Source organism: Perissodus microlepis, chromosome 19, assembly GCF_051167445.1.
Source record: "Perissodus microlepis isolate ML-2025 ecotype Zambia chromosome 19, ASM5116744v1, whole genome shotgun sequence".
In the NCBI taxonomy this organism is placed as follows: Eukaryota; Metazoa; Chordata; class Actinopteri; order Cichliformes; family Cichlidae; genus Perissodus; species Perissodus microlepis.
The window spans coordinates 253,207-397,385 of record NC_140479.1 but is presented as its reverse complement, the minus strand read 5'-3'; the positions used below and the strand labels follow the sequence as shown (position 1 = coordinate 397,385).

At 38.7% G+C, this 144,179-nt stretch overlaps 2 protein-coding genes and 4 long non-coding RNA genes across 10 annotated transcripts in view; 3 read left to right on the top strand and 3 right to left on the bottom strand.

The window, feature by feature from the left end:
- Window positions 1-34,114: 34,114 nt before the first annotated feature.
- Window positions 34,115-37,039, bottom strand: LOC146365125 (uncharacterized). Its single transcript, XR_014798673.1, has 3 exons — window positions 37,012-37,039; window positions 35,812-35,837; window positions 34,115-34,558 (listed from the first exon to the last, which is right to left on the bottom strand). It is a non-coding gene; the product is annotated as an uncharacterized LOC146365125 (long non-coding RNA).
- Window positions 37,040-64,953: 27,914 nt separating this feature from the next.
- LOC146365124 (uncharacterized) lies at window positions 64,954-72,138 on the bottom strand. The gene is made up of 4 exons (XR_014798682.1): window positions 71,933-72,138; window positions 69,658-69,739; window positions 66,231-66,295; window positions 64,954-66,115 (listed from the first exon to the last, which is right to left on the bottom strand). It is a non-coding gene; the product is annotated as an uncharacterized LOC146365124 (long non-coding RNA).
- An 8,856-nt stretch (window positions 72,139-80,994) lies between these two features.
- Window positions 80,995-84,772, top strand: LOC146365123 (uncharacterized). Its single transcript, XR_014798690.1, has 3 exons — window positions 80,995-81,027; window positions 81,883-81,908; window positions 83,478-84,772. It is a non-coding gene; the product is annotated as an uncharacterized LOC146365123 (long non-coding RNA).
- Window positions 84,773-103,402: 18,630 nt separating this feature from the next.
- LOC146365122 (uncharacterized) lies at window positions 103,403-110,125 on the bottom strand. Of its 5 annotated transcripts, none has more exons than XR_014798697.1 (8): window positions 110,030-110,125; window positions 108,782-109,876; window positions 108,483-108,582; window positions 107,056-107,287; window positions 106,829-106,988; window positions 106,558-106,624; window positions 104,171-104,279; window positions 103,403-103,971 (listed from the first exon to the last, which is right to left on the bottom strand). It is a non-coding gene; the product is annotated as an uncharacterized LOC146365122 (long non-coding RNA). The 5 variants fall into 5 exon arrangements; XR_014798698.1 differs by having other exon boundaries at window positions 103,403-103,967; XR_014798700.1 differs by having other exon boundaries at window positions 107,056-107,275.
- Window positions 110,126-111,816: 1,691 nt separating this feature from the next.
- On the top strand, window positions 111,817-112,878 carry LOC146365121 (zinc finger BED domain-containing protein 4-like). The gene has a single exon (XM_084915489.1). It carries the CDS (start codon window positions 111,817-111,819, stop codon window positions 112,876-112,878), a length of 1,062 nt encoding a protein of 353 aa, XP_084771615.1.
- Window positions 112,879-143,247: 30,369 nt separating this feature from the next.
- Window positions 143,248-144,179, top strand: part of LOC146365120 (uncharacterized) — a 4,577-nt gene continuing 3,645 nt past the window's right edge. The window contains exon 1 of the mRNA XM_084915187.1: window positions 143,248-144,062. Within this exon, the coding sequence (XP_084771313.1) occupies window positions 144,021-144,062 (42 nt within the window). The 5' untranslated portion in view covers window positions 143,248-144,020. The remainder of the gene's footprint in view (window positions 144,063-144,179) is intronic.

Here is a 144,179-nt window from a genome sequence, read left to right as displayed (position 1 = left end):
TCTGCGCGGTTACAGAGGTTGTGACTGACATGAAAGCGTGCTAGATTACTGTCATTCTATTGGCTCAAATGATTAACAAGGGGGACCAATAGAAAGAGCCACAGCCACAGGAACTATGCAAGTGCATTACGTTCGTGTGTGTGGAGGGGGGGATCTCCAACAAACAACAAATATTTTAGGCATTTAAATAAAGTTAAATCATTTCTTGTTCACAAATTTAGAGCCAAAGAAGCTATTCACAAATTATGAATACCCAGCTTTGTCTTAACTAAAACTGTTCTTTCACTGTGTTTCACTTCAGCAGCATCAATCTTTGCACAGATAATATTCATGTGATGATTCCTTATTTTCTGGAGTGTATTGCCAGCATATTTTCAAAGGACATTATATGCTAGAAAATACAAAAAATAAATGAATAAAAATTTGGTAAGAAAAAACATCTCATTGGTTCTATGAGTATGAGTTCAGTCTTCAGTTACTTTGACCAACTCTCTTTGCTGTAATATTTGCATTAATTCAATGAAATCTTAGAACTGTTAGCTTTATTTTAAAACCAACATTGTATTTAATATCAGAAAAATACTTTTAGACAGGCCTGGGTTTTTTGGCCTGTCATTTTTAAGCGGGAACCTCAGAAAGGTATTTTTGACTTTTGTTTGACAAAGAGACTGCACAAAATCTACAGGTGTTACCATATTATATGACCCTTGGTTGTAACAGAAATGTATTAACTTTTTAATATTTTTTGTGTTGCCTTTTTTTCAGAATGGCTTTGATGAAGCTTCTAAATACTCGCCCTGACACGCCGTATTTCCGGCCACCCCCGCTGCACTTCAAAGTGTTAAGATCATGCGACCAGCTGAGGGTCATTAGCTGGGACTTCCAAGATGGGACAGCTAAACCCCTGATTACCAAAAAGAACACTGTGGCAGCCATCACAGATACCCAGACTGTGACCAAGGTCACAATATTTGAGGAGTTTTCCTCTAAAATCCAGCAGGGGGGGTGCTACATAATGAGGGGGTACGAACTCAGGGGCACGGCCCCACCATACAATATAAATATAACTGCACGAACCCAATTTTTTAGGGCTCCCACCCTAACTGTTAGTGAGGATCGCTTCACCGAAGCAGAGCATCTTCTACATCCTCCTGCTCCACTGACACCTCTGAAGATGAGCTCCACAAATGGCGGGCTCATCACAGTCCAAGGGGAGGTGGTGGAGGTAAGTATTTGTGGTTCCATCAGAATTTACATGGCTTTAGGTTTCCAAATAACCCATTATTGCGTGTATTTTTTTACAGTTAAAAATAATTTTTGCTGTCAAGCAGAGACTAAATTCTGTTAAGATTGTTAAGCACAATTTTTTTAAAATATTTTCCTAAGACCGTTTCTGGTATTTATGCAGCCAATTTGCATTGTGTCTACATACATTTGTATTGTAAGGGCTAGATTCTAATGAACAGTCTCTACTTGATAATAAAAAACAAACAGAATAATTATTTTATATACCTGTGTATATAAATTTATACAAAGGTCTTCATCTTAATATATACTTTATAATAAAAATGAAAAAAGATACAATGGAAACTGGCAAAATTACCCTGAATTGGGCATAATGGACACCAACTAGAATTTGTAAACTGGCAAACTTTTCATTTATGTTGCTGTCACTTAAGAATCCAACTAAGTTACAAATGTATTGTTTGTAGAAAGATTTCCTTCAAGCTGTTTCATAATCATGAAAAACATCCTAATAAACTGCTTCTGATAAGCTCAATGAAGAATACTTAATAACAGCAATAATATAATCTAAAAATCTTACTGAAGAAATAAAAACCTACCACATATCAATACACTAACTATTACTGATATTTTATTTCAATTTACTTTTCAGTTTTCTGCAGTAAAGGACGTAGTGTCAGGAAAACAGCACGTTCCCTTGCGAAAACTCCAGCTAAAGGAGGTAATGATGCAATTTTAGTTTTATATTGAAATTGGTTAAACTAATGTGACAAATTTGACATTGCTGGTACATGAGCAGAGTGTATGAGGCTGTGGGCTTTCTTTTTCTAGTTACTGGATTTTGGATTATTTAATTAATAAATCTATAATTCTGTCATATTTGTGATTTCAGGATGGTTATACCATGTCAGTCTGCCTCTGGAGGGAGGCAGGAATTCACACCTTTAATGTGGGAGACCAGATTAACCTCTCCCACATGAAGCTGAACCACACCGCATATGGGCCACAGCTGCACAGCACTGCTTATACAAAGATTGAGGTATGAAGAAGCTAAACCTTTGTACCAATATTTCACAGCATTGTCTTATCAAAAAATGTTTAGAACTAGGTTTTGAAATGTAACTACATATTCTTTCAGTCTGGGTCAAAATATGAAATAATATTATATATATATATATCATATTATCTTATATACACACACACACACACACACACACACACATATACAGGGAGTGCAGAATTATTAGGCAAATGAGTATTTTGTCCACTTCATCCTCTTCATGCATGTTGTCTTACTCCAAGCTGTATAGGCTCAAAAGCCTACTACCAATTAAGCATATTAGGTGATGTGCATCTCTGTAATGAGAAGGGGTGTGGTCTAATGACATCAACACCCTATATCAGGTGTGCATAATTATTAGGCAACTTCCTTTTCTTTGGCAAAATGGGTCAAAAGAAGGACTTGACAGGCTCAGAAAAGTCAAAAATAGTGAGATATCTTGCAGAGGGATGCAGCAGTCTCAAAATTGCAAAGCTTCTGAAGCGTGATCATCGAACAATCAAGCGTTTCATTCAAAATAGTCAACAGGGTCGCAAGAAGCGTGTGGAAAAACCAAGGCGCAAAATAACTGCCCATGAACTGAGAAAAGTCAAGCGTGCAGCTGCCAAGATGCCACTTGCCACCAGTTTGGCCATATTTCAGAGCTGCAACATCACTGGAGTGCCCAAAAGCACAAGGTGTGCAATACTCAGAGACATGGCCAAGGTAAGAAAGGCTGAAAGACGACCACCACTGAACAAGACACACAAGCTGAAACGTCAAGACTGGGCCAAGAAATATCTCAAGACTGATTTTTCTAAGGTTTTATGGACTGATGAAATGAGAGTGAGTCTTGATGGGCCAGATGGATGGGCCCGTGGCTGGATTGGTAAAGGGCAGAGAGCTCCAGTCCGACTCAGACGCCAGCAAGGTGGAGGTGGAGTACTGGTTTGGGCTGGTATCATCAAAGATGAGCTTGTGGGGCCTTTTCGGGTTGAGGATGGAGTCAAGCTCAACTCCCAGTCCTACTGCCAGTTTCTGGAAGACACCTTCTTCAAGCAGTGGTACAGGAAGAAGTCTGCATCCTTCAAGAAAAACATGATTTTCATGCAGGACAATGCTCCATCACACGCGTCCAAGTACTCCACAGCGTGGCTGGCAAGAAAGGGTATAAAAGAAGAAAAACTAATGACATGGCCTCCTTGTTCACCTGATCTGAACCCTATTGAGAACCTGTGGTCCATCATCAAATGTGAGATTTACAAGGAGGGAAAACAGTACACCTCTCTGAACAGTGTCTGGGAGGCTGTGGTTGCTGCTGCACGCAATGTTGATGGTGAACAGATCAATACACTGACAGAATCCATGGATGGCAGGCTTTTGAGTGTCCTTGCAAAGAAAGGTGGCTATATTGGTCGCTGATTTGTTTTTGTTTTGTTTTTGAATGTCAGAAATGTATATTTGTGAATGTGGAGATGTTATATTGGTTTCACTGGTAAAAATAAATAATTGAAATGGGTATATATTTGTTTTTTGTTAAGTTGCCTAATAATTATGCACAGTAATAGTCACCTGCACACACAGATATCCCCCTAAAATAGCTAAAACTAAAAACAAACTAAAAACTACTTCCACAAACATTCAGCTTTGATATTAATGAGTTTTTTGGGTTCATTGAGAACATGGTTGTTGTTCAATAATAAAATTATTCCTCAAAAATACAACTTGCCTAATAATTCTGCACTCCCTGTATTTCTCATAGTGAAGACTCCCCTCAAACAAATGACCATAATTTCCTAACCGTAGGGGCTAGAACGGTCATTCTTACACTGTTTTGTTCAGAAGAGATGGGGGAATCTTCAAGTGTTGACAATTTATCATTAAAATATGAATTTTTAGAGATATATGACATGGATGACTTGTTGACTTAGAAGCCACGAATTCCCCAATATGCAAATTTGAATGCCTCAGCCCACATATATGATTGGCTGGCTGGGAAGCCGTGCAGGCCCTGATTTGTGGATTTGAATTCCTCAGCCCTCAGATATGATTGGCTGGCTTAGAAGCCATGAAGGCCCCAATATGCAAATTTGAATGCCTCAGCCCACATATATGATTGGCTGGGAAGCCGTGCAGGCCCTGATTTGAAAATTTGAATGTCTCAGTCCTCACAGAGGATTGGCTGCCTGGGGACCTGGCAGAAATATATACAAATAGTATGATTAAGCATAAATACTACATTTAGTAGAAATACTATGTTTTAGCACAAATACTATAAAAAGCAGAAATACTATAATTTAGCAGAAATACTATATTAAGCACAAATCCTATAAAAAGCAGAAATACTATATTAAGCAATATAAATATCCTATAAAAATCCTATAAAAAGCAAAAATACTGTACTATGATTTGGTAGAAAAATTATAATTAATCAAAAATACTATATTTGGCACAAATCTTATAAAATAGCAGAAATAGTATGATTTAGCACAATAGTAATAACTTAAACAGAAAAATTGGAAAAGCAAAGTGGACAGCTGAAAAAAGGGTGAGAGAAGTAAGTTTCTAGCTCAGTCAAGCTGCCTGGGAGCTGCTGAATTTGAATCCACCAATCAGAGAGCCTGTGCACTTTTTCCCGCCAAAACAGGTGCACGCAGCACAGAGAGACACGGGATTTTTGCAGTCTATTTCTCATAGTGACGACTCCCCTCAAACAAATGACCATAATTTCCTAACCGTAGGGGCTAGAACTGTCATTCTTACACCGTTTTGTTCAGAAGAGATGGGGGAATCTTCCAGTGTTGACAATTTATCATTAAAATATGAATTATTAAAGATATTTGACTTGTAATGCACCATAACTGAGTAGAGCAAAGCAAAAACTGCCTCGACTTGCCCTCAAACAACGCTTTCTAACTCTAAATCTATTTGGAGTATCGATATCATTCTTTCACCGTAAGAGACAGCAGCCTTTGGTGAACAGTCATGGAAATTTTCAGGTCTCTGTGGAAATCCATCAAAAAGATATGACGAGAGAAAAAAGTGGTTCATTTCCAGAGTTTGAAAGCTGAAGAAATCCCAGCGAGGGACGAATTTCCTACCCTCAAACAAACGTAATTCATGGCCAAATGGTAATAGGTGAGAAAACAATTCTTGAATTGTGAGCGTCAGGAGTGTCTGAAGATATACCGGGACAAGCCTTATGTCTTAACTTCGCTTCGTTAAGGAGATATGACGATTCGAATATGCCTCTCATTACAGAAATCCAGCGGTGATTTTGAACAAACTCTCCATTGATTTTCTATGGAGAGTTTTGAGACTTTGTGTTGGTCTGAAGAGATTTGCCAAAATTCTATAAATCCCACAACAATGATAGTGACATTTTCTGAAAGGCAGCAAAAATACCTACGTTTTGATGTATAATTTGTGGAAGTTGAGTGAAAATTGAGCAAGTAGCAAGAAGTTGTTTGGACATGAAGAGAAGACTGCGAAACCTAGAGTGGCACACTGGAAGCCAAGTGCATAGCAACCATAACAACGCATGTATTTTGTGAAAAATCTAAATTTTGCAACTCAAAACTTAAAGAGGGATAAGATGAAAACCGTAACAGATATGAAAAAGCTGAATCATACATGAATAGCCCAATGATTTGTGAACATTTTAAAGTTTGAATGGTTGTTCTAGGCGAAAGTATGAGGAAGTAGTTAAGTTTCAAAAAAGAGCAAGTTTTAGCAGAATTTTGGAAGTTTTCCATTCATTTCAATGGGACAAATTAAAGGAAAAAATCTTAATATTTTAAAAACTATAATAGCAAAAAATAGCAAAAATCATAGCGATCATTAGCAGAAATAGCAGAATAGTATAAAATTTGAACGGTGAAAATAGCATAAAAATTGTGGAAGTAGTTAAGTGCCAAAAAAAGCAAAAAAAAGTGGCAACTAGAACTAGAAAAATTTGCATTTCCTGCGAAAATGCAGTGTGGATGCTTTAAAGCTGAAGCTGTCTGCAAAAACTAGCTGAAAAAGCTGAAAAGTTGCAGAAATTGTAAAAACTTTGCAGAAGCAAAGGAACTTTGCGAAAATGGAATAACTTAGCAGAACTGCAATATCTTAGAGGAAACATAATACTTGGCAGAAATACAATAGCATAGCAGAACTTAGCAGAAATATTGTAACTTACCAGAAACTTGATAACTTCTCAAAAATACAAGAATTTAGGAGAAATAGTATAAGATAACAGAAAGAATATATTTAGCCAAAAATACTTAAGCATTACAGAAACACTATGATTTAGAAAAATAGTACAACAGAGCAGAAATACTGTGATTTACCAGAGACACTGTGATGAACTATGAATATTGTCATTTTAAATTAATACTATGTTTTAGCACAAATACTATAATTTGAATGAAATACTATCATTTGGCAGAAATACTATGTTTCAGCACAAATACTCTGTTTTAGCACAAATATTATAACATAGCACAAATATAATTATATAGCAGAAATGCTATATTTAGAAAGAAAAATATAATATAGTAGAAATACTATGATTTAGCAGAAATACTGTAATCAGCACATATACTGTAACATGACAGAAATTCCTCCACTTAGTAGTAATACTATAATATAACACAAATGTTATGATTTGGCACAAAAACCATGATTTGGCAAAAATACTATGATTTAGCAGAAATACTATGATTGAGCAGAAGTACTAAGATGTAGTAAAAGTACTTTGATTTAACAGAAATACAATTATGGAGGAGTAATACTTTAAAATGGGAGAAATATTGATACACAGACACACACACATACAGAGCCTAAAGGGAAGAGTATTTGTGCCATGGAGTGTTAACAAGAATGTGAGGTCCATATTAGAAAAGCTGGTAAAATGCTAAAAGTTTGCAGAATTGTAATAAATGATGAATATGAATTACTGGTCTGTGATAGTGTATTAATTTGTATGGAAAAAAACCTGTTGACTAAGGTGGAATCGAACCCACGACGTCTGGGTTGCAGACCCGTGTCATTACCAACTGCGCCACTGGGAAAGAGAGCGAGCACCTTGAAAAACAGGGTGATGAGCAGTCAGAATTAGATCGCGGTGAGAGGCAAAAAGCGCCGTTTTTTGGAGTTACAACACGTTGTGTAACTCAAAAACTAGGTGGACTAGAAGCATGATTCTTGTACTGGGTGAATCAGCGGACTTTGGTGTACTTTGACCGCGATTTTCATTACTCTCTGTACATCCGTCGCTGAGATATGACGAGAGAAGAAACGGCAGACCTCAGATATGATTGGCTGGCTGGGAAGCCGTGCAGGATTTTTGCAGTCTATTTCTCATAGTGACGACTCCCCTCAAACAAATGACCATAATTTCCTAACCGTAGGGGCTAGAACGGTCATTCTTACACCGTTTTGTTCAGAAGAGATTGGGGAATCTTCAAGTGTTGACAATTTATCATTAAAATATGAATTTTTAGAGATATATGACATGGATGACTTGTTGACTTAGAAGCCACGAATTCCCCAATATGCAAATTTGAATGCCGCAGCCCACATATATGATTGGCTGGCTGGCAAGCCGTGCAGGCCCTGATTTGTGGATTTGAATTCCTCAGCCCTCAGATATGATTGGCTGGCTTAGAAGCCATGAAGGCCCCAATATGCAAATTTGAATGCCTCAGCCCACATATATGATTGGCTGGGAAGCCATGCAGGCCCTGATTTGAAAATTTGAATGTCTCAGTCCTCACAGAGGATTGGCTGCCTGGGGACCTGGCAGAAATATATAGAAATAGTATGATTAAGCATAAATACTACATTTAGTAGAAATACTATGTTTTAGCACAAATACTATAAAAAGCAGAAATACTATATTAGGCACAAATCCTATAAAAAGCAGAAATAGTATGATTAAGCATAAATACTACATTTAGTAGAAATACTATGTTTTAGCAGAAATACTATATTAAGCACAAATCCTATAAAAAGCAGAAATACTATATTAGGCACAAATCATATAAAAAGCAGAAATGGTATGATTAAGCATAAATACTACATTTAGTAGAAATACTATGTTTTAGCACAAATACTATAAAAAGCAGAAATACTATAATTTAGCAGAAATAGTATATTAAGCACAAATCCTATAAAAAGCAGAAATACTATATTAAGCAATATAAATATCCTATAAAAATCCTATAAAAAGCAAAAATACTGTACTATGATTTGGTAGAAAAATTATAATTAATCAGAAATACCATATTTGGCACAAATCTTATAAAATAGCAGAAATAGTATGATTTAGCACAATAGTAATAACTTAAACAGAAAAATTGGAAAAGCAAAATGGACAGCTGAAAAAAGGGTGAGAGAAGTACGTTTGTAGCTCAGTCAAGCAGGCTGGGAGCTGCTGAATTTGAATCCACCAATCAGAGAGCCTGTGCACTTTTTCCCGCCAAAACAGGTGCAGGCAGCACAGAGAGACACAGGATTTTTGCAGTCTATTTCTCATAATGATGACTCCCCTCAAACAAATGACCATAATTTCCTAACCGTAGGGGCTAGAACGGTCATTCTTACACTGTTTTGTTCAGAAGAGATGGGGGAATCTTCCAGTGTTGACAATTTATCATTAAAATATGAATTATTAAAGATATTTGACTTGTAATGCACCATAACTGAGTAGAGCAAAGCAAAAACTGCCTTGACCTGCCCTCAAACAACGCTTTGTAACTCTAAATCTATTTGGAATATCGATATCATTCTTTCACCGTAAGAGACAGCAGGCTTTGGTGAACAGTCATGGAGATTTTCAGGTCTCTGTGGAAAACCATCAAAAAGATATGACGAGAGAAAAAAGTGCTTCATTTCCAGAGTTTGAAAGCTGAAGAAATCTGAGCGAGGGACAAATTTCCTACCCTCAAACAAACGTAATTCATGGCCAAATGGTAATAGGTGAGAAAACAATTCTTGAATTGTGAGCGTCAGGAGTGTCTGAAGATATACCGGGACAAGCCTTATGTCTTAACTTCGCTTCGTTAAGGAGATATGACGATTCGAATATGCCTCTCATTACAGAAATCCAGCGGTGATTTTGAACAAACTCTCCATTGACTTTCTATGGAGAGTTTTGCGACTTTGTGTTGGTCTGAGGAGATTTGCCAAAATTCTATAAACCCCACAACAATGATAGTGACATTTCCTGAAAGCCAGCAAAAATACCTACGTTTTGATGTATAATTTGTGGAAGTTGAGTGAAAATTGAGCAAGTAGTAAACAGTTGTTCGGACATGAAGAGAAGACTGCGAAACCTAGAGTGGCACACTGGAAGCCAAGTGCATAGCAACCATAACAACGCATGTATTTTGTGAAAAATCAAAATTTTGCAACTGAAAACTTAAAGAGGGATAAGATGAAAACCGTAACAGATATGAAAAAGCTGAATCATACATGAATAGCCCAATAATTTGTGAACATTTTAAAGTTTGAATGGTTGTTCTAGGCGAAAGTATGAGGAAGTAGTTAAGTTTCAAAAAAGAGCAAGTTTTAGCAGAATTTTGGAAGTTTTCCATTCATTTCAATGGGACAAATTAAAGGAAAAAAGCTTAATATTTTAAAAAGTATAATAGCAAAAAATAGCAAAAATCATAGCGATAATTAGCAGAAATAGCAGAATAGTTTAAAATTTGAACGGTGAAAATAGCATAAAAATTGTGGAAGTAGTAAAGTGCCAAAAAGTGTACGGAAGCAACTTGAAGAATAATAATAATAACTAGAAAAATTTGCATTTCCTGCGAAAATGCAGTGTGGATGCTTTAAAGCTGAAGCTGTATGCAAAACTAGCTGAAAAAGCTGAAAAGTTGCAGAAATTGTAAAAACTTTGCAGAAGCAAAGGAACTTTGCGAAAATGGAATAACTTAGCAGAACTGCAATATCTTAGAGGAAACATAATACTTGGCAGAAATGCAATAGCATAGCAGAACTTAGCAGAAATATTGTAACTTACCAGAAACATGATAACTTCTCAAAAATACATGAATTTAGGAGAAATAGTATAAGATAACAGAAAGAATATATTTAGCCAAAAATACTTAAGCATTACAGAAACACTATGATTTAGAAAAATAGTACAACAGAGCAGAAATACTGTGATTTACCAGAGACACTGTGATGAACTATGAATATTGTCATTTTAAATTAATACTATGTTTTAGCACAAATACTATAATTTGACAGAAATACTATCATTTGGCAGAAATACTATGTTTCAGCACAAATACTCTGTTTTAGCACAAATATTATAACATAGCAGAAATACAATTATATAGCAGAAATGCTATATTTAGAAAGAAAAATATAATATAGTAGAAATAGTATGATTTAGCAGAAATACTACAATATAGCATAATAACAATGATTTAGAACAAATACTATGATTGAGCAGAATAGTAATAACTTAAGTGAAAATACTGGAAAAGTAAGATGACAAGCTGAAAAAAAAACGGAACATGGTTAAGTTCCCTCAAAACTAATTGTTGTTTACCTGTGAAAAAAAAATAAAGAAATAAAAATAAATTTAAAAAACAAGAAGGAGCAGCCAACAGATACACACAAAATCAAATATGTATACACAAATGCACAGAGAGAGAGACACACGGAGGGTCTATGCCAGTCAACCAGGCTGAATATATTATATTTTTTTCCAACAATGAGATGCTGCCCTAAAGTGGGTCTCTCTCTCTCTCTCTCTCTGTCACACAAACACAGACACACACACAAGATCCAATTCAGTCAACCAGTCTTAATATATTGAATTTGAATCTTACAATGAGATCATCCCATAAAAAGGCTCTCTCTCTCTCGCTCTCTCTCTCTGTCACACAAACACAGACACACACAAAAGATCCAATTCAGTCAACCAGTCAAAATATATTGAATTTAAATCTTACAATGAGATCATCCCATAAAAAGGCTTTCTCTCTCTCTCTCTCTCTCTCTGTCTCACACACACACACACACACACAAGATCCAATTCAGTCAACCAGTCTAAATATATTGAATTTGAATCTTACAATGAGATCATCCCATAAAAAGGCTTTCTCTCTCTCTCTCTCTCTCTCTGTCACACAAACACAGAAACACACACACAAGATCCAATTCAGTCAACCAGTCTAAATATATTGAATTTAAATCTTACAATGAGATCATCCCATAAAAAGGCTCTCTCTCTCTCTCTCTCTCTCTCTCTCTCTGTCACACACACACACACACACACACACACACACACACAAGATCCAATTCAGTCAACCAGTCTAAATATATTGAATTTGAATCTTACAATGAGATCATCCCATAAAAAGGCTCTCTCTCTCTCTCTCTCTGTCACACACACACACAAACACACACACACACACACAAGATCCAATTCTGTCAACCAGTCTAAATATATTGAATTTAAATCTTACAATGAGATCATCCCATAAAAAGGCTCTCTCTCTCTCTCTCTCTCTCTCTCTCTCTCTCTGTCACACACACACACACACACACACACACACACACACACACACACACAAGATCCAATTCAGTCAACCAGTCTAAATATATTGAATTTGAATCTTACAATGAGATCATCCCATAAAAAGGCTCTCTCTCTCTCTCTCTCTCTCTGTCACACACACACACACACACACACACACACACACACACACACACACACAGGGAGAGAGAAGCAAGTTTTCAGTCAAGGAGGCTGGGAGCTGCTGAATTTGAATCCACCAATCAGAGAGCCTGTGCACTTTTTCCCGCCAAAACAGGTGCACGCAGCACAGAGAGAGAGACAGGATTTTTGCAGTCTATTTCTCATAATGACGACTCCCCTCAAACAAATGACCATAATTTCCTAACCGTAGGGGCTAGAACGGTCATTCTTACACCGTTTTGTTCAGAAGAGATGGGGGAATCTTCCAGTGTTGACAATTTATCATTAAAATATGAATTTTTAGAGATATATGACATGGATGACTTGTTGACTTAGAAGCCACGAATTCCCCAATATGCAAATTTGAATGCCTCAGCCCACATATATGATTGGCTGGCTGGGAAGCCGTGCAGGCCCTGATTTGTGGATTTGAATTCCTCAGCCCTCAGATATGATTGGCTGGCTTAGAAGCCATGAAGGCCCCAATATGCAAATTTGAATGCCTCAGCCCACATATATGATTGGCTGGGAAGCCGTGCAGGCCCTGATTTGAAAATTTGAATGTCTCAGTCCTCACAGAGGATTGGCTGCCTGGGGACCTGGCAGAAATATATAGAAATAGTATGATTAAGCATAAATACTACATTTAGTAGAAATACTATGTTTTAGCACAAATCCTATAAAAAGCAGAAATACTATAATTTAGCAGAAATACTATATTAAGCACAAATCCTATAAAAGCAGAAATAGTATGATTAAGCATAAATACTACATTAAGTAGAAATACTATGTTTTAGCACAAATACTATAAAAAGCAGAAATACTGTAATTTAGCAGAAATACTATATAAAGCACAAATCCTATAAAAAGCAGAAATAATATATTAAGCACAAATCCTATAAAAAGCAGAAATACTATATTAAGCAATAGAAATATCCTATAAAAATCCTATAAAAAGCAAAAATACTGTACTATGATTTGGTAGAAAAACTATAATTAATCAAAAATACTATATTTGGCACAAATCTTATAAAATAGCAGAAATAGTATGATTTAGCACAATAGTAATAACTTAAACAGAAAAATTGGAAAAGCAAAATGGACAGCTGAAAAAAGGGTGAGAGAAGTAAGTTTCTAGCTCAGTCAAGGAGGCTGGGAGCTGCTGAATTTGAATCCACCAATCAGAGAGCCTGTGCACTTTTTCCCGCCAAAACAGGTGCAGGCAGCACAGAGAGAGACACAGGATTTTCGCAGTCTATTTCTCATAGTGACGACTCCCCTCAAACAAATGACCATAATTTCCTAACCGTAGGGGCTAGAACGGTCATTCTTACACCGTTTTGTTCAGAAGAGATGGGGGAATCTTCAAGTGTTGACAATCTATCATTAAAATATGAATTATTAAAGATATTTGACTTCTAATGCACCATAACTGAGTAGAGGCGAAGCAAAAACTGCCTTGACCTGCCCTCAAACAATGCCTTCTAACTCTAAATCTATTTGGAGTATCGATATCATTCTTTCACCGTAAGAGACAGCAGGCTTTGGTGAACAGTCATGGAAATTTTCAGATCTCTGTGGAAATCTATCAAAAAGATATGACAAGAGAAAAAAGTGGTTCATTTCCAGAGTTTGAAAGCTGAAGAAATCTGAGCGAGGGACAAATTTCCTACCCTCAAACAAACGTAATTCATGGCCAAATGGTAATAGGTGAGAAAACCATTCTTGAATTGTGAGCGTCAGGAGTGTCTGAAGATATACCGGGACAAGCCTTATGTCTTAACTTCGCTTCGTTAAGGAGATATGACGATTCGAAAATGCCTCTCATTACAGAAATCAAGCGGTGATTTTGAACAAACTCTCCATTGACTTTCTATGGAGAGTTTTGAGACTTTGTGTTGGTCTGAGGAGATTTGCCAAAATTCTATAAATCCCACAACAATGATAGTGACATTTTCTGAAAGCCAGCAAAAATACCTACGTTTTGATGTATAATTTGTGGAAGTTGAGTGAAAATTGAGCAAGTAGCAAGAAGTTGTTCGGACATGAAGAGAAGACTGCGAAACCTAGAGTGGCACACTGGAAGCCAAGTGCATAGCAACCATAACAACGCATGTATTTTGTGAAAAATCACAATTTTGCAACTGAAAACTTTAAGAGGGATAAGATGAAAACCGTAACAGATATGAAAAAGCTGAATCATACATGAATAGCCCAATAATTTGTGAACATTTTAAAGTTTGAATGGTTGTTCTAGGCAAAAGTATGAGGAAGTAGTTAAGTTTCAAAAAAGAGGAAGTTTCAGCAGAATTTTGGAAGTTTTCCATTCATTTCAATGGGACAAATTAAAGGAAAAAAGCTTAATATTTTAAAAAGTATAATAGCAAAAAATAGCAAAAATCATAGCGATAATTAGCAGAAATAGCAGAATAGTATAAAATTTGAACGGTGAAAATAGCATAAAAATTGTGGAAGTAGTTAAGTGCCAAAAAGTGTACGGAAGCAACTTGAAGAATAACTAGAAAAATTTGCATTTCCTGCGAAAATGCAGTGTGGATGCTTTAAAGCTGAAGCTGTCTGCAAAAACTAGCTGAAAAAGCTGAAAAGTTGCAGAAATTGTAAAAACTTTGCAGAAGCAAAGGAACTTTGCGAAAATGTAATAACTTAGCAGAACTGCAATATCTTAGAGGAAACATAATACTTGGCAGAAATACAATAGCATAGCAGAACTTAGCAGAAATATTGTAACTTACCAGAAACTTGATAACTTCTCAAAAATACAAGAATTTAGGAGAAATAGTATAAGATAACAGAAAGAATATATTTAGCCAAAAATACTTAAGCATTACAGAAACACTATGATTTAGAAAAATAGTACAACAGAGCAGAAATACTGTGATTTACCAGAGACAACTATGAATATTGTCATTTTAAATTAATACTATGTTTTAGCACAAATAGTATAATTTGACAGAAATACTATCATTTGGCAGAAATACTATGTTTCAGCACAAATACTCTGGTTTAGCACAAATATTATAACATAGCAGAAATACAATTATATAGCAGAAATGCTATATTTAGAAAGAAAAATATAATATAGTAGAAATACTATGATTTAGCAGAAATACTGTAATCCGCACATATACTGTAACATGACAGAAATTCCTCCACTAAGTAGTAATACTATAACATAACACAAATGTTATGATTTGGCACAAAAACCATGATTTGGCAAAAATACTATGATTTAGCAGAAATACTATGATTGAGCAGAAGTACTAAGATGTAGTAAAAGTACTTTGATTTAACAGAAGTACAATTATGGAGGAGTAATACTTTAAAATGGGAGAAATATTGATACACACACACACACATACAGAGCCTAAAGGGAAGAGTATTTGTGCCATGGAGTGTTAACAAGAATGTGAGGTCCATATTAGAAAAGCTGGTAAAATGCTAAAAGTTTTCAGAATTGTAATAAATGATGAATATGAATTACTGGTCTGTGATAGTGTATTAATTTGTAGGGAAAAAAACCTGTTGACTAAGGTGGAATCGAACCCATGACGTCTGGGTTGCAGACCCGTGTCATTACCAACTGCGCCACTGGGAAAGAGAGCGGGCACCTTGAAAAACAGGGTGATGAGCAGTCAGAATTAGATCGCGGTGAGAGGCAAAAAGCGCCGTTTTTTGGAGTTACAAAACGTTGTGTAACTCAAAAACTAGGTGGACTAGAAGCATGATTCTTGTACTGGCTGAATCAGCGGACTTTGGTGTACTTTGACCGCGATTTTCATTGCTCTCTGTACATCCGTCGCTGAGATATGACGAGAGAAAAAACGGCAGACCTCAGATATGATTGGCTGGCTGGGAAGCCGTGCAGGCCCTGATATGTGCATTTGAATGTCTCAGTCCTCACAGAGGATTGGCTGCCTGGCAGAAATATATAGAAATAGTATGATTAAGCATAAATACTACATTTAGCAGAAATACTATATTAAGCACAAATCCTATAAAAAGAAGAAATACTATATTAAGCACAAATCCTATAAAAAGCAGAAATACTATATTAAGCACAAATACTATAAAAAGCAGAAATACTGTACTATGATTTGGGAGAAAAACTATAATTATTAGAAATACTATATTTGGTAGAAATACTATGTTTTGGCAGAAATACTATATTTACCTCAAATCGTATAAAATAGCAGAAATAGTATGATTTAGCAGAAATAGTGTATTTAGCACAAGTACCAAAAAGTAGCAGAAATACTATGATTGAGCAGAAGTACCAAGATGTAGTAAAAGTACTTTGATTTAACAGAAATACAATTATGGAGGAGTAATACTTTAAAATGGGAGAAATATTGATACACACACACATACACAGAGCCTAAAGGGAAGAGTATTTGTGCCATGGAGTGTTAACAAGAATGTGAGGTCCATATTAGAAAAGCTGGTAAAATGCTAAAAGTTTGCAGAATTGTAATAAATGATGAATATGAATTACTGGTCTGTGATAGTGTATTAATTTGTAGGGAAAAAAACCTGTTGCCTAAGGTGGAATCGAACCCAAAAAGTCTGGGTTGCAGACCCGTGTCATTACCAACTACGCCACTGGGAAAGAGAGCGGGCGCCTTGAAAAACAGGGTGATGAGCAGTCAGAATTAGATCGCGGTGAGAGGCAAAAAGCGCCGTTTTCTGGAGTTGCAAAACGTTGTGTAACTCAAAAACTAGGTGGACTAGAAGCATAATTCTTGTACTGGGTGAATCAGCGGACTTTGGTGTACTTTGACCGCGATTTTCATTGCTCTCTGTACATCTGTCGCTGAGATATGACGAGAAGAAAAAACGGCAGACCTCAGATATGATTGGCTGGCTGGGAAGCCGTGCAGGATTTTTGCAGTCTATTTCTCATAGTGACGACTCCCCTCAAACAAATGACCATAATTTCCTAACCGTAGGGGCTAGAACGGTCATTCTTACACCGTTTTGTTCAGAAGAGATTGTGGAATCTTCAAGTGTTGACAATTTATCATTAAAATATGAATTTTTAGAGATATATGACATGGATGACTTGTTGACTTAGAAGCCACGAATTCCCCAATATGCAAATTTGAATGCCTCAGCCCACATATATGATTGGCTGGCTGGGAAGCCGTGCAGGCCCTGATTTGTGGATTTGAATTCCTCAGCCCTCAGATATGATTGGCTGGCTTAGAAGCCATGAAGGCCCCAATATGCAAATTTGAATGCCTCAGCCCACATATATGATTGGCTGGGAAGCCGTGCAGGCCCTGATTTGAAAATTTGAATGTCTCAGTCCTCACAGAGGATTGGCTGCCTTGGGACCTGGCAGAAATATATAGAAATAGTATCATTAAGCATAAATACTACATTTAGTAGAAATACTATGTTTTAGCACAAATACTATAAAAAGCAGAAATACTATAATTTAGCAGAAATACTATACTAAGCACAAATCCTATAAAAAGCAGAAATACTATATTAGGCACAAATCCTATAAAAAGCAGAAATAGTATGATTAAGCATAAATACTACATTTAGTAAAAATACTATGTTTTAGCACAAATAGTATAACATAGCAGAAATACAATTATATAGCAGAAATGCAATATTTAGAAAGAAAAATATAATATAGTAGAAATACTTCGATTTAGCTTAAATACTACAATATAGCATAATAACAATGATTTATAACAAATACTATGATTGAGCAGAATAGCAATAACTGAAGTTAGAAATATTGGAAAAGGAAAACGGCAAGATGAAAAAAAAACAGAACATGGTTAAGTTCCCTCAAAATCTAATTGTTGTTCACCTGTGAAAAAAAAATAAAGAAATAAAAATAAATTAAAAAACAAGAAGGAACAGCCAACAGATACACATAAAATCAAATATGTATACACAAATGCACACACAGAGGGTCTATGCCAGTCAACCAGTCTGAATATATTATATGTTTTTCCAACAATGAGATGCTGCCCTAAAGTGGGTCTCTCTCTCTCTCTCTCTCTCTCTCTCTCTCTCTCTGTTACACACACACACACACACACACACACACACACACACACACACACACACACACACAGGGAGAGAGAAGCAAGTTTTCAGTCAAGCAACCTGGGAGCTGCTGAATTTGAATCCACCAATCAGAGAGCCTGTGCACTTTTTCCCGCCAAAACAGGTGCACGCAGCACAGAGAGACACAGGATTTTTGCAGTCTATTTCTCATAATGATGACTCCCCTCAAACAAATGACCATAATTTCCTAACCATAGGGGCTAGAACGGTCATTCTTACACCGTTTTGTTCAGAAGAGATGGGGGAATCTTCCAGTGTTGACAATTTATCATTAAAATATGAATTATTAAAGATATTTGACTTGTAATGCACCATAACTGAGTAGAGCAAAGCAAAAACTGCCTTGACTTCCCCTCAAACAATGCTTTGTAACTCTAAATCTATTTGGAGTATCGATATCATTCTTTCACCGTAAGAGACAGCAGGCGTTGGTGAACAGTCATGGAAATTTTCAGGTCTCTCTGGAAAACCATCAAAAAGATATGACGAGAGAAAAAAGTGGTTCATTTCCAGAGTTTGAAAGCTGAAGAAATCTGAGCGAGGGACAAATTTCCTACCCTCAAACAAACGTAATTCATGGCCAAATGGTAATAGGTGAGGAAACAATTCTTGAATTGTGAGCGTCAGGAGTGTCTGAAGATATACCGGGACAAGCCTTATGTCTTAACTTCGCTTCGTTAAGGAGATATGACGATTCGAAAATGCCTCTCATTACAGAAATCCAGCGGTGATTTTGAACAAACTCTCCATTGACTTTCTATGGAGAGTTTTGCGACTTTGTGTTGGTCTGAGGAGATTTGCCAAAATTCTATAAACCCCACAACAATGATAGTGACATTTCCTGAAAGCCAGCAAAAATACCTACGTTTTGATGTATAATTTGTGGAAGTTGAGTGAAAATTGAGCAAGTAGCAAACAGTTGTTCGGACATGAAGAGAAGACTGCAAAACCTAGAGTGGCACACTGGAAGCCAAGTGCATAGCAACCATAACAACGCATGTATTTTGTGAAAAATCACAATTTTGCAACTCAAAACTTAAAGAGGGATAAGATGAAAACCGTAACAGATATGAAAAAGCTGAATCATACATGAATAGCCCAATAATTTGTGAACATTTTAAAGTTTGAATGGTTGTTCTAGGCGAAAGTATGAGGAAGTAGTTAAGTTTCAAAAAAGAGCAAGTTTTAGCAGAATTGCGGAAGTTTTCCATTCATTTCAATGGGACAAATTAAAGGAAAAAAGCTTAATATTTTAAAAAGTATAATAGCAAAAAATAGCAAAAATCATAGCGATAATTAGCAGAAATAGCAGAATAGTATAAAATTTGAACGGTGAAAATAGCATAAAAATTGTGGAAGTAGTTAAATGCCAAAAAGTGTACGGAAGCAACTTGAAGAATAATAATAAAGAATAAAGAGAAACAGGAACTCAATAGTGTGGATGCTTAAAGCATCCACACAATAATAAAGAACTAGAAAAATTTGCATTTCCTGCGAAAATGCAGTGTGGATGCTTTAAAGCTGAAGCTGTATGCAAAAACTAGCTGAAAAAGCTGAAAAGTTGCAGAAATTGTAAAAACTTTGCAGAAGCAAAGGAACTTTGCTAAAATGGAATAACTTAGCAGAACTGCAATATCTTAGAGGAAACATAATACTTGGCAGAAATACAATAGCATAGCAGAACTTTGCAGAAATATTGTAACTTACCAGAAACATGATAACTTCTCAAAAATACAAGAATTTAGGAGAAATAGTATAAGATAACAGAAAGAATATATTTAGCCAAAACTACTTAAACATTACGGAAACACTATGATTTAGAAAAATAGTACAACATAGCAGAAATACTGTGTTTTACCAGAGACACTGTGATGAACTATGAATATTGTCATTTTAAATTAATACTATGTTTTAGCACAAATACTATAATTTGACAGAAATACTATCATTTGGCAGAAATACTATGTTTCAGCACAAATACTCTGGTTTAGCACAAATATTATAACATAGCAGAAATACAATTATATAGCAGAAATGCTATATTTAGAAAGAAAAATATAATATAGTAGAAATAGTATGATTTAGCAGAAATACTACAATATAGCATAATAACAATGATTTAGAACAAATACTATGATTAAGCAGAATAGTAATAACTTAAGTGAAAATACTGGAAAAGTAAGATGACAAGCTGAAAAAAAAACAGAACATGGTTAAGTTCCCTCAAAACTAATTGTTGTTCACCTGTGAAAAAAACATAAAGAAATAAAAATAAATTTAAAAAACAAGAAGGAACAGCCAACAGATACACACAAAATCAAATATGTATACACAAATGCACAGAGAGAGAGACACACGGCGGGTCTATGCCAGTCAACCAGTCTGAATATATTATATTTTTTTCCAACAATGAGATGCTGCCCTAGAGAGGGTCTCTCTCTCTCTCTCTCTCTCTCTCTCTGTCACACAAACACACACACACACACACACACACAAGATCCAATTCAGTCAACCAGTCTTAATATATTGAATTTGAATCTTACAATGAGATCATCCCATAAAAAGGCTCTCTCTCTCTCTCTCTCTCTGTCACACACACACACACACACACACACACAAGATCCAATTCAGTCAACCAGTCTAAATATATTGAATTTGAATCTTACAATGAGATCATCCCATAAAAAGGCTTTCTCTCTGTCTCTCTCTCTCTCTCTCTCTCGCTGTCACACAAACACACACAAACACACACACACACACACACACACACAAGATCCAATTCAGTCAACCAGTCTTAATATATTGAATTTGAATCTTACAATGAGATCATCCCATAAAAAGGCTTTCTCTCTGTCTCTCTCTCTCTCTCTCTCTCTCGCTGTCACACAAACACACACAAACACACACACACACACACACACACACAAGATCCAATTCAGTCAACCAGTCTAAATATATTGAATTTGACTCTTACAATGAGATCATCCCATAAAAAGGCTCTCTCTCTCTCTCTGTCACACACACACACACACAAACACACACACACACACACACACACACACACACACACACACACACACACACAGGGAGAGAGAAGCAAGTTTTCAGTCAGGCAGCCTGGGAGCTGCTGAATTTGAATCCACCAATCAGAGAGCCTGTGCACTTTTTCCCGCCAAAACAGGTGCACGCAGCACAGAGAGACACAGGATTTTTGCAGTCTATTTCTCATAGTGACGACTCCCCTCAAACAAATGACCATAATTTCCTAACCGTAGGGGCTAGAACGGTCATTCTTACACCGTTTTGTTCAGAAGAGATGGGGGAATCTTCCAGTGTTGACAATTTATCATTAAAATATGAATTATTAAAGATATTTGACTTGTAATGCACCCTAACTGAGTAGAGCGAAGCAAAAACTGCCTGGGAGCTGCTAAATTTGTCTGCTGAAGATAGTTGAAAATAGCTGAAGAAGCTGAAGAAATCAAAGTCAGTTTTTAAAAAGTTGTTGAAATTTTAATAACTTTGCAGAACAACATCAAGTTAACAAAAATGCAATAACTTAGCAGAAATGCAATAACTTAGAAGAAACATAACAATTCAGCAGAAATGTAATAATTTAGAATAACATAACTTAGCAGAAATGATATAATTTAGTAGAAAATTAATAACTTGGCAGAAATATTACAACTTATCAGAACTGCTATAATTTTGCAGAAATGTAATTATTAGGAAAAAACTGTAAACAGATAACAGCTGAAAATGATGAAGTAACCTCAAAGTTACTTGTTTAACTGTGAAAAATGACCAGAAACATTAGAAAAGGAAGAAAACCAATTCAATTCAATTTATATAGCGCCAAATCACAACAAAAGTCGCCTTAAGGCGCTTCATAGATACAGAGAAAAACCCAACAATCATATGACCCCCTATGAGCAAGCACTTTGGCGACAGTGGGAAGGAAAAACTCCCTTTTAACAGGAAGAAACCTCCAGCAGAACCAGGCTCAGGGAGGGGCGGCCATCTGCTGCGACCGGTTGGGGTGAGAGAAGGAAGACAGGAATACCAGCCAGCAGATAAACTGATGTGAAACAAAACCAAGGTAAAATTGCAGAATTTACACAGTTGGTGAAATGTAAAAATGGCAACAAAAAACCCCCAAACAAACAAACAAACAAAAAAACACACAAACAACATTTAGGTAATAAATGCACAAGATGATTTGATGATAAATATGGTACCAATCTACAAAATACTGTCGAAATGAAGTCCACATTGTGATATATTTCAGGTGTGGAGAGTCACACAGCTAAACAATTGATGTGCATATTTAAAGAATCAAATAAAGAACATTGTTGTGTAATAAATTACAGTGAAAAATAATCACTGCCCTGCGTTAGAGAGTGACTTATGATGAGGTATTAATTGGCTTAACTTTACCTCTAACAGCTTTTCACATAGTGCTGTGACCAGGGTGAAATCCATCATAAAGTAACTGTAAACAGTAGAACCATTAGCATGAATGTTATGGTTCTACTCTGATCAAAACTGAAGTCAGCTGTGTGACCTGATATAAAATGATAAAGAGGAACACATATAAATGGATGTGACCTTTATGAACTTTTCAAAATGACTTTATATGTCTGACCCATTATCTATATATATTAGAGCAGCGGTCCCCAACCCCCGGGCCTCGGACCGGTACCGGTCCGTGAGTCGTTTGGTACCGGGCCGCGAGAGTTGAGGCTCAGGTGTGAAATGTATAGTTTTCAGGGTTTTTGTCGGTTTTCAGCGTTATTTTGTTATCGTTTTTATCGTTTACTCGGTTTTCCTTGGTCTTTTCACGTGTGTTATGAATAAATTTTCTTTTTTTCGGTACCAGTACTAGTTTTATTTTGTTGTATTTATCCGCGACACCTTAAAGGCCGGTCCATGAAAATATTGTCGGGCATAAACCGGTCCGTGGCGCAAAAAAGGTTGGGGACCGCTGTATTAGAGCAGATGTGGAAAAACACTGTTAGACCTACTCTATACTAATGTAGTTACTGACACCCCATACTAAGGCAGGATTCATACAAACACACATTATTTATTCTCTTAAACACTTCTTTTTTCACAATTTGAGATTGTGTAATTTCTATAAATAATACGTGTAATGGTTCAATAGATATAGTTATTTAAATGTCCATAATAATCACACGATCATTTTTGTACATCCTACAATTCAAGATTTAGAGCTGTGTGTCTGTATGAATTCAGCTTGCTATACTTATAGACTTAGATATATTAATCCACTATTTACCCAAACAAGTTAAATTGTTTGGGTAAATAGATTGGGTTTGTCCTACAAAATAATTATTCAACAATAAAAAAAAAAAAAAACACAAAAAACATCTGCACATTAATCCAGAGTTCAGTTTCATATGTCTGATATTGTTTGTTAAATCTGGTGACACAAACACAGTCAAAAATTCATTGCTAGCGTGACATGTGGTCCTTTTTGCCTTTGACCAATGATATGCTGGTTACTTGGAGCGGTTTAGTATTTGCTGTCACAAAGGAATGTTAACCATAAATCCAAAAGACAAAACTGAAAAAAATATGTTAATTGCAAACATGTTTTTGCTTAGTAAAAGGATTGAAATTACATGGAAACTGTCACCTTAAAGCCTCATTGTAAATATCATCACAAACAGATGTTTTCCACACAGTTAACAAAGCTCCACCACATCCGATCACTGCATATAAATCTAAAAGAAAACAAAAAAAGAATAAAAAATAAATAAAATTAACACAAGGGAAGACTTTTGACTTAATAACTAAGCTTAAAATAAGTGTTACCTTTGAATATTTGTGGGAAAAATCTGATGCTACCCCAAGAATACAAAGCCACACTGGAAACGATGACAGGCTTGCAGCCCTCTGTCTTCCTGGAGTGAGGTGCCTGATCAGTAGCAGTGAGTTGACAGAAGTCGGTGTCTGTAAGAGTGGCCAAACACTGATACTCTGTCCACTTGTGTAGAGTCTAAGAAGCTGGAATGCAGGCACACTGTACGAGCTCGTTCTAAAAAATACAGAAAAAGGAACATTTTATTTGTGTTAAGGCCTAAAAACTACATATAAGTTATACAATGAACAATGTTGAAATACCTTATAGGTGCTGCAGGCCACATAACCAGAATCCAGAGCAATCTCACACTCACATGATGGTGAGGAAAGACATGAGCTCTGCAGTGAGGTTTGAATGTCTCAGTCGGGACACTGAAGAACTCAGAAGACAGCAGTACCTGCACAGAGAGACAGAGTAGAAAAAGCATAGATTTGTAATCCATAATGTGAATTAAAACTCAAAAAGTGTCAACAAGTATAATCATTTGAGTGTGAAATTATTTGTGCAATAAACAGGATTTAAATTAATTAATTGGATTAAAAACACTGACATTTTTGATCAAAGATAATGAATCATATCTCTCTCTGCTCTGAGGATCACTGAGGATCTCTGACAGGAAATACAGTTTCCTCAGTATCAGTCATCATTGATGGTCTCAGAGGTGTGCAGTGTGGCAGCATGATGATGGTCTCCAGATCAGGCAGGAGGTCAGGTGATGGGTGTGTCATCTTCTCCATTGAAGACACACTGGTATGGCAGTTCATAAAACAGCAGTCTCTGTGTGGCATGTAGTTATCTGTGCAGTCCAGCACTGATGGATCAGGTTTGGCTCAGCAGTTCATGAAGATGGTGTTAAGATGTTGTTGTTTCAGCTGAGGATGGTGAAGTTTGAAGGTTTTCCCACAAAGGAAACAGGACTGTGTGTGCCCTGTCTGAAAAAAATACATCTACAAAACATAAAGTGCTTTTAACACCACCCACCCTCCCCACCCACCCATCTCAGCCCCCAAGTGTCTATGTAATGCTGGTATGGGGTGTCAGTTACTAAATCTAATTAGTGCGTCAGAAAGCGTGGGCTACACCTAAAGCACCCGCTTTCTGATGTCTTTGTTTATTAGCAGCTTTTTCCAGCTGCTCAGAGAATTCTGACTTGGCCTTTATCCACCCAAACCCAAACCCACCCGGATAAAGGCCAAGTCAGAAAATGGATGCAGAAACTTTCCATGTACTTCTAAATCAGTTTTTATACATATTCTGTAAGCTGTAAAAATGTTTTTCTCTACATAATGTATAATTATAGACATCTCTGGTAGCCTAAAGATAGTTAAAAACTTTTAAAAAATTTTACCTGTAAAACATGATAAGCAAAAACTCATTCATCCCAAAAACATTTGATTCTACAAAATTTACTATAATCAAGAAAACATTATTGTCTGTATTTATTCATGTGACCCATAATAAATACCTGCATTTATCTGGAATTTATTTATTTACTATTTCATATTTGAAAGCCCTTGGAGGGGAAGATCTTGTTTGTTAAGATACATACGTCACAGTAAAAAAAGTATCAAAAAAGGAGATGACAATTAACATCCATGAAAAAAGGCCTTAGTAGATTTAGTTATTTAAAACATGGGAATAAAAAATAAATTATATCCGTTTAATACTTTTTGCAGCACATTTCAGATCTGAGGTGCATGATAACAGAAAGCAGATCTCCCGGCTCTGCATGAAGTACAGCCATGATTTGGTGAAATGATTAATGACATTGCAATAAGAAAGGGTCTTCTTACAGACAGAGTAGGGAAGACAATTTTTTCAATGAAAAATATTTTTCATACTCTACAATCAGTAAACTGTGTAACAAACATGATCTGTAATTGTTTCAAAACTCACCAGATGACTTCATGATTGGCTCGAGGACAGGACACAAAACACAGGGTTGTGGTAACTGTAATATGTCCTCAGGACACCTGAATGGAGACATTTCTGTGGCTGAGAAATAAAAATGAGGTCAAGCAGGGTGTTCTTGTCTGTAGTGGCAGAAGTGATCAGCTGTGAATACCCTCTAGACTGAAACTGCTCCAGAATCTGTTTTCTTCCACTCTGCAACTGGTTTTCATTAAAATCTCCACACACAATTATTGGGTGACAGTCCATTATTTCAAGTGAATCTAAAAGACTTACCAGGTTTTGCATGAACGGTGTCAAACTGTAGTCAGGGGGTCTGTACACAACCGCAATGAGCGCAGGGAATGGAGCCTGAACCTTCAACACTAAAAACTCAAGATCAGTGACATTATGCAGATACTGTTTTACCTGAACCTGAAAATGATTCCTCAAATATACAACAACTCCACCACCACTTCTGCTGGCCATGTGAGGAAAGTTTGTGTAGGACACATGTCTGTTGCGTTTGAACATGGTGTAGCCGTCCAAATGAAGACTGTCTGCAACAAAGGAGCCTTGGAGGTGAGACTCAGTGAGACACAAAACATCTGCTAAACACATTTCATGATGACTCTTGATGTCACTGATGTGAGACGGCAAACCCTCCGTATTGTGATGGATCAGTGTAAGAGTGTCAAGTCTGCTGGCTGTTTCTCTGACCTGAAGAAGAGGCATCATTTCCTCAACGCTGGCTTGTCTCATGGTTTGGAGCGCTGCAGTTACCTCGGGATTGGCGTAAATCTTTTTCTCATCCAAGTCCTGCAAATAGAGTCCACTGAGAGACGTCACCCTGCTGAGAGCAACATAAGCCATACCTGGTTCAAAAATGTTCTTCATTGAAACTACAGCTGTCTGTGTTGTAAGACCCTGAGTTTTGTGAATTGTGCAGGCGAATGCTAGCTTTACAGGAAACTGTCTGCGTACCGCTCCTTTAAACTTCAGACTCTCCTCTGCTCTCTCAATGTAAACCAGATCATCAGATGCTGCATTAGCACTGCGGGTGTTTCTTACAGACTGCCGGTTGTCCATTCTGAGCCCCAGTTTGATTATGTGTCCATCATTTTCAGATCTCACCACCTTTACCAGTATACCAAAAGCACCGTTGACCAAACCGTTTAGTGTGTCCAAGTTTCTGGTCAGCATGACTCGAGCTCCTTCAGCGACGTTCAGGGTGTCGGGTAAATCATTTCGCCCACCTGTAAATGGTTTGTCTCTTCGTGCCATTCTGCCTGTACCTTTATCCTTCTGGAAATCGTCTGCATTGATGATTATAATGTTTGAATGAAGCTTCTTCAGGGTATCTGTGTTGTGGGATTCCACATTCTTGTTGGTGGCATAGATGTGTAAGACCTCAGTTGGACATTCTTCTGGTGCAGTCACAGCCTGTGACAACAAATCTCTGTCGCACTGAGAAAGCTCATCTGTCTTTTCTTTGACTCTAATCCTGTTCAGCATCTCTGCAAAGGCCACATCATCTTTCTGACGCATGATCTCGGTTAGAGTGATCATCTGAAAATGTTCCTGCCATAGGTCAATCTGTTCTGGATCGTAAACACAGAGAGGTTTAGACTGTCGCACTGGTGGCAGCTGGTAAAAATCTCCAACAACTAAAACTGACATTCCACCAAAAGGTCTCTGAGTGCCTTTGATTTGTTTCAGTCTTGCATCCACATAGGCAAAAAGGGGTTTTGAAACCATTGAAATCTCATCAATAACAATAATTTCAGCATTCATCAGCTCAGATCTGACTTCATCCAGTTGGTTACCAAGTCCTTGAATGGGTGGTTTCAGACTCCTGGGTAGTTTCAGTAGAGAATGTAATGTAGAGCCACTGATAGAAAAAGCTGCTGTACCGGTAAATGAAGTCAGTAAAACAGTTGGATTTGATATGTCAGCTTCTTCTGCATTAGCAGGCAGTCTGCTCAGGATCTTTGATGCTTCAGAGTGAATACACTTAATCAGATGTGACTTTCCAGTTCCTGCACCACCGTTGATATAGAAGAAAAATGGATCTGGGTTCAAACCACAAACTCGCTGAATACACCAGTCTCTTATAGCATAGAACACGCAGGCCTGCTTCTGGTTCAGATTCTGATACATTACACGTACCACGGCTGGATCGACTGCAGGTTGTTCTCTGATGGCTCTGATCTCTGTTACAGCATCAGACTGACGACTGTAGTCGGGGACATTCTCCTGTTCATTCTCATCATCAGAATGTCTGTCAGGAAGATTCTCATCACATTGCAGCCTCACAACTTCAGATTCAGGAGCCAGATTACACCATTCATCGATCACAACATCCCTATTTTGTTCAAACTCTTCCAGTGCACTCTCAATATCCTCAGAGTTCTTCTCATACTTGTCTTTATTTCTTTTCACAATCCGTTTCACAGACTCACTGTGGTCTGAACATGGAAGTCGCACAAAACCCGAGTTGTAGAAGGACTGATAGGTTTGGAAACATTGTGGTTTCAGTTCCTGCTCTGATCTGTGTGGAAGGTAAAGTCTCAACAGTCGACCATAATATTGCTCAGGATCTTTTTCCTGTGAACAGTGGTAATACCTGATTATAGCTGGTTTATCATTCTTTCGCCTTTGTACAAATCCAAGCTGGTTTAGAAGAGGAAGCACATCTTTTCCTTCATTTGGACCACTCACCAACCTGCACAAGGCAGCAAAATCAGCCAGTGACATTTCCTCATATTCTGGTGTCTCAGGTCTGCATTTGTATTTATCACTCAAACTTGTCATCCAAATATTACAACTGTCATGTGTTGTGCTTTCCAGGTAGCTCATGGGCCGACTCATTTTTACCGGGTTATCATCGGTTGGTACAAATACAACACTGCGGGAACATTTTTTCATTTTTAGGCCACAGACTCGAGTCACACACTCCTGTGCGCTGATCTCTCTCTTTTTTGAGTAAGCCTGCATCACAGCTCTCATTTCATCACATTCATTGACCGTGTTCTTTGCAGAGTTATCAATAACTGTCTTCAGGTATTCAGAGAGGCCAGATTCTTTCTTCGTTATATATTTACAGAGGTATTCTACACATGAATAGGCATTCAAAATGAATGAGACATCTAAATTAGAGTTCCAGGCTTCAAGCAGGTGTGGGTTGTAATTGTTGATCCAACAGTCCTTTGGGTCACGTTTCAGAATGAGACCTGTTTTCTTGTTTATGTCTTGGAGGCATTGTTCATACTCATTCATTGTCAAGTTGCATCGTGACAGAATCTGCTCTATGGTGAGGGAAGCAGCTTCAGGTTCCTTCAGCAGGTTCAACAAAGGTCTGAGTTTGGCTTTTGCAGCTTCAGTGTCTGAATCCTCATCCTGTCTCACAATCATTGTTCTTGTGGCTGGTGGTTTGGGAAACCCAAATCTACAACCAGAGTTCACACTCTTAAAGCATGTTTTTGTGTGGTTTTTGCTGTGCTTTTGTAGTTCAGTGACTTTTTTGTGCAGTTCAGGTTGTTTTTCTGGATCAGGGAGTTGAGCTGAGATGTATCTGTCCACAAAGTCACAGACAGTTTGGTCGTCATCCACATCTACTTCTACCTTTTCTTGAATCCACAGCAACATGTGTATATGCGGACTACCTCTGTGCTGGAACTCAACTCTGTAAAAGTAATCAATGATTTCACCAAGGGGCTGTGCAGGAGAAAAAAGCAAATCTCTGAACAAAGCCTCAACACGCTTATCAAACATTCGCATGGTGGTTACTGGATTTGATCTTAGAATTTCACACTTTTCTGACCAGTCCAGGGCTTCAAAATCAACCTCTTCACCTTGCTGTCTCTTTATTGCTTGAATCACTTCAGGCCATCTCATCTCAGCAGCAGAGAAAGTGACAAAGAACTGAGGTGTTCCTATTTGACGAAGCATACTGAATAAATCTTTGGTAGTTTTCTGCCAGTAAGCTGGAGTTCCTCTGAGTGGCTGCATAAATCTGATTGCATCTTTATTTCTTACCAGCTTCTCTACTTCTGTCTTACTTTGTAACATTCCTGATGTGATTTTGCGTCCATCTTTGGTCATAGTTTTACCTTTCCTTAGCTGTATTGTCATGCTGGAATTAGCCAAGTGTATTTCAGTGACAAACTGTGAGAAAAACAGGTAATTTGTGTCTTTAGCAAATCTTGCATCAATGTTGAAAAGCCTTGACTTGAAGTAAGCACTTGGTGTGAGTTTAAGAAGTCTCTTTTCATCCAGTGTGTTCTGACCAGTAGGAAACTGCACAGGAAATGCCATGGCTTCCAAATGAGGAGTTCTGAAGAAGCTAACAGGATTGTTTCTTTCTGCAGGAGCCACACAATATGTGTTATCAGTGAAACAGAGAATCTCTTCTGAAATGTCAACAGGCTGCAGACAACTTTCTAGAGCAAAACCTCCATTGTTCAAATCACTTTCTGGTTCATCTGGATTTTGTTCCTCGGGTTGTTCATCACAGGATTGCATATTAATAGCTTGTTCACTTTCAGACTCACTTTCGCACAAAAGGGCATCTTTTTCATAGTTGTCAATTTCCATTAAATCTGCTTCATCATAATCATCGCTTCCCATGCTGGCTTCATCACTGCTGTCATCATCAGGTAACGTTGGATCACAAAGCAATGCATCATCTCTGATAACAACATCTGTGTACTGTGGGTGAATCTGTTTGAGTTTACACAGGGCTTGAATGAGTTTAGACCAGGTGACAGTCTGGAACAGCTGATGGCCTTTGTAGCACAGTCGTCTTTTCAGCTTGATCCTCATTACCTGTGATTGGCTTCTGAGCCTCGGTAAACAGTCAACTGTTTGTTGGACTTCAGATGGTACACACACCACATTACCACGTATGAGTCTTTGTCTGCCCTTTGGAAGTGGAATAATCTTAGCAAAAGGTATGCATTTGGCAATCAGATGTCTCTCCAGAATGTTGAGATCACACAGTTCAGCTGGAATATCCTGCAGTTCTAAACCATTGACAGCGGCAAGTCTTGGCATGCGTCCACTTTTGAGGGAACTGTGACACGTGTGACAGATATACTCCTTTTTTCTCTCAACAGGAAAGCTGCAGTGATCATTACATGCTTCATCACACACATGAACAAATTTACCAGTTAGACACTGATGAGCTACAGTTTGGTGTTTTGAGTAATTGTTTCTTTTGCAAATTTTCACCTGATTAGGAAAAGAAGCTTTTAGACAAACAGTACAAACATAAGATGGTGCTGACTTAATGTTTGATCTGAAACGAGATATGGCCTCATTCATTAAAGTGTTATCTGGATGACACTGTAAACTTTCAGCTAGTCGATGCATCTGACGATATTTTCTTTTTATTTTCATTGCACATCTGATATTATGCATCTGTCTAAAAGAAAAACTGTTCCAATATTTTACTCTCATTCGTTCTCTCATATTGTCCTTGTGTTGCTGCTGAAATTGTCTCTCTTCTCCATAACGTTTAGTAATGTAACATTTTTTTTTCTGTCTAAATTCTACACTTTCTTTATATAGGTTAGAAACATATGACCTCATGTAAGCTTTATGTTTCTCTCTGAATTCAGCACAAGTTCTGTAATTTCTTCTTATACGTTCCTTCTGCTGTTCTCGGAACACGGGAGATTCTCTGTATGTTCTTGTTATTCGTTCCTTCTGCTGTTCTCGGAACACGGGAGATTCTCTGTATGTTCTTGTTATTCGTTCCTTCTGCTGTTCTCGGAACACGGGAGATTCTCTGTACGTTCTTGTCATTCGTTCCTTCTGCTTTTCTCTGAATGAAGAATCTTCTTTATACATCCTTATGACACGTTCTCTTTTTCTCTCTCTAATTTTAGCACTATCTCTATAGATTTTTCTAAAATGTTCTCTCTGTTTCTCTCTGTATGTAGCATTGAGTTTATACAGATTCTTTTTGTACACACTCTTTTTCTTACTGTGATCAGATTCATGAGACTTTCTACTAGAATCTTTTTTCTTTGCCTTAAAGCTTTCATCAAAAGTGTACATCTGTCTTTCTTTCTTTTTCTCACTTTCCTTTCTCTGTGGTAGTTTTTCTTGGACCAATAGTTGTCTCCTAATCTTTCTCCTTTGCTGTTTATTATGCTTCAACAGTTTATGTGAGAGTTCCTCTGTTGTCATAGTTAAACAGGAGGCAGTGTTTAAATCATTCTGAGGAACAGAATCTTTTGTTACCTGAGTGTCTCTTACAGAAGATGCAGAGGTTTCTATTTCTAAATAATCAGAAGGACGATTGTTCAGCTCAGCAGCTGGCTCATTTGAATAATCCACTCTGTTTGACATCACTTCAGTAGCTAAAGTGTCGGCCACAGTTTTCTGTGTCTGTTCAGTGGATTTTGGGGTTTCAAATTCAGGTTCATTTAAAGCTGGTGCTGGAACAGTTGTAGCCGTTTGTCTGTTTTCATCAGCATTTCTTTGGTCAGCAACGTTTTCACTGTGAAACTCGACGGGCTGTAGCTCATAAGTGCAGGTTGGTGCGATGCTAAACATTCGGTACAAACGTTTGATCCTGTCAATCATGTCGTTAAGACGTGTGAATTTCAACATAACTGCAGTTCCACCACTTACAGCTAGCGACAATGGCATTCCTGTAGACTTACGTGGGTGAGGGTCAAAGTATGCGTATTCACCTGAAGTCAGCCTGCAAACTGCAATGACTGTTCCTCCCATGACTAGCAAAGCGTAGCGAAACTCTGAAGCCAAACGCTGTAGTCCCTGTTCAAGGCTCGGAAGATGATCTGTACCGTCAAATGTGCCGTAACGAGCAAACTGAGACATATCCACTTGATACTCATGTCTGCGGCTGATGATCACAGTGGGAAGCTCATCGCAGGCTAGAAACACGCTGTTCACAAACCTCTTTCTGGCATCTGAATACACGGCATGGCCTTTGTCCAACACACGGTTAAGATCTGCTCTGGTAATGAATTCATCCTCGTGTAAGAATGACAGGAAAATCAAACTGTTAGCCATGCATTGCTGATTCCGGTACTTTCCATACCGAGGAGAAGCCTGACTTCGGGATGCACAGATGCTACTCACTCGTGGACGACTTTCACTGTTTGTAACCTGTACATGAGATGGTCCTGGAGCTTCTTCATCATGCTGCGTTTGCACAGTTTCCTGGGGTTCAGTCTGGATTACCTGCTGTACTTTAGTATTTGGCACAGATGATGAGCAAACACCTCTCTTTACCACATCTGCATAAGACACTGCGGCTGTCTGAACGCTGAGCTGCACTTCTGGACTGGGAATACTTGTAACAGACACCTTTACCTGCTCACCGGTCTGAGAAACATTTACCTGTTCCTTCTGCTTTTGCCATCTAAGCTTCTGGGACTGTGACCTTTGACCTTTCCTTGGCATTTTGTGCAAGTACAAACTGGACCTTATATGTATTTATACACAAATGTATACAAAAATCAACCTGTAAACACTGAAAAACTCCTCAAGTTTCTATTAAATGGATAAATGTAAAACTATACAAATGGTAAAGTGTTCTTATAACTGTTTAATTGATGTAAAAGGCTGACTTAAATACAAACTCAATATAAAAGTTACTGAAAGATCTTTAAAAAGTTTTATTGTAGCTTTTTCAAAAACTGTATATTATTCTTTTTTTTTAACCAGACTGGTTAATGAATAGGTCTACACTTCTGTGAAGTAATATGCACAATAAATCTCAACAATCAATCCACAGGCTATAATAAAACTCTTAGCTTTGAAGTAGACTTTGTGTAAATCTTTAAGATATCTAAACTTTAAAGCAAATATAAGGAGCTGTGGTGGTGTGGTGATCAGATGACAGGCGATGAGGATTCTTCAGCTGGATGTTCTGCAGCAGTCAGGAAACAGGAATTCTGGGTCCTCAGGGCAGCCTCTCAATGACAATTGTAACTCAATACTTACACTGAGTAACAGAAATGGGTTTGTCCTTAAATAATATTAGTATAAACTTACTGTAGTCAAATGTTATAGTCAATGAAACAGACTTGAAAAATGTATTTGAATCTAATTTAATATTTATGTAAATACAGCAGTCTGAATGTATATATTACAAAATAACCAGATTGTCTTATTACAAATAAACCTTTAAGAGGTGTATATTTTATATAATTTATCAAAGCAATTGCACCTGTAAGCCAATCAGCCAATCAATGTTTATTCCAAAGTGTAATGCAAAATTAAAATGACAAATGTAGGGCTGTGTAAGTAGTTTCTACTGTGAGTTCTACTGTACTGAAATTCTACTACTGTAATTTTAACTTTCTACTTGTGATTTCCAGCAAAATGACTGGATGTGAGAGAGTTTAACGACAGGAAAGATGGAGCAGTGAGAGCGGAGATCTCTCAGAATTCTGAATACAGATTGACGAAGTTGTGGTAACTTCAATTCAAAAACTTAGATTCTGGTAAAACTGGATTTCAAGTCACAGGATTGCGTTTCAACTCAGGTTCAAGTTTGTCAAATTAGATAGAGCACATGGCGGAGAATGGATAGAAGATAGAATGGCTTGTCAAAAAAGATGGAGCAGGGAGAGGGAGAGTGATAGGACAGACTGAATTGCTTGTTAATGATAGAGGGAGAGGGTTTTCTGCAGCAGGTCACCTGTAAGACAGAAAGAAAGTGGAATTAGACACACTTCCAATAAACCTGCCTTTACCGTATTTTTCAGACTATAAGGCACATTTAAAAGCCTTTAATTTTCTCAAAAATAGACAGTGCACCTTATGTATGGTTGTGCTTACTGATTTCAAACCAATTCTATGTGGTACACGGCATTCAAAAATCTGTCAAATGTTTTAGTATGACTTTGGTAAGCTACAAAGCAGCACCACTTGATGTATTGTCGGAGCATGGCTACCATAGTCAGCACCCTCGTAGAGTAATTCGTACTGTGCTTCAACATAATATGGTGTGTGTGTATAAGGGCCTGGCACCTGTTGAGAGCCATGCTTATGAAGCAGATTTCAAACTGATCAATCCACATTCATCAATCCACAAATCCTGAAAAGTGAGTGTATTGTTCTGTATTTTATGTCTTACAACTGAACAATTTTGAGAGTTATTGTAAATGAGTTGAATCAAGTTTGACTTATCTGTTTTGTTTGGCTTAATGTGCCTTAGAATTTAGTGCGCCTTACAGTCCGAAAAATACAGAACATATATATCATTACACACTGAAGAGTTGTACAGTACATTATTAGATTCAACTGAATGAAAATGTTTAACATATGGTGGTGGAACATTTCTAAGGACATTTTTGCATTCTATTAACACAATAAAAACAAACAGAGTCTGTAAACCAAGATGTGGTGCTACAGTAACTTACTATAAACATTATATGGTCAAGCTAAACCCACACAATGAAGTCAGAGCAGAGAGTTTCAGACCACCTGCTTTAAACACTTCACATGCACTCAACTCACATGATCCTAAATGCCCAAAGGTCTCAAATTCCTGTTTCTGTGTGTACTTACCTGGTACAACAGTATATCATAATGTCTGGGGAGCCGTTAACATAAAAGTAAAAAATAATTTACTCAGTATGACTTTTGGCAAAATGAAAAATTTGGAGACAGATGACTCCTATACAGCAGTTTCTACATTTTTCAGTCAAATATGGGGCATGTTTAATACACACCCCGCTAAATCTACAATAAACTTAGCATGGCCGATATTAGGGCCTAATTAAAAATGTAGTATGATGATAAGAGAGATCTGTAAGTCTGGAAATGTTTACATAGACTTTTCTAGGATCTGATGATTGCCAAGAGCTGTGCTGACTCACTGCACTAAACTGAATCTCCTATAATGAGAAACATTTCCCAGCACTGCACCTCAGACAAACCTTTACTTACCAGACTGAGACGATCAGATCAGCAGTCTAGAGAAAGGAAACAATTCATCAGATCACTGTTTGATGATTCAGACTGTTGAGCCTCTTCACACACAATCCAACTTACTGTGACATAAATTAACTAGTAAAATTCTCAATTTATTTAAGGCTTTATGAGCTTACTGTAGTCTAAAGAGGAGATAAATGAACTGCAGCGTCTCACATGGCTATAGCAAGTGTAATAAAAGCATTCATTACTACAGAAATGCAAAGAATAGCCACCAATATTTGTTGGCACAAGTGCAGGATATACCAAATATTTCCTACACAGAAGCTTTGTGGCTCCAACATTTTCTACAACAGGTCAGAACTAGTAAAGTGTGAAAACCAAAACTTTTAAAAATGTTAGATACAAAGTAATTATATAAATCAGAAGCAACAGAAAACCTCATCATGTCTGATATGAATATGTAAATCTGAAAATACCTTTAAATATTGACATGTTACAATAGCAGAGGTGCACCATGTTTTGTAATTAAAATTAAATGTCTTAAATTTTTACACTAAAAAGTCCTCTCATTGTACCCGTTGCTAGGAATATTTATGTATTTTGCAGTGTACCTTTTTGGCAACTTTTCTATTTAATTTTAAAACACATTATAGTCACCAAATAAGTGATAAACTAATTAGACACACAATTAGGCTGTAATGTACCTAACAATGTCCACTCACACCTCTGGTTCTCTTAGTTTTTCATTATTGCTTAACTGTACAAAATACTTCTACAGTGTTCTGACTTTAATGTAATACATCAGCAGAATTTGAGAGACAATATGAATCAATCACTGTGCAGCTCTTAAGTGTTTGAGCAACCACTTATACTGACACCCCTAAAACACTTTCATTGTTTTGTCTGCTACTTAAATCCACAAACATAAGGAGAAAATGAACAACTGACATTTAGCTATGTTTGGATTTGATAAGCCATAAGAAATTTAAATCATACATAAATGGGCTATTAAACTTCAGGGACATTTTCAGGGACAGTCAGAGGTCCTGTGTGGGGGCTTTGCTGCTACACGTAATAAATCCTGACTTTGTGTTTTTGCCCATCAGTAAATGGAAACATATCACAAAAAGTCAAACTACTGCATGTAAGTTGCCAAATGTGCTACGCAATGCCAGGTTCATACTGCTTCAGTTACAATCACTGTTTACTTACCAGCAAAGGCAAAACCAAAGATCTCTTTCACTCTGTGTAACAAAAGACAAAGCACAAAAATACAGAATGAGACAACTCAAATCAGCATCAGAGTCAATACTGCATCACTCTGTGTAGTCCAAAAGATTCAGTACACTTCTTTGTTTACCACAGCTGGAATACAAACAACTCACCTCTTTTTTCTACACCTTATTAAAGATTACTGTCTTCATTAAGGTAATATGTGGTTTCATCCATTTGTAATAAGCCACACACGTTTCTCAGTTATGTGATAGCTCTATTAGTTTGGTGCCATTAGATAACACAGTAGATTTAATAAGCAATGATTTGCTACACCTAGCTCTGCACACTTTATCAAATTCTGACATCACAATTTCAAAGCATGAACAATCATAAATGAAAGCTTGGATGATATATTTGTAGGCTTCAATATTTGAGTTGGTCTGCATTCAAATTCTGCTTCCTAAAAATATTATCACCTGCACACAGTATCATTTAATATGCTGTTGTTTTAAATATCTACATATCATATTTATAATATTAATGGTGCACTGCTGCATTTTATTTATTTGAAGGTGGACTTTTTTATATTTCGTTAATTTTTCACAAAGTGAGAAGCTAAACAGAGCTGCAGGTGTAGGTTTTATTTAAAAAAAAAAACAACCTGCACAAACAAGTGCTTGTTAAACAGTTCTTAAAATTTAACTAAAAAACTAAAATTAACTAATTAAAAAAAACTTCTTGTTAAGAGATGTTATTATTCTTATATTATGTGTTTTATCCTCATCTCTCTCTCCCTTCTGTTAATTAACCCACAGCACAAAAACACAGGGGTACAGGCACGTGACTCTTTCTCCCGGCTTTCAGTCAGAAGCTGTGTCCCAAAATGTTGGCTGCATCCTCCGGAGGCCGCATTTGAAGGCCGATTACGTCACAGCCAGTCGACGAAGGCTGTCCCAAATGCGGCCGACAAATGCGTCCTTCATTTCCCCGAATAAACTTTTAACATATTTTTAGGCCAGAAAGTAGCGGTGTAAATTACAAATATCTGCTTGGTTTATCAAGACATCGCATATTTGCAAAAGTGTGCCGACGTTTTCAGAGACGTCTGTCACCCACCGGCTCGATAGCAAGCGGGGAGGGGGGTTCAGACCCCCGCTCTTTCGCTACTCAGGTTAAACATGATATACAAGTCAGTCGGATAACTTAAAAATGTAATTGTTTGCCTTTTTCTGTGTTTTATTTGTTCTGGAGTAAATTGGTTTGGCTGAGATCAAAGTTATTAGATTATTAGATTAAATAAAGCTTTATTAATCCATCCGGTGGGTTCCTCCGGGATTTTCACACAGCTCAAGAAACGTTAAACGGTCGAGAATTTACGCCAGTGTCCTGTTATATTTTAAATAGCAAGGAGCAGACGGCCGACTTTATTAAACTCCAGCGAGACAGCGGTGATGCAAATCTTAAGGCTAGACCGTCCAATTTCACAGCCTCGCGCTTCCAGCCTTCTCGGTCTTTGAAGGACCCGGCCCACGTAGACCGCGAAGGCCGGGTCCTCCGAAGGATGCAGCCGACGTTTTGGGACACAGCTAATGGCGGTAAAATAGCTCCTTTGAAGTTGCGGACCCTGCTGCTTCAGCAGCTAATCAGTGGTTCTAAAATGACGGCTCATTACCTCACAACCGAAGGAATGAGGCCGTTTTAACTGACTGATTTGTGAAGAGAACTAACTTCAGCTTCCCTAACAGACTCAGAAACACTAACACACCGAATGAACCAAATACAACACAATAACTGTAATAAACAATAAAATGAACCATATTAATTTCACACTGGGCCTATAGCAGCTAGGCTAGGCGTTAGCGCTTAAGGTTGTTAGGGCTAGCATACCAAACACTCCTTTTAAATAGTAAAATTACAACGTTTCACTAAAAAAGCAGTCATTGTGTTACTTTAACATGACTTATACTTCGACTGGCTTCATAAGTCACTAACAACAACTGGGTAAATCCCTCATACAGCTTATAGACATTTCATTTAGGAGAAGAGAGACAGAGAAGCAGCGCTTACCGGCAGGGATCGAGCTGAGAGTGGGCGGAGATTCAGGAGTCAGGCGGAGACGTAAAAAAAGAGGCATTCACGAGTAGTGGGAAACTCCGCAATTACACAAAATTGGCATGGAAAACATGAAAAATATATGTAAATTTAAATATTATTATACTAGATTTTTTTGCAACAAAAAGCAACTAGCAGAAATTTAATTCTATAAGTTTAATAAATGTTTCAAACAGGATTCTTTGAATTTGAAATAATGGTTAAAAGACATAAATAAACACAAGGTCATTATGTTAAAATGTACTTTATTATGATAGATTTATTTAACTGACTGCAGTAATAAGAACAGTCTTCTTCTGAACACCAACACCAAGGACCTGGTGTTGGTGATCGCCTAAGCATCCTCACAGTAGGAGCTGCAGAGGCTCATCTCAATCCACTGCAGGACACAAGAGGTTCAGGAGGTCCCTTAACCCCACTGCCATAAGACTTTTTAACAGCGACTCCTGACATGTTCATTGCACATTTGTTTCTTTTATTCTAATACATATTGGTTGTAATCATGAATTCTGAATTGCTTTAAAGCTGAAGCTGTCTGCAAAAACTAGCTGAAAAAGCTGAAAAGTTGCAGAAATTGTAAAAACTTTGCAGAAGCAAAAGAAGTTTGCTAAAATGTAATAACTTAGCAGAACTGCAATATCTTAGAGGAAACATAATACTTGGCAGAAATACAATAGCATAGCAGAACTTAGCAGAAATATTGTAACTTACCAGAAACATGATAACTTCTCAAAAATACAAGAATTTAGGAGAAATAGTATAAGATAACAGAAAGAATATATTTAGCCAAAAATACTTGAACATTACAGAAACACTATGATTTAGAAAAATAGTACAACATAGCAGAAATACTGTGTTTTACCAAAGACACTGTGATGAATTATGAATATTGTAATTTTAAATTAAGACTATGTTTTAGCACAAATACTATAATTTGACAGAAATACTATAATTTAGCAGAAATACTATATTAGGCACAAATCCTATAAAAAGCAGAAATGGTATGATTAAGCATAAATACTACATTTAGTAGAAATACTATGTTTTAGCACAAATGCTACAAAATGGCAGAAATACTATAATTTAGCAGAAATACTATATTAGGCACAAATCCTATGAAAAGCAGAAATAGCATGATTTAGCAGAAATACTGGATTTAGCACAAGTACTGAAAAGTAGCAGAAATAGTATGATTTAGCAGAATAGTAATAACTTACAAAATTACAAATATGGACACATATTGAAACACAAATGCACAGAGGGACACACAAACACAGGCTCTACTCCAGTCAAGCAGTCTAACTATATTCAATTTAAATCCTACAATGACATGCTGCCAAATAAGGGTAGGGTTCTCCCTCTCTCACTAAACACACACACACACACACACACACACACACACACACACACACACACACACAAGATCCAATTCAGTCAACCAGTCTAAATATATTGAATTTAAATCTTACAATGAGATCATCCCATAAAAAGTCTCTCTCTCTCTCTCTCTCTCTCTCTCTCTCTCTGTCACACACACACACACACACACACACACACACACACAAGATCCAATTCAGTCAACCAGTCTAAATATATTAAATTTGAATCTTACAATGAGATCATCCCATAAAAAGGCTCTCTCTCTCTCTCTCTCTCTCTCTCTCTCTCTCTCTCTGTCACACACACACACACACACACACACACACACACACACACACACACACACACACAGGGTGAGAGAAGTAAGTTTCTAGCTCAGTCAAGCAGCCTGGGAGCTGCTGAATTTGAATCCACCAATCAGAGAGCCTGTGCACCTTTTCCCGCCAAAACAGGTGCACGCAGCACAGAGAGACACAGGATTTTTGCAGTCTATTTCTCATAATGACGACTCCCCTCAAACAAATGGCCATAATTTCCTAACCGTAGGGGCTAAAATGGTCATTCTTACACCGTTTTGTTCAGAAGAGATGGGGGAATCTTCAAGTGTTGACAATTTATCATTAAAATATGAATTTTTAGAGATATATGACATGGATGACTTGTTGACTTAGAAGCCACGAATTCCCCAATATGCAAATTTGAATGCCTCAGCCCACATATATGATTGGCTGGCTGGGAAGCCGTGCAGGCCCTGATTTGTGGATTTGAATTCCTCAGCCCTCAGATATGATTGGCTGGCTTAGAAGCCATGAAGGCCCCAATATGCAAATTTGAAAGCTTCAGCCCACATATATGATTGGCAGGCCCTGATTTGAAAATTTGAATGTCTCAGTCCTCACAGAGGATTGGCTGCCTTGGGAACTGGCAGAAATATATAGAAATAGTATGATTAAGCATAAATACTACATTTAGTAGAAATACTATGTTTTAGCACAAATAATATAAAAAGAAGAAATACTATAATTTAGCAGAAATACTATATTAAGCACAAATCCTATAAAAAGCAGAAATACTATATTAAGCAATATAAATATCCTATAAAAATCTTATAAAAAGCAAAAATACTGTACTATGATTTGGTAGAAAAATTATAATTAATCAGAAATACTATATTTGGCACAAATCTTATAAAATAGCAGAAATAGTATGATTTAGCACAATAGTAATAACTTAAACAGAAAAATTGGAAAAGCAAAATGGACAGCTGAAAAAAGGGTGAGAGAAGTAAGTTTCTAGCTCAGTCAAGCAGGCTGGGAGCTGCTGAATTTGAATCCACCAATCAGAGAGCCTGTGCACTTTTTCCCGCCAAAACAGGTGCACGCAGCACAGAGAGACACAGGATTTTTGCAGTCTATTTCTCATAATGACGACTCCCCTCAAACAAATGACCATAATTTCCTAACCGTAGGGGCTAGAACGGTCATTCTTACACCGTTTTGTTCAGAAGAGATGGGGGAATCTTCAAGTGTTGACAATTTATCATTAAAATATGAATTTTTAGAGATACATGACATGGATGACTTGTTGACTTAGAAGCCACGAATTCCCCAATATGCAAATTTGAATGCCTCAGCCCACATATATGATTGGCTGGCTGGGAAGCCGTGTAGGCCCTGATTTGTGGATTTGAATTCCTCAGCCCTCAGATATGATTGGCTGGCTTAGAAGCCATGAAGGCCCCAATATGCAAATTTGAATGCCTCAGCCCACATATATGATTGGCTGGGAAGCCGTGCAGGCCCTGATTTGAAAATTTGAATGTCTCAGTCCTCACAGAGGATTGGCTGCCTGGGGACCTGGCAGAAATATATAGAAATAGTATGATTAAGCATAAATACTACATTTAGTAGAAATACTATGTTTTAGCACAAATACTATAAAAAGCAGAAATACTATAATTTAGCAGAAATACTATATTAAGCACAAATCTTATAAAAAGCAGAAATACTATATTAGGCACAAATCCTATAAAAAGCAGAAATAGTATGATTAAGCATAAATACTACATTTAGTAGAAATACTATGTTTTAGCACAAATACTGTAAAAAGCAGAAATACTATAATTTAGCAGAAATACTATGTTAAGCACAAATCCTATAAAAAGCAGAAATACTATATTAGGCACAAATCATATAAAAAGCGGAAATAGCATGATTAAGCATAAATACTACATTTAGTAGAAATACTATGTTTTAGCAGAAATACTATAAAAAGCAGAAATACTATAATTTAGCAGAAATACTATATTAAGCACAAATCGTATAAAAAGCAGAAATACTATATTAAGCAATATAAATATCCTATAAAAAATCTTATAAAAAGCAAAAATACTGTACTATGATTTGGTAGAAAAATTATAATTAATCAGAAATACTATATTTGGCACAAATCTTATAAAATAGCAGAAATAGTATGATTTAGCACAATAGTAATAACTTAAACAGAAAAATTGTGAAAGCAAAATGGACAGCTGAAAAAAGGGTGAGAGAAGTAAGTTTCTAGCCCAGTAAAGCAGCCTGGGAGCTGCTGAATTTGAATCCACCAATCAGAGAGCCTGTGCACTTTTTCCCGCCAAAACAGGTGCAGGCAGCACAGAGAGACACAGGATTTTTGCAGTCTATTTCTCATAATGACGACTCCCCTCAAACAAATGACCATAATTTCCTAACCGTAGGGGCTAGAACGGTCATTCTTACACCGTTTTGTTCAGAAGAGATGGGGGAATCTTAAAGTGTTGACAATCTATCATTAAAATATGAATTATTAAAGATATTTGACTTGTAATGCACCATAACTGAGTAGAGGCGAAGCAAAAACTGCCTTGACTTCCCCTCAAACAATGCTTTCTAACTCTAAATCTATTTGGAGTATCAATATCATTCTTTCACCGTAAGAGACAGCAGGCTTTGGTGAACAGTCATGGAAATTTTCAGGTCTCTGTGGAAATCCATTAAAAAGATATGACGAGAGAAAAAAGTGGTTCATTTCCAGAGTTTGAAATCTGAAGAAATCTGAGCGAAGGACGAATTTCCTACCCTCAAACAAGTCCAACTCATTTCAGAACGGTAATAGGTGAGAAAGAAATTCTTGAATTGTGAGCGTCAGGAGTGTCTGAAGATATACGGGGACAAGCCTCATGTTTTAACTTCGCTTCGTTAAGGAGATATGACGATTCGAATATGCCTCTCATTACAGAAATCAAGCGGTGATTTTGAACAAGCTCTCCATTGACTTTCTATGGAGAGTTTTCCGACTTTGTGTTGGTCTGAGGAGATTTGCCAAAATTCTATGAATCTCACAACAATGATGGTGACATTTTCTGAAAGCCAGCAAAAATACCTGCGTTTTGATGTATAATTTGTGGAAGTTGAGTGAAAATTGAGCAAGTAGCAAACAGTTGTTCGGACATGAAGAGAAGACTGCGAAACCTAGAGTGGCACACTGGAAGCCAAGTGCATAGCAACTATAACAACGCATGTATTTTGTGAAAAATCACAATTTTGAAACTGAAAACTTAAAGAGGGATAAGATGAAAACTGTAACAGATATGAAAAAGCTGAATCATACATGAATAGCCCAATAATTTGTGAACATTTTAAAGTTTGAATGGTTGTTCTAGGCGACAGTATGAGGAAGTAGTTAAGTTTCAAAAAAGAGCAAGTTTTAGCAGAATTTTGGAAGTTTTCCATTCATTTCAATGGGACAAATTAAAGGAAAAAAGCTTAATATTTTAAAAAGTATAATAGCAAAAAATAGCAAAAATCATAGCGATCATTAGCAGAAATAGCAGAATAGTATAAAATTTGAACGGTGAAAATAGCATAAAAATTGTGGAAGTAGTTAAGTGCCAAAAAAAGCAAAAAAAAGTGGCAACTAGAATAATAATAATAATAAAGAATAAAGAGAAACAGGAACTCAATAGTGTGGATGCTTAAAGCATCCACACAATAAAGAGAAACAGGAACTCAATAGTGTGGATGCTTAAAGCATCCACACAATAAAGAGAAACAGGAACTCAATAGTGTGGATGCTTAAAGCATCCACACAACTAGAAAAATTTGCATTTCCTGCGAAAATGCAGTGTGGATGCTTTAAAGCTGAAGCTGTCTGCAAAAACTAGCTGAAAAAGCTGAAAAGTTGCAGAAATTGTAAAAACTTTGCAGAAGCAAAGGAACTTTGCTAAAATGGAATAACTTAGCAGAACTGCAATATCTTAGAGGAAACATAATACTTGGCAGAAATACAATAGCATAGCAGAACTTAGCAGAAATATTGTAACTTACCAGAAACATGATAACTTCTCAAAAATACAAGAATTTAGGAGAAATAGTATAAGATAACAGAAAGAATATATTTAGCCAAAAATACTTAAGCATTACAGAAACACTATGATTTAGAAAAATAGTACAACAGAGCAGAAATACTGTGATTTACCAGAGACACTGTGATGAACTATGAATATTGTAATTTTAAATCAATACTATGTTTCAGCACAAATACTCTGGTTTAGCACAAATATTATAAGATAGCAGAAATACAATTATATAGCAGAAATGCTATATTTAGAAAGAAAAATATAATATAGTAGAAATAGTATGATTTAGCAGAAATACTACAATATAGCATAATAACAATGATTTAGAACAAATACTATGATTGAGCAGAATAGTAATAACTTAAGTGAAAATACTGGAAAAGTAAGATGACAAGCTGAAAAAAAAACGGAACATGGTTAAGTTCCCTCAAAACTAATTGTTGTTCTTCTGTGAAAAAAAAATAAAGAAATAAAAATTAATTTAAAAAACAAGAAGGAACAGCCAACAGATACACACAAAATCAAATATGAATACACAAATGCACAGAGAGAGAGACACACGGAGGGTCTATGCCAGTCAACCAGTCTGAATATATGATATTTTTTTCCAACAATGAGATGCTGCCCTAAAGAGGGTCTCTCTCTCTCTCTCTCTCTCTCTCTCGCTCTCATGCACACACACACACACACACACACACACACAGGGAGAGAGAAGCATGTTTTCAGTCAAGCAGCCTGGGAGCTGCTAAATTTGAATCCACAGAGGCTGTGTACTTTTTCCCGCCAAAACAGGTGCACACACGCAGCACAGAGACAGGATTTTTGCAGTCTATTTCTCATAGTGAGGATTCCCCTCAAACAAATGACCATAATTTCCTAACTGTATTGGCCAGAACGGTCATTCTTACACCGTTTTGTTCAGAAGAGATGGGGGAATCGTCAAGTGTTGACAATTTATCATTAAAATATGAATTTTTAGAGATATATGACATCGATGACTTGTTGGCTTAGAAGCCACGAAGGCCCCAATATGCAAATTTGAATGCCTCAGCCCACATATATGATTGGCTGGCTGGGAAGCCGTCCAGGCCCTGATTTGTAAATTTGAATGTCTCATCCCTAAGATATGATTGGCTGGCTGGGAAGCCGTGCAGGCCCTGATATGTAAATTTGAATGCCTCAGTCCTCACAGAGGATTGGCTGCCTGGGGACCTGGCAGAAATATATAGAAATACTATGATTAAGCATAAATACTACATTTAGCAGAAATACTATATTAAGCACAAATCCTATAAAAAGCAGAAATACTATATTAAGCAATATAAATATCCTATAAAAATCCTATAAAAAGCAAAAATACTGTACTATGATTTGGTAGAAAAACTATAATTAATCAGAAATACTATATTTAGCACAAATCTTATAAAACAGCAGAAATGCTATGATTTAGCACAATAGTAATAACTTAAACAGAAAAATTGGAAAAGCAAAATGGACAGCTGAAAAAATGCTGAACATGCTAAGGGTCCCTCAAATATACTTGTTAAATGAAAAAAATCGGCAAAAAAAAAATATAACAGCCACACAATCACAAATATGGACACATATGGAAACACACATGCACAGAGAGAGACTCACACAAGATCCAATTCAGTCAACCAGTCTAAATATATTGAATTTGAATCTTACAATGAGATCATCCCATAAAAAGGCTTTCTCTCTCTCTCTCTCTCTCTCTCTCTCTGTCACACACACACACACACACACACACACACACACACACATACACACACACACACACACACACACACACAAGATCCAATTCAGTCAACCAGTCTAAATATATTGAATTTAAATCTTACAATGAGATCATCCCATAAAAAGGCTCTCTCTCTCTCTCTCTCTCTCTCTCTCTGTCACACACACACACACACACACACACAGGGTGAGAGAAGTAAGTTTCTAGCTCAGTCAAGCAGCCTGGGAGCTGCTGAATTTGAATCCACCAATCAGAGAGCCTGTGCACTTTTTCCCACCAAAACAGGTGCACGCAGCACAGAGAGACACAGGATTTTTGCAGTCTATTTCTCACCGTTTTGTTCAGAAGAGATGGGGGAATCTTAAGGTGTTGACAATTTATCATTAAAATATGAATTATTAAAGATATTTGACTTCTAATGCACCATAACTGAGTAGAGCAAAGCAAAAACTGCCTTGACTTGCCCTCAAACAACGCTTTCTAACTCTAAATCTATTTGGAGTATCAATATCATTCTTTCACCGTAAGAGACAGCAGGCTTTGGTGAACAATCATGGAAATTTGCAGGTCTCTGTGGAAATCCATTAAAAAGATATGACGAGAGAAAAAAGTGGTTCATTTCCAGAGTTTGAAATCTGAAGAAATCTGAGCGAAGGACGAATTTCCTACCCTCAAACAAGTCTAACTCATTTCAGAACGGTAATAGGTGAGAAAATAATTCTTGAATTGTGAGCGTCAAGAGTGTCTGAAGATATACTGGGACAAGCCTCATGTCTTAACTTTGCTTCGTTAAGGAGATATGACGATTCGAATATGCCTCTCATTACAGAAATCAAGCGGTGATTTTGAACAAGCTCTCCATTGACTTTCTATGGAGAGTTTTGCGACTTTGTGTTGGTCTGAGGAGATTTGCCAAAATTCTATAAATCCCACAACAATGATAGTGACATTTTCGGAAAGCCAGCAAAAATACCTACGTTTTGATGTATAATTTGTGGAAGTTGAGTGAAAATTGAGCAAGTAGCAAGAAGTTGTTCGGACATGAAGAGAAGACTGCAAAACCTTCAGTGGCACACTTGAAGCCAAGTGCATAGCAACCATACCAACGCATGTATTTTGTGAAAAATCACAATTTTGCAACTGAAAACTTTAAGAGGCATAAAAGTAAAACGGTAAAAGATTTGAAAAAGCTGATTTATACCTGAATAGCCCAATAATTTGAGAACATTTTAAAGTTTGAATGGTTGTTCTACGTGAAAATATGAGGAAGTAGTTAAGTTTCAAAAACAAGCAAATTTTAGCAGAATTGCAGAAGTTTCCCATTCATTTCAATGGGACAAATTAAGCTTAATATTTTAAAAAGTATAGTAGTGAAAAATACCAAAAGACATAGCACACATTAGCAGAAATAGCAGAATAGTTTAAAATTTGAACGGTGAAAATCGGCTGAAAATTGTGGAAGTAGTTAAGTGCCAAAAAGTGTACGGAAGTCCCAAGAGGAACTCAATAGTGTGGATGCTTAAAGCATCCACACAATAATAAAGAATAAAGAGAAACAGGAACTCAATAGTGTGGATGCTTAAAGCATCCACACAACTAGAAAAATTTGCATTTCCTGCGAAAATGCAGTGTGGATGCTTTAAAGCTGAAGCTGTATGCAAAAACTAGCTGAAAAAGCTGAAAAGTTGCAGAAATTGTAAAAACTTTGCAGAAGCAAAGGAACTTTGCTAAAATGGAATAACTTAGCAGAACTGCAATATCTTAGAGGAAACATAATACTTGGCAGAAATGCAATAGCATAGCAGAACTTTGCAGAAATATTGTAACTTACCAGAAACATGATAACTTCTCAAAAATACAAGAATTTAGGAGAAATAATATAAGATAACAGAAAGAATATATTTAGCCAAAAATACTTAAACATTACGGAAACACTATGATTTAGAAAAATAGTACAACATAGCAGAAATACTGTGTTTTACCAGAGACACTGTGATGAACTATGAATATTGTCATTTTAAATTAATACTATGTTTTAGCACAAATACTATAATTTGACAGAAATACTATCATTTGGCAGAAATACTATGTTTCAGCACAAATACTCTGTTTTAGCACAAATATTATAACATAGCAGAAATACAATTATATAGCAGAAATGCTATATTTAGAAAGAAAAATATAATATAGTAGAAATAGTATGATTTAGCAGAAATACTACAATATAGCATAATAACAATGATTTAGAACAAATACTATGATTGAGCAGAATAGTAATAACTTAAGTGAAAATACTGGAAAAGTAAGATGACAAGCTGAAAAAAAGAACGGAACATGGTTAAGTTCCCTCAAAACTAATTGTTGTTCACCTGTGAAAAAAAAATAAAGAAATAAAAATAAATTTAAAAAACAAGAAGGAACAGCCAACAGATACACATAAAATCAAATATGTATACACAAATGCACAGAGAGAGAGACACACGGAGGGTCTATGCCAGTCAACCAGTCTGAATATATTATATTCTTTTCCAACAATGACATGCTGCCCTAGAGAGGGTCTCTCTCTCTCTCTCTCTCTCTCTCTCTGTCACACAAACACACACACACACACACACACACACACACACACACACACAAGATCCAATTCAGTCAACCAGTCTAAATATATTGAATTTAAATCTTACAATGAGATCATCCCATAAAAAGGCTTTCTCTCTCTCTCTCTCTCTCTCTCTGTCACACACACACACACACACACACACACACACACACACACACACACACACAGAGGGAGAGAGAAGCAAGTTTCAAGCTCAGTCAGGCAGCCTGGGAGCTGCTAAATTTGAATCCACCAATCAGAGAGGCTGTGTACTTTGGTGCACGCAGCACAGAGAGAGACACAGGATTTTTGCAGTCTATTTCTCATAGTGACGACTCCCCTCAAACAAATGACCATAATTTCCTAACCGTAGGGGCTAGAACGGTCATTCTTACACCGTTTTGTTCAGAAGAGATTGGGGAATCTTCAAGTGTTGACAATTTATCATTAAAATATGAATTTTTAGAGATATATGACATGGATGACTTGTTGACTTAGAAGCCACGAATTCCCAATATGCAAATTTGAATGCCCCAGCCCACATATATGATTGGCTGGCTGGGAAGCCGTGCAGGCCCTGATTTGTGGATTTGAATTCCTCAGCCCTCAGATATGATTGGCTGGCTTAGAAGCCATGAAGGCCCCAATATGCAAATTTGAATGCCTCAGCCCACATATATGATTGGCTGGGAAGCCGTGCAGGCCCTGATTTGAAAATTTGAATGTCTCAGTCCTCACAGAGGATTGGCTGCCTGGGGACCTGGCAGAAATATATAGAAATAGTATGATTAAGCATAAATACTACATTTAGTAGAAATACTATGTTTTAGCACAAATACTATAAAAAGAAGAAATACTATAATTTAGCAGAAATACTATATTAGGCACAAATCCTATAAAAAGCAGAAATAGTATGATTAAGCATAAATACTACATTTAGTAAAAATACTATGTTTTAGCACAAATAGTATAAAAAGCAGAAATACTATAATTGAGCAGGAATACTATATTAGGCACAAATCCTATAAAAAGCAGAAATACTATGATTAAGCATAAATACTACATTTAGTAGAAATACTATGTTTTAGCACAAATACTATAAAAAGAAGAAATACTATAATTTAGCAGAAATACTATATTAAGCACAAATCCTATAAAAAGCAGAAATACTGTACTATGATTTGGTAGAAAAATTATAATTGATCAGAAATACTATATTTGGCACAAATCTTATAAAATAGCAGAAATAGTATGATTTAGCACAATAGTAATAACTTAAACAGAAAAATTGGAAAAGCAAAATGGACAGCTGAAAAAATGCTGAACATGCTGAGGGTCCCTCAAATATACTTGTTAAATGAAAAAAATCGGCAAAAAAAAAATATAACAGCCACACAATCACAAATATGGAAACACACATGCACATAGAGACACACACACAAGATCCAATTCAGTCAACCAGTCTAAATATATTGAATTTGAATCTTACAATGAGATCATCCCATAAAAAGGCTCTCTCTCTCTCTCTCTCTCTCTCTGTCACACATACACACACACACACACACACACACAGAAAAGATCCAATTCAGTCAACCAGTCTAAATATATTGAATTTGAATCTTACAATGAGATCATCCCATAAAAAGACTTTCTCTCTCTCTTCTCTCTCTCTCTCTCTCTCTCTGTAGCACACACACACACACACACAAACACAAACACACACACACACAGGGAGAGAGAAACAAGTTTTCAGTCAAGCAGCCTGGGAGCTGCTGAATTTGAATCCACCAATCAGAGAGCCTGTGTACTTTTTCCCGCCAAAACAGGTGCACGCAGCACAGAGAGACACAGGATTTTTGCAGTCTATTTCTCATAGTGAGGACTCCCCTCAAACAAATGACCATAATTTCCTAACCGTAGGGGCTAGAACGGTCATTCTTACACCGTTTTGTTCAGAAGAGATGGGGGAATCTTCCAGTGTTGACAATTTATCATTAAAATATGAATTATTAAAGATATTTGACTTCTAATGCACCATAACTGAGTAGAGCGAAGCAAAAACTGCCTTGACTTGCCCTCAAACAACGCTTTGTAACTCGAAATCTATTTGAAGCATCGATATCATTCTTTCACCGTAAGAGACAGCAGCCTTTGGTGAACAGTCATGGAAATTTTCAGGTCTTTGTGGAAATCTATCAAAAAGATATGACGAGAGAAAAAAGTGGTTCATTTCCAGAGTTTGAAATCTGAAGAAATCCGAGCGAAGGACGAATTTCCTACCCTCAAACAAACGTAATTCATGGCCAAATGGTAATAGGTGAGAAAACAATTCTTGAATTGTGAGCGTCAGGAGTGTCTGAAGATATACCGGGACAAGCCTTATGTCTTAACTTCGCTTCGTTAAGGAGATATGACGATTCGAATATGCCTCTCATTACAGAAATCCAGCGGTGATTTTGAACAAACTCTCCATTGACTTTCTATGGAGAGTTTTCCGACTTTGTGTTGGTCTGAGGAGATTTGCGAAAATTCTATGAATCCCACAACAATGATAGTGACATTTTCTGAAAGGCAGCAAAAGTACCTACGTTTTGATGTATAATTTGTGGAAGTTGAGTGAAAATTGAGCAAGTAGCAAGAAGTTGTTCGGACATGAAGAGAAGAATGCAAAACCTTCAGTGGCACACTGGAAGCCAAGTGCATAGCAACCATAACAACGCATGTATTTTGTGAAAAATCACAATTGTGCAACTCAAAACTTTGAGAGGCATAAAAGTAAAACGGTAAAAGATTTGAAAAAGCCGAATAATACATGAATAGCCCAATAATTTGTGAACATTTTAAAGTTTGAATGGTTGTTCTAGGCGAAAGTATGAGGAAGTAGTTAAGTTTCAAAAACAAGCAAATTTTAGCAGAATTGCAGAAGTTTCCCATTCATTTCAATGGGACAAATTAAAGGAAAAAAGCTTAATATTTTAAAAAGTATAATAGTTATAAATACCAAAAGTCATACCAGTCTTAGGCAGAAAAAGCTGAATCGTTTAAAATTTGAACGGTGAAAATAGCACAAAAATTGTGGAAGTAGTTAAAGTCCAAAAAACGTACGGAAGCAACTAGAACTAGAAAAAAAATTTGCATTTCCTGCGAAAATGCAGTGTGGATGCTTTAAAGCTGAAGCTGTCTGCAAAAACTAGCTGAAAAAGCTGAAAAGTTACAGAAATTGTAAAAACTTTGCAGAAGCAAAGGAACTTTGCTAAAATGGAATAACTTAGTAGAACTGCAATATCTTAGAGGAAATATAATACTTGGCAGAAATACAATAGCATAGCAGAACTTTGCAGAAATATTGTAACTTACCAGAAACATGATAACTTCTTAAAAATACAAGAATTTAGGAGAAATAGTATAAGATAACAGAAAGAATATATTTAGCCAAAAATACTTAAACATTACGGAAACACTATGATTTAGAAAAATAGTACAACATAGCAGAAATACTGTGTTTTACCAGAGACACTGTGATGAACTATGAATATTGTCATTTTAAATTAATACTATGTTTTAGCACAAATACTATAATTTGACAGAAATACTATCATTTGGCAGAAATACTATGTCTCAGCACAAATACTCTGTTTTAGCACAAATATTATAACATAGCAGAAATACAATTATATAGCAGAAATGCTTTATTTAGAAAGAAAAATATAATATAGTAGAAATACTATGATTTAGCAGAAATACTACAATATAGCATAATAACAATGATTTAGAACAAATACTATGATTGAGCAGAATAGTAATAACTTAAGTGAAAATACTGGAAAAGTAAGATGACAAGCTGAAAAAAAAACGGAACATGGTTAAATTCCCTCAAAATTAATTGTTGTTCACCTGTGAAAAAAAAATAAAGAAATAAAAATAAATTTAAAAAACAAGAAGGAACAGCCAACAGATACACACAAAATCAAATATGTATACACAAATGCACAGAGAGAGAGACACACGGAGGGTCTATGCCAGTCAATCAGTCTGAATATATTATATTTTTTTCCAACAATGAGATGCTGCCCTAAAGAGGGTCTCTCTCTCTCTCTCACACACACACACACACACACACACACACACAGGGAGAGAGCTGCTGAATTTGAATCCACCAATCAGAGAGGCTGTGTACTTTTTCCCGCCAAAACAGGTGCACGCAGCACAGAGAGACACAGGATTTTTGCAGTCTATTTCTCATAGTGACGACTCCCCTCAAACAAATGGCCATAATTTCCTAACCGTAGGGGCTAGAACAGTCATTCTTACACCGTTTTGTTCAGAAGAGATGGGAGAATCTTCAAGTGTTGACAATTTATCATTAAAATATGAATTATTGAAGATATTTGACTTGTAATGCACCATAACGGAGTAGAGCGAAGCGAAAACTGCCTTGACTTGCCCTCAAACAACGCTTTGTAACTCTAAATCTATTTGGAGTATCGATATCATTCTTTCACCGTAAGAGACAGCAGGCTTTGGTGAACAGTCATGGAAATTTTCAGGTCTCTGTGGAAAACCATCAAAAAGATATGACGAGAGAAAAAAGTGGTTCATTTCCAGAGTTTGAAATCTGAAGAAATCTGAGCGAAGGACGAATTTCCTACCCTCAAACAAGTCCAACTCATCTCAGAACGGTAATAGGTGAGAAAAAAATTCTTGAATTGTGAGCATCAGGAGTGTCTGAAGATATACCGGGACAAGCCTCATGTCTTAACTTCGCTTCGTTAAGGAGATATGACGATTCGAATATGCCTCTCATTACAGAAATCCAGCGGTGATTTTGAACAAACCCTCCATTGACTTTATATGGAGAGTTTTGAGACTTTGTGTTGGTCTGAGGAGATTTGCCAAAATTCTATAAATCCCACAACAATGATAGTGACATTTTCTGAAAGGCAGCAAAAATACCTACGTTTTCATGTATAATTTGTGGAAGTTGAGTGAAAATTGAGCAAGTAGCAAGAAGTTGTTCGGACATGAAGAGAAGAATGCAAAACCTTCAGTGGCACACTGGAAGCCAAGTGCATAGCAACCATAACAACGCATGTATTTTGTGAAAAATCACAATTTTGCAACTGAAAACTTTAAGAGGCATAAAAGCAAAACGGTAAAAGATTTGAAAAAGCTGATTTATACCTGAATAGCCCAATAATTTGAGAACATTTTAAAGTTTGAATGGTTGTTCAACGTGAAAATATGAGGAAGTAGTTAAGTTTCAAAAACAAGCAAATTTTAGCAGAATTGCAGAAGTTTCCCATTCATTTCAATGGGACAAATTAAGCTTAATATTTTAAAAAGTATAATAGTGAAAAATACCAAAAGACATAGCACACATTAGCAGAAATAGCAGAATAGTTTAAAATTTGAACGGTGAAAATCGGCTGAAAATTGTGGAAGTAGTTAAGTGCCAAAAGTGTACGGAAGTCCCAAGAGGAACTCAATAGTGTGGATGCATAAAGCATCCACACAATAATAATAAAGAACTAGAAAAATTTGCATTTCCTGCGAAAATGCAGTGTGGATGCTTAAAGCTGAAGCTGTATGCAAAAACTAGCTGAAAAAGCTGAAAAGTTGCAGAAATTGTAAAAACTTTGCAGAAGCAAAGGAACTTTGCGAAAATGGAATAACTTAGCAGAACTGCAATATCTTAGAGGAAACATAATACTTGGCAGAAATACAATAGCATAGCAGAACTTAGCAGAAATATTGTAACTTACCAGAAACTTGATAACTTCTCAAAAATACAAGAATTTAGGAGAAATAGTATAAGATAACAGAAAGAATATATTTAGCCAAAAATACTTAAGCATTACAGAAACACTATGATTTAGAAAAATAGTACAGCAGAGCAGAAATACTGTGATTTACCAGAGACACTGTGATGAACTATGAATATTGTCATTTTAAATTAATACTATGTTTTAGCACAAATACTATAATTTGACAGAAATACTATCATTTGGCAGAAATACTATGTTTCAGCACAAATACTCTGGTTGAGCACAAATATTATAACATAGGAGAAATACAATTATATAGCAGAAATGCTATATTTAGAAAGAAAAATATAATATAGTAGAAATACTATGATTTAGCAGAAATACTGTAATCAGCACATATACTGTAACATGACAGAAATTCCTCCACTTAGTAGTAATACTATAACATAACACAAATGTTATGATTTGGCACAAAAACCATGATTTGGCAAAAATACTATGATTTAGCAGAAATACTACATTTAGCAGAAATACTATATTAAGCACAAATCCTATAAAAAGCAGAAATACTATATTAAGCACAAATCCTATAAAAAGCAGAAATACTATATTAAGCACAAATCCTATAAAAAGCAGAAATACTGTACTATGATTTGGGAGAAAAACTATAATTATTAGAAATACTATATTTGGTAGAAATACTATGTTTTGGCAGAAATACTATATTTACCTCAAATCCTATAAAATAGCAGAAATAGTATGATTTAGCAGAAATACTGTATTTAGCACAAGTACCAAAAAGTAGCAGAAATACTATGATTGAGGAGAAGTACCAAGATGTAGTAAAAGTACTTTGATTTAACAGAAATACAATTATGGAGGAGTAATACTTTAAAATGGGAGAAATATTGATACACACACACATACACAGAGCCTAAAGGGAAGAGTACTTGTGCCATGGAGTGTTAACAAGAATGTGAGGTCCATATTAGAAAAGCTGGTAAAATCCTAAAAGTTTGCAGAATTGTAATAAATGATGAATATGAATTACTGGTCTGTGATAGTGTATTAATTTGTATGGAAAAAAAAACCTGTTGACTAAGGTGGAATCGAACCCACGACGTCTGGGTTGCAGACCCGTGTCATTACCAACTGCGCCACTGGGAAAGAGAGCGGGCGCCTTGAAAAACAGGGTGATGAGCAGTCAGAATTAGATCGCGGTGAGAGGCAAAAAGCGCCGTTTTTTGGAGTTACAAAACGTTGTGTAACTCAAAAACTAGGTGGACTAGAAGCATGATTCTTGTACTGGCTGAATCAGCGGACTTTGGTGTACTTTGACCGCGATTTTCATTGCTCTCTGTACATCTGTCGCTGAGATATGACGAGAGAAAAAACGGCAGACCTCAGATATGATTGGCTGGCTGGGAAGCCGTGCAGGATTTTTGCAGTCTATTTCTCATAGTGACGACTCCCCTCAAACAAATGACCATAATTTCCTAACCGTAGGGGCTAGAACGGTCATTCTTACACCGTTTTGTTCAGAAGAGATGGGGGAATCTTCAAGTGTTGACAATTTATCATTAAAATATGAATTTTTTGAGATATATGACATGGATGACTTGTTGACTTAGAAGCCACGAATTCCCCAATATGCAAATTTGAATGCCTCAGCCCACATATATGATTGGCTGGCTGGGAAGCCGTGCAGGCCCTGATTTGTGGATTTGAATTCCTCAGCCCTCAGATATGATTGGCTGGCTTAGAAGCCATGAAGGCCCCAATATGCAAATTTGAATGCCTCAGCCCACATATATGATTGGCTGGGAAGCCGTGCAGGCCCTGATTTGAAAATTTGAATGTCTCAGTCCTCACAGAGGATTGGCTGCCTGGGGACCTGGCAGAAATATATAGAAATAGTATGATTAAGCATAAATACTACATTTAGTAGAAATACTATGTTTTAGCACAAATACTATAAAAAGCAGAAATACTATAATTTAGCAGAAATACTATATTAAGCACAAATCCTATAAAAAGCAGAAATACTATATTAGGCACAAATCCTATAAAAAGCAGAAATAGTATGATTAAGCATAAATACTACATTTAGTAGAAATACTATGTTTTAGCACAAATACTATAAAAAGAAGAAATACTATAATTTAGCGGAAATACTATATTAAGCACAAATCCTATAAAAAGCAGAAATACTATATTAAGCAATATAAATATCCTATAAAAATCGTATAAAAAGTTGAAATACTATATTAAGCAAAATAAAAATCCTATAAATATCCTTTAAAAAGCAAAAATACTGTATTATGATTTGGTAGAAAAACTATAATTAATCTGAAATACTATATTTGGGAGAAATACTATATTGAGCACAAATCTTATAAAATAGCAGAAATAGTATGATTTAGCACAATAGTAATAACTTAAACAGAAAAATTGGAAAAGCAAAATGGACAGCTGAAAAAATGCTGAACATGCTAAGGGTCCCTCAAATATACTTGTTAAATGAAAAAAAATGGCAAAAAAAATATAACAGCCACACAATCACAAATATGGAAACACACATGCACAGAGAGACACACACACAAGATCCAATTCAGTCAACCAGTCTAAATATATTGAATTTGAATCTTACAATGAGATCATCCCATAAAAAGGCTTTCTCTCTCTCTCTCTCTCTCTCTCTCTGTAGCGCACACACACACACACACACACACACACACACAGACACAGGGAGAGAGAAGCAAGTTTTCAGTCAAGCAGCCTGGGAGCTGCTGAATTTGAATCCACCAATCAGAGAGGCTGTGCACTTTTTCCCGCCAAAACAGGTGCACGCAGCACAGAGAGACACAGGATTTTTGCAGTCTATTTCTCATAGTGACGACTCCCCTCAAACAAATGACCATAATTTCCTAACCGTAGGGGCTAGAACGGTCATTCTTACACCGTTTTGTTCAGAAGAGATGGGGGAATCTTCAAGTGTTGACAATTTATCATTAAAATATGAATTTTTAGAGATATATGACATGGATGACTTGTTGACTTAGAAGCCACGAATTCCCCAATATGCAAATTTGAATGCCTCAGCCCACATATATGATTGGCTGGGAAGCCGTGCAGGCCCTGATTTGAAAATTTGAATGTCTCAGTCCTCACAGAGGATTGGCTGCCTGGGGACCTGGCAGAAATATATAGAAATAGTATGATTAAGCATAAATACTACATTTAGTAGAAATACTATGTTTTAGCACAAATACTATAAAAAGCAGAAATACTATAATTTAGCAGAAATACTATATTAAGCACAAATCCTATAAAAAGCAGAAATACTATATTAGGCACAAATCCTATAAAAAGCAGAAATAGTATGATTAAGCATAAATACTACATTTAGTAGAAATACTATGTTTTAGCACAAATACTATAAAAAGAAGAAATACTATAATTTAGCGGAAATACTATATTAAGCACAAATCCTATAAAAAGCAGAAATACTATATTAAGCAATATAAATATCCTATAAAAATCGTATAAAAAGTTGAAATACTATATTAAGCAAAATAAAAATCCTATAAATATCCTTTAAAAAGCAAAAATACTGTATTATGATTTGGTAGAAAAACTATAATTAATCTGAAATACTATATTTGGGAGAAATACTATATTGAGCACAAATCTTATAAAATAGCAGAAATAGTATGATTTAGCACAATAGTAATAACTTAAACAGAAAAATTGGAAAAGCAAAATGGACAGCTGAAAAAATGCTGAACATGCTAAGGGTCCCTCAAATATACTTGTTAAATGAAAAAAAATGGCAAAAAAAATATAACAGCCACACAATCACAAATATGGAAACACACATGCACAGAGAGACACACACACAAGATCCAATTCAGTCAACCAGTCTAAATATATTGAATTTGAATCTTACAATGAGATCATCCCATAAAAAGGCTTTCTCTCTCTCTCTCTCTCTCTCTCTCTGTAGCGCACACACACACACACACACACACACACACAGACACAGGGAGAGAGAAGCAAGTTTTCAGTCAAGCAGCCTGGGAGCTGCTGAATTTGAATCCACCAATCAGAGAGGCTGTGCACTTTTTCCCGCCAAAACAGGTGCACGCAGCACAGAGAGACACAGGATTTTTGCAGTCTATTTCTCATAGTGACGACTCCCCTCAAACAAATGACCATAATTTCCTAACCGTAGGGGCTAGAACGGTCATTCTTACACCGTTTTGTTCAGAAGAGATGGGGGAATCTTCAAGTGTTGACAATTTATCATTAAAATATGAATTTTTAGAGATATATGACATGGATGACTTGTTGACTTAGAAGCCACGAATTCCCCAATATGCAAATTTGAATGCCTCAGCCCACATATATGATTGGCTGGCTGGGAAGCCGTGCAGGCCCTGATTTGTGGATTTGAATTCCTCAGCCCTCAGATATGATTGGCTGGCTTAGAAGCCATGAAGGCCCCAATATGCAAATTTGAATGCCTCAGCCCACATATATGATTGGCTGGGAAGCCCTGCAGGCCCTGATTTGAAAATTTGAATGTCTCAGTCCTCACAGAAGATTGGCTGCCTGGGGACCTGGCAGAAATATATAGAAATAGTATGATTAAGCATAAATACTACATTTAGTAGAAATACTATGTTTTAGCACAAATACTATAAAAAGCAGAAATACTATAATTTAGCAGAAATACTATATTAAGCACAAATCCTATAAAAAGCAGAAATACTATATTAGGCACAAATCCTATAAAAAGCATAAATAGTATGATTAAGCATAAATACTACATTTAGTAGAAATACTATATTTTAGCACAAATACTATAAAAAGCAGAAATACTATATTAAGCAATATAAAGATCCTATAAAAATCTTATAAAAAGCAAAAATACTGTACTATGATTTGGTAGAAAAATTATAATTAATCAGAAATACTATATTTGGCACAAATCTTATAAAATAGCAGAAATAGTATGATTTAGCACAATAGTAATAACTTAAACAGAAAAATTGGAAAAGCAAAATGGACAGCTGAAAAAAGGGTGAGAGAAGTAAGTTTCTAGCTCAGTCAAGCTGCCTGGGAGCTGCTGAATTTGAATCCACCAATCAGAGAGCCTGTGCACTTTTTCCCGCCAAAACAGGTGCACGCAGCACAGAGAGAGACACAGGATTTTTGCAGTCTATTTCTCATAGTGAAGACTCCCCTCAAACAAATGACCATAATTTCCTAACCGTAGGGGCTAGAACGGTCATTCTTACACCGTTTTGTTCAGAAGAGATGGGGGAATCTTCAAGTGTTGACAATTTATCATTAAAATATGAATTATTAAAGATATTTGACTTGTAATGCACCATAACTGAGTAGAGCCGAAGCAAAAACTGCCTTGACTTCCCCTCAAACAATGCTTTCTAACTCTAAATCTATTTGGAGTATTGATATCATTCTTTCACCGTAAGAGACAGCAGGCTTTGGTGAACAGTCATGGAAATTTTCAGGTCTCTGTGGAAATCCATTAAAAAGATATGACGAGAGAAAAAAGTGGTTCATTTCCAGAGTTTGAAATCTGAAGAAATCTGAGCGAAGGACGAATTTCCTACCCTCAAACAAGTCCAACTCATTTCAGAATGGTAATAGGTGAGAAAGAAATTCTTGAATTGTGAGCGTCAGGAGTGTCTGAAGATATACGGGGACAAGCCTCATGTTTTAACTTCGCTTCGTTAAGGAGATATGACGATTCGAATATGCCTCTCATTACAGAAATCAAGCGGTGATTTTGAACAAGCTCTCCATTGACTTTCTATGGAGAGTTTTGCGACTTTGTGTTGGTCTGAGGAGATTTGCCAAAATTCTATAAATCTCACAACAATGATGGTGACATTTTCTGAAAGCCAGCAAAAATATCTACGTTTTGATGTATAATTTGTGGAAGTTGAGTGAAAATTGAGCAAGTAGCAAACAGTTGTTCGGACATGAAGAGAAGACTGCGAAACCTAGAGTGGCACACTGGAAGCCAAGTGCATAGCAACCATAACAACGCATGTATTTTGTGAAAAATCACAATTTTGCAACTGAAAACTTAAAGAGGGATAAGATGAAAACTGTAACAGATATGAAAAAGCTGAATCATACATGAATAGCCCAATAATTTGTGAACATTTTAAAGTTTGAATGGTTGTTCTAGGCGAAAGTATGAGGAAGTAGTTAAGTTTCAAAAAAGAGCAAGTTTTAGCAGAATTTTGGAAGTTTTCCATTCATTTCAATGGGACAAATTAAAGGAAAAAAGCTTAATATTTTAAAAAGTATAATAGCAAAAAATAGCAAAAATCATAGCGATCATTAGCAGAAATAGCAGAATAGTATAAAATTTGAACGGTGAAAATAGCATAAAAATTGTGGAAGTAGTTAAGTGCCAAAAAAAAGCACAAAAAGTGGCAACTAGAATAATAATAATAATAATAATAATAACTAGAAAAATTTGCATTTCCTGCGAAAATGCAGTGTGGATGCTTTAAAGCTGAAGCTGTCTGCAAAAACTAGCTGAAAAAGCTGAAAAGTTGCAGAAATTGTAAAAACTTTGCAGAAGCAAAGGAACTTTGCGAAAATGTAATAACTTAGCAGAACTGCAATATCTTAGAGGAAACATAATACTTGGCAGAAATACAATAGCATAGCAGAACTTAGCAGAAATATTGTAACTTACCAGAAACTTGATAACTTCTCAAAAATACAAGAATTTAGGAGAAATAGTATAAGATAACAGAAAGAATATATTTAGCCAAAAATACTTAAGCATTACAGAAACACTATGATTTAGAAAAATAGTACAACAGAGCAGAAATACTGTGATTTACCAGAGACAACTATGAATATTGTCATTTTAAATTAATACTATGTTTTAGCACAAATAGTATAATTTGACAGAAATACTATCATTTGGCAGAAATACTATGTTTCAGCACAAATACTCTGGTTTAGCACAAATATTATAACATAGCAGAAATACAATTATATAGCAGAAATGCTATATTTAGAAAGAAAAATATAATATAGTAGAAATACTATGATTTAGCAGAAATACTGTAATCAGCACATATACTGTAACATGACAGAAATTCCTCCACTAAGTAGTAATACTATAACATAACACAAATGTTATGATTTGGCACAAAAACCATGATTTGGCAAAAATACTATGATTTAGCAGAAATACTACATTTAGCAGAAATACTATATTAAGCACAAATCCTATAAAAAGCAGAAATACTATATTAAGCACAAATCCTATAAAAAGCAGAAATACTATATTAAGCACAAATCCTATAAAAAGCAGAAATACTGTACTATGATTTGGGAGAAAAACTATAATTATTAGAAATACTATATTTGGTAGAAATACTATGTTTTGGCAGAAATACTATATTTACCTCAAATCCTATAAAATAGCAGAAATAGTATGATTTAGCAGAAATACTGTATTTAGCACAAGTACCAAAAAGTAGCAGAAATACTATGATTGAGCAGAAGTACCAAGATGTAGTAAAAGTACTTTGATTTAACAGAAATACAATTATGGAGGAGTAATACTTTAAAATGGGAGAAATATTGATACACACACACATACACAGAGCCTAAAGGGAAGAGTACTTGTGCCATGGAGTGTTAACAAGAATGTGAGGTCCATATTAGAAAAGCTGGTAAAATCCTAAAAGTTTGCAGAATTGTAATAAATGATGAATATGAATTACTGGTCTGTGATAGTGTATTAATTTGTATGGAAAAAAAAACCTGTTGACTAAGGTGGAATCGAACCCACGACGTCTGGGTTGCAGACCCGTGTCATTACCAACTGCGCCACTGGGAAAGAGAGCGGGCGCCTTGAAAAACAGGGTGATGAGCAGTCAGAATTAGATCGCGGTGAGAGGCAAAAAGCGCCGTTTTTTGGAGTTACAAAACGTTGTGTAACTCAAAAACTAGGTGGACTAGAAGCATGATTCTTGTACTGGCTGAATCAGCGGTCTTTGGTGTACTTTGACCGCGATTTTCATTGCTCTCTGTACATCTGTCGCTGAGATATGACGAGAGAAAAAACGGCAGACCTCAGATATGATTGGCTGGCTGGGAAGCCGTGCAGGATTTTTGCAGTCTATTTCTCATAGTGACGACTCCCCTCAAACAAATGACCATAATTTCCTAACCGTAGGGGCTAGAACGGTCATTCTTACACCGTTTTGTTCAGAAGAGATGGGGGAATCTTCAAGTGTTGACAATCTATCATTAAAATATGAATTATTAAAGATATTTGACTTGTAATGCACCATAACTGAGTAGAGGCGAAGCAAAAACTGCCTTGACTTCCCCTCAAACAATGCTTTCTAACTCTAAATCTATTTAGAGTATCAATATCATTCTTTCACCGTAAGAGACAGCAGGCTTTGGTGAACAATCATGGAAATTTTCAGGTCTCTGTGGAAATCCATTAAAAAGATATGACGAGAGAAAAAAGTGGTTCATTTCCAGAGTTTGAAATCTGAAGAAATCTGAGCGAAGGACGAATTTCCTACCCTCAAACAAGTCCAACTCATTTCAGAACGGTAATAGGTGAGAAAGAAATTCTTGAATTGTGAGCGTCAGGAGTGTCTGAAGATATACGGGGACAAGCCTCATGTTTTAACTTCGCTTCGTTAAGGAGATATGACGATTCGAATATGCCTCTCATTACAGAAATCAAGCGGTGATTTTGAACAAGCTCTCCATTGACTTTCTATGGAGAGTTTTCCGACTTTGTGTTGGTCTGAGGAGATTTGCCAAAATTCTATAAATCTCACAACAATGATGGTGACATTTTCTGAAAGCCAGCAAAAATACCTACGTTTTGATGTATAATTTGTGGAAGTTGAGTGAAAATTGAGCAAGTAGCAAACAGTTGTTCGGACATGAAGAGAAGACTGCGAAACCTAGAGTGGCACACTGGAAGCCAAGTGCATAGCAACCATAACAACGCATGTATTTTGTGAAAAATCACAAAGATGAAACTCAAAACTTAAAGAGGGATAAGATGAAAACGGTAACAGATATGAAAAAGCTGAATCATATATGAATAGCCCAATAATTTGTGAACATTTTAAAGTTTAAATGGAGTTTCTAGGTGAAAGTATGAGGAAGTAGTTAAGTTTCAAAAACAAGCAAAATTTAGCAGAATTTTGGAAGTTTTCCATTCATTTCAATGGGACAAATTAAAGGAAAAAAGCTTAATATTTTAAAAAGTATAATAGTAATAAATAGCAAAAATAATAGCAGAAATTAGCAGAAATAGCAGAATAGTTTAAAATTTGAACGGTGAAAATAGCACAAAAATTGTGGAAGTAGTTAAAGGACGAAAAACGGAGCAACTTGAAGAATAATAATAATAATAATAATAATAAAGAATAAAGAGAAACAGGAACTCAATAGTGTGGATGCTTAAAGCATCCACACAATAATAATAATAATAATAATAAAGAATAAAGAGAAACAGGAACTCAATAGTGTGGATGCTTAAAGCATCCACACAATAATAATAATAATAAAGAATAAAGAGAAACAGGAACTCAATAGTGTGGATGCTTAAAGCATCCACACAACTAGAAAAATTTGCATTTCCTGCGAAAATGCAGTGTGGATGCTTTAAAGCTGAAGCTTTCTGCCGAAAACAACTGAAAATATCTGACAAAGCTAAAGTCAGTATTTGAAAAGTAGTTGAACTTTTAATAATTTTGCAGAAGCATAACCACTAAACAGAAATGCAATAACTTAGCAGAAATAGTACAACATATCAGAATTATTTTAATTCAGTAGAAATGTTAATATTTAGCACAAACAAAACAACTTGGAATAAATGGTACAACAGTATAACTTAATAGACAGTAGTATAATAGTATAATTTATTAGAAATGTAACATAGTAGCAGAAATACTATAATTTAGCAGAAAATTCACAATAAAAAAAATATTGTAGCTTAGCAGATAAATAACAGTACAAATAGCAAAAATATTATAATTTAGTTAAAAATGTGATTACTTATAAGAGTTATGACATTTATAACACAAACACTGAATAAAAGCTAAACAAGCTGAAGTTACCTCAACTACCTGTTGCTGAACTGTGAAAAATTGGCAGAACATCATGAAATTGATCCACCTTATTCAATGCAATTGGGATATGGCTCTCTCATGAGATGACTGGAACCATAATGCCAATGTGTTTTGAAAGTATTCTGACGCCCACGTCAGAATACTAGCATAAAATGTTTTCACAGTACAAATACCACCGCACACACTATTCATGTAGAACATTTCACGTCTAATGATATCTGTGGAGAGAGCAATTAGAAGCATCAAGGAGAACAAAATATTTGACACCATTATCCCTCTGACAACTGCTGGCAGTGCACATGTCAGCTTCCTAAGTATTATCAAAACAAACCCCTGGTTAAAGCTTGGGCTAAGGATCTCACTGAGTTAAGTTACACAGTTCACTTGGAGATCAGATAGCTCATCTGATAGAGTGGGCACAATAATGGTGTCAAATATTTTGTTCTCCTTGTTCTCCAGTATTCTGACATATGTCTCAAAATAGAGCATTCTCTGTACAATTTCACCCCTCACATAACAAGATGAAGATGTGATCCTTGCGTTGTTGAGCTGATGCCATTCCTGGTCAGCTGTCTGTTCTCCTTTTGCTGTCTCAATCTTATGTACCATGTCCTCTGTGACCAGTAAGCTTTCAAGGTTGAAGAGTTCCTCCTCACTGTAGACATGCACACTCTGTGTGGGATCCAGCCTGTACTGAGTGGCAGTGGCAGGTAAAGAGGAGGATCTTGGTAAATGTTTACAGATTTTGTGGGTAATCTGGGCTCCTGGTTAGAGAACACGCTCACCAATGCTGTCTTAAGACTGGTCTTCTTGTCACTGAAGGCCATGGTTGCGGTAAGAGGTCAATTTGTTACATCAATGTCTTTGCATGATTCTCCAGTGTTTAGCAAGGAGATGTAAAGTGGGTCACCAGCCAAGTTCTTGTACAGCGTACTCCTTTAAAGGACCATAATAATGTGAGGATAAAACAAGGCACTGTGAAAGTCATCTGTGCAATAACAATAACAATAACAATAATAATAATAATAATAATAATAACTTGACATTGTACCTGCATCATTATTCAAAAATGTCTTTGAGTTCATTGATCCATGGAACTGGCCCTGGTTGCAAACCCTGAAAAAAAAAAATAGCAATAACAAATATAAAAGGAAAAAAAAATACTTATACATATTACTTATAAAAAGGTTATAAAAGAACATTAAAGGGTCAGTCCTGAATATGAATCTCAGCACTTACTGCTGTTTGGATTTGTCCCACTGTTGGTCTGTCTCGGTGCTGGTGTGAAGATACAACCTGCAGCTTCAGTTCTGAAAAATGTACTGTTTGAAAGGGCAAAACAACTGTGTGCTTACACACTGCATTGCCAGCTACACACCAGCACCGATCAGAAAAAAGGACAACAGGGTCCCGAAGCTCTGTCTGCACTAAACCATATAGAAAGCCAGTCTTACACATACTGACAAAGGCTAGAGACTTTTTCAGGGGCAGAGCCACCCACCAGGTAGCAACAGGGTTAGATGATGGCGCTCAAGATGGAGCAGGAGTTACAGTCAAAGTCATTTATAATTCTGTGAACAAGCATTATTTACCAGGGCTCACAGAATATGATCACTCTCCTTTCTTAGTGTCCTACAGAGTACAGTACCTAAAAGGATACCTTTATCACAGTAACATTCTAATATAAGTATAAATAATTTTAATAAATAGCATTTGAGTACAAATCACTGATATTAAATTTACCTGAGTATTAAAAGTTATTTCTGGGAATAAATTTAAGTGTCAAAATTAAACCTTTTTCTTATGTGCCATTTTGTTAAGAAAAAAAGCACATTGCTGCAGGTTTAATTAAAACAATATGGTAAGCTTTAGGCTTCAGGAAAAAAATGGTATTGGTTGTGAGACAAACAGTGATAATAAGGGGACTTGTCATAATCGCTGAGTGCTCTACTGTTCTTTCTTACCCTAAGAGGCTTGATGTCTCTCCCTAAACAGGAACAGGTGAGAACTGAACACCCAGCCCATGCCTAACTTACAGTGTGATGCAAAAGTTTGGGCAACATTGTTAATAGTCATTATTTTCCTGTATAAATGATTGATTGTTACGATAAAAAATGTCAGTTAAATATATCATATAGGAGACACACAGTGATATTTGAGAAGTGAAATGAACAGAAAGTGTGCAATAATTGTTTAAACAAAATCAGGCAGGTGCATAAATTTGGGCACTGCTGTCATTTTATTGATTCCAAAACCTTTAGAACTAATTGTTGGAACTCAAATTGGCTTGGTAAGCTCAGTGACCCCTGACCTACATACACAGGTGAATCCAATAATGAGAAAGAGTATTTAAGGGGGTCAACTGTAAGTTTCCCTCCTCTTTTCATTTTCTTTGGAGAGTAGCAACATAGCGGCTCAAAACAACTCTCAAATGACCTGAAGACAAAGATTGTTCACCATCATGAATTAGGGGAAGGACACAGAAAGCTGTCTCAGAGATTTAAGCTGTCGGTTTCCACAGTTAGGAACATACTGAGAAAATGGAAGACCACAGGCTCAGTTCAAATTTAAGGCTGGAAGTGGCAGACCAAGAAAAATCTCGGATACACAGAAGCGACGAATGGTCAGAACATTCAGAGTCGATCCACAGACCAGCACCAAAGACCTACAACATCATCTTGCAGCAGATGGAGTCGCTGTGCATCGTTCAACCATTCGGCGCACTTTACACGAGGAGATGCTGTATGTGAGAGTGATGCAGAGGAAGCCTTTTCTCCACCCACAGCACAAACAGAGCTGCTTGAGGTAAGCTAAAGCACATTTGGACAAACCAGCTTCATTCTGGAATAAGCTGCTGTGGACTGATGAAACTAAAACTGAGTTATTTAGGCATAACAAGGGGCGTAATGCATCGAGGAAAAAGAACACGGCATTCCAAGAAAAACACTTGCTGCCTGCAGTAAAATATGGTGGTGGCTCCATCATGCTGTGGGGCTGTGTGGCCAGCGCAGGGACACATGGATTCCACTCAGTATCAGCAGATTCTGGAGACCAATGTCCAGGAATCAGTGACAAAGCTGAAGCTGCGCTGAGGCTGGATCTTTCAACAAGACAACGACCCGAAACACTGCTCAAAATCCACTAAAGCATTCATGCAGAGGAACAAGTACAACGTTCTCAAATGGCCATCTCAGTCACCAGACCTGAATATTATTGAAAATCTGTGGTGTGAGTTAAAGAGAGCTGTCCATGCTTGGAAGCCATCAAACCCGAATGAACTAGAGATGTTTTGTAAAGAGGAATGGTCCAAAATACCTTCAACCACAATCCAGACTCTCATTGGAACCTACAGGAAGTGTTTAGAGGCTGTAATTTCTGCAAAAGGCGAATCTACTAAATATTGATTTCATGTCTTTTTTTGTGGTGCCCAAATTTATGCACCGGCCTGATTTTGTCTAAAAAATATTGCACACTTTCTGTAAATCCAATAAACTTCATTTCACTTCTCAAATATCACTGTGTGTGTCAGTTAAATATGATATATTTAACTGACATTTTTCATTGTAACAACCAACAATTTATACAGCAAAATAATGACTATTAACAAGGTGCCCAAACTTTTGCATCCCACTGTAACTCTCAGCCTGGCCATTTCACTTTTCCTGCTGTGCTGGCCTGCCCTGATGATGACAACACTGGTCACCCAGTCATTGTTTGACACTGGTTAAAAAGGGAAGTTATCAATGCACAACTTACAAACATTCCAAAAAGCAAAGCAAAAAACCTTTAGTATTTTGTCAAATGCCATACTTATTTTTATCGTTTTTAACCAAATCTAGCTCTACTCAGAGTAGAGGAGAAATTCTCCATGTTTCACCATTGGATTCAGCAAAGATGACTCTACTAAGCATTACTTACGGTATTAATATAGATAAATGAAACATTTGCTTCATTTATGAAAGCTGATTCATCAGTGTTAAAACTACAATAAAAGGTGTTACAATCAAGAATTGCTGACATTTCAAATACTCATCAGTCTAAGCTAAGAAACCCTGTGTGACTTGGCCTCAAAAGCACACAGTCCAGTACTTAACCACATAATAATGATTAAAAGTAAGTAATAGTTTTTGTCCTCTAAATATGAAAGCTTGCCTGTTTAATATGCATCTTTGAAACTATTTTTCCCCAAATGTTGGATACTTGTCACAAATATTCCTCTCTGTAGCTCTGACATATCACAGGTCACCTAACGCCTTCGGTTTCTCTCTTGGCTTTCAGTAATCATCTACTTAGAATTCACAAAGGACCAACAATTACACCATTGACAGAAATGTCACAAAACTCACAAAAAGGATCTGGTGCAGAGTTCTACTTCTACTTCAGCTTCTTGGAGGCAGGAAGTGCGACAAAAGTGAAGCTTTACAGACAGAGTAGGGCAAAGTAACTGGGACAAATTTAATCTCTAAATGACTATTTACCTGTTCTTGAGAGGGCTCGAACATCATAGTTACTCGATGTTTACACTCTTACAGTCAGTCTTGATCAATTCAGCAAAAACATCTGAAAAACAAAATGTTGCACAATTTTTAAAAATAAACCAAGTAGAATTTTAAGCAAATTCTAACATGTCTGATTCTATACTGTTCAATATTATTTCATTTTCATTGTGACATCACTAGTTACATCTGATATTTCCGAGAAAACACTAAAACAATCAGCTGTTTGTGAGCTGGACACTATGATTGTGATAAAACATTTAAACTTTGTAGCTCATACAGTTATACCTCTGCTTTACGGTCTTGTGGCTTTAAGTTTATTAGGCTCTTCTTGCATAAGCATCAGAGAAATAATTGGATAGTAGTCATCTGAATGTTACAGTTACTGAGGCAAAGTGTGTGGAATTAGGAGAAAGAGACAAAAAAGAAAAAACAAAACCTAAGCTGGGAAAGCTATACCTGAAACATCATTAGAAAACCTGAGACGTGGAAACTCAGAGGGGATGTCCAGCAGAGAAAACACAGGGGAAGTAACGCAGACAATCTAACGAGAAACAGAGGTGAACACACACTATGGCTGTGTCCCAATTAAGAGACCGCACACTTTGAGTGTGATTACGTCACCGCCACGGGACAACGGCTGTCCCAATTCGAAGTGTACTTCAAATGCATACTCCAAATGCGCCGTCGATTTACCCAAATATCAAGCGTGGTCCGGTGCACGCTTTGTGGTCCCATATATCCCACAATTCATAGCGCGGCAGTGGGTGTGGATAATTTTGCCGCAAAATATGGCAGAAGGGAGCGGCCGAAGAGTGAACTGTCAATGAATATAACGTCACTTATTTATGTGCGAATGTTTAACGAAGAACATTAAAACATTACTGTTGGCCACATGTCGGCAAAGTTATGTGACATTAGTGATGTTTGTACTTTCAGCATTTACTTGGTTTTAAAGCCTTTACTTCTAAATTATATATATACACACACATACATACATACATACACATATATATGTATATATACATGTATGTGTATATATGTGTGTGTGTATACACATGTATATACGCCTGTCCCCACACCTCGCGTGGGAGCCGCTGGGGCTCGGCAGGGACCGGTGCCCGTTCCTGCGCCCCGGAAGAAGGCGGCGGAGCCGGCAGCGGTGGAGGCGGCGCCCGAGGAGCCGCTCCAGCCGGGAGAGACAGCGGCGGAGGCGGCGCCCGAGGAGCCGCTCCAGCCGGGAGAGACAGCGGCGGAAGCGGCGCCCGAGGAGCCGCTCCAGCCGGGAGAGGCAGCGGCGGAGGCGGCGCCCGAGGAGCCGCTCCAGCCGGTAGAGCCAGCGGCGGAGGTGCAGCGTGGGGAGCTGCTCCCACCGGGAGGGGCGGAGACGCCGCGGGATAAGTCGGTGGTGCCCGTGCTAGGGGAGTCCGCGCCACCGAAGCCCGAGGTTGGCGGGGTGAGCAGAGCGGCCTCACTTCCACCAGAGGCCGGTGCCTGCCGGACATCTGCCCAGCCGCCTGCGAGCCGGGGCGCACGACCGTGCCGACCGCGCCGCGTCCACCTGCCACGCGGCCGACCTCCCGCTCGCGGTGGGGGGAGTACGTTCGGCCGGATGGTTCCCCGGCCTCAGTCGGGCGATGGGGGTATGTGGCGGGGCATAGCCTGCGGTGCCGTGCAGAGGAGGCGGACGCACCTGTACGGCATCCGCAATCACGCCCCGCCGAATTAAATATTGTACTGGGTCCTGTGGTTGGGTTGTTGGTGTTATGTTGAGCTGGCAGCGGGAGAGCTGCAGCTCTGAGTGCGAATGTACAGCAACCGTGTAGGGATTAATAAAAAAAATATCAAAATGCCACTGGGTCTGCCGTGGTCGTTTACAATGATACATTTAAAGTCATACTAACTTTGACATATTTCTTCATATATTTGTTGAATTAAATGGTTATATGAATTAAACAGTCTGTCTGTACATAATTCTGACAGATTTTAAGGAGGCTGTAAGCTCACCAAGCCAAAACCCCACCATGCTATAGCTTTTACATCATTACATTTCTCAGTTTCATAAGTGTGGTGGTGCAACTACATAATACATTATTTTAAACATACCCTAAACAACAGCTTTACAATGAACACAACTGTAAAGATTTCTGACCTTAAGTGTTTTACCCTACAGCAAGCTATCATGATTAGGCACTTATATTTAGCATAGCTAATACATTTACCTTTTCCTGTCATGTGTTGAGCAAGTTTGGCTTACCTTTTTGAAGTAAAACCTTGAAGCTTGACCCTTTGAATTTTGAAATGTTAGGATGCTCAGTCACCGTGTGCAGCCTTGAAACCTGCGCCTTCGGGCGAAATCTGGAGGGAATTAGCACGCCTGCGTCCATGAAAGTATTCGAACCGCATTGATTTCCCGCACTCTGTCCCGGGGACTAGCAGTAACGTGGATCTGTCGGGCGTGCTTCCCCATGACACCAGGAAAAGAGATCGCCACTTTCAAAATAAAAGCTCATCTAAAAAATACATGCAGGGCTTTAGCAGTCGAACTTTAAAAAAACTACATAACTACATTAACTACATAAAAATAAAAAAGACCAGTAATTTTATACGTTTTAAATTGTAAGTTTGAGACTTATAAAATGGTACTGATAATTTCATAATTCAAATTAGACAAGAATCGGGTCTGATCACCAACAAAAACCGCCCTAAAGTAAAGGGACAAAATCAACACAAGGCAGTACAATTGGGAAAAACAACAATCATAGTTAGCCGGTGGCAACAGATTGCATCACAATTTGTAACATAAAAGACCAGCGGTCCCTTTCCCGGTCTTTTTGAAGAAACTTTCAGACACAGTCACAGCTCTTCTACTTTGTGCTCTTGTGATTTTAAGAACTTCATAAAACGTAAGTATTGATATTGGAGCCGTTTTTTAGTGCCTTTATACTATGTACAACACATTATAATGTAGTGAAAGATAAAAGATCTAGCCATTTAAGTTCCTGTGAATATAAAGACTGTCAAAGTACCCCTAAAATTTGGTCTGACTTTTCTATCGGCCTACGAATGTTTTATATATGTGTATCTCCATTTTTCTCTCGAAGAAAAAAAATCACTTTTGATAAATTCACATTTAGTATTGATAGCAATGTATTTGTAGGTGTCATAGTTTGATGAACTTATTGTTTCAGGGATATTTAATTGAAAAAACTATCTGAATGTATTCATGAAAATGGCATCTATTTTGTTTATGAAATATTAAGATCTTACAGAATCAGACAAATCTTCCAGATCTATAACAGTTTTATAAACTTTAAGACGTTACGTTTGGGCTGTTAGTAGGAAAAAATTGCTTAAGGCTGGCACTCTGCCCTGGCAACCGTCTCCCAACTTTGCTGTTTCTGGTCATAAAATTGCCATTTTCTGCCCAGTTAAGGAGGGCGGGACTGACCAAAAAGCAGGGACAGTAATTCTATAATTTTATCGGCTCAAATGATTAAAAAGGGGAGCCAATATGAACTAAAGCCACAGAGACCAAGCAGGTGCACTATGTTTTTGTTTGTGTGTGTGCACCTGGCCTGTGTGTGTTGGGGGAGGGGGAAGGGCAGGCAGGCAATCTTTAAGATGTCTGTAATGTTGCTGTTTTTCACTTCAGGAGCATGAATCCTTTTTCAGATAATCTTCCTATGATGATTCATTGTTTTCTATTGTCCACTGTAACCTATTTTCAAGTATTATTTTAATTAATAATTATTTTAATTATTATCTGAAAACAATTAAGTGGGGAAAAGAAAATTGTGATTTTTTTTCTGCGTTCCATCCAGAGTGAATTGGATAGACTTACATGTGCTGTAATATTTGTATGTATTTTATGAAGGCTCATAAGCATTAAATTAATTTTCAGACCAACATTTTGTAAAGATAATTTGTGTTTTTACAAAAATATTGAAATGTTTTCAGGTATGTAAATATCAAGCAGGAACCTCAGAAACACACTTAGGGTTGAGGAAGTTCATGATGTGTTTGTTTTATATCAAAATGTGAAGAGACGACATGAAAGCAACAGGTGTTACTGTATTCTATCAGAACTGGATCCAGCAGAAATGTATGAACCTGTTTTGCTTTTTTTTTTTTCAGAATGGCGTTAAGGAAGCTTACTAACAACCGGCCTGAGACGCCGTACTTCCGGCCCCCACCCATTCACATCCGGGTGTTGAAATGTTGTGACCAGCTAAAGGTGATTCAATTCAATTTTATTTATATAGCATCAAATCACAACAACAGTCGCTTTAAGGCGCTTTATATTGTACAGTAGATCGTACAATAATAAATACAGAGAAAAACCCAACAATCATATGATGTAGACTTTCACATGTATGAACGTGGCTATGGAGTAAGATCATAGAAATACATTTCTTTATTTATGTATTTATCAGGTGATCAGCTGGGTTATCGAGGATGGAGAGGTCAAAGCACTGTCAACAAAAAAAAATAAAGTGGCAGCAATCACAGACGGTGAAACAGTGCTAAAGATCACCTTGTTTGAAGAATTCTCCTCCAAACTAAAACAGGACATGTCCTACATGATGAGGGGACATGAGCTGAGGGGCCAAGCTCCCCCTTATCTCATCAATATCACAGCGAGGACACAGTTCTTTAAAGCTCCTGCCCTGGCAGTCTCGGAGGCCCTCATCATTAAGGCGGAGGAGATTCTTAATCCACCTTCCCCAGCAACACCACTAAAGATGAGCCCAACATCTGGAGGGCTCATGACAGTGGAAGGGGAGGTTGTGGAGGTAAATATTTGTGGTTCCATCAGAATTGATATTGCTTTAGGTTTTCAAAGAAACCATTACTTTTTTGTCTTTAAAAGTAAAAATAATAATTTTATTGTTCTTGTCAAACAAACACAAAATTGTGAGAACAAGATCAACCACTATTATTTTGTAAATGGTTGTAGATTTATCATTAACAACAATAATAAAATAATAGATGTAGTAAGTCAAGAAAGAAGCACCTAGATGTACACACACAGATTTATGCAATCACTATAACTGACATTATATTTTAATTGAATTTTCAGTGTTCGGCAGTGAGGACAGTTTGCTCAGGCAAACAACTGGTGCCAATACGCACTCTCCAGCTAAAGCAGGTAATGGTGCAACTAAAGTGTAATATTGAAAATGGTGAAAATAGGCATATTTGAGATTTCTATTAGTTAATGAATAAATGTTTCATTCTGTCATTTTTGTGATTTCAGGATGGGCATACCATGACTGTCTCCTTGTGGAGGGAGGCGTCAATTGTCGACGTTCATGTGGGAGATCAGCTAAAGATCTCCCATGTCAAAGTGCACCGCTCTGCCTATGGAGTACAGCTCCAGTCAACTTCCCATACAAAGACTGAGGTATGAAGAAGCCATATGTTTGTACCAACATGTAATAGCAATGTCATTTGCCAAAATGTTTAGAATTATAGGTGGTCCAAAAGATTGACTCTGTTCATCTGGACGTAGCATTTTCAAGTGGGAGAAATGTTTCATCACTCATCCAAGTGACTTCTTCAGTCTCAGCGGACTGCAGGTTTCTGTGGTCTTTGATCAGTGCCCATGACAATTTGTATATTACTGACCAATGAACTGACCTCCCAGCCTATTGTTTCTTCAGTGGGCTAGTTTCAGTCATTATGCAATGTACTGTTTAAAAGATTGGGTAAAAGAGACTGAAGAAGTCACCTGGATGAGTGACGAAACATTTCTCCCACTTGAAAATGCTACGTCCAGATGAACAGAATCATCCTTTTGGGATTTACTTACATGGATCATTGAGCATGCATCAAGACGTGATTACCATATTAAATATATGCTTTTTGTGTATCAACAGACAAAGGAAGATGAAAGGACTGAAGTAACTATAGTTGGTGTGGACACTGCAGAGCAGTGCAGTGCACTGCAGTCCACCCAGCTGCAGGTTCTCCTTCAAACTGGAGAAACCCTCTTCATTGAAGAGGAAATGTGGAAGCCCTACGAGGAGGAGTTTGAGAAGGACACGATCACCTTTACTGTAAAAATCAAAGGAAAACAAATAGTAGACATAAAAAAACCAGAATAAATATATATATATATATATATAGATATAGATATAGATATGTATATATATAGATCTATATATATAAATATAGTTCATTTGTTTTGTTTGTATTTTTTAAAATGTTCAAGTTGCTATGTTCATTCATTTAAACAATATTTAAAAGTTATAGTTTCAATTGCATTCTTATGCTAAGTGTTTTGTAATCTGATAAAATCTAATAAATAGCTGAAAATGCGTAAAGCAGTCTCATGTTTATTAAATGAAACAGAAGAGATGGTTTATAAAACACTCTCTAATGTACAATTACATTGCATGCTCTGTACAGAGCTTAACAGACTTTTTAAGCACTTAAAACCTTCGATAAAGAACACTCCTGTAGGCCAACAACTGCCTATCTGTATGTTCAACATCATATAATACTGTTTTTATGTGTGTGTTTTTTAGAAGGCTGAAAGATTATATATGTTTTTCTTAAACAGTTTGAAAACATTAATAACAGTCATTTTCAGTTTCCCTAAGTGTTGTGGTGTATTAGCTTCTGTGCTGGCTGAAGCCTATCAGGGCAAGTCCATTTAGCTCAGAATTCATATGATTACTACCAATGTTTATTAGAGTAAAAGAACTAAATGTGAGAAGAACATGTGAGTAGTTGCTTTTAAAAAGCCTCATGGCAATGGGGATAAAGACCCTCCTGAACCTCTGAGTCCTGCAGTGCAGTAAGATGACCCTCTCACTGCAGTTCATCTTGTCCTGTGAGGATGCTTAGGTGGCTGTATTTATTGTTCTCCATTTTAGATTACAACTTCTTCCTCATCTGCTCTGCACAATGTCTGACTGACTCGACATCTTTGCAGACTGTCCTGCATTGTTTTGTTTTGTTTTGTTTTTAGGTCTGGTGAACTCTTTACCACCTCCTTGGTGTTGGTGTTCAGGAGAAGACTGTTGTCATTGCTTCAGTCAGTTAACCCTTGGAGAGTCCTAGAAAAAGACCCCCCATAAAAAGTGCTATAAAAATATTATATATTAATATTTTTTTCCACTTTAAATTAGCCAATCTTTTAGACCTACTTCTCCTTGAAATATTCATATAAAGTTTTAATTATAGTTCGCGGATTTTAACCCTTTGTATCCCGGTTTCGTCACATGAGCGCACGGCTTTTTTAGGCGAAAAAAACGAAAAAATTAAATATTTTCCATAAAATACATTTGAAGTTATATTTTATTGTAATTATAATTAGGCCTTTGGATGGTCCAAAGATTACCACTGACATTCATTTTGATCGGCCGTTAGTTTTTCTGCAGGAGCTCATGTAAAAAAAGACCCCCTTATGAGGTCCTAGAGCCAAAAATCGACCACGCCATAAAAAGTGCTATAAAAAGATTATATATTAATATTTTTTTCCACTTTAAATTATCCAATCTTTTAAAACTACTTCTCCTTGAAATATTCATATAAAGTTTTAATTATATTTCGGGGATTTTAACCCTTTAAATCCTAGTTTTGTCACATGAGCGCACTCCTTTTTTAGCGGAAAAAAACAAAAAACTTAAATGTTTTCCATAAAATACATTTGAAGTTATATTTTATTGTTATTATAATTAGGCCTTTGGATGGTCCAAAGATTACCACCGACATTCATTTTGATACATTACTATTTTTTGGCAGAAGCGCACTAAATGTCATATAGTGCCATATCAGGTTTATCATGTTTTCCTTACACTAAACGCTTATTACCTCGTTTTGTTATAAAATAAAATAAAAAAGATGTCTAAATAACAATACAAGATCACTTTGAACCAGAAAAACATTTATTTTACAAGGATGAACATAAACATTTGTTGCTGGGAATCGGGAAAGTTGTGCGTCCGGCGGCGGCTCTCCGTGGCTCCAGCTGCCCCAGGCAGTGACTCCAGCAGCCGCATGCAGCCTTCCGGTGTGTCTCCCAGCAGCCGCATGCAGCCTTCCGGTGTGTCTCCCAGCAGCCGCATGCAGCCTTCCGGTGTGTCTCCCACGTGATCTGCTGTCGTTAGCAGCAGATCACGTGGGAGACACACCGGAAGGAAGGAAGTCGTGACGTCAACGTCCCGTCTTAAGATTAAAAAATATTCATTTTTCTTGTAACACTTTAAATTCAATAGCGATACTTATTTTTCACCTTTTCAAACGAAAACATCAGCGCTTCTCGCAGCCCCGACAGCGGAGGCTGTGCGCAAATGTGCGCACAACGACAGACGGGTGCCCCGCTATCATCCGTCCGTCCAGTGGCTGTTTCCATCGGTCTCCTCTTCGCTCACAATTTGCAGATATATGGTGTCGCTACATGAGCCATTACATAACCCTTCTCTCATTGAGATGAGAGAAGCTACATTTTGTGCTCAATGTGCGTCTTTTCAAATGCGCGTACTAGCCTTACATGAAGGACTACTTCCGGGGGCAGGGGTAAATCAACCGTGGCTGTGTTTAAAATATGAGTTTGAAGGGGGAAATTAAAATGAAATTTGGTTTTGGTCCTTGCTTTTATATTTCATTCGTTTGTATTGGAGTGTGGCCGTCTCAGTGGCCGTCTCCTTTATATTTTAAAAAAATATAAAGGTCATTGATCGCGACACACAACACCACTCATTTTTCCACTTTTTAAAGCAGAAAGAGGAGCTCCAAACCGGAATTTTTGGCCTTATTTTGTTCAATGCTCAAAAATGTAATGTAAATTTACATTTACATTACATTTTTTTACGTTCTCAAGGTCCATTTTGTGTAATTTCCCACTACCAGTGAACGCCTCTTTTTTCTTACGTCTCTGGCTCACTTCTGAACCTCCGCCCACTTTCCCCCGGATTGCTGCCGGTAAGCTGCTACTCTTCTCTTCTCTGAAATGTTTATTATCTGTTTGAGTGATTCACCGAGTTGTTAGTGACTTATAAAGCCAGTCAAAGTATAAGTCATATTAAAGCAATACAATGTCTGCTTTTTTTGTGAGAAGTTGTAAATTTTCTATTTTAAAGGAGTTTTCGAGAAGCTAGCCCTGACATCCCAATGCTAACGCCTAGCGCTTTTATAGACCCAGTTTGAAATGACAATGGTTCATTTGACTGTATGCTACACTTTATTGTGTTGTTTCATTAGCTTCATTCGGCGTGTTAGTATTTCTGAGTCTGTTACGGAAGGTGCAGTTAGTTCTAACAAATCAGTCGGTTAAAAGCGCCTCATTATTTAGGCTGTAAGGGTATGTAATGTGCCGCCATTTTAGAATCATGGCGGTACATTACATAATTGAAGCGGCAGGTTCTGCAACTTTGAAGGAGCCATTTTACCGCCTCTGACCCAACAGCGGGAGAAAAATCCAAATTCATGGGCTGCATCATCCTGAGGACCCGGCCTTCGCGGTCTACGTGGGCCGGGTAGGCCGGAATGTAAACGGCTGGGGAAATTGGACGGTCTAGCCTTCTGATTAGCGTCACCGCTGTCTCGGTGGAGTTTAATAAACTCGGCGTCTGCTCCTTGCTATCTAGGCGTAAATTCTCAACCATCTCATACTTATTTTTAATCAGTTTTCTGTTTGACGTTTAGTCAGCTGTGTGAAAACCAAGGAGGAACCCACCCGGGGGATTAATACAGTTTTATTTTATCTAATATGCAATATATTGATAAACCGAGCAGATATTTGATGTTTACACAGCTACTTTCCCGCCTGAAAATATGTTAAAAGTTTATTTTGTGACTCAGAAAGATTAGTGAGAGTAACTTTAAAACTTAGTAGCGGCCGCCATTGTTGGAAACTGAAGTTTGGCTGGGCCGCATAGTCGTGTCCTAATTCATGGGCTGCATCCTCCTGAGGCCGCATTTGTAGACCGATTACGTCACAGCGACGCGCCGAAGGCTGTCCAAATTCGTAGACTCCTCCAACTGCAGCCGACAAATGCATCCTCCTTTTCCCCGAATTTGAAGGATGGGTCGAGTGTCCTTCCTGGCCCACCATATCCCAGAATTCATACCGCGGCTCAGCCAAACTCCAGTTTCCAATAATAGCGGCCGCTACTAAATTTTAAAATTACTCTTACTAATCATTCTGGGTCACAAAATAAACTTTTAACATATTTTCAGGCGAGAAAGTAGCTGTGTAAACATCATCAAATATCTGCTCGGTTTATCAAGATATCGCATATTTGCAAAAGTGCTTCGACGTTTTCGGAACATCTGCTACCCACCAGCTCGATAGCAAGCCGGGAGCTCGAGGGTCACTGAAGCCGCCGAGAACGGCACAACTCCCGGCACATCATTTTGAGATCACCGCGGAGTTTCGCTACTCAGGTTAAACGTAATATACAAGTCATTTTTTTCAGACAACCTAAAAATGTTATTGTTGGGCTTTTTTTCAGTGTTTTATTTGTTCGCGAGTAAATCGGTTTGGCTGAGATTAAAGTTATTAGATTAGATAAAATAAAATTTTATTAATCCCCCGGGTGGGTTCCTCCGGGATTTTCACACACACAGAAAACTGATTAAACAGAAGTGTGAGACGGTCGAGAGTTTACGCTAGTGTCCTGTTATATTTTAGTTAGCAAGGAGCAGACGGCCGAGTTTATTAAACTCCACCGAGACAGCGGTGACGCTAATCAGAAGGCTAGACCGTCCAATTTCCCCAGCCGTTTACTTCCGGCCTACCCGACCTTCTGAGGACCCGGACCACGTAGACCGCGAAGGCCGGGTCCTCAGGAGGATGCAGCCCATGAATTTGGACACGACCATGTGCACGCCTGTGTCTGTGTTGGGGGTTAATTAATGGAAGGGAGAGAGAGAGGATAAAATACATATTAAATACAAGAATAATAACATCTCTTAATGAGAAGGAGACTTTTCAAATTTTTAAAAACTGTTTAACAAAAGCTTGTTTGTTCAGGCCCGCATTTAAATACAACCTAAATCTACAGCTCTGTTTAACTTTTCACTTTATGAACAATAATGAAATAAAGAAGGCCACCTTCAAATAAATAAAATTCAGCAGTGGGCCATTAATATTACTAATAAGGTGTATAGATATTTATTTTAAAACATCAGCATATTAAATGATACTGTGTGCACTTGATAATATTTTCAGGAAGTAGAATTTGAATGCAGGCCACCTCAAATGTTAAAGCCTACAAATATATCATACAAGTTAACTGAATCTTAACTGATGCTGATTTTAGTTGTCTGATTCTGTATTTTTTTTCCTTTGTCTTTCTTTACACAGAGTGAAATACATCGTTGGTTTTGCCATTGCTGGTAAGTAAACAGTCATTGTAACTGAAGCAATATAAACCTGGCATTGTGTAACATGTTTAGCAATTAGCATACAATAGTTTGGCTTTTTGTGACATCCATTGACTGACAGGCAAAAACACATAGTCAGGATTTATAATCTGTAGCAGCAAAGCCCCCACACAGGACCTATGTCTCTCCCTGAAAATGTCCCTGAAGTTTAATAGACCATTTATGTCTGATTTTAATTTTGATGGCTTCTGAAATCATACATGTTTTAGCTGAGTCAGTATAAGTGGTAACTTAAACACCACAGCTATTGATTTATATTGTCTCATATTCTGCTCATGTATTACATTAAAGTCAGAACATGAGTGAATGGAAGTGGTAGCTTAAACACTTGAGCAATAATAAAAAAAAAAACAAGTTAACCAAAGTTCTGAGTCGATAATCTTTGCTATATTAAAGCCAGTGTGTAATTTATGTAGACTATCATTTTTTGTATCCAATATTTTTAATATGAAATGAAATTTAAAGTTATGGTTTTTCAAATTTTATTAAAACTGACGTGTGATAGAAAATGTTGGAGCCACAAAGCTTCTTTGTAGGAAATATTTGGTATATCCTGCATTGTGCCAATAAATATTGGTGCCTATTCTTTGCACTTCTGTAGTAGTGAATGCTTTTATTACACATGTTATAGCCATGTGAGACCCTGCAACTAATGTTTTTCATGTTTAGAGTGCAGTAAGTTAAAGGCTTTAAGAAATCAAGGATCTTAATGGTTAATTTTTGTCACAGTAAGCTGGATTGAGTGTAAAGAGGGTCAAAAGTCTGAATCATTACACAGTGATCTGATGTATTGTTTCGTTTCTCTAGACTGCTGATCTGATCGTCTTAGTCTGGTAAGTAAAGGTTGTGTTTGAAATACAGTGCTGGGAAAAGTCTTTCTTCCTTGCGGGTTTATTTTGTTTATGCTTTTGTCACATGTTTCATATCATCTAACAGGGAGAACCTGGATGAATACCAAAAAGCATTTTTAAAGTCATGATTTTATGTATGAAGCAGAGAAAAACAAACCAGAACAACCTAAGATAATCTAATGAGCAACAAGTACCATCATGCATTTACAGTAATTAGTAATGACTGGTTTACATCACTGAGGGGATTTTGGTCCACTCTACTTTCAGAATTGTCTTAATTAAGGTCCAATATAGGGTTTTCAAGTCATACCAAGTATCTCAATTTCATTAAAGTCCAGACTCTGATTAGTCTACACCAAGACTTTTGTTTCAGTCACAGTTTGACTTCTTTGTGTGCTTTAGATCAATTTCCTGCTGCAAATCCCAAGTGTGATTAAACTTAAGCTCAGGAGCTGATGAGTTGATGTAGGTCCTGAAGTAGTAAAAGACCATCCCACTAACAGCACCATGTCTGACTTTATTGCTGGTGGGGTTGTTTTTTTTTTTTTTGGTAATGTTTCTCTCACTATAGAAGATTCAGTTTACTGCACTGAGTCAGCACAGCTCTTGGTGATCATCAAGATGTTTTTGGCAAATGTGAGAAAGGATTTGTGTTGTTTTTGCTAGTCAATCAATACATTTGAGTTGAGTGGATGTAAAGTGTTTAAAGCAGGAAGCCTGAAACTGTCTGATCTAACCTCAGCGTGCAGATATATTTGGACCATATAATATTTACAGTAAGTTGCTGTAGCAGCACATCTTGGTTTGAGTTTATAGACTGTGTTTTTATTGTTTTAATAGAAAGCAAGTGTCCTTATAACAGCTCCACCACCATTTGTTAAACATTGTTATTCAGTTCAGTCCAATAATTTACTGTAGAAATCTTAATTGTGTAAAGCTCTATATACTGTATTTTTCAGATTACAAGGCATGTAAATAAATTAGTCTGTTTTTAAACACAAGGTACATTAAGGTAAACAAAAGTCAGATAATTCGATCTTCATTTAACTCATAGTAACTCTCAACATTGTTAATTTGTAGCACAGAAAATACAGAACAATACACTCACTTAATCAGTTAATTCCTCTTCCACAAATCCATCAAATTCTTGATGGGCTGATCAGTTTGAAATCTGCTTCGTAAGCATGTCTCTTAACAGTTGCCACGTCCTTGTACACACACCATACTATTATGTTAAAGCACTGTACGAATTACTCCAAGAGGCTCCTGGCTATGGTAGCCATAATGCTCCAACAGTACATCAAGCGGTGCAGCTTTGTAGCTTACCAAACTCGTACTAAATATTTGACAGAATTTTGAGCACCATGTACCACATAAATCCAGTTCGAGGTCAGTAAGCACAACCAGAATCAATACATAATGCACACTGTTTATTTTATTTACTTATTTTAGAAAATGACAGGATTTTAAGTGCGCCTTATAGTCTGAAGAATATGGTAAAGCCAAGCATATTGGAAATACGACTAATTCCAGGCCTTTTGTGTCTTACAGGTGACCTGCTGCAGAAGATCCTCTCTCTCTCTATCATTATAAGCAATTCTGTCTATCCTATCACTCTCCCGACTCTATCTAATTTGACAGTCATTCTATCTTGTATCCCTCTATCTCTACTGCTCTATCTAATTTGAGAATCCAAGTTTTCAGAAATCCAAGTTTTCAGAAATTGTTATCAGAACTTTGTCGATCTGTATTCAGAATTCTGAGAGATCTCCACTCTCACTGCTCCTTCTTTCCTGTCCTCTCACATCCAGTCATTTTGTTAGAAATTACAAGTAGGAGGTTGAACTTCTACTTACACAGCCCTACATTTGCAGTTTTAGTCTCAGCATTACACTTTGGAATAAACACTGATAGTTTGGCTTACAGGTGAAATTACTTTGATAAATCATATAACATATATACCTTTTTAAAGGTTTATTTGTAATAAGATAATCTTGTTATTCTGTAATATATCCAAAGTGCTATATTCACATAAATATTAGATTATTTCAAATGCATTTGGCTAGTCTGTTTCATTGACTATAACATTTGACTGCAGTAAGTGTGTACTATTATTATTTAAAGACAAAGCCATTTCTGTTACTGAGTGTAAGTGTTCAGCTGCAATTATCATCGAGAAGCTGCCCTGAGGACCCAGACTTCCTGTTTCCTGACTGCTGCAGGACATTCAGCTGAAGAATCCTCATTGCCTCTCATTTGATCGCCACACCACCACAGCTGTTTATATTTGCTTTAAAATTTAGATATCTGAAAGATTTGCAGTAACTCTACTTAAAAGCTAAGAGTTTTATTATAGTATTTTGATTGTTGCTATTTATTCTGCATATCCCTTTACAGATTAACCAGTCTGGTTAAAAGAAATATATGTAAGATTATAAAGATTTTGAAAAAGCTAAAATAAAACTGAGCCAAGTGTTTTAAGAGACCTTTGAATATCTTTCATATTGAGTTTAGATTAAAGTCAGCCTTGTACATCTATTACAGATTCACAAGAACATTTGAGTAATTGTACATTTATCAGATTCAATAGAAGAGCTACAAGTTTTTCAGTGTTTCCAGGTTGAGTCTTTTTATTTGTGTATAAATACATATCAGCTCCAGTTTGTACTTAAGCAAAATGCCAAGGAAAGGTCACAGTCCCAGAAGCTTAGATGGCAAAAGCAGAAAGAACAGGTAAATGTTTCTCAGAGTGGTGACCAGGTAAAGGTGTCTGTTACAAGTATTCCCAGTCCAGAAGTGCAGCGCAGTGTTCAGACATCCGCAGTGTCCTATGCAGACGTGGTAAAGAGAGGTGCTCAGTCAGTGTCTGTACCAAAGGCTAAAGTACAACAGGTAATCCAGACAGAACCCCAGGACAGTCTCATGTACAGCTTACAAACAGTGAAACTCGTTCACGAGTGAGTAGCATCTGTGCGTCCCGAAGCCAGGCTTCTCCTAGGTATGGAAAGTACCGGAATCAGCAATGCATGGCTAACAGTTTGGTTTTCCTGTCATTCTTACACGAGGATGAATTCATTACCAGAGCAGATCTAAACCGTGTGTTGGACAAAGGCCATGCCGTGTATTCAGATGCCAGAAAGAGGTTTGTGAACAGTGTGTTTCTAGCCTGCGATGAGCTTCCCACAGTGGTCGCCAGCCGCAGACACGTGTATCAAGTTGATATGTCTCAGTTTGCTCGTTACGGCACATTTGATGGTAAAGATCACCTTCTGAGCCTTGAACAGGGACTACAGTGTTTAGTTTCAGACATTCGCTATGCTTTGCTAGTCATGGGAGGAACAGCCATTGCAGTCTGCAGGCTGACTTCAGGTGAATACGCATATTTTGACCCTCACCCACGTAAGTCTACAGGAATGCCATTGTCGCTAAGTCTAAGTGGTGGAACTGCAGTTCTGTTAAAGTTCACACGTCTAAACGACATGATTGACAGGCTCAAATGCTTATACTGAATGTTTAGCATCGCTCCAACCTGCACTTATGAGCTACAGCCTGTTGAGTTTCACAGTGAAAACGCCGTTGACCAAAGAGATGCTAATCAAACCACCGAATACAGACAACCAGCTACAAGTGTTCCAGTACCAACTTTAGATCAACCTGTTTTTGAGGTAAACTCCCAAACATCTCCTGAGCAGACACGTAAAACTGTGAGTTTAACCACTGAAGTGACGTCATCCAGAGTGGATCATTCGAATGAGACAGCTGCTCCCGAAAAAAGCCATTGTCCTTCTGATTATTCACATAAAGAAACCTCTGCATCTTCTGTGACAGAAACTCAGGTAGCATCAGATTCTGTTCCTCAGAATGATTCAAACACTGCCTCCTGTTCAACTAAGACAGCAGAGGAACTCTCAGATAAGCTGCTGAAATGTAATAAACACCAAAGGAAAAAAATGAGGAGAAGATTATTGTCCCAACAAAAACTACCACAAAGGAACGAAAATCAGAAAAAGAAAGAAAGGCAAATGTACACTTTTGATGAAAGCTTTAAAGCAAAGAAAAAAAATTCCAGTATAAAGTCTAATGATCCTGATCACAGACAGAAGAAAAGAGTATACAAAAATGACCTGTATAAACTAAATGCTACATATAGAGAGAAACAGACAGAATATTTCAGACCTCTCTATAGACAAAAGAGATAAAATTAGAGAGAGAAAAAGAGAACGTGTCATAAGGACGTATAAAGACAACCCTATATTCAGAGAAAAACAGAAGGAACGTATAAGAACAACCTACAGAACTTGTGCAGAATTCAGAAAGAAACATAAAGCTTACATGAAGTCATATGTATATAATCTTTATAAAGAAAGTGAAGAATTTAGACAGAAAAAAAAATGTTACATCACTAAACGTTATGGAGAAGAGAGACGATTTCAGCAACAACACAAGGACAATATGAGAGAACGAATGAGAGTAAAATATTTGAACAGTTTTTCTTTTAGACAGATGCATAATATCAGATGTGCAATGAACATAAAAAGAAAATATCGCCAGATGCATCGACCAGCTGAGAGTTTACAGTGTCATCCAGATAACAGTTTAATGAATGAGGCCATATCTCGTTTCAGATCAAACATTAAGTCAGCACCATCTTATGTTTGTACTGTTTGTCTAAAAGCTTCTTTTCCTAATCAGGTGAAAATCTGCAAAAGAGAAAATTACTCAAAACACCAAACTGTAGCTCAGCAGTGTCTAACTGGTAAATTTGTTCGTGTGTGATGAAGCATGTCATGATCAATGCAGCTTTCCTGTTGAGAGAAAAAAGGAGTATATCTGTCACACGTGTCACAGTTCCCTCAAAAGTGGATGCATGCCCAGGCTTGCTGCTGTCAATGGTTTAGAACTGCAGGATATTCCAGCTGAACTGTGCAATGTCAACATTCTGGAGAGACATCTGATTGCCAAATGCATCCCATTTGCTAAGATTATTCCTCTTCCAAAGGGCAGACAGAGACTCATACGTGGTAATGTGGTGTGTGTACCATCTGAAGTCCAACAAACAGTTGACTGTTTACCCAGACTCAGAAGCCATTCACAGATAATGAGGGTGAAATTGAAAAGACGACTGTGCTACAAAGGCCATCAGCTGTTCCAGACTGTCACCTGGTCTAAACTCATTCAAGCTCTGCGTAAACTCAAACAGATTCATCCACAGTACACAGATGTTGTTATCAGAGATGATGCATTGCTTTGTGATCCAACGTTACCTGATGATGACAGCAGTGATGAAGCCAGCATGGCAAGTGATGATTATGATGAAGCAGATTTAATGGAAATTGACAACTATGAAAAAGATGCCCTTTTGTGCGAAAGTGAGTCTGAAAGTGAACAAGCTATTAATATGCAATCCTGTGATGAACAACCAGAGGAACAAAATCCAGATGAACCAGAAAGTGATTTGAACAATGGAGGTTTTGCTCTAGAAAGTTGTCTGCAGCCTGTTGACATTTCAGAAGAGATTCTCTGTTTCACTGATAACACATATTGTGTGGCTCCTGCAGAAAGAAACAATCCTGTTAGCTTCTTCAGAACTCCTCATTTGGAAGCCATGGCATTTCCTGTGCAGTTTCCTACTGGTCAGAACACACTGGATGAAAAGAGACGTCTCAAGCTCACACCGAGTGCTTACTTCAAGTCAAGGCTTTTCAACATTGATGCAAGATTTGCTAAAGATACAAATTACCTGTTTTTCTCACAGTTTGTCACTGAAATACATTTGGCTAATTCCAGCATGACAATACAGCTAAGGAAAGGTAAAACTATGACCAAAGATGGACGCAAAATCACATCAGGAATGTTACAAAGTAAGACAGAAGTAGAGAAGCTGGTAAGAAATAAAGATGCAATCAGATTTATGCAGCCACTCAGAGGAACTCCAGCTTACTGGCAGAAAACTACCAAAGATCTATTCAGTATGGTTCGTCAAATAGGAACACCTCAGTTCTTTGTCACTTTCTCTGCTGCTGAGATGAGATGGCCTGAAGTGATTCAAGCAATAAAGAGACAGCAAGGTGAAGAGGTTGATTTTGAAGCCCTGGACTGGTCAGAAAAGTGTGAAATTCTAAGATCAAATCCAGTTACCACCATGCGAATGTTTGATAAACGTGTTGAGGCTTTGTTCAGAGATTTGCTGTTTTCTCCTGCACAGCCCCTTGGTGAGATCATTGATTACTTTTACAGAGTTGAGTTCCAGCACAGAGGTAGTCCGCATATACACATGTTGCTGTGGATTCAAGAAAAGGTAGAAGTAGATGTGGATGACGACCAAACGGTCTGTGACTTTGTGGACAGATACATCTCAGCTCAACTCCCTGACCCAGAAAAACAACCTGAACTGCACAAAAAAGTCACTGAACTACAAAAGCACAGCAAAAACCACACAAAGACATGCTTTAAGAGTGTGAACTCTGGTTGTAGATTTGGGTTTCCCAAACCACCAGCCACAAGAACAATGATTGTGAGACAGGATGAGGATTCAGACACTGAAGCTGCAAAAGCCAAACTCAGACCTTTGTTGAACCTCCTGAAGGAACCTGAAGCTGCTTCCCTCACCATAGAGCAGATTCTGTCACGATGCAACTTGACAATGAATGAGTATGAACAATGCCTCCAGGACATAAACAAGAAAACAGCTCTGATTCTGAAACGTGACCCAAATGAGTGTTGGATCAACAATTACAACCCACACCTGCTTGAAGCCTGGAACTCTAATTTAGATGTCTCATTAATTTTGAATGCCTATTCATGTATAGAATACCTCTGTAAATATATAACGAAGAAAGAATCTGGCCTCTCTGAATACCTGAAGACAGTTATTGATAACTCTGCAAAGAACACGGTCAATGAATGTGATGAAATGAGAGCTGTGATGCAGGCTTACTCAAAAAAGAGAGAAATCAGCGCACAGGAGTGTGTGACTCGAGTCTGTGGCCTAAAAATGAAAAAATGTTCCCGCAGTGTTGTATTTGTACCAACAGATGATAACCCAGTAAAAATGAGTCGCCCGATGAGCTACCTGGAAAGCACAACACACGACAGCTGTAATATTTGGATGACAAGTTTGAGTGATAAATACAAATGCAGACCTGAGACCCCAGAATATGAGGAAATGTCACTGGCTGATTTTGCTGCCTTGTGCAGGTTGGTGAGTGGTCCAAATGAAGGAAAAGATGTGCTTCCTCTTCTAAACCAGCTTGGATTTGTACAAAGGCGAAAGAATGATAAACCAGCTATAATCAGGTATTACCACAGCTCACAAGAAAAAGATCCTGAGCAATATTACTGTTGAGACTTTACCTTCCACACAGATCAGAGCAGGATCTGAAACCACAATGTTTCCAAACCTATCAGTCCTTCTACAACTCAGGTTTTGTGCGACTTCCATGTTCAGACCACAGTGAGTCTGTGAAACGGATTGTGAAAAGAAATAAAGACAAGTATGAGAAGAACTCTGAGGATATTGAGAGTGCACTGGAAGAGTTTGAACAAAATAGGGATGTTGTGATCGATGAATGGTGTAATCTGGCTCCTGAATCTGAAGTTGTGAGGCTGCAATGTGATGAGAATCTTCCTGAGAGACATTCTGATGATGAGAACGAACAGGAAAATGTCCCCGACTACAGTCGTCAGTCTGATGCTGTAACAGAGATCAGAGCCATCAGAGAACAACCTGCAGTAGATCCAGCTGTGGTACGTGTAATGTATCAGAATCTGAACCAGAAGCAGGCCTGCGTGTTCTATGCTATAAGAGACTGGTGTATTCAGCGCGTTTGTGGTTTGAACCCAGATCCATTTTTCTTCTATATCAACGGTGGTGCAGGAACTGGAAAGTCACATCTGATTAAGTGTATTCACTCTGAAGCATCAAAGATCCTGAGCAGACTGCCTGCTAATGCAGAAGAAGCTGACATATCAAATCCAACTGTTTTACTGACTTCATTTACTGGAACAGCAGCTTTTTCTATCAATGGCTCTACATTACATTCTCTACTGAAACTACCCAGGAGTCTGAAACCACCCATTCAAGGACTTGGTAACCAACTGGATGAAGTCAGATCTGAGCTGATGAATGCTGAAATTATTGTTATTGATGAGATTTCAATGGTTACAAAACCCCTTTTTGCTTATGTGGATGCAAGACTGAAACAAATCAAAGGCACTCAGAGACCTTTTGGTGGAATGTCAGTTTTAGCTGTTGGAGATTTTTACCAGCTGCCACCAGTGCGACAGTCTAAACCTCTCTGCGTTTACGATCCAGAACAGATTGACCTATGGCGGGAACATTTTCAGATGATCACTCTAACCGAGATCATGCGTCAGAAAGATGATGTGGCCTTTGCAGAGATGTTGAACAGGATTAGAGTCAAAGAAAAGACAGATGAGCTTTCTCAGTGCGACAGAGATTTGTTGTCACAGGCTGTGACTGCACCAGAAGAATGTCCAACTGAGGTCTTACACATCTATGCCACCAACAAGAATGTGGAATCCCACAACACAGATACCCTGAAGAAGCTTCATTCAAACATTATAATCATCAATGCAGACGATTTCCAGAAGGATAAAGGTACAGGCAGAATGGCACGAAGAGACAAACCATTTACAGGTGGGAGAAATGATTTACCTGACACTCTGAATGTTGCTGAAGGAGCTCGAGTCATGCTGACCAGAAACTTGGACACACTAAACGGTTTAGTCAACGGTGCTTTTGGTATACTGATAAAGGTGGTGAGATCTGAAAATGATGGACACATAATCAAACTGGGGCTCAGAATGGACAACCGGCAGCCTATGAGACACAACCGCAGTTCTAATGCAGCATCTGATGATCTGGTTTACATTGAGAGAGCAGAGGAGAGTCTGAAGTTTAAAGGAGCGGTACGCAGACAGTTTCCTGTAAAGCTGGCATTCGCCTGCACAATTCACAAAACTCAGGGTCTTACGACACAGACAGCTGTAGTTTCAATGAAGAACATTTTTGAACCAGGTATGGCTTATGTTGCTCTCAGCAGGGTGACGTCTCTCAGTGGACTCTATTTACAGGACTTGGATGAGAAAAAGATTTACGCCAATCCCGAGGTAACTGCAGCGCTCCAAACCATGAGACAAGCCAGCGTTGAGGAAATGATGCCTCTTCTTCAGGTCAGAGAAACAGCCAACAGACTTGACACTCTTACACTGATCCATCACAATACGGAGGGTTTGCCATCTCACATCAGTGACATCAAGAGTCATCATGAAATGTGTTTAGCAGATGTTTTGTGTCTCACAGAGTCTCACCTCCAAGGCTCCTTTGTTGCAGACAGTCTTCATTTGGACGGCTACACCATGTTCAAACGCAACAGACATGTGTCCTACACAAACTTTCCTCACATGGCCAGCAGAAGTGGTGGTGGAGTTGTTGTGTATTTGAGGAATCATTTTCAGGTTCAGGTAAAACAGTATCTGCATAATGTCACTGATCTTGAGTTTTTAGTGTTGAAGGTTCAGGCTCCATTCCCTGTGCTCATTGCTGTTGTGTACAGACCCCCTGACTACAGTTTGACACCATTCATGCAAAACCTGGTAAGTCTTTTAGATTCACTTGAAATAATGGACTGTCACCCAATAATTGTGTGTGGAGATTTTAATGAGAACCAGTTACAGAGTGGAAGAAAACAGATTCTGGAGCAGTTTCAGTCGAGAGGGTATTCACAGCTGATCACTTCTGCCACTACAGACAAGAACACCCTGCTTGACCTCATTTTTATTTCTCAGCCACAGAAAAGTCTTCATTCAGGTGTCCTGAGGACATATTACAGTTACCACAACCCTGTCTTTTGTGTCCTGTCCTTGAGCCAATCATGAAGTCGTCTGGTGAGTTTTGAAACAATTACAGATCATGTTTGTTACACAGTTTACTGATTGTAGAGCATGAAAAAGATTTTTCATTGAAAAAAGGGTCTTCCCTACTCTGTCTGTCAGAAGACCCTTTCTTATTGCAATGTTATTAATCATTTCACCAAATCATTGCTGAACTTCATGCAGAGCAGGGAGATCTGCTTTCTGCTATCATGCACCTCAGATCTGAAATGTGCTGCAACATTTGATAAACCAACATCATTTTTTTTTATTCTCATGTTTTAAATGACTAAATCTTTTTACTGTGACGTATGTAGCTCAACAAACGAGATCTTCCCCTCCAAGAGCTTTAAAATATGAAATAGTAAATACATAAATCCCAGATAAATGCAGGTATTTATTATGGGTCACATAAATAAATACAGACAATTATATTTTCTTGATTATAGTAGATTTTGTAGAATCAAAAGTTTTTGTGATGAATGAGTTTTTCCTCATGTTTTACAGGTAAAAAATGTCAAAAGTTTTAAACTATCTTTAGGCTACCAGAGATGTCTATAATGATACATTATGTAGAGAAAAACATTAGTACAGCTTACAGAATATGTATAAAAACTGATTTAGAAGTAAATGGATAGTTTTCTGAAAGTTCCCGACTACAGTTTAACACCACCCACCCAGCTCAGCCCCCAAGTGTCTATGTAATGCTGGTATGGTGTGTGAGTTTGACTTGGCCTTTATCCGGGTGGGTTTGGGTTCGGGTGGATAAAGGCCAAGTCAGAATTCTCTGAGCAGCTGGAAAAAGCTGCTAATAAACAAAGGCATCAGAAAGTGTGGGCTTTAGGTGTAGCCCACGCTTTCTGATGCACTAATTAGACTTAGTAACCGACACCCCATACCAGCATTACATAGACACTTGGGGGCTGAGCTGGGTGGGTGGTGTTATAAGCACTTGTTTTGTAGATGTATTTTTTCAGACAGGGCACAGTCTCCTTTGTGGCAAAACCTTCAAACTTCACCATCCTCAGCTGAAACAACAACATCTTAACACCATCTTCATGAACTGCTGAGCCAAACCTGATCCATCAGTGCTGGACTGCACAGATAACTACATGCCACACAGAGACTGCTGTGTTATGAATTGCCATACCAGTGTGTCTTCAAAGGAGAAGATGACACACCCACCACCTGACCTCCTGCCTGATCTGGAGACCATCATCATGCTGCCACACTACACACCTCTGAGACCATCAATGATGACTGATACTGAGGAAACTGTATTTCCTGTCAGAGATGCTCGGTGATCCTCAGAGCAGAGAGAGGTATGATTCTTTATCTTTGATAAAAAATGTCAGTGTTTTTAATTCAATTAATTAATTTAAATCCTGTTTATTGCATAAATAATTCCACACTCAAATGATTATACCTGTTGACACTTTTTGAGTTTTAATTCACATTATGGATTACAAATCTATGCTTTTTCTACTCTGTCTCTCTGTGCAGGTATTGCTGTCTTCTGAGTTCTTCAGTGTCCCAACTGAGACATTCAAACCTCATTGCAGAGCTCATGTCTTTCCTCACCATCATGTGAGTGTGAGATTGCTCTGGAGTCTGGTTATGTGGCCTGCAGCACCTATAAGGTATTTCAATATTGTTCATTGTATAACTTATTTGTAGTTTTTAGGGTTTCTACAGACAAAAAAAATGTTCCTTTTTCTGTATTTTTTTAGAACAAGCTCGTCCAGTGTGCCTGCATTCCAGCTTCTTAGACTCTACGCAAGTGGAAAGAGTATCAGTGTTTGACCACTCTTACAGACACCGACTTCTGTCAACTCACTGCTACTGATCAGGCACCTCACTCCAGGAAGACAGAGGGCTGCAAGCCTGTCATCATTTCCAGTGTGGCTTTGTATTCTTGGGGTAGCATCAGATTTTTCCCACAAATATTCAAAGGTAACACTTGTTTTAAGCTTAGTTATTAAATCAAAAGTCTTCCCTTGTGTTATGTCTGTGAAGGTTCTCATGGTGTCCTTTGATGTAGTCTCTCTCTTCACTTGCATACCCACTACAGAGGCAGTGGAGACTGTCAGAAAACGACTACAAGAAGACAACTCCTTAGAAGACAGGACCAACTTCACACCCGATCAGATTTGCACACTGTTAGACCTCTGCCTCACCACTACATATTTCAAATACAACGAGGGTCTCTACAGACAAAAACATGGCTGCGCCATGGGCTCCCCCGTGTCACCTATTGTAGCCAACCTTTGCATGGAGGAAGTGGAAAGGAAGGCTCTTGGCTCTTTTAAAGGGAGAGTACCCAGCCACTGGTACAGATATGTAGACGACACCTGGGTCAAAATCAAAACACAAGAAGTGGAATCCTTCACTGCGCACATTAACGCTGTGGATAAGAACATCAAGTTCACCAGGGAAGACACAAAGGACGACTGTTTGCCTTTCCTGGACTGCGCTGTGCACATTGAAGAGAATGGCCACCTCAACATTGAAGATTATCGGAAGCCCACACACACGGACCAGTACCTCCTCTTTGACTCCCATCACCCTCTGGAACACAAACTTGGAGTAATTAGGACCGTACCCCCTCCCGGGCAGAACATGTTCCCTCTAAGCCTGAAGGAAAAAAGAAGGAACACACACATGTAAAGGAAGCACTTAAAACATGTGGCTATCCTAATTGGGCGTTTATAAAGTCAGCAAAGATGCACAGAAAAGAACATCAGACACCAGCGAGGGAGGATAAGACAGACAGATGCAACAACATTGTCATCCCCTATGTACTAATTAGACTTAATAACCGACACCCCATACCAGCATTACATAGACACTTGGGGGCTGAGCTGGGTGGGTGGTGTTATAAGCACTTGTTTTGTAGATGTATTTTTTCAGACAGGGCACAGTCTCCTTTGTGGCAAAACCTTCAAACTTCACCATCCTCAGCTGAAACAACAACATCTTAACACCATCTTCATGAACTGCTGAGCCAAACCTGATCCATCAGTGCTGGACTGCACAGATAACTACATGCCACACAGAGACTGCTGTGTTATGAATTGCCATACCAGTGTGTCTTCAATGGAGAAGATGACACACCCATCACCTGACCTCCTGCTTGATCTGGAGACCATCATCATGCTGCCACACTACACACCTCTGAGACCATCAATTATGACTGATACTGAGGAAACTGTATTTCCTGTCAGAGATGCTCGGTGATCCTCAGAGCAGAGAGAGGTATTATTCTTTATCTTTGATAAAAAATGTCAGTGTTTTTAATTCAATTAATTAATTTAAATCCTGTTTATTGCATAAATAATTCCACACTCAAATGATTATACTTGTTGACACTTTTTGAGTTTTAATTCACATTATGGATTACAAATCTATGCTTTTCCTACTCTGTCTCTCTGTGCAGGTATTGCTGTCTTCTGAGTTCTTCAGTGTCCCAACTGAGACATTCAAACCTCACTGCAGAGCTCATGTCTTTCCTCACCATCATGTGAGTGTGAGATTACTCTGGAGTCTGGTTATGTGGCCTGCAGCACCTATAAGGTATTTCAATATTGTTCATTGTACAACTTATTTGTAGTTTTTAGGCCTTAACACAAATAAAATGTTCATTTTTCTGTATTTTTTAGAACAAGCTCGTCCAGTGTGCCTGCATTCCAGCTTCACAGAAAAGAACATCAGACACCAGCGAGGGAGGATAAGAAGGACAGACACAACAACATTGTCATCCCCTATGTAGCCGGTGTATCAGAGAAACTCAGGAGGGTTTTCTCCAAGCACGACATCCCAGTGTACTTCAGACCCAGTAACACACTCAGACAGAAACTGGTTCCCCAGACACCTTAACGCCCACTCACATCCTGGGCCATCTGACCTCAGGAAATCACATGATAGGGTGGGGCCAGGTTTCACAATAAGCTCACCCGAAACCCTGGCTGATTGGGACCCACACCCACTTTCACACCTTGGCTCATGTGATTAGGTAGAGGATCATCAGGGGGTCCTTTGTCCCTCTTTGGGGGGAAACTCCCACTGGGTTAGAACTCTCCACCATTGACCCTTAGAAATGAAGAAGCTTCTCGGATGAGAGGTGAAACGTCTTCAAGCAACTCAAAGAAGTCCAGACGCTTTTCTTTCCAAGCTCCTTAGACTTCCCTTGTGTTAATTACATTTTATTTGCTGTTCTTTTCTTTTAGATTTATATGCAGTGATTGGATGTGGTGGAGCTTTGTTAACTGTGTGGAAAACATCTGTTTGTGATGATATTTACAATGAGGCTTTAAGGTGACAGTTTCCATGTTATTTCAATCATTTTACTAAGCAAAAACATGTTTGCAATTAACATATTTTTTCAGTTTTGTCTTTTGGATTTATGGTTAACATTCCTCTGTGACAGCAAATACTAAACTGGTCCAAGTAACCAGAATATCATTGGTCAAAGGCAAAAGGGACCATATGTCACACTAGCAATGAATTTTTGACTGTGTTTGTGTTAGTATAGAGTAGGTCTAACAGTGGTTTTCCACATCTGCTCTAATATATATAGATAATGGGTCAGACATATAAAGTCATTTTGAAAAGTTCATAAAGGTCATTTATATGTGTTCCTCTTTATCATTTTATATCAGGTCACACAGCTGACTTGAGTTTTGATCAGAGTAGAACCATAACATTCATGCTAATGGTTCTACTGTTTACAGTTACTTTATGATGGATTTCACCCTGGTCACAGCACTATGTGAAAAGCTGTTAGAGGTAAAGTTAAGCCAATTAATACCTCATCATAAGTCAGTCTCTAACGCAGGGCAGTGATTATTTTTCACTGTAATTTATTCCACAACAATGTTCTTTATTTGATCCTTGTTTCTTTAAATATGCACATCGATTGTTCAGCTGTGTGACTCTCCACACCTCAAATATATCACAATGTGGACTTCATTTCGACAGTATTTTGTAGATTGGTACCATATTTATCATCAAATCATCTTGTGCATTTATTACCTAAATGTTGTTTGTGTGGGGGTTTTTTTGTTGCCATTTTTACATTTCACCAACTGTGTAAATTCTGCAATTTTACCTTGGTTTTGTTTTACATCAGTTTATCTGCTGGCTGGTATTCCTGTCTTCCTTCTCTCACCCCAACCGGTCGCAGCAGATGGCCGCCCCTCCCTGAGCCTGGTTCTGCCGGAGGTTTCTTCCTATTAAAAGGGAGTTTTTCCTTCCCACTGTCGCCAAAGTGCTTGCTCATAGGGGGTCATATGATTGTTGGGTTTTTCTCTGTATCTATGAAGCGCCTTAAGGCGACTTTTGTTGTGATTTGGCGCTATATAAATTGAATTGAATTGGTTTTCTTCCTTTTCTAATGTTTCTGGTCATTTTTCACAGTTAAATAAGTAACTTTGTGGTTACTTCATCGTTTTCAGCTGTTATCTGTTTACAGTTTTTTCCTAATAATTACATTTCTGCAAAATTATAGCAGTTCTGATAAGTTGTAATATTTCTGCCAAGTTATTAATTTTCTACTAAATTATGTTATTTCTGCTAAGTTATGTTATTCTAAATTATTACATTTCTGCTAAGTTGTAGCTTCTGGTAAACTACAACATTTCTGCTGAATTGTTATGTTTCTTCTAAGTTATTGCATGTATGCTAAGTTATTACATTTTTGTTAACTTGATGTTGTTCTGCAAAATTAAAATTTCAACAACTTTTTAAACACTGACTTTGATTTCTTCAGCTTCTTCAGCTATTTTCAACTATTTTTAGCAGACAGCTTACATTTTAGCAAAGTTCCTTTGCTTCTGCAAAGTTTTTACAATTTCTGCAACTTTTCAGCTTTTTCAGCTAGTTTTTGCAGGCAACTTCAGCTTTAAAGCATCCACACTGCATTTTCGCAGGAAATGCAAATTTTTCTAGTTAGTGTGAATGCTTGTAAAAGCATTCACAGTATTGTTGTTGTAATCTTTATTATTATTATATTTTATTATCTATTCCGTACGTTTTTTGTAGTCCTACTCCGTCAAAACCGTTCAACTTAGAAAAACCATTCAAACACCGTTAGATTCCTCTTCTTTTGGACATCACTGCTTCTATTTTTCTAATTTTTAACATTTATATTTTTAATTTTATTCAACTTTTTTCAACAAAAATTTCCCATGTATTTCAATGGAGAGACCCTTCAAATCCTCATTCAACTTACTCATTTTTAAACTCCTACTACTTCCACATACGTTGACATAGAGCCACCATTCAAACTTTAAAACGAAGCCAAGACATTCAACTATTGAACTTGTATTTATCTTTTCAATATCTATTATACTTTTTCTTCAGTTCCAGTTTAAGTTTCATGATGTTTTTTCAGCCGTTTCAGAGTTTATAATGGGTGTGTATGGGACGGAATGTTGGGGCTAGAGTGAGACAGCTCAACTGCTAGAGTGAGAGGAGCAAAAAAATTAATCTTAAAATCTTTTTTAAAACTGCTGCTGTGTCCGCAGCGTTTGCTCTACAGGTATGATTTTACCCTCAAAACGTAGCCATCGCTGTCCTCTTTCATCCAATGTGTTTACTATTGTACTAGGTGTTATGGTTCTTTCATAAATGTCACCAATGCACAGCCTCCTCCCTCCAACTCTTCCATAGACTCTAATGTTAAAATGGCTCAGAAGGTTCGTTTGAAAATCAGAAGTACAGGGTGTCTTTCCACTGTCACCACGTCCATATAATAAACTTCACAGGCATGAAAACTGAGAATTCAGTAGACTAGACATTGCTGTCGCTCACGGTGAAAGAATTTTGTCAATACGACCTGTACTTTTCATTTGGGAACGATTTGTTTCGGCCTGACTTTTCTGTTCATTTTAAGCAGCAAAAGTGAGGTGCATGTCTGTGTCCGTGTGTATGGAGCCATTGGGTGCAGTCACTATAGCAACCAGGCTCACACCTGCCTGCTTAACGAGCTCTGCCTGCCACTGTGCCAAGATTCATCTTAAACACTTCTCTTTCAACTGCTGCTGTGTCCACAGTGTTTGCTCTACAACCATCATTTTACCCTCAAAATGTCGCCATCGTTGTTCTCTTTCCAACACAATGTCTTTGAAAGCTCAGAAATGTAAACTTTTTAAACTGTGTGGATCCAAGTGGAGGGATCACATTTGAGTCATTCAGTGATTCAAAGAATATGAACTTTTAATATTCATTCAGATGTTTTCTGACTCTAAATTTTCTTTTCTCATTTCTTAGGTTTTTCTAATTTACATTTAAAACATTTTCAGCTATTTTCCAACTTCTTCTGTGTGAATATCAGCTTTTAGCACTTTTGTTTTCAGATTAAATTCTGTTTTCTTTTTATCTAATTCAAAATTTTTGACTTAAATTCAGCAATTAATTCATTTCAGTGCATACATTCAGATTCAAGCATTCACACTGCAGTTTCTTCAGAAAATGCACTTTCTAGTTAAAACTGATATAGAATTGAAAATCTGAAGTCAAAACTAAATAAAAATAAAAACTAATGAAAATTGCAAAACTATTAAAACCTTGGTCCATAGTTCAGCGGAGACAGTGTCCTTTGCCCTACCAGGCTAAGTAAAGTCTACCAGCCAACCCAGGTGGCCTTGCATGGAGTGGGAAGAACAGTCTAAACACAGTCGTTATCAGGGTGTTTTTGTTCGGCTCCAGCCTTCAGCCCACGGAAGGGATAGCCGCATTATGAAGTTGATTTTTCTTTTATGCGAACAACTCATGAGAATTTCAAAGCTGTTCTTTAACACTCTGACACTGGTCTCTCAATCTCCCATTGGAGAGCCGCGAGCTTCTCCATGATGTTATCAAACTTGCGCTCCGTGGTCTTGTCATTCTTGTGCTCAGAGAGCCGATTCTGAGAATTCACGACTGCAGTGAGCTGCTCCACGATGTAATCCAACTTTTGCTCAGAGATCTTATTCTGAGTATTCACGGCTCTTAACCATGCTGCTTTCAATGAGCCCTTTCTGAGAAGTTGCGCCTCGTCCCATCGTTTCAATCCCAGCGGGCAGCCTTGGGGGGGTTTGAACAGCCGGTTCCACTTTCTTAATTCTCCGTTAAGTCAGGGCCAAGCCAGCTCCGATCAGCAAGAACCCTGTTATCATGGTTCCGAATAGGTAGATATCTTCAGCGTCCTCGATCGACAGTCCCACCAGGCACACGATCCTCTTTTCTTTTTTTTCTTTTTTGTGTCCCGTTTGGATCTTTAGCCATCAGAATTGTTGTCTTAAGGCCAAGAAAGATGCCAAGCGGATTTATTTTACCAAGTGGATCATCATGGCCTTGCCATATTGGTCCATTTGATTGACCTTTATTATAATTATGAATTTATTTTATTTTCAGTTGCTACAAACGGGACAGACATGACTGGGGGATAGGACAGGGAGAAAGAATGAAAGAAAGAGAGGGAGAGAAAGAAAACCAAAGGGGAGAAGAGACGGTGAGAAAGGGGGGAAGAAAGGAAAAAACAAACAAACAAACAAAACACCTGGATCACCTGTATGGAGAAAAAAAACAGAAGAGAAAGCAAACAACAAAGAGCAACATAATAAAAACAGCACCATCACAATAAACTAGCTCGCAGTAGATAACAGTAGATACTAAATAATAAACAATATTGTGCAGCACGCAAGATAGACAGCGCACAATGTGCTTTGAGGCAGCAGCCAAGAAAGGTGTAGTCCGCGTCTGTGAACACCCGTGTGTACACCTGTGTGCATACCTGTGTGGATCAGCATGCTTGTATTCCAAAGGTTTCTCCATGTAACGATCTGCTAGGGAGTGTGGGGAGCCACGATCCTCTATTTCTGCCACCCGTCCATCGTGTATCCGGCAGGGAAAGTCCCTCCAGGGCACTCGGGCTCTCCCGAGCCCAGACTTCTCGTTGAGAAAAGGGTGTCAATAGCATTCAGGGACCAGTTGATCAAATCCATAATTCTCTTTTAGGTTTTAGAGAACAGACTGTGAGAGAGTGTTCCAGGGAAAGTAATACACCCGAGACAAGACAAGGACACAAGAGGTTAAGCAGGGAAGACAAGGGGAAGGAGGAGAGGAGAAAAGTGCGACCGCCTTCGCCGAGAGCCAAACAAAGAAACTTGCTTGTCTAATTTTAGGGAGCTATGCAGAACTACTCCATGATTTCTAACAGTATAGGAGAGATGACTGGCATGACTGTTTGACCTGTAATCTAATTTTGTTCACCCAAGTAAAAACTAAAAGTCTCTGTTAAATGGCATAACACAGACTAAACATGCTTACTCTAGGGTCGAACCCTAATGTCCCCATTATTAATACATTAATTATATATTACACATACAAGTAAAATTGATTAACTTAAGATAAAATAAGATAAGGCAAGATAAGACTTTACTGATCCCACGGTGGGGAAATTTGTGCGTTACCTCAGCTCAGGTACAGATAGCAGGAGAAAAATACAAAAAAGTACAAAATAAATGAGATAATGCAATATAACAGTTTATTAATAATTTTGATTAGTCATTGGTTCTGTTGTTGATGATATTATTCAAACAATATATATTAAATAGGAATAGTTTGAGCCCTTGAGTCACAGATTAACGGTCACAGGTTAAAATCTGACCACGCTTTGAACTCACTGATGGTGACTTTGGTGACGAGGTCGACGGTCATGTTTCGTCCAGCTTCAGAACCCAGTTCCACTGCAACCCTTACTCGCTCTCTGCCCCTGTTCACACAGAAACCACCACACTATGGGTCAGCTGACACGGAGCAAACATCTGCAGCTACAGCTGCATGGAGAGCTGAATGTTTTCTGTCAGGACATTTCTTGATCATATTGGATAATCAGATGGTCAGAGTCTCATCACGAGAAAAACAAAGACTTCCCCAGAGGTTTGTACGGCGCCCGGCGCACTGATGATAACGTACCTGTGATGAACTGCTGGCTCCTGCTTAACAGCTGAAGGTTTTCTCGGGTTCACAGCAACACCAGCTCCACCTTCCAAAAGTCCATCACGCCGCCTCCATTCACCTCCTGGATGGCAACCCTTCAAACCATCTCTGTAAATTATATTTTATTATTTATTCTGTAGATATATTCCGGAAGGGAAATTGCACACACTGTGCTCGTCAAATAAGACTGTGTACTAAAAGCAAGCCACTTTAGTACGTCGTAAAAGAAGTCCAGATCAACAAAATCCCAGCAAGGTTGCTATAGTTACCCAAAAAAGGTAACTGACATTAAAAAATGAACAGCTGAATGAAATTAAAACTAACCTAAACAACTGTGTGAACTTGGAAAAGTAAAATCAAATGAAAACAGAGGAAAGCCTTTGGCTCTGTTGGTAAAATTTGTTATCACAACTTCCCTGATGAGGCGTGGATGGACATGTTTATTGAGTGTTTTGAAATTCGGTGTTTTTATTGTAATGTACTGATGTTACTGAACATTGCCTCCATATGCTGGAAACCTAACACTGAACATTTTCAAATAAAACTACACTGAAATGAGCACATCGGAAAGTAAATGAAACAACGGCATTATTCCAAACATTTTTTACCACCTGCCCTCAGTACGTGAGGATCCAGAACTATGACAGGGTCATCGGCAGTACAGGCACCACACAGTGAACTTTCCTGGCTCCATTTCTATTCACCATATACTCTGCAGACTTCTACAGCTCTGCTGACTGCTCCCTGCAAAAGTTCTCTTGTTCAGAAATTGTTGGCCTCCTTGCCAATGGGAATAATGGGGAGAACTGGCTGACAACTTTGTCAGTTGATACCAGCCGAATCACCTCCAGACAAACACTAAGATAAACAAGGAGCTGGTGGTGGACTTTCACATGCAAAAACACCCACCACCTACCTACACCATTAAACATCCAGGGCTTGAACTTTGAGACAGTGGATTCATTTAAATACCTGGGTCTTTATCTGACCAGTAAAATGGACTAGACTAACAATTCAATTCAAAGATGGGCTTGGAGCAAATTCTCTCATGACAACCTTCCCAAAGTGTAGGTCCATAAAGTATTCAGTTTCATTTTTCGCTGGGCTTGGACCTTGTTCACAGTTTTCTTTAAAATGGTCCAACCTTATTGAATGAATCATGGACTTTAAAGTTTTATTCAGCTGCAAATGGCAAATTATTCCATATTTTAGGAGGCAAAGACAGAAAAGGCTCCACCCCCCTCTGAGCTTCCTCCTGGATCTCGGTACCTCCAGGAGCAGCTGGTCAGCTGACCTGAGAGACTGACAGGGTGTGTAGGGATGAAGAAGCTCAGAGAGGTAAAGCGGGGCAAGATTGTGAAAGCAATTAAAAACAAATATTAGAATTTTAAAATGAACTCTAAAAGACACAGGCAGCCAGTGCAGTGAGGCCAGCACAGGGTTATATGCTGACTTTACGAGTTCCTGTTTAACAGTCGTGCAGCTGCATTTTGAACCAGTTGCAGACGTGAGAGCAGCGACTGACTGACCCCCACATAAAGTGAGTTACAGTTGTCACGACGGGAAGAAATAAAAGCACGGATCACTGAGTGCTTCCTAGAAAGAAAAGATTTCACTCTCACCAGTCGCCTTTAATGATAAAAACTGGACTTGACCACTGCTCTGATTTGGCTGTCCAAATAAAGTTACGTTGAAACCAAGCACACCATTGTTTTTCTTGTGACATTACCAATAAGTTTGATGTGTCACATGGCCCTCTTCCTATTGGAAAAAAATCTCCACAACAAAGACTTCAACTGATCAAACACACACAAACCCACACATGTGCAATAGGAATAACACTAAGGGCAACACTCTTTTTTTTGACTCAGTTGTATATAGTATTTGTATTCTATTTTATTATATTGTGTACAGTTATGTACAGTATGTTATTCTTATCCTATTCCAGGGTTTTTCTAATTTTTGCTATGTAACTTTGCACTGTCCACTTTCTGCTGTAACCAAATAAATTTCCCATGTGTGGGACTAATAAAGGTTATCTTATCTTATCTTAAATTAAAACTAACCAACCTTGGAACTCACTAATTGTAACTTTGGCGACGAGGTGGACAGTCACGTTTCCTCCTTCCTCCCCTCCAGCTTCAGAACCCAGTTCTACTTAAGCTCCTGTCTGACAGAAAACACCACAACATGGATCAGCTGACACGGAGCAAACATTTGCAGCCACAGCTGCATGAAGAGCTGAATGTTTTCTGTCAGGACATTTTATGATCATATTGGATAATCAGATTAACCGCATCTCATCATGAGAAACTCAGAAACCTCTTCTGAAGCTCAAAAGGAGCCTGATGGCGTGAATGACAACGTACCCATGATGAACTGCTTGCTGCTGTTGAACAGCTGGAGGTTTTCTTGGGTCCGTAGCAGTACCAGCTTCATCCTCCATAAGTCTATCACAGACCCTGTGTGTACACAGACCTTGTACATAGAGAAGGGGTAAATAGAAACATACAAAATCTTTTCTTACTTAATAAAAGAACAGCGACGCTTTCAGGAGGACAAACCCTGCAGCAGGTCAGGTGACAAGTTCAGAAAGGTTATCACCTCATTTGTATCATGTTTGGATAGAAACTAGCAACATAACTTCCTGATAACTTCGACCTTGATTGAACCTTGTAGATTCACTTTCTTCTCAATGTTAAACGTCTCAATGTTAAACTTTATTGTAACAGCTGGAGAACTCTCTCCTGCCAGTTTTTCACTCTTCAGCTTCACCCCCTGAGGTCTGAAACTGTCTGATTTGGCTGCTTTGCTCCAGTTTTCTGTTTTTATTTTTTTTTGCTTCGATTGGTTCTCCACGCTCTGGGCTCTCTGCTCAGTTCAGCTAAGCTTTCTCCGCTGCTCTGCAGAGCAGCAATCCACTCTGTTCTCCTTGAGTGTTGTGCCAAAAAGTGATTATTTTTATGTCTCTGTGTTTTTAAAGTCTAATAGGCTGTAGTCAACAAAAGCTATCTCTTTCTACAACATACTGTATGAGGTTCACCAGTGGAAACGCTCTTTGTAAATAGGCTGCACTCATTTTAGAAGTTCCTACGGGACCATCTTTGGCACAAAATATCATCAAGTCACTTTGTGACACGGTGCTGACCACCTCTTTCTTTCATGTTAGCGTAACATTGTTTTTATTGCAGCCCTCACTCGGTTTTGTGGAAGTGGCTCTGACAGCTTTCTGATTTCACAAAGATATATGATTACTTGAGGCACAGCACTCTGTGGTATGTGCAGAACAGTTTGCATCTTTAACAGCAGAGATATTAAATTGTGCTGTAGCTGTTTTCTAAATCACAAAGATGACTTTCACTGGTTTCTTCACTTACATCTGCTAACTCTTTCAGCATGTAACATTTGCTCTTGCGTAGCATCACTGTCATGGCTTAGATAATTACAACCATTTCTAACTTTAATCTCTTCCAGTTGTTTTTTAGTCCAACGTGTGTTGAAAGTGAAGTGACACCTCTTTCAAAGTTACACTGTAAAAAAAATTGTAATATAAAAGTATTTTACTGTGTATTTTACAGTTTTGTTCTGTTCTTCTAGAATATCATTAAATTCACATCAATAGACTGATTTTACATTTCAAATGTAAATTAACGTAAAATCACTGTAAATGTAATAAAACATAATTTCCTTGTTTTTTAAATGTATCTGTCTGTACATATGCATATTTAGTTTTGTTAAAATAATTCAGAAATGTGTCATGATTTCACAAATATCTGTCCGTTATTTGAAAGATTGAACTGTTAAATTCAAATGTAATGCTATGGAAAAATATATAAAATGATTCGTATAAACTTTTTATACATCAAATAATAATAATAATTATTGTTATTTAGGGCGATTGTTGGTCAAGAGTTGGCAGTTCGCCTTGTAATCAGAAGGCTGCCTGTTCGAGCCCCGGCTCGGACACTTTCGGTCGTTGTGTCCTTGGGCAAGACACTTCACCTACTGGTGATGGCCAGAGGGGAATTATAAAGTGGAATTGTAAAGCGCTTTGAGGGTCTCATAAAGCGCTCTATGAATGCAATCCATTATTAGTTAAGTTAACTGTATATTTCTGTACCTTTAAGTATTATTATTCATATTGCTGCATTCATTGACCTTGTTTATAGGTAATTTCTTTGTTTAATCACATTAAAATGTTCCTAATTTAATGTTTAAAAGCACTTGAAAAAGGCAAAAGCCCATGTAAAATTAGGGCAACAAACTGTATTGTCATTACTGAAAATAACCGTATTTTCATGAGAAAGTTATTTTCTGGTATTATTTTGGCGCCCCAGCTGCTGGAATATTACTGTTTTTTTAGGATTTTTTTTTACGGTGTAGTCTTTCTGCGGCCACGTGACTTTATGATTTACTTTGATGTGCAGGTGGGTAAAATAGTCAACGAACCCAAACGACAGACGGCAAACCAACTCAACGCTGGACAAGCCAGATGGTCTCCTTTTTTTCACACAATTTAACTTCACTATCGCTTCCAGACATGCGTCTCGTAACCCACAAAGAGAGATGCCGTAACCCCCAATCGCCAGTATGTTCCCTCTAGTGTCCCTTCACAAGGTATCTACTCTGCACACACCAGCCATCCTGGTAACAATCGCAACATACCCTCCTTCAGTTTGTTTTGGTGGTAAATTTTAGTTCAGGATGTTAAGGATTATGTGTATGTCTGTACCACATGTGCTCTCCTTCTGCTGACCTACTCTCCACATCGACGCTCCACTTCAGCTCCTGCCTGACTCGTTACTGGTAGAAGCCCTCCGCCCCTGTTCGCACAGAAACCACCACAACACAGGTCAGCTGACACAGAGCAAACATCTGCAGCCACAGCTGCTGGAAAAGCTGAATGTTTTCTTTCAGGATGCTTCATGATCATATTGGATAATCAGACCGTCACCATCTCATCATGAGAAAAAGAAAGACCTCCTCAGAGGTTCAAACGCAGTCCGGCAGCACCGATGATGACATACCTGTGATGACCTCGGGTACACAGCAGAACCCAGTCCAGCCTCCATCACGCTGTCTCTGCGTCCTCCTGAGCAGCGTCCTGTTAGGCTGTGTGCTACAGCCCCTCCCAAACCACCACCTTCGTGTAGTGTTGGCGGTCTTAATGTTGGCAGTCAAAGAAATCTAAATTTGGAAAAAATGATCAGGTAAAGACAGAGCTGCGGGTTTAAAAGCCGGCTGAGCGTTTCACCTGAATCTAGTCCCTCCACCGCAGCACCTGCTGCGCATGCTTGGTGGTGAGTGTCTTGGTGTCGAGCCAGTTTTACACGGTGACAGTTTGAGGTTGCTCATGATATTGAAGACTTTGACCGGGCAGCAGTGCTGGTGCATCTTCACACAAAGGGAGGTTGTGCCAGGAGCGCCCCCTCACCGAGCTCCTGTCCCCAGCACCACGGCAAGCAGGACACCTTCTGCTCAAAAAACTGAATCATTAAAATTGAAACGAGTTGAAACAACATCACAGAGTAACTTTATTCTACTTTTTCCTGTAAGATTTAAACGGGAATCAAGATTACATGTGACTTTAAAAAGCTTAGGACAACGATGCAGAATGCCACACAATCCTGCAGAAAACTGTTCGTGAATATTGATATGTCAAAGACACAAGAAAACTCGCACTAGCAACACCAACATCTGAATACAATGAGACTGTGTCTGTGGAACTGTGTGAACTTTAACCATGAGTGGTATCCCCACATTATTGACCAGTTTAGTGCAGGCAGAATCCTAAACTCACAGAAATCTTTTGAAATAGTCAAACACTTTGTTCATGACGCGATGCGTGCACATGGCTCCTCTCAAACAATTTAGTGACAATGGGGGAGAGTTTAATGACGATGACGTGAGAGACATGGCAGAAAATTTCAACACAGAGGTAAAGACAACAGCTGCATACTGCCCATGGAGTAATGGACTGCTTGAGGAACGCAATCAAGAACTCCCAGAAATAAAAATGTCACGGCAAGTAACTGCTGCCACTGGAACACTGCAATGGACTGGGCTCTTATGGCAAAGAACACGTTTTTGGCTACAATACTCCTTGCTGTGCCTTCTAGGCAGCAAGTCACACTTGTGCTTTAGATGCATCAAGAAAGTTTTTACAGAAGCAAAAAGTTCGCATGGATCACGGTTTCAAAGTGCTGCCTAGAAAGAAAAGATTTCACTCTCACCAGTCGCCTTTAATGATAAAAACTGGACTTGACCACTGCTCTGATTTGGCTGTCCAAATAAAGTTACGTTGAAACCAAGCACACCATTGTTTTTCTTGTGACATTACCAATAAGTTTGATGTGTCACATGGCCCTCTTCCTATTGGAAAAAAATCTCCACAACAAAGACTTCAACTGATCAAACACACACAAACCCACACATGTGCAATAGGAATAACACTAAGGGCAACACTCTTTTTTTTGACTCAGTTGTATATAGTATTTGTATTCTATTTTATTATATTGTGTACAGTTATGTACAGTATGTTATTCTTATCCTATTCCAGGGTTTTTCTAATTTTTGCTATGTAACTTTGCACTGTCCACTTTCTGCTGTAACCAAATAAATTTCCCATGTGTGGGACTAATAAAGGTTATCTTATCTTATCTTAAATTAAAACTAACCAACCTTGGAACTCACTAATTGTAACTCTGGCGACGAGGTGGACAGTCACGTTTCCTCCTTCCTCCCCTCCAGCTTCAGAACCCAGTTCTACTTAAGCTCCTGTCTGACAGAAAACACCACAACATGGATCAGCTGACACGGAGCAAACATCTGCAGCCACAGCTGCATGAAGCGCTGAATGTTTTCTGTCAGGACATTTTATGATCATATTGGATAATCAGATTAACCGTATCTCATCATGAGAAACTCAGAAACCTCTTCTGAAGCTCAAAAGGAGCCTGATGGCGTGAATGACAACGTACCCATGATGAACTGCTTGCTGCTGTTGAACAGCTGGAGGTTTTCTTGGGTCCGTAGCAGTACCAGCTTCATCCTCCATAAGTCTATCACAGACCCTGTGTGTACACAGACCTTGTACATAGAGAAGGGGTAAATAGAAACATACAAAATCTTTTCTTACTTAATAAAAGAACAGCGACGCTTTCAGGAGGACAAACCCTGCAGCAGGTCAGGTGACAAGTTCAGAAAGGTTATCACCTCATTTGTATCATGTTTGGATAGAAACTAGCAACATAACTTCCTGATAACTTCGACCTTGATTGAACCTTGTAGATTCACTTTCTTCTCAATGTTAAACGTCTCAATGTTAAACTTTATTGTAACAGCTGGAGAACTCTCTCCTGCCAGTTTTTCACTCTTCAGCTTCACCCCCTGAGGTCTGAAACTGTCTGATTTGGCTGCTTTGCTCCAGTTTTCTGTTTTTATTTTTTTTTGCTTCGATTGGTTCTCCACGCTCTGGGCTCTCTGCTCGGTTCAGCTAAGCTTTCTCCGCTGCTCTGCAGAGCAGCAATCCACTCTGTTCTCCTTGAGTGTTGTGCCAAAAAGTGATTATTTTTATGTCTCTGTGTTTTTAAAGTCTAATAGGCTGTAGTCAACAAAAGCTATCTCTTTCTACAACATACTGTATGAGGTTCACCAGTGGAAACGCTCTTTGTAAATAGGCTGCACTCATTTTAGAAGTTCCTACGGGACCATCTTTGGCACAAAATATCATCAAGTCACTTTGTGACACGGTGCTGACACAGAGAATATGGAGAGCACTGCGGACACAGACTCGTCACACAGATGTGAAGTATGCAGCTCAAGACGAGGTGTATTACAAGCAAGTGGCCTGCCCTGAGTAGAAGAGACCAGGAATTGTTATTGGTCAAAATGGACCAGTAATAACACGGCCTGCACCTGAAAGAACACCTCTGAAATTAATTAGAGCAGAGACTACAAGCCAGGGCTTCTCATCCAACATTGGTGTCTGACCTTACCAGCTCATTTCTGAAAGAAAATTCCCACAAACACTCAAACCTGTAGCTGCACAGGGTAGGATGACATCATATTAGGCCCTATGGATAAAGAAAGAAACCAATGAGCTAAAATTCAAACTTCAGTGTGAAACTAGATAAATTACTTTATTCAAAGGAAGTGAAATACAGATGCAAATTAAACAAACTATATCACAGATTTATGAATGAACTGTTCATCACTGCCTTTGTTACCAGTTCAGGCTCTGGTGCTGGGTTGGGGTGTATTCACTCATCTTTAACATCACTCTGAGACAGCGTCACGGCCAGGCCTCAGGAGTCTGGTTCCACTCCTGTCCCTGTTCACAACGACAGCACCAAAACACATGTCAGCTGACACGGAGCAAAAGTCTGCAGCCACAGAGGCACAAGAACTGAGTGTTTTCTGCCAGGACTCTTTATGATCTTAATGGAGAATCAGATCCCCCAAATTTCATCATGAGAAAACAAAGACCTCCTCAGAGGCTCAAACAGAGCCTACCGACGCTAATGACAACATACCTGCGATAAACAACTGGCTGACGTTGAACAGCTGCAGGTTTTCTTTGGTTCCACAGCAGCACCAGCTCGACAATCCTAAGTCCAATAATCAATTTAGGATTATTGGGCGATATATTCACGCATGCTTTTTGGTGGGTGGAGCAATGTAATCATGTAATCACGGACTGATTTAAGAAGTCTAAACACAGACAAATTAATTGCCCCAAAAAAATATAAAGTCGACAATTTGGGTTTTCTTTGGCTTTAAACCAGATGAAAGAAGTAAACCCAAGGACGTAACCAAAGCAGTGTGCCACTTGTGCAGACGTATAGTGCAAGCAAAGGATTCAAACTGTCAGAGTCCTGGGTGTGAGCGACCCAGGGTCTCTGGGCAGTTCTGGACATGTGTATTTTTGGTGCTGCTACCTGGTTTGTGGGTTTGTGTGTGTGTGGGGGGGGGGGGGGGGTGTATGTGTGCTGAGCACTGGTCTACAGGAGTCTTCAGGCCTGCTGGGTGTGTCCTGCCAGGTGGCTGGCCACGCCTAAGGACCTCACAAACCTGCAGCTGATCTGGTTCATCCGGGGAGCTACATAGGAGTGTAGCTGAGAGCTCCTCAACGCGGGATCATTAAGTTACACTCCAAGTTAGTGTGTGTCTACATATAGTATCTTGCCGGTCGTGTTTGCCGACAGGAGTTGGTGTTTGATGGCCGCCTTTGTTGTGTCCCTGCAGGAGGAGCGTGGAGCAGAAAAGGACACGCACGGGGTGTGCAGAAACACGGGAGTGGCGAGCACGAGCACGGACGTTGGAGTGAGACACGACACGGGAGTCTAGGGAGCTACGGGAATTTATTGTGTACTTGTTATTTACGTCACTGTAAATAAACGCACTGCCTTCATTAAAGAGTCCAGCATTTGGGTCCTCCTTCCTCACATCCCCACGGTAGGCCAGCACTAACCGTGACACAAACATGACTAACTTGCATGAGCATGTATGTGTCCACCATCCGAATGTTTTTTTCTGAACATAGGCTACTGCCTTTCTTTCTTTGTACTATGAGTTTGAGTAGATGAATCAATGCAACTGGCCGCACTCTGAGGATGGTGCATTTGCTTGCAGATGAAAGCAGGTGCTGTTAAAAGAGCACTATTGAGGGCTTCCGGTGCTCTGGGAATCCATCCTACCTGACAAACCATCCTACCTGTTGTTTCTGCGCATGCGCACAACACGAAATTAAGTGTCAAACCATCCTACCTTTGTGAATGTGACCTACAAGCATACTCTAACAGCTAAAATTGGCAAATTGTCCTACCTTTGTTAAACTGAGCTAGAAGTAGTGGTGCAACGGATCACTGTTGATCCATGATCCGAACCGATCCCTCTCCACGGTTCGGAACGCACGTGATCCAAAGAACTGAAAGAGCAGAGGAGCTCGAGAAACCTCCAGCATCACTTAAATCTCATGTATGGGAGCATTTTGGCTTCCCCATTAAACATATAGATGGGAAAAGGGTGGTGGATAACAGTTTGTCGACAGTGTGGCACGAGGAAGTCTTATGACACTGGCAACACGTGGAGCATGGGGACTCATTTGAAACGACATCACCCTAGTGTGACAGGAGCTAAGACGAGGGCTGCGCAACAACCGCTGACATCCGCGGCATTTAAGCAGCCCCTTGATGCACAATCCGACCGGGCTAAAGCTATTACCGAAGCTATTGGTGTGTTTATAGCTGCAGACATGAGGCCATATTCTGTTGTACAAAACAAGGGGTTTAAACATTTGATGAACGTGCTTGAGCCACGGTATGACATCCCGTCGCGCACCCACTTCAGTGAAAAGATCGTTCCAAGCATGTATGAGCTGGAAAAGTATAAAGTTATGGCTGAACTGTCCCAGGCATCTTCTGTTGCGCTAACTACAGATGGTTGGACCTCCAGGGCAACGGAAAGCTACGTGACCGTGACCGCTCATTACATCACAGCCGAGTGGGAGATACGAAGCCCTGTACTGCAGACACGCCCCCTCTATGAGAGTCACACAGGTACAAATCTGGCGCACTTACTGACGGAAGCCATGGCAGCGTGGAGGATAGAGAGGCCCAATACCAATATCCCAGTCACAACAGATAATGCTAACAACCAAATAAATGCAGTGAACGAGGCAGGACTGGGCCCACAGATAGGGTGCTTTGCACATGCAGTTAATTTAGCATCCCAAAAGGGAATTAAAGTGAGTAAGATGGACCGCCTCCTTGGGAGGATAAGAAAGGTGGTTTCCTACTTCCACCGAAGTTCAACAGCTGCTCATGTGCTTAAGACCAAGCGAGATATGCTACAGCTGCCTACTCATAAGCTCATACATGATGTCCCAACAAGGTGGAACTCCACTTATGATATGTTGGATCGTTATCTTGAGCAGCAGACAGCTATATACTCTGCACTAACAGACAAAACCCTGAAGAAAAATGTCAGAGACATCGTCACCTTGTCTGATGATGATGTTAGAGTGGCAGAGGAGGTCCTCCAGCTGCTCAAACCACTCAAACCACAACTCTGTTGAGCAGTGAAACTGCACCATCTGTGTCCATGATCCTGCTTCTGAAAACAAGGATCCTACAAGCCATGGTCCCAAGTGAGGAAGACAGCACCATCACAAGAGATGTCAAGACTGCCATTAGAGAGGACCTGAAGCACAGATACACTTCACCACCAGCCCTACAGGAGGACCTTCACAGAGCTACTGCACTTGATCCAAGGTTCAAGTCCCTGTCTCACCTAGACCTGGCCCTACGCCTGAGGACATACAGTGATCTCACTACTGAGACTGTGAGCAGTCTTGGAACTGCAGACTGTGAAGAGGTAAAGAAAATAAATATTTAGAAATTATATTTTTTTATTTTTAATGATAATGTTTTTCTTCAAAGTTATTGCCACATTTTAATGTCAATGAAATATTAAAAAATAATAATAATTGTTTTAATCAATAAAGTAACTTTCCCTGTAGGGTCAAGCAGCACCAACAGGAGCAGACACGTCCTCCTCAGAAGAAGCCGGCAATGGCAGAGCTTTTTGGCCACACCTTTGTACAGAAGGACATGGGCACCAAGGCTTTTGACACCATCAAAGAGGAGGTGGCATCCTATGAGGCAGCAAGTGGCATTCCAGTGGATGGTGATCCACTGACGTGGTGGAAAAGTAATGACTGTAAATACCCTCACCTTGCCATAATGGCAAGACGCTATCTGGCTGTGCCTGCCACTTCAGTGCCTAGCGAGAGGGTGTTCTCAACAGCAGGGGACATCGTTACAGCAAAGAGGTCTACACTCTCCCCAGAAAATGTAGACATCCTCATCTTTTTTAAAAAAAAATTTGAAGTTATAACCTCACATCTGCTTTGCTTTCTTTCTTCTTTTTTGATGATGTGGACATAAGCTAGTTTTTATTTCATTCTCCAAATGTTCAAAGTAAGAAGCAATGATACCTTAAATTGCATTTTAAGTTGTTTTTGATTGTATCCACATTAAAGGAAATAATTATAATGCCCTATAATTAATTAATTTGTTTTTATATAATTGTGTGGAATGATTCTACAGTTGAAACGGACAGTTAAATTTGTCTTGTCTTTTTTTGCTGATCTGAAAATTGATCCGATCCGTGAGTTTTTTGATCCGTTGCACCACTAGCTAGAACATACTTTAACAGCTAAAAGTAAGTTGCAAATTGTCCTACCTTTGTTAATAAGAGCTAGAAATTTTAACAGCTAAAATTCAGTTGCGAACCTTTCTACCTTTGTGAATGTTACCTACAAGCATACTTTAACAGCTAAAAGTAAGTTGCAAATTATCCTACCTTTGTTAATAAGAGCTAGAAACTTTAACGGGTAAAATGAAGTGGCAAACCATCCTGGCTTTATAAATAAGAGCTACAAGCACACTCTGATGGGCAAAGTTAAGTGGCAAACCGTCATATCTACTTAAATTTGTCCTGGAATTATTCTGTGACGACAGAAATGTGCATAAACTACTTAAGGTAGGACGTTTTGCCAAAGTAGGATGGTTTGTCAGAACACCGGTGTGACGGTAGAGCAGTATGGTCACATAAGTACAGACCTCCCGCAAGCCAACCAGATAAACTCAGCTAAAACACGAATTAAAGCTTGAGGCAAAACAACTTTGGAAGATGAGGGGAGGGACAACAAAAGCAAAGAATAAAAAATCCCCAGAAACCCAAGGTAAAGACATAAAACACCTGAACAACGAGGGCAAGCTACCACCCAAAGCTAATATGGCTACCTTTCAAAACGGGCTAGACTGTATTAGCAAACAAATTCAATCCCTCCAAAACAACCTGAAATCGGACTTCATAACATTCAAAGAAGAAATTACCGGTCAAATGAAACACGAACTGAATAAATTCAAAGAAGACATCGACCAGAAGTTTAAGAACATGACTACTAGGGCTGCCACAAAAAATTATTTTGATAGTCGACTAGTCACCGATGATTTTTGCGATTAGTTGACTAATCAGATCATGCATCCGCTGGACGTAAAATGTACAGCTTATTGCACCAGCATGCATCTGCTCTTAAATAACTATCATTAGCTTACAGCTTGAAGTGTTTAAGGCATGTGCTAACTAAAAATAAAGACGAGATGATAATTTGTTAAACTTTTAATGAAATTTGCAGATTGGTGGACTCGGTGGAGTTTAATAAACTCTGCCATCTGTTCTTTCTATGTAAAATATAACAGGATACTGGTGTAAATTCTCTACCATCTCACACTTCTGTTTAATCAGTTCTCTGTTTGACATTTATTCATCTGTGTAAAAACTCTAACTTTAATCTCAGCCAAACCAATTTACTGAGGAACAAATAACACACTGAAAAAAGCCAAACAATAACATTTTTAAATGATCTGAGTGACCTATATATCATGTTTAACCTGAGTAGCGAAAGACCTCTAGCTATCGAGCTGGTGGGTCTCCGAAAACGTCGGAGCACTTCTGCAACTGTGTGATGTCTTAAAAAAAACGAGCAGATATTTAAAGTTTACATAGCTACATTCTCGCCTGAAAATATGTTGAAAGTTTTATTTTGTGACCCAGAAAGAGAAATAAGAGTAATATTAAAACTAAGTAGCTGCCGCCACGGTTGAAAACTGGAATTGGCTGGGCCGCGCTATGAATTGTGAGATAGGTTGGGCCACGAAGGATACACCCGACCCATCCTTCAAATCTGGGGTAATAAAGGATGCATTTTTCGGCCGCGTTTGGCCGAGTCTTCGAATTTGGACAGGCTTTGCCGCGTTGCTGTAACGTAATTGGTGTTAGGGTTCCTGGGTCGTTGACCCAGTGATTTCAGTTTGTTCGGGTTCAGTTTATTATCCATATGCTCGTGTTTCACTGTGCCAACCTTCTGTCTCTGTGCATTATGTTCTAGTTCCACTGCATGTGTCATTAGTCAGATTATGTTCAGCTGTGTACTCACCGGTCTCCAATCGTCATCATCCGTTAGAGTATTTAAGTCTTCAGTTTCCTTCTGTTCACCGTCGCGTCATTGATGGCGTCTTTCCCGTGTGTGCTCTCAGTTCAGCCAGCCATTCAGTTATCCAGCCAGTCAGTGTTCGTTCATCTTCTGTTCATCCACTCTATAATAAACCATCTTAAGTTCATCACTATCCACAAGTCCTGCGTTTGGGTCACTTCTTCGCATCCGCACGCAGCAACCTGACAATTGGCCTACAAATGCAGCCTCCGAAGGATGCAGCCGCTAAATTTGGACACAGCTATGAAACCGGACACTGCTTCTTCTTTTTCGGGGTTTAACGGCAGCTGGCATCCCTGGACATGCAGTGCTGCCATCTTCTGTTTCATTCCGTGATTAAACTCTTAAATCCTACTACTTATTCCTGCATTTTTCGGGATCTTACAAAGCTTCAAACGACGTGTCGACTATTAAATTAGTCCTCAACGATTTTAATAGTCGACGTAATCGTGACTAGTCGTGGTAGTTCTAATAACTACAATTCAATTCAATTCAATTTTATTTATATAGTGCCAAATCACAACAACAGTCGCCTCAAGGGGCTTTATATTTTAAAGCCTGAAGCTCTGGTGCTTCCAGTTTGGGTTATTACTCAGACTACTGTGGCCGTTGACAATGTACAAGGTCTGACTCAAGCATGCCAATCGACTAGAGAGGCCAGTGAGCTCCTACGCTAAGAAGTGGTTCGGACTTCCCAAATGCCTCAGCAGCATTGGACTCTATAGCAACGGGATACTGTCATTGCCTATCCTTAGTGTGGTAGAGGAGTTTAAATGTGCAAAATTGAGGCTTGAGTTGTCACTCACGGACTCCTGGGACCACATAGTGAGAGGCACTGCTCCCACCCTAGCAACGGGGAGGAAGTGGACCCCAGCCACATCTGTGACACAGGCCAAATCTGCTCTTCAGCATCGTGACGTGGTGGGTCACGTTCAACAGGGCAGTGGAGGATTTGGTCTTGGAGCAGTAACACCTCCGTGGCAACAGGCATCTGTAACCGAACGTCGAAAAATGGTGGTGGAGAAGGTGTGTCGACAGGAGGAAACAGCCAGGCATGTAAGAGCCATAGCACTGGCTAAGCAGGGTCGCTGGATGAATTGGGAGAATGTAGAAAAGAGAAAACTCTCATGGAGTGACATCTGAGGAATTGAGTCTAATAGAATAAGTTTCATCATCTGAGCGACATATGATGTGCTACCTTCCCCAATAAATCTGCAGCTTTGGTTTGGAAAGGACCCATCCTGCCCCCTGTGTACAGTCCCAGCCACACTCAAGCACATCTTGGTTGGTTGTAGGACAAGACTTACCCAGGGCAGATACACATGGAGACACAACCAGGTCCTCAGGTGTCTAGCAGAGAAAGTTGAGTACAAAGAAAAACCATCAACCCTCAACCTTTCACGAACCAAGAGGAGTTTCAGTGGGGTGCAGGGGCTTTGTTGCCAGTACAACATCAAAACTGCTTAGAGAGATTGGGATCAGAGGACAGGTGCAATGGCAGGCTATAAGAGAATTAGCTAACACTGCTGAGAGGACCAGCCACTGGCTATGATTAAAAAGGGCTGACATCACTTGGGCAGCTAAGGCAGTCAGCTAACTGCGAGAGAAAGGAAAATATTCCGCTCTTCTTCCCTTTTCTGGGAGGCAGTGGGGAGGTAGAGCGTACAGCCTGATCCGGCGGGGAGGTGTGGGAAGCCAGATCCCCAAAAATGGCAGATTAGCTTGGGTAAAAGACCGAAAGTTGAGGCACACAACGATGTGTGCTGCTGGTAAAGTTTCTGGGCTGCCTTTCCTCATAACAGCCATTCCTCAAAATTCTCTCCATTTAAAGCAATGCAATATCAGGGACTATAACATCTAGTCATTTTCCTGAATCAGAGTTTTTAAGGTAGACCCTACAGTAATACAGAACCTAAAGAACAAGAAGGGAAATCAGAAGCTGCGCTGACCCGCACGGAACTAATGAGAGAACAAAAATCGATGATGGCCAAATTGGATGACTTGGAACTATGATCTACACATAACAATCTATGGATTTATGGAATACAAAAGGGAGCTGAATCTAAGGAAGAATCGCTGGCTCAGTTTCTAGAAGTCTGGCTCAGAGAGGAGCTCAATGTTGAGCTAACTTAAAGATTCAACGCGCACACCGAGCGTTAACTCCAAAACTGAGAGCGGGTCTCCCCCCGACGTCAGTCATTGTCAATTTCCAACAATTCACAACCAAAGAGATGATACTCAAAAAGGCATGGGAAAAGAAAACAGTCAGTCTGGACGGAAGCAGGGTTTATTTTAAATCAAATCATAGGTGCACATCCAAGGTGCAACTATATATATATAAAACTTTAGTCTGACAAAAACCTACAGGTTGGGGGACAGGAAGATAAGTCTATCCACTGCTTCAGGCTTTAAAGCGGCCCTGTGGCAAGTCACAATATTACCCCCTGTACTAAATACCCTCTCAGAGGGGCTGCTGGTTGCGGGGATGCACAGGTAACGCTTTGCCTTTGCTTTGGAACATGCTTTCGGCACAATCTACAGTGCGCGCTACTGTTTTTTGTCAGACTTCAAATAGCCGAAATACCTCCACACTACGGAACTTCTCTGGCCCTTCCTTTCCACAATCTCGCCGGCATTGGAACCGTCATCTGTGTTCTCTTCGGTAACCTGGTCACCCAAGCTCTCGGTTGATTTTTCTCTAGTCGGCACACTCATTTCCTCCATTACACGGCCGGCACGGCGGCCGGCTGCTTCCCAAACAAATAAACATGTGCGGCTTGGCACTTTTGCTGTACGTAACAAGTCACGTTACGTGACGCTGCGGCTGTGATTGGTTTGGCTCTGCGCTACTTAATTTGGATTGGCTGTTGTTTTTTTAAGAGAGGAAAAGAGAGAGATGAGGTCTATTGCAATAGTTTCATTTTTCTATAGAGAAAAAGTTATTTCGCAAGACATATCATTATTGTTCTATCGCCCAGCTCTAGTATGAGTGTGACAATCTTTCGTGAGTCTCATTACTGGAGGGACATACCCCCCAAAAACAAAAAGAGGAACAACAGACGAGGAAGGTGGCTGGTACCTCTTTATGGAAGTCCTCTTATTTGTACATAGTTAAACTATGCAGTTTGTTAATGAAAATGCTTTGTTTAAACAAGGGTTCAATGGAGTGCCTGTGGGGGCCTCAAAAGACAGTCAGTAAATCACAGAGGAATAATGCATACTACACATTAGGGCTGGGCCATATCATACCGTTCACGGTAATACCGGTGTAATGTCGGGCAACGATAAGAAAATGAAACATGGCGATAGAATATGGGTAAAGCGCGCATGCGCAGTGCCTTTGTTTTCATACGCACATGGCGGAAAAAGCATGGCGGCGAGGGAGAACGAGAAGGGTGAAAGCGGATCGTTGAATGAAACAGATGAACCAGAACTGGTTTGTAAAAATGCTGCAACTTCAGTGGTGGAACTGGTTTGGCTTTCGTCCGTCAGATACACAACAAAGTGCTATTTTTGGTAGCGCATGCTAGCGGGCCGTCGTTATTACCGTGTTGTTTGGAAAATACGGCACACTTAAAATCAATCCTTTGATTTTTCTGAAAGTCGACAGTGCCCCTTATAATCCCGTGTGCCTTATGTATGAATTCTGGTTGTGTTTACTGACCTTGAAATGATTTTATGTACACGGCGCTGGAAAATCTGTCAAATGTTTTAGTGCGACTTTGCTAAGCTACGAAGCCGCACCGCTTGATGGACTGTCGGAGCATTACGGCTATCGTAGGCAGGAGCCTCGTGGAGTGATATGTACTGTGCTTCAACATAATATTACCGTATTGTGTGTGTATAACCTCTTTTTAAGTTGTGTGGATGTTATACACGGTTATGCTGAGGATATGTCGGCCAGTTTCCACTGGAAATGCCTTTTGGTTAAACTGTCAGCAAAGAATTTTCATTTGCACTGTTAAATTTTTATATAACTTTAATGCACATAAAAAAAACAGCTGCTTGTTTAAGTGAAAATACATTGATTTTTTTTTTTTTTTTTTGCACGAATAAAGTAGTGGAGTTGTAAAGTATTTTGTCTAGTGTCAATTATATCGTCAGTTATATCGTTATCGCAAATTTTCAAATGTATATCGTGATAAATATTTTTGGTCATATCGCCCTGCTCTAGAACACATGAAGAAATAAAGTGTGTCCTTAAATGTTAATGGCATTGGTAACCCAGTTAAAAGAGCCAATATTATCACTAAACTCAAAAAGGAGAAGACAGATAATTTTCCTACAAGAAACTCATTTATCAAAAATAGAACACGAAAAATTAAGGAAATTTGGGTTCAAAAATACCTTCTATAGCTCTCATACAAATTCAAGGAAAAGAGGGGTTGCAATTCTCATAACTAATTCCCTTAAGTTTGAATCTCACAATGAAATAAAGGATAAGGAAGCTAGATATGTTATAGTATAGCTTTGCATCTGCTACGGAGGAATTATAGTCATTATTCAGCAACACATTCTGTATAGTCAAGAATAGATTACTTCTTCATGCAAAAAGGGAATAGAGATATAATAAGAGATTGTTGGATTGGAGTGGCAGATGTATCAGATCATAGTGCTATCTACTTAAAAATCCATTTGGAAGTTAGACCAAAAACACAATATGGAGACTGAATGTGGGACATAAATCTGTGGTAGAACAAATACAAAAAGATGTCAAAACATATGTAGAAGAAAATGACAACGGTGAAACCGATCCAGTTATTCTATGGGATTTTTGAAGGCAGTTATACGTGGGAAACTAACTGCAATATCAAGCAACCTTAAAAGAGAAAGGATGAAGCAATATAACAAATATGTACCTGAATTGTCACAATTGGAGAATAAACACAAACTCAAGGTAGATGTCAAAATACAACAACAAATGAAAGATATTAATAAGAAAATGAATAATCTACTCTAATATGAAACAGAAATAAAAGCAAGGCAAGGTATGTATAACAGAGCTATTATCAATCAGTCCCTAAAGCTGCACGGCTATTGCCAAGACGTTTACGAAAACAACAGGCAGAAACAACAGTCAGTAAACTGCACAATCCCAAGACAGAACAAATGACACATAACCTAGAAGAGATAGAAAGTATTTTTACAGATTATTATTATATATTATATATATATATATATATATTAGGGGTGCAACAATACTCGTATCGATATTGAACCGTTCGATACAGTGCTTTCGGTTCGGTACGCATATGTATCGAACAATACAAAAATTGTAATTTATTTGATCAACTTTCCTTCTGACGATGCTGTCTGTGTTGAGCGCTCAGTGGATCTGCGCTCGACAGTGCAGCCTAGGCGTAGTCGAACGCAGATTCACTGAGCGCAGGGCAAGCTAGCGAGACAGAAGCTAAGCTCGTTGCAACATGGCAAATTGAACCTCCCCCACCCTCATTCAGATCTGGCGTTTGGAACTATTTTGGTTTTCATGTGACGTATGACCCTGAAGGTAAGCGCGTCATGGACAAAAGTAAAACAGTATGTTGGATGTGCCCCGCAATGCTCAATTACATGGGTGGGAACTACTGTGTTAGCGCAGTTTGCTCGTTAACATGTTGGCTGTCCAGCCCCGTGCACGGGGCGATCCGCGGTAGCTCGTTAACGGAGATTTGCCGTGTTGTGGCGTTAACGTCATTTCAGATTAACGCTGACAGCACTAGTGGGAACACAACGAATATGACTGCACATTTACTCTGACAGCATCCTAGTGCAAAGACAAGTGGAAGCAGACAAAAACAACAAGCACGCATGCTACAAACTTTACCCGAGTCATTTAGACAGCCGTTAGCACATGATTCTCCTTATGGGGACCTGATATGTTTAATATGCTGCTGAGATTATAGCCCAGAAGAAGCGTATAGTATAGCTTTTATTTTGGACAGAGCAATTTCTCTGTAATAAACTCTCTTTTCCAAAGATGAGTAATTCCTCGATCAGATAGATGTATTTTTTTATTACTTTGTTGTTTCAGCAACATTAAATTTAAAAACTGTACTTTTGAATTAAAATATATATTTATAATTTTAATAAATGACAAATTAAAAAAACATGAACATTTTTTTTTGTATCGAAAAAATATCGAACCGTGACACCAAAGTATCGAACCGAACCGTGAATTTTGTGTATCGTTGCACCCCTAATATATATATATATATATATATATATATATATATATATATATATGTATATATATATATATATATCCATAGGTCCCTCATCCTATTCAGTTGTCAGCCACCTCCTGTACATGGATGACATCAAGCTGTATGCCAAGAGTGAACGAGACATCGATTCACTGATCCACACCACCAGGATATACAGCAATGACATTGGAATGTCGTTCGGACTGGAGAAGTGTATTCAGATGGTAACAAAGAGAGGGAAGGTAGTCAGAACTGAGGGGATTGAACTACCAGAAGGCAACATTGCAGACATAGAGGACAGTTACAAGTACCTGGGGATCCCGCAGGCGAATGGGAACCATGAAGAGGCCGCTAGAAAAGCTGCAACCACCAAGTACCTGCAGAGGGTCAGGCAAGTCCTGAGGAGTCAGCTGAATGGTAAGAACAAGATCCGGGCCATCAACACCTACGCCCTGCCCGTGATCAGGTACCCTGCTGGGGTAATAGGCTGGCCAAAGGAGGAGATAGAAGCCACTGACATAAAGACAAGAAAGCTCCTTACCATGCATGGAGGGTTTCACCCCAAGTCCAGCACCCTGAGGCTGTACGCTAAGCCGAAGGAAGGGGGCCGGGGACTGGTGAGTGTCAGCACCACAGTCCAGGATGAGACAACGAACATCCAAGAATACATTGGGAAGATGGCCCCAACTGACCGAGTGCTCAGTGAATACCTCAGGCAGCAGAAACCCAAGAAAGAGGAGGGAGACGAGGAACCAGCATGGAAGGACAGGCCCCTGCACGGTATGTACCACCGGCAGATAGAGAAGGTGGCTGATATCCAGAAATCCTACCAGTGGCTGGACAAAGCTGGACTGAAAGACAGCACAGAGGCACTAATCATGGCAGCACAAGAACAAGCTCTGAGTACAAGATCCATAGAGGCTGGGGTCTATCACACCAGGCAAGACCCCAGGTGCAGGCTGTGTAAAGATGCCTCAGAGACAATCCAGCACATAACAGCGGAGTGCAAGATGCTAGCAGGGAAGGCATACATGGAACGCCATAACTAAGTGGCCGGCATAGTGTACAGGAACATCTGTGCCGAGTATAACCTGGAAGTCCCGAGGTCAAAATGGGAGATGCCCCCAAGGGTAGTGGAGAATGACCGAGCTAAGATCCTGTGGGACTTCCAGATACAGACGGACAAAATGGTGGTGGCTAACCAACCGGACATAGTGGTGGTAGACAAACAGAAGAAGACGGCCGTAGTGATCAATGTAGCGGTTCCAAATGACAGCAACATCAGGAAGAAGGAACACGAGAAGCTGGAGAAATACCAAGGGCTCAGAGAAGAGCTCGAGAGGATGTGGAGGGTGAAGGTAACAGTGGTCCCCGTGGTAATCGGAGCACTAGGTGCGGTGACTCCCAAGCTAGGCGAGTGGCTCCAGCAGATCCCAGGAACAACATCGGAGATCTCTGTCCAGAAGAGCGCAGTCCTGGGAACAGCTAAGATACTGCGCAGGACCCTCAAGCTCCCAGGCCTCTGGTAGAGGACCCGAGCTTGAAGGATAAAACCGCCCGCAGGGGCGTGCTGGGTGTTTTATATATATATATATATATATATATATATATATATATATATATATATTATAAGGACCTGTATAACCAAAATGCACTTACTAATAATGACTTATATGATATTTAAACGTTTTTAGACTCCTTAGATCTACCCTCTATTGGAAAAATACAAAATTATCACATGACAGCACGGATAACAGTAGAGGAATTTAGAAAGTGATTGCAAAGTTAAGAACAAACAAGGCGCCAGGCAGTGATGGGTTTCCTGCTGAATGGTATAAAAAAATTTGGAAAAGAACTTATACCCTTGACTTTTAATTGGATTCACACTAAACATGTGATTCCCCCCTCTTGGAGGGAGGCAATTATCACGGTGCTGCCAAACAATAATAAAAAAAAAATACTGCCAAAATTACAGGCCTATATCAGTGTTAAATGTTGATTATAAAATCTACGATACAATCTTATCAAATAGGCTCCAGTCGTTTATACCAGACCTGATAAATGAGGACCAAGCAGGTTTTGTCAAAAATAGACAGGTACAAGATAATATTAGAAAGCCTTTGATCAAGTCAGCTGGGACTTCTTGTACCTAAGCATGGCAAAGTTTGGGTTCAATACAAAATCAACTCAATGTATCAAATCTCTCTATGACAAACCGACTGCAAGAATAAAAGTTAACGGCTCATTGAAAAAGAGATTCCAACTAGAGAGAGGAACTAGACAGCTTTGCTGTCTAAGGCTACATTCACACTGCAGGCGAAAGCGCATCAAATCCGATTTTTTTGACCCTATGCGACCCATATCCGATCACGGTATGACAGTGTAAACGGCGCAAATCCGATATTTTCAAATCCGATCTGGGTCACTTTCGTATGTGGTACTGAATCCGATACAGCGACTGCTGTTTGAACGGTCATGTCGTATTAAATCCGTCTTTTACGTCACCGACACAAGACAGACGCCAATTATGAGCGCCTGAGAAGACATCGCGAACGCTTCCTGGTCATCCAGCGTAGATGTTAGTGAAACTGTTGGGAAGACAACGTTGGAGAAACGTGAACATTTTATTTGTACTGTATAATCTGCAGATTCTGACAGAAATCTGCAACTATCCTTTGAAGCACCGCTCCTCTAAAACAGCAATAAGGATAATTATTAGGTTATTTACATTATTATGTAAATAACAAATTAACTTGAAGCAAAAATTGGGAAACGTAAAGTCCGAAGTCTTTATATTAAGGGCCATCAGTCAAGCAATATTGTTTGCTCTGGGTCTAAACAGAGCGCGTTGTGTGTGACGTCTTCTTTTGCGCATGCGGCCGCTTTGAGCGTTCACACTGGAGCGCGTTTGCTGTCACATTTTATTTGTAGTGTGAACGAGCAGACAAAAAAATCGGATTTGATCAAAAAATCGGAATTGAGCATTAAGACCTGCAGTGTGAACGTAGACTAAGTCCAACTTAATTTGCCTTGTAAATTGAGCCATTAGCGCAAAGACAAGACAAGACTCCCTGATAACAGGAATAGAAATTCCTGTTGTTTTATTTTGAATGTCTGCATTATGTCTCATGTCAGCATTTCTACTCTTGCTTTCCTAGTCTCATTAGCCCTGATTTGTCCCAGCTGTGTCTCCTATTCCCTTATTACTCCTGTGTATTTAAACACTGTTTTCCTTGGTCTGTGTCGCCATCTCCACCTTACCATGCTGTCTGTTCTGCTTGTCAACCTGTTTATGCTTAGTTTATATTTCCAGTTTAGTTCTCTTTTTTTGCTTTCCAGCAATAGAAGTTGTTTTGAATGCACTGTGGCCTGCTGTAGTCTGCACTTTGGGTCCACCATTCCTGCCGCCCGCACGCTGTACATGACAAGGTTACTCAGAGTTTCAAGGTGAAGCTGTTCAAATAACCTTTTGTATATCTGCCTTTCTTTTCTTTTTTTTCTCCCTCATAAATTAAAAGAGCTCGAATTTACAATATTCATGTTTATTTATTTATTCTGTTGCCCACTAAAACCCTTTAACATAAAAAAAACAAATAAATAAAAAATTGCACTTTGGGGTAAATTTTCTTGTGTGATTAAATGTGATTAATTGAGATTAATTAGAAAGCATCATTTTTTTAATCAAGTCATACCCTATATATGAGAGAGGTGCGTGTGTGTGTGTTTTTTTAAATGGATCGCGTCAATCACATCGCTGCATTTGGTAAGAAGTGCGTTCATAATTCAACTTAGGCACTGGTACTGATTGTACGATAGTGATGTGTCGGTCGCGAACGAAATGACTCTAAGAGCCGACTATTTGAAGTGAACGACGCGAGCCGGCTCCTTGTTGGGAGCCGTGTTTTTTTTCTTTCTCTCACCCTCTCTCTCGCACTTTTTTCCCGCTTCACTCCGCACGCGAGCCTTGTGCTTTGCGCTGGGCAGAGGGGCGGTAGTTACACTCGCAGTGGCACAGAAACAGCCGGAGGGAAAGAGAGCCAGGGACAACAACAACAAGAGACAACATTGTCACATTAGAAAGATATAGTAATGGTCCACAACTATTTTCAGTTGCAGGTGATAAAGGATTCAGAAAGTTTATTCATGCAGGCCCATATGACAGAGAATGTGCATCTTCTTTTTGTTTTCATATTTTAATTTATATTTAATTGTGTTGTGGTTTGCAGTGTTTTGTGTTGTTTCACTTTAAATTTGTTTGAAAGGAAAAAGCTGAAAATTTAAATAGTTAAAAGTTGAAATGTAAATAGTTGTTTTTTGTAATATAAGATTTATTTATTACATTTTATGTGGAGTGAATAAATAAACGTATATTTACAGTGGCCTCTAGAGACAAAACACGTACAAACTCAGAAGCACGTACAAGCTCCAAAACACAACAGAAGTGCTCCAGGATGCTAGGGGGCAGTGTTGAGCTTTTGTTACCTAGTGGCTACACAAGCCAGGAAGTACCAACGACCGGATTTGGTGTGTGGTAGTAACAGGTAAACAAACATTTTTTTAAATGATTTGAATATATATGAGTGCCTGTGTATAAATACACAAACCATACACATATGCTTTCAATTGTGTAATTTAAGTGATCTAGGTAGCTCTGTTTTGTGTTTTGGAGTTTGTACGTGTTTTGGAGTTTGTACATGCTTTGTCTCTAGGGCCACCGTATATATTTATATGTAAACATATAAATAAAACCACGTTTTTTTACATTAGTAATTTCTTTTTTTGCATAATTTTATATTGTTGTTGATTATAAATTAATTAAAGCAACAAAACAACTTGAAGAGCCGGTTGGGAGCCGAAAGAATAGACTCTTTTTAGTGAGCCGAGCCCAAAGAGCTGGTTCTCTAAAAAGAGCTGGAATTCCCATCACTAATGTACGACGACATCGTGAAATTATCCTGCTTGACCTCAAACACAACTAGATGCTGCTCCAGGTCAGTCGGCTTTCTGCCTACTAGGTTTGTAGCAGAGACGTTTCAGTCAGGTTTCAGAGCCCATCACAGCACAGAAACAGATTTATTTAAAGTTACAAATGATCTTTTTATCGCCTCTGACAGTGGACTCATTTCTGTGCTTGTCCTGCTAGACTTCAGTGCAACATGCATTACTGTCAACCATAATATCCTATTAGAGCACGCTGTAGGTGGTTTGTACTGCAGTGGTTTATATCATATCTAATAAACTCCAATTTGTTCATGTAAATGGAGAGTCCTCTTCACACAGTAAGGTTAATTATGGAGTTCCACAGGGTTCAGTGCTAGAATCAATTCTGTTTACATTATACATGCTTCTCTTAGGCAGTATCATCAGAAGGTATACATAGCAGACAAACTAGGCTTTAGGAGGGACCATCACTGAGTAATATTTAATTTTCTCATAAAGATTAATCATTTTGTCAGCTACATGCACTGCAAGACACAAAAACCCAGAGTTAGAGATCGTAAATTTAGATTTTCAGGCAGATACTCTTTTGCCTGTTAACAGCCAACACCTGACTCTGATTTAGCTTATATCCAGACTAAATCCATCTAGGACTGACAGGGCTGCAGGAATGGAGCACGACAGGTCGGACACAAAAGGACACCAGAATGTTAGAAAACCCTGCTGTGCAACCCTAAAATAAGGGATATACAGTACACACAGAATACACAGAGTACTTCAGCTCCACACTATGTCTTGTTTTAAACCCAGTTTGGTCAACGGAAATATCAGAATCAGGATTACATTTCAGCAGGAAATCACAGCTGCTGTGATTGGTCTGTTCAGCACTCTCGATTCCTCCTGTGCATTTCTAGATACTTTTTAATCGCATTTTTAAATTTATCAGCGAGAGAATACTTATACTTTAAGGAATAATAATCACAGCATTACCTTAATGACTTACACGTCAGCAGATTCCTGGAGGGCCATTTCTAAAGCTATGAGAATGGATGTGAACACAGCAAGGGCGTAGATTTGGCATAGACGGAAGGGACATGTCCCCACCAATATCCAGCAATTATTGAATTTTCTCCACCAATAATTTGATCTCTTCGAGTAAAGAAAAAAAAAAACCCGATAGAAAGAAAAAGCGATCTGTCACCGTCTCATTCAACCAGCGGTGCAGAAAGAGTTAAATTACGTTCTCTACTGGAGTCCTACCTCATGTAACAAATATGGCCAATGTGATTGGCTGAGCCTTTCAGGGCGCTCTGTTTAGTTTTAGCAGCGGCAAGCCTGCACTGCGAGGAGGAGAGGAGGACGGCAGCAAAAAGGAAGAACCTGGATATAAGAAAGTATTTTTCAAAGAAACCTGTAAGTCGCCTAAAGTCAAGCTCACTCATAAAATGTGTCCGTCATAATAACGTTACAGGCTATGCTAGGTTTTGGCCCACATCATTTTAAAATTGTATGTAACCATGAATAACGTGTTTTGGAAACTAACTACACAACAGGCAGCCCTATTAGTTCTCTCAGTCTCCCAGAGTAACATTTCTAATTTTGATTGAAACTGTCAGAGAAAACGGCAGGCTCGGGCAACCCAGGATATTAGTTCACAGAGGCTGTTAAAGTTATACGTCTAATGTTAAAATTTCATCCTAATGGCACTGACATATTCATAGGGTTAATTTTTGAGACAATATATCATGAGGTAGCCATGATTTTGCAAATATTCCACCTTGTAGTGCAGTTTGCACAAATTGTTTTAAAAATGCACTCACCTTACAAACATGACTGATGAGTGACTCATCAGTCATGTTTGTATAGTGTGCCTCAAATGTTGCATAATTTTGCTGAGAGATCTGTTACTTTGTGGTAATCTTAGATGAGTAGTTTTATGGACAAAACCCACCAGGTCATTCAGTGTTCCCTTAGTGCTAATGTATATAATAGTGATGGGTCGTTCGCGAACGAAATGGCTCTTAGAGCCGGCTCTTTGACGTGAACGACGCGAGCCGGCTCCTTATCGCGAGCCGTCACGTGGGTTTTTTTCTTTTCTTTCTCTCACCCTCTCTCTCTCGCACTTTTTTTCCGCTTCACTCTGCACGCGAGCCTTGTGCTTTACGCTGGGCAGAGGGGGGAGGGGCGGTAGTTACACTCAGTAGCACAGGAACAGAGCCAGAGGGAGAGAGAGAGAAAGAGAGCCAGGGACAACAACGTCACATTAGAAAGGTATAGTAATCATCCACAACTATTTTCGGTTGCAGATGATAAAGGATTCAGAAAGTTTATTCATGCAGGCCCATATGACAGAGAATATGCATGTTCTTTTTGTTTTCATATTATAATTTATATTTAATTGTGTTGTGGTTTGCAGTGTTTTGTGTTGTTTTCACTTTAAATTTGTAAAAGGAAAAAGCTGAAAATTTAAATAGTTAAAAGTTGAAATGTGAATAGTTGATTTTTGTATTATATGATTTATTTATTACATTTTATGTGGAGTGAATAAATAAAAGCATATTTACGGTGGCCCCTAGAGACAAAGCACATACAAACTTCAAATCACATACGAACTCTGAAGCACGTACAAACTCCAAAACACGTAAAAACACGTACAAACTCCAAAACACGTAAAAACTCCAAAACACGTAAAAACTCAGAAGCACATAAAAACTCAAAACACGTACAAAAGACAACAGAAGTGCTCCAGGATGCTGGGCGCAGTGTTGAGCTTTTGTTATCTTGTGGCTACACAAGCCAGCAAGTACCAACGACCGGATTTGGTGTGTGGTAGTAACAGGTAAATGAACTTTTTTTAAAATGATTTGAATATATATGAGTTCCTGTGTATAAATACACAAACAATACACACATGCTTTCAATTGTGTAATTTAAGTGATCTAGGTAGCTGTTTTGGAAGGTCAGTTAACACTAGCAATGTGTTTTGGAGTTTGTACGTGTTTTGTCTCTAGGGGCCACCGCATATATTTATATATAAACATATATAAATAAAACCACTTTTTTTTACGTTAGTAATTCCTTTTGTGCATAATTTTATATTATTGTTAATAATAAATTAATTAAAGCAACAAAACAACCTGAAGAGCCGGTTCAGAGCCGAAAGAGCCGGTTCTGTAAAAAGAGCCGGAAATCCCATCACTAGTATATAAGAGATGTTGGTGTACTATAACTGAAGTAATGTTGTTAAGCCCTTAAAGTCATATTCTTTTATTGTCATGACTGTATTTGAAGCTATTTTTATTTTTGTATGATACCTGATTTATATGGAATATGGCTGAAGTAAACTAAAGTATAAAATACATTTGTTTAATAGTAATTTAACATTATATAATTCACATATTAAACTATGAATTAAATGGTTTAAAAGCATGTAGAATAGCATATGTAGGTAAGTATATTTCTCCCTTTTTTTTTTATCAAGAAGCCAAGACAAAAAGGAAAAACAAAGAAACAGGGCAGGGTTTGGTGGTTGAATCATCCGTCCCCACCAATGCCAAAACCAAATCTACACCCTTGGAACACAGAAATAAGTGGAAAATCTGGAAGGACAAAAAACATTGACAACTGAAAACAGAATAGCGGGAGTACCCAGTAGGGGAAGAGCTTCTAACTCACTGTTGCTGAAGCAGGACATGCATTTTTTGTTGATAACACTAAAACTAAAATGTCAGTTTAAAAACAGAAGGATAAAAATTAACAGCAACTCAGACTCTAATTTGAAGTCAACATTTAGCGAGCTAAAGACCTTTGGTCTTCATTAACAGCAGTGAGATACAGGCCAACTCAGGTTTGGGGACTGTTCAGAGTATTAAGGCCTAATAATCTTATTTAGCAGCAAAATGTGAGATCAAATTCAGCTAGAGGCCTCTGGGCTTTCACCGCTGCTTTCCGTCACTAACAGTTAAGGACGGTAATATTACAATGACATTACTTTGTTATGTGCATAAACTTATCCATGTTACCAGCGGTTTAATTAGGAGAAAATCTAAACAAGCACCATGTGTCGAAAGAACAACGGACAATAAAGTTAAGAGGTGAAATTTGTGTCTTCAAACTGGTTAAATCTGGTTTCTGCTCACAGACTGACGAAAAAGAAAAAGTTAGCTTACCTAACAGGTGAAAAATATCAGCGAGAGCGGTTATGCTAACACTGCCAGAACCCCCACAGATAATAAAAACTTTATAAATAATAAGGTTCCTACTTCTTCTCCTACTCGCCGGGTTTAGTGGACCGCAGTCCCGCATGCTTCTCCAGCGCCCTTCTCTGTCCGGTCGGGAGCTTTGCTGCACAGGCGTGTCCGCTAATAGCTCTGCCAGTGAGAAAAGTTGCTGTCAGGTATGTGTCAGGTGAAAATGCTCCACCCTAGCTGCTGTTTGTTCCTCTTCAAATGCAAAGCCTCTGAGAAAAACAGCGAAACAGAGTGGCTGGAAACGTCTGTTAGTTCGCAGCAATAAATCTAAGGTGCATGCTCCAATCACGCATTAAATCAGCCAATCGCCGAGCTGCAAAACTCGTGATTGGCTGATTGTTTGTTTTTTGTTTAGCTTTTTTTCCCTCTAGCTTTATTTCAACTGGAACAATAACAGCAAATATTATACATGGAGGAGACGTTGTACAATTGTAGTGCAAAATTATAATAAAGTGGAAGAGTATGTATAACTAAACAAATAAGATAGAGATAATGATTAAAAGGGAGAAAAATAGAAAATTACGTTTTTGTTGTTTTGTTTTTTTTTTTAAAACAAAGCAAGACACACAGTAACATTTTAATAATCAAATAATAGTGATTTTTTTTTAAAGCTTTCTTCTTGTGATAAGATAAGATAAGACAAGATAAAATAAGATAACCTTTATTAGTCCCACGTGTGGGAAATTTGTTTTGTTACAGCAGTGGACAGTGCAAAGTTGCACAGAGAAATTAGAGAAATAAAACTGGAATAATATATCTATGAGATACTGTACACAATAGAATAGAATAAAATGAAATAAAATAAAATACTATATACAATCGAATAAAATAGAATACAAATGCTATATACAATTAATAAATTGATCAGTTGAAGTCTTTGTTGTAGAGTCTAACAGCAGTGGGGAGGAAAGACCTGCGAAATCGCTCCATCCCACATCGTGGGTGCCGCAGCCACTGATGGACCTGCTCAGTGCTTTTAGAGTCTCCTGCATGGGGTCGGAGATGTTGTCCGACAGGGATGACAGCTTAGCCACCATTCTCCTGTCATTCACCTCCTCCACTGGGTCCAGAGGGCATCCTAGAACAGAGCTGGCCTGTTCAGTCTCTTCCTGTCCCCCGGTAGAGAGTGTCCCGATTTGTGATTGAGGTGTGAGACAAACGACCACTGGTCCAAGGGCGTCAAAACAATGATTTTATTAAACACATGTATGGGAAGATACACAGCTCAATATTGTCAACACAGATCTCCCGTTAAAACATACTTTCAGAATAGTTTTATTATGTCAGGGTTCATGCCTCTTCTCGCGTCAGAAAGAATATCACATGCATAGGTTCTAATTAATGACAGTTAAACAAGTTTCCGTGTTCAACAGCATTTTGCCCTATATGGTTGTCTGGCTTCTCCAGATGTTTCCTGTAGACTTATTCATGGCATGCTTATCTTTAACACCTTCTGCGTCACTCGTTGCTAAGCAGAGACAAGCAGAGCAAGATGTGCTTCACCTTTACCCTAGAAATTGTACTTAATGTCTGTGTGTATGTAAGCATGTTGCGCATTCATTCACAGCACTCCAAGTCATTCCTACTATATATCAGTTCAGACATCACGCTGAACGAAGCTTCCGACGACCTTCACAGGACTGAGCGCTTAACTCTCTCATGAGCACATATGCAATGTGTGTAATAACATGATTAAACTATATGTTTAATAAATTGAATAAATGTTTTCATCAACTGCCACTGCTCAAAGCTTAATAAAAAGGATATAAAAGAATAAACATGATATAAAAATTATATAATTCCCACAAGAGGTTGCCCAGCAGACCACACAAAAGATAGCTGAGGCCACCACAGAGTCATAGGTCTTCAGGAGTGGGCCCTTCACTCCAAAAGTCTCCACAGCAGATACAGCCTGCTCTGCCCTTTCCTGTAGAGTAAATGGTAAATGAACTGATTCTTATATAGCGCTTTTCTACTCTCCCGGAGTACTCAAAGCACTCTATACAACATGCCTCATTCACCCCCACTCATACAAGCCCACTCTAAACTTTCATTTTCATTTCATGTATTTATTTATTTCACACTTGGTACAACAGTTTCCACAGTTAGTTCTTTCAGACAAACCAACCACACTTTCTATCAGTAAAGCAGGAAGAAGAATATATTCTTATTAAACCCCGCCCCCTATCTACAATCCAACTTATATTGCAAGTGGGCACCAAAAATCAAGGAACAAACTAACATTAACATTTATCTCCGGTCCTAACTCAAACCAAACAACAAATTTACAATCAGAATATACCACTCCACATAGTAACTCCAATTTCATTCACATTCTTCATATTGAGTTATCGTTTTAGACATGTAACACTTTTTGAAACGATGTAAATTTATACAATTCTTTAAATTATAATGAAGAGAGTTCCACAGTCGTATATCTCTAACCGTTGGACTCATTAATCTTTGTGTTGTCCTAGCTAGCTGATGCTTAAAATAAAATTTCTTTCTGCTGTCTTCTCCCCCCGAACACATTAAAAATACTCTTTGTAACTTAAAAGGCAAAATATTATTTTTAGCCTTAAACATAATTAATAGTGTCCGTAGTTTCACTAAATCTCCTAATTTTAATAATTTAGATTTTTATAAATAATTTATTTGTATGTTCTCTATATTTAACGTTGTGAATCATTCGTATCACTTTCTTCTGTAATAAGTTTAGAGGTTTTATAGTATTCTCATATGTATTCCCCCAAACTTCGACACAGTAACTAAAGTATGAGAAAAACAATGAACAATATAAAATGTGCATTGCTTTGTAGTCTAATAAATCTCTTACATTTCCCAAAATATAAATGTTTTTAACCATCTTCTTTCTAATATACTCAATATGTGATTTCCACGTCAAATTTTCATCTACTATTACACCCAAAAAGCGAAATTCAGTAAATCTTTCAATCAATTCTCCATTAATGGACATAATGACTTCTTCCTCCTTTACACGATTGCCAAATATCATGAATTTCGTTTTTGTCAGATTCAAAGATAATTTATTTACATCAAACCATTTTTTTAATCTTAAGTCTGATACAAACCTAATAAAAATAATTTTTTTCTGTTTTCGGGCAAAAAATAAATTAAATCATCAGTTATTGTGATTATTGTTTCACAACCAGAGTCGGTTGCTTTCACAGATGATCACAGACGGGTTTATGTCAAAGTTAATTTAGAATGTACAAGATGGCGCGGCCACGTCCAGACGCCTTCCTGACCGCTCCGCTCCGACTATCCACTTTTCTTGTTTTTTACTTATTTTTTGCTCTGGTTTACATCCCAAAATCCTCTAGTCTTATAGTATACGACAGCGGATCACTTGTAAACATCGGTGACAAGGTTGCACATCTAATCTTGGACACTTTTAAACCCGACCCTTCCTGGCCGCCAGAGATTCTACGCGGCGCGGAGAACAACTAAGGACGGGCCGCTCATCCGAGGCGCAGAACAAAGAAGCGCCGGGGGAACCGCGCTGGCATTAGGAACAGACTGAGACAGCAGGCGCATCGCGCACCACTGCCCAGTATCCTACTGGCCAACGTACAATCCATGGAGAACAAGCTCGATGACCTAAGAGCAAGGGTCACCTTCCAACGTGACATGAGGGACTGCAACATTCTGTGCTTCACGGAGACATGGCTGTCGAACAAAACCAAAGGTGGAGGAATGTGTTTCATGGTAAACAGAAAGTGGTGTGATGCCAGGAGCATTTCTACTCTCTCCAGCGGCTGCTCGCCGCATCTGGAGTTCCTGAGCATTAAGTGCCGCCCTTTCTATCTGCCCCGTGAGTTCACCTCGGTCATCGCCACGGTGGTCTACATCCCACCCCAAGCGGACACAGGTATGGCTTTGTCCGAATTACATGATGTGCTGAGCTTGCTTCAAAACAAGGACCCGGGCGCAGCCCTCATTGTAGCAGGAGACTTTAATAAAGCAAACCTCAGACAAGTCATGCCAAACTTTTACCAGCATGTCTCGTGTCCAATGAGAGGGGATCGAATTTTGGATCACTGCTACACGCCATACAAGCAGGGCTACAAAGCTGTCTCACACCCGGCTTTTGGGAAGTCTGACCACAACGCCATCTTCCTCATTCCCCAGTATAAACAAAACATACGGAGGGAAGACGTAACCACGAGGGAGGTAAAACGGTGGACTGCCCAATCAGAAGCTACGCTACAGGACGCACTCGATGACGTCGACTGGGACATGTTCAGAGTATGCGCAGTCGACATCAACGAGTTTACGGAAGTAGCAGTATGCTTCGTCAATATGCTAGCGGAGGAGATTATCCCCACTGCGAGAGTCACCACATTCCCAAACCAGAAACCGTGGATGGACAGATCGATCCGCACTGCAGTAAACGCCAGGACCGCCTCCTACAACGCGGGTCTCGCCACTGGCGATATGAGCGCCTACAAAGCGGCCTCATACGGCGTGCGGTGAGAGATGCCAAACGCTGGTACCGGGAGCGTGTGGAGTCCCGCTTCCACCAGGGCGACACACGGAGTATGTGGCACGGACTACGCACCATTACGGACTACAAAGCCAGGGACACTGCGCCGATCAACGCCGACTCTGCATTCACCAACGAGCTGAATCAGTTCTCCGCCCGTTTCGAGGTTAGCCAGGCGGCTAATGCTATCTACCGCCTGAATACCGAGGACAGTGACGTCATCAGCGAGAGACCGGTGACCAGCATCGCGGAGCATGACGTCCGAGCGGCATTGAGGAGAGTGAACACAAGGAAAGCGGCGGGGTCAGACGGCATCACCGGCCGTCTGCTGCGCTGCTGTGCTGACCAGCTAGCAGGTGTGTTCACTTACATCTTCAACGAGTCCCTGGCGAAGTCTGTGGTCCCCACATGCTTCAAAAGATCCACCATCATCCCTGTGCCCAAGAACAGCAAACCCTCATCCCTGAACGATTACCGGCCAGTTGCATTGACCTCGGTAGTAATGAAGGTGTTTGAGAGGCTGCTGAAGAACATCATCTCCTCCTCCATCCCAGACACCACAGATCCGCTGCAGTTCGCCTACCGATCCAACAGATCCACAGAGGATGCCATCGCCCACGTCCTGCACACCACCCTCAGCCACGTGGACAAGAAACAGGGTAACTATGTGCGAATGCTGTTTGTTGATTACAGTTCAGCGTTTAACACAATAGTGCCCTGCAGACTGTTCACAAAGCTCAGGGATCTGGGACTTAACAGCCGTCTATGTGCATGGGTGTTGGACTTCCTCACTGGCAGAACTCAGGTGGTGAGGGTGGGTAGATGCGTCTCTAACAGCATCACCATCAACACAGGAGCACCTCAGGGATGTGTCCTCTCGCCACTGCTCTACTCCCTCTACACTTCAGACTGTGTGGCCACCCATGGCTCCAACACCATTGTGAAGTTTGCTGACGACACAGTGGTGTTGGGTGCCATCTCCAACAACGATGAGGCGGCCTACATGGATGAAGTGAAGAATCTGGCATCATGGTGCCAGGACAACCACCTCCAGCTGAACGTCGGCAAGACCAAGGAGCTGGTGGTGGACTTCAGAAGGGGTCAGCACAGAGACTACAAGCCCATTATCATCAATGGAGCTCCAGTGGAGAGGGTGCAGTCCTTCAAGTATCTCAGTGTCCACATCTCCTCAGACCTGACATGGGCTGCCCACATTCAGGTCCAGACCAAAAAGGCTAGGCAGCGCCTGTATCACCTACGACAACTGAGGAAGTTCAGGGTCTCTCCAAAGATCCTCAGGATTTTCTATACAGGCTCTGTGGAGAGCATCCTCACACAGAACATGACATCGTGGTTTGGGAACAGCTGTGTGAAGGACCAAAAAGCTCTCCAGAGAGTGATCCGTACAGCAGAACGCTGCTGCAGGATTGCTCTCCCCCCGCTTCAGGACACCTACACCAGGAGATGCCGGACTAGAGCAGCGCAGATACTGAAGGACCCGTCCCATCCTGCCAACAAACTGTTCCAACTTCTGCAATCTGGTAGAAGGTTCCGCATCATCCGGGCAAGGACAGAGAGACTCAAGAGGAGCTTCTATCCCCAAGCCATCCGGGCCCTAAACACACACACACCCGCCCTCTCACATCATCTATAATTGACTGAGACAGGACTCTCTTCCAGACACTCTAAACCAAGGCACAATGTACATTCCAAATTCCTTTAATTTTAAATATGTTTATATTGTCTATTCTGTAAAATAGTCAGATTGTCTATTCTTATTAATGTACAGAATTCACCTGCTTGCTGCTACTACTGCACATTCACCCAATGTATATACTATATATATATATATATATATATATAATGTCCTTCCTCTGCCCCCCCCCCCCATTTTTGCACATGTCGAGGAGCGTGTCAGGTAACATTTCACTGTGTGTTATACTTGTATAACTATGCATGTGACAAATAAAGAACCTTGAACCTTGAACCTTGAAAGCTGTTTTTAAACTACTTCAAGTTTTTTACTGGCAGCAAATAATCACATCTGTTGTCTTCTGGGCTCAAAAATGACCCTGTTTGCTTTGACTGTTTATAAAGCAACAAGTATAAAATATCATCCATCTCTGTGTTTCAAGGTTTTATTCAACTTTATTCCAACTCATTACCTGATGGTTTTCTGTATTTTGGCATGGTAGGAACACCAGGGCATGGGTCTGAGTGAAGGCAAACTTTCATGAGGACAAAGGCGTGTTCATATTTGACCCAAGTGCAGGAGGAAGCTCAGGTTTATTCCTCTGCACTGGTCCCATCATGGACAGCTTTCTTTTCTGCAGTTGCAGGCCAAGGGTCATATACAGTAAACAAGTTGTTACTGGTGATTGTTTTCTTTTGGAAACCTGCAATGTTAGGGAAAACTCGCGTGTCCTGACTGCAGGACAGACGGTTTGCCATCGTACACTAGCATGTTCCATGTACAGCTGGACCTGCATCACATGCTGCCCATGTTTGTATCTCATAGCTCCCTGGTTTACTTGGATGTTCTGTTGGACAGAGTCCTCTGAAGGGGACTTGGTGCTCATACAGTCACATCAGTACCAGGATCTTACATCACAGCAGGAGAAACACCCACTTGTTCCATACACCTCAAATGGGAGCACGCTTGTGTCATGAACGATGATCATCTATTGTGTCTTTATCAAGAAATTATATCCTTTTTGTGCTTCTATGATTAATCTTGAGTCACCTTTAAAACTTCTCTACCAGACTCAGGATGTCATAAACTGGCCGTAGCGACTCTACTGGATGCACGGCAGTAAGAATCAACACACCCACATATGCCTACAGCTGCATTCGGTCCATTTTTCTTCCTCTCTCGTTGTCCCTCCTTGTTCGTCATTGAGTTGGCTGTAGAGCAGGTCATCTGCTAATTGGATGGTTGTTGGTTCAATCTCTGTGTGATCTAGTCTGGAGTTCTTACCAAGGTGTCCTTGGGCAAGTTACTGAACCCCAACTTGGTCTCTGATGCATCTATTGGCATGTGAACGTTAAAAAGCAGAATACAAGCAGAATACATGGTGTGTAATGCTTTCAGTACTCGAGTACAAAAGCCACTGAAGGAGTATGGGACCTGGCACACGTGCTTGGACTGTGGTAGATTGTCTTTCTCTGAGGCACATGAGAGAGTCATGCATCGTCTGTCACTGGGAAGGATAGAAGACCAGATCAATGTTTCCTCACATTACTGCAAATATTCCTCTGTCTCAGCTGACTCTTCTTTCCTGCTTGATTCTTTTCTTCATCATAATTGAAATGGAAGATGTGTAGTCCTCTGACACATCTTCTATTTCAGTTTCACATTCTGAAAATTAAAGAAACTTCAAGAAGCCCAGTCACTTTCTTTCCAAGCTCCTCAGACTACCATGTCCTGGATGCCTGAGAACCTACTTGAACATAGTTCAGATTCTTCCTCATCATCATCTTCATCACTTTCCTTCACTTCATAGCCTTCTTCCACTTCTGCAGGTGGGTGATGTGCTTTTTCAGAGAAAGGGTAGCATGTGATCTAAACATTGACAATATTTTCTTTATCTTTTAACAGCCGGCTGCATGCGTACAGCGACCGTGTGTGAAAAGTGGTCAATAAAGAGATGCTGAAAAGCATGTTCATGGAAACATCATCGGGTCTGCCGTGGTATGTTTACAATGGGACTTCTGCTCCTGAACCTCTGCGCACTGCGTCTGCAAATCGGGGCTATACGAAGTCACTTTCATCTTTACGCAGGACTGTAAGCTGTCATCTGTGAGGCGTGAGCGGCGTTTTTAACATAGTTCATGGTGGAGAATAGCTGCTGACATGATGTGGATCCGAAGATCCATAATTGACCTACCTGGGGTTGAAAGTCTCGATAAATGCACGGTGTTTTGGCGGGTATACCAGCTTCCAACAATTAGTTCTAAAGGTTTTGGAATCAATACAATGACAACAGTGCCCAAATTTATGCACCTGCCTGATTTTGTTTAAACAATTATTGCACACTTTCTGTAAATCCAATAAACTTCATTTCACTTCTCAAATATCACTGTGTGTGTCTCCTATATGATATATTTAACTGACATTTTTTATTGTAACAACCAATGATTTATACAGGAAAATGATGACTATTAACAAGGTTGCCCAAACTTTTGCATCCCACTGTCTAGCATTTGTAATCTCCTCAATTTATTTGATTAATGACAATGATGCCATTTTCGATCTGAATCCATATTAACTGTCAGAGAGTAATTTATATTCATCTAAGAATTTGTCTAATAGTTTATTAAACAGGTTTTGTAGGATTTTGGAGAATTGTGGTTGTAAAGAAACAGACATGTAATTTGTGAAGTGGTGTCTATCCCCAGTTTTATACAGTGGCACAACTTCAGCTATTTTCATTTTGTTTGGAACTTTTACAGTCTGAAATGATAAGTTGCAGATGTATGTTAGTGGTTCTACGATTCCTTCTATGACCTTCTTGACAATTTTCATTTCAATATCGTCACGATCAGTGGATGTTTTGTATTTACATGTTTACAATATCAATTATTTCTTTTTCCTCCACTGCTGTTAGGGTTCCTATCAATCAGGCTTTTCACTACAGTCTACAGATGGCAGTGATTCTTAAGTGCATTCATGGTTTCTTCTGTCCATACATGTCTCAGTTGTTCCTCTCCATGATTTCTCTTGTAATTAGTGTCATAAACTGCAAAAACTGGTAAGTGATCATTGATGTAATTAATTAATAATCCAGTCACAATGTGTTTTTCCACCAGGTGGTGCAGTGGGCCTGGTTATTTTAGGATGTAAACTTTACATAGTGTTTAGAACATCTTCGGTCATTTTATGCTTTTTTGGATTCAACAGGTCAATGTTAAAACCATCACAGAGAAACATAACTTTTTAAATTTGTTTTAGAGAATACTTCTTCTATGAAGTCACTAAACTTGAATACTAGAGACAGGTGTTCTCTATATACAGCTAATTATTGTACTTTTCTCTTTTTCCTTAAACATTTCAATTGTTATACATTCTTATAAATTATCAATTGCAGTTGTCATACTTTCTACCACCTTATAATTTAAATTTTTATCCACATACACAGCTACTCCCCCTCCACTTTTGTCCACTTTTGTTCCTTCTATTTACACAATTCACATCATATCCCTCCAGTCCAAAGTCCAGTCCTTTCTCTGCATTGATCCATGTTTCAGATATGGCAATAATTCCGAATGGTTTTGTCAACTGATTTACATATTCCTTTATATTATTGAAATGGCATACAGACCTCTGCTATTAAATGTATTATTTGTTTTCCGTGTTGGTGGTGTGTTTAAAGTGTTCATCAGTGAAGTAGCAGAAATTATTGTTGATGCTGTAGAAGAATTCACTCTCTGGATCTTCTTATTTTTTCTTTTTTTCTGGATCCTTTTCCAAGTCTAGAACATTATGGTCTGTGTATTGAAATGTTCTCAGTTCCAGATTCTCATAACCAGAAATTCAATGAATTATAGTGATATTGTTGCCGGATACAGATGAAGTTCTTTCAGATTGTGCCATGCGTTGTGTATCATGTCACATATGTATTCGTACCTCCAGTGTAAGATGAACATCAGTATTTGTCCAGCTCCAGGACCAAGCCAAAGTGTTGGTCATCAGATGACTTTGGCTTGTTCCTGTGTTCCATTGAGTTTAATGAATACTTTACAGTTTGTGGTCCATGTATTTTGAATTTTTCCCTCTTTCTTCAAGTAGCGTGCTTTCCTGTCAATGTCCGCATTTAGTTTTTTCATCATGTCTTCCTTCATGAAGACATCGGATCCTTTCAGATTCTTTCCTTGTTTTATCAGTGCGATTTGTGTTGAAGATGGCTGGTTTGTCACTGTCATTTTTTCAGGGTAGAGGGTGGCAAGCCTCAGTGTTGTTGTAGTCCACTTTAACACCATTGGACCATAAAGGTAACCACTTGATGTTCCGTGGAGTTGGCATCTTTCTCTCCTGGCCCTCCTACGCTGTGAGAAGCCCGAGCATCAAGAAGCGCTGTGTGCAGGCAGGAAATTGGACCCAAAATGCAGGACTCACAACACACGGGAATGAACTCAAAATAAAGCTTTATTTATTAACTCAAAGGAGAGATACTAAACTAGACTGGGAAAATATAAACTTCACAGAGAGGCACACTAGGGAACAGCATGAGGGATGACATAAATACACAGAAGGCAATGAGGGACGTGGGAACACGCGAGGAGCACAGCTGAGGACAATTACACATAGTGCAGAGTGGGACAAAGGAGTCTGTTGGTGTCACGACTGGGGCAGCAGCCGTGTGTTGTGTGGAAAAGAGGACTTGAAGGCAGCACTTACTGAGATGTGAGCGTAGTTTATTATGAAAACAGAATACAAAGTGGGGATGGCAAAACAGAACTAAGGATAAACTAAACTGTGAGAAACTAAACCATAGAACAGCAAACCTGAACACAAAGGGAGGACAGCAGGGAGAACTCGCAGTGGATTCACGGAGATGACGGAGTAATGCGGAGTAATGCAGAGAAACACAGGGAATGAACACAGAGGATGAATACAGACGACGCGATGAGGAACAGAGGCAGACACACACTTTAAATACACAGAGGGACACTGGGAAATCACACACAGGTGGGAGACACAGCTGGACCTGATTAACCTGACGAGACAGGGGAACACTAACAGCAGGGACCAACAGAGGGAGCACAAACTCAGAAACCCAGTATCCAAAACCCCAAAACACAAACCATCCCAAAAAAGCCCACAAATAATAATGATGATAACAACAATAAATACACCAAACACAAAATTACTGAGTCCACGGACTCAGGACCATGACAGTTGGTCTAAGATTATGGGAGATGCAATCGTTCGCTGAGGAGACTCCTCTGGTTGTTTATGACTATATGCAGAGGATACCCAACATTGTCCATAATGTCTAGCCGTTTTTGTAGTGTCCTCTTCTCTGCCATTGTCATCAGTGTCTAGCTTTATGCTGACCACAGAGCCAGCCTTCCTGATCTGTTATTGTATATTTTTCATGTTTGTACAGAATGTTGTATTTTTTTAAATTGTTATTGAGATGCATGTGTTTTTGACTTTTGCTGCCTTGATGCCAGGTCTCTCTTGGTAATGAGATTTTAATGTAAATGAGATTTTTACCTGGATAAATAAAGGACTAATAAGTGAAGATATGGGAAAGTTGTTGAAGCTAGGTTAAGACAAAAGGTGATGAACAGTGAGCAATAGTATGGCTTCATGCTGAGAAAGAGCTCTACAGATGCAATGTTGGCTTTGCTCTGATGTTTGTTGTAGAGAAGTTTTAAAGAAAGTCTGGGACTATGGGGGGCAGGAGTCAACCTCATTTAGCATTTATGTCTGAAAGTTCAAAATACACAGCAACAAAAACCGAAATGAACAAGGAAATCACAAAAAGTACAAATCTATGGAGTTAAATCAGGGCCATAATGTTTGTGTAGTTAAAAGAAAAATTTGAAATCGAAAATATGTAAACTGAAAGCAAAAGTCACATTTTTAGAGTGAACTTTGAAAAAGAAAGAGTTGGATTTAAAATAAAATCAAACGTTTTGAATATTTGTATTAACTGAAAACCCAATGGTTCTTTTATCTATAATTTCTCTGAGTAAACTTTATTTAAAAATTTTCAGTAATCTTTTTTTCATTATTATTATTTTTAAAAAATCTATTCAGTCTCAGATTACATTTTTTCAGATTCAGATCTTTTAAATTAATGTACAAAAAAAAATTCTTCAGGTTCGGATTTTTCTCTCAGCTTCAATTTTTTTTTTTTCACTTTCAGATCTCTATTTTTCAGTTACAGACTTTTGGCCCTGTTTTGGCCTGGTGGGCGTGGCTACACAGAGAGGGGCGGGGAATCATGAGTGACAGCAGACCGCTGCAGGCTCAAGATGGTCCATTTTTCATGTTGCCTTCAGGAAACCTGGGAATGAACATAATTTATCAAACACCTCCTGCACTGTATTATTTGATAATGTTTAGAAAACATGTCATGCATAACTGCTAAAACTCAGTTACTAAAGCTCTTTCAAGCAGTAATGTGTACAAATTACGCCGTAACTGATCAATTATGAGACGTTTTCCCAGCCACTACGTGAGAAGTGGTCAAAGTAGCGCGCATTGTATCGGGTGGGGGCTGCTGTTAACTTGTCCCTCAGTGAACGATGGCGTCGTCTTCCAACAACACTGCTGGCGCGAACAATCAGGTGAGTGTTTAAGTTTGGAACAATTACACTGCAGTCTGTGAATACTACGAATTTAAGAAGTGGCTATTGTTACGGTTAATTTTTCAGCTATTCTGTTTTTTTATTTTATAACGTTTT

Bases quoted from the DNA above. Each gene is read 5' to 3' on its own strand.
- LOC146365121 (XM_084915489.1), top strand. From the start codon at position 111,817: ATGGGAAAAGGGTGGTGGATAACAGTTTGTCGACAGTGTGGCACGAGG.